A 140,556-nucleotide genomic window follows, 5' to 3' on the forward strand; every position below is an offset into this window, starting at 1 on the left:
GAGAACACGTCATGAGCTTGAGAATGGGGATGGAGAGACTAGTTCTTACATTTGTTACAGGGCTGCTCGAGTTGGCGAGGTGAGCTATAGCTGAGGCGATGGCAGTGCAGAGGACAAGATGGGATAGTCCAGGTAACTGTGGGCAACAGAATCAACGGGACTTGCTGGTCACCTGGGTGTACAAATCAAGGAAAAGGAGGAATCAAGAATGACTAATATTTTTTAGCTTAAATCACTGGTAGATTTCTAATATAGGGGAGACTGTGCTTAAAAGGGACAATTATAGGTTAGGAAACAAGCTTAACTGTTTTACCAAAGAAACCCCAAAATATAGTGGCTTATATATATTTGATTATAGGATTTATGGGGCTCCCTGGGTGGCTCAGCGGTTAGGCGTCTGCCTTTGGCTCAGGGTGTGACCCTGGGGTCCCAGGATCAAGACCTGCATGGGGGTCCCTGCATGGAGCCTGCTTCACCCTCTGCCTGGGTCTCGGCCTCTCTCTTTGGGTCTCTCATGAATAAATAAATACAATCTTAAAGATTATATGATTTTATTTATTTATTCATGAGAGACCCAGATAGAGAGAGAGGTACAGGCACAGGCAGAGGGAGAAGCAGGCTCCGTGCAGGGAGCCCGACGCGGGACTCAATCCCGGGTCTCCAGGATCAGGCCCTGAGCCAAAGGCAGACGCCTAACTGCAGAGTCACCCAGGTGCCCCAAGTGGCTTATATTTTCTTTCACGGAACAAGCAAGAGGTGAGCAGTCCAAGTCTGGCAGGCAGTCCTGTCCTAACATCTGGCTTTGGTCTCTGGGTCCCAGGGAGCTGCTCCAGTTGTCAGAATTTTCAGCCAGTGAGAAGGAAAAAGAGAAAGTGGAGGGCAAGCAGTTCCCTTTATAAAGGATGTGACCTGGAAGTTGCTTCCATCAGCCAAGGATACAAGAGGGTCTGGGAACAGGTACTGAGGGGGTACTAGATTGGTTACAAGTTAGGAGAGAACGAGTAGCTGAAGAGAAGCAAGGAGGAGCGGAAAATCGCCAAATGTTGCGGAGAGGTTCAAAGCTAAATAGAGGTTTGAGAAGGGACGGTCAGGAACAACGTATGCCCAGATAGGAGTTATCCCACAGGAGAGAAGTCTCCTTACACCTGAGCCCTTTGTGTCTCCCTACTATTGTTCATTTTTAGGAACAAACAGCTGGGAGGACGAGACATGTTAAGCTGGAATGCTGATGCCTGCCCAGTTATGGATTCTCATGGAAGTCATTCAAAGGAATCAGCAAAAGAAGGTAATGGAAATGCATATGGACTTCATATTTATTCCTGAGTTTGTGACTTCAGTTGCAGAAGGCTGTTTAGTATTGTAGAAAAGTTTTCCTGGCTGCGTCCTGGATGAGATGGCATGGAGCAGGGATGCCAGTGGGGGCAGGAAGGGGTCTAGAAGGAGTAGGGACACGTGACCAGCTTCCTCCTTCTGCATCTGAGGCCTACGTGCCTCACATACAGGAGGTATTGGTACCGGAAGAGCATACGGTAAATGCCACAAACACTCACCAGCTAGGCTCTAAAACAACACTCCATCAGCTCATGATGACGGCCCTGTTATTTTGTGTTGGGGCATTTTTTTTAAGATTTTTTAAAAAAGATTTTATTTATTTATTCATGAGAGAGAGAGGCAGAGACACAGGCAGAGGGAGAAGCAGGCTCCATGCAGGGAGCCCGACGTAGGACTCGATCCCGGGACTCCAGGATCACGCCCTGGGCCAAAGTCAGGCACTGAACCGCTGAGCCACCCAGGGATCCCCAATGTGTTGGGGCATTTGGATATCACGACAGGTAGGCAGTTACGTGAGTCTCTCAAAGAATTCTTGGAAGGAGGCAAAGTTCCATTCAGATGAAAAAGACAACAAAAACACATCTTTACGAACAAAACGAAGTCACATTACTTTGTCACATCTCCTAAGATCACCCCGAGCTGTGTAACTCCAGCAGAAAGGGTGCAGGACTAGGAGAGTTGGGAGTCTTGTGAGCCTCTCCCAGCCACGTGAGCGAGCCTGGAACACCCTCCTGCCGACAGGAAGGGTCCTCACAGCCTGCGCTGGCCTCATGGCCTCGTGTGGGAATGTCTTTCCCTGTTTCAGACTCAACGTCGTCCTCCTTTGCTCTGTGTAAGCACGTGCATCATAGGACACGTGGCCAATCCCACTACTGTATCCGCCCACTGTGGGGAGGAGACAAGAGGGGTGTTTGCAGGTCAACTGCCCAGTGTCGCCTGCAGGGAGGACTGGCCGTGGAGGACTGGCATGCGCTGCGGTAGCTGACTCTGCTCTGCCTCTTCTCGGTGAATACAGCGTCATTCCACCCAGTGCTTGGCTGTGCTGTGGTTTCCTTGGTGGCTCTGACACCAAGACGCAGGGGGTAGAATTGTTAACATGTCTGCTTTGGGCAATAGGTAAAGCAGATGTCACTTGCCTGACAAAAGATCTTGTGGCTATGGCACTAGCCGCTGGGCTAATCTGTTTCTCGGTTTCCTACCTGGCAAGTATTGGTGTTCAGGGACTTCTCTTCAAGCTATAGCATTCTATTTCTGTGAGAATGAAAGAATATTATGCTCAAGGCTGGACATCAGTGAGGAGAACTTTTTATTTTTTTAAAGATTTTATTTATTTATTCATGAGAGACACAGAGAGAGGCAGACACAGGCAGAGGGAGAAGCGGGCTCCATGCAGGGAGCCCGACGTGGGACTCGATCCCGGGTCTCCAGGATCAGGCCCTGAGCCGAAGGTGGTGCTAAACCGCTGAGCTATCGGGGCTGTCCCAGTGAGGAGAACTTTTATAGATCCAGAAGCCAGAGGGAATGGTAACAGTATATGGTTCTCAAAATTTAGACATCGGAACCATTCACTGCAGAAAACAGATTTTACTTTAGATCCAGAGTTTCCCAACCTTGGCCAGATCATTGTTGTGGACAGCTGTCCTAGGATATTAAACCGCACCCTGGCCTCCCCTCACTAGATGGTAGAAGCATCTCGTTCTCAGCCGTGACAACCAAAAATGTTTCCAGTCACTGCTCACGGTCTCTTGAGCGGCCAAAGTGCCCTGGGTGAACCACTCTTCTAGATGTATTCCTCTAGCCAAGGTTAAGTAATCCACATATTCCTTATTCATCAGTACCTCCATTTTATAGGTAGGACAAAGACATTTCATGAAACATAAAATCCACTGTATGACGCATAACCTAGTCAAGGATCTGAAACAGAACTGATGTCTTAGCCATTTCCCATCTTTAATAATCAATAAACAGTATTGCTCTTAAGAGAACGTGAAGAAAATTATCCATATTAAAAGCACAGAAAATAAGCATCATTAACAAAAACCACTGAATGACTAGATTTTACTTCTCTCTAATCTCTTTGTATTCATTAGCTACTGCTCCAGAGTTAAAATAATTACTTTTTTTTTTTTTTTTAAGATTTTATTCGTTTATTTGAGAGGGAGAGAGTGAGTGAGTGAGAGAGAGAGCGTGCATACAAGCTGGGGGAAAGGCAGAGGGAGAAGCAGACTCCCTACTGAGCAGGGAGCCCGACATGAGGCTCGACCCCAGGACCCTGGGATCATGAGCTGAGCTGAAGGGAGATGCTTAACCGACAGAGTCACCCAGGCAACCCTAATTATGGCTTTTGTTAATGGCTTCTTGTTTCCCACTGGGTAAACCTAGTAACTAAGGCCATTTGGTAATAGCCAGAATTGTCTGTTAAATCATCAAGCTAGCAGAACAAGAAAATAATGACACTGTTGCCTGAAGGGTTGTCTCCGTCTACTCCTGTTGACCCTCATTAGACATGCTTCGACGAATTCCAGCACCACATCTAAGGAAGGCATGGATCCATCTCGTAAGCACATCACGGAAAGTGCGAATATACCGGACAATGGCAGTAGAACATCTTACTTAAACTGCTGATAATAAAACAACACAGAAGTAGGAACCCTTCTGCAACGTCCTCTCCTCATTCTGGGAACAAGATTGTTAATGCTTTATTGATACTGGATGTTACCAGAAGGTTTGAAGGGCGAAATAAGCAAAGAAGTGCTACAGTAGACTTGAAATGTGAAAGTCTGTACTGTAGCTTCCAGGCAGGTCCTTAGGTTCCAAGCAAGTCTGGTCACCCCTCAGTATTCGGTAGGACAGCTTCAAACAGGCAACTAAGCGAGTACAAATAAGGCGTACTCTACAAACGGCTCTTACTTATGATGTAGGTCTTAGGATAAATATGTTTATGCTTTGACTGGATAGTCACGTGGATATTAAACACATGGTGGCTGTATAACACTAGTCGGTGAAGCGTCTTGCTTTCCTTCATGATGTCTTCAATCTTTTTTCCAGAGGACATAACATTTTCTAAATATTCTGAATCTTCTGAGTATAATTCATCTCCTGAAATATAGTTATTTTGATTCCACACTGTTATTTTACAAGATATTCCAAAACGTTAGCCACATATACATTGGTACTTATTTATTTTCCTCTATGTCGTGTTTGGAGCTGAGATAGGCGTTAACTCTAATTTTATGAGCTTACCTAAATTTCTTTCTTGTGTTTTTAATACCTACTTGCCCCGCCTCCCCAGTCACCAGGCAAGAATTTTCTTTGGGCACATAAATATTTATGACTGGTATTTTTTCATCACAAACTATCCCTTCTAGACTAGCTCATGACTTGCTTTATCCTAGTCAGTATTAATACTGGCCGTGATATCAATGTATTTTTGTGTTTCTATGTGGGCTGTTCTAAGGATTTTAAGGTTAAATTACAGAAATTAACACTTACACGTCAAAACTGCTAAACCATCCCACTGTAGGATGAGGAACAAATATCATCGCTGTTCTGAGAACTGAGCCAAGTAGCTGGGAGACAGGTCACAAAGTTCTACTCTAAATTGCCATAAAACCCCTGCCTGGCACTTGCCCAACAATCGACCACCAACAAACTCCCTAATTCAAATAAACTGACAATTTCTCATAATTCAAATTCTTAATAGAGTGTACTCGAAAACAGATGTTCTCAACTTCATAGTTTGCTCTCACCATTCAAAAGTAAAAAGTAAAAAACAAAAAAACAAAAAAACAAAACTAAAATGTAAGAAAGTAAGATAATATATAAGAAAGAACTTTGTCAATGTCTAGGAAACATTTAAATGAACATATATGCACATGTATAAAGTGAGTTATTCAGAACTTCTGGTTATAATAAACACTATGGATATCTTATAGACTTTGACCTTACTTAATAAACTGCTGCATTGTGTAAAGCAGACGGTAATTTATGTCTGTGTTACGCAATACTTCCATACAGCCCCGTGCATTAAATATGACCACTAAATATGAGAAAGCACTGATGCTTCACTGACTTACCTGGTAAAAGCTGGACCATTGCATTAGCAGTTAAAAACGTGATTGGCATCCATTTTTCTATTCCTTCCGATGTACCGTCCAAACAAAATTTGTGCAAGTCAGAGAGAGAGGTAAAGTTAGCGAGTCTTCTTATTTCATAGAATTGTGGAGGTACCAGCCAAATTTCTTTTTTCATGAAACTCTCAGTTGCCTCTGATGGAGATGACCACTGTGAAAGATAAAGGTCAGGGCTTATTCCAAACGCAATCAAAGATTGGAAATCATTGGAGTGCTACCCAAATCGAACAAAGTTGTATAATTAATTCATTAATGTGCCTTGCTTGATTCCTCTGAGACAACATGAAAAGACTTGATAACAAACCTTCCCCCTCCTCAAGAGGTTTGTTAATGAAAAAGATCTGAAGTGAAAAATACACAGGATAGTACAGCAGACTAGATGCTACATATGAGAGAGAGAACCTGAAAATGTAGCAATAGAATCTATTCAAAATAAGGCACAGAGAGAAAAATATTTGAAGAAAAAGTGAAAAAGGTATCAGTGACATTATCAAGTGGTCCAATGTAAATGTGTAATTGGAATCCCAGGAAATAGAGGAAGGTGAAAAATATCTGAAGGAACAAATAAGACAAAAAAGAAAACCATGCACAATAGTGTTCAAATTGATGAACACCAATGATTAAGAGGAAATATTTAGAGGAGCCACACACACCAAAAAAAAGAAAAAAAAAAGAAAAAAAAAGAACCCTATATTGTGTACAGAGAAACAAATAGTTAAAAGCAGACTTCTCATTATAAATTACACCAATTAGAATATACCAAAGCAACATCTTTAAGTAGTGACTATCATTTTGCACCCGGCCAAAAATACTTAAAAAAAAAAAAAATGAAGGCAAAATATTTTTCAGATAAACACAATTTACAAGATTCACTATCAGAAGATCTGAAATGTGGGCAGCCCCGGTGGCTCAGCGGTTTAGCACTGCCTTCAGCCCAGGGCCTGATCCTGGAGACCTGGGATAGAGTCCTGCATCGGGCTCCCTGCAGGGAAGCCTGCTTCTCCCTCTGACTGTGTGTGTGTGTGTCTCTCTCTCTGGGTCTCTCATGAATAAATAAATAAAATCTTAAAAAAAAAATGCATGAAAGAAAACTTGACAGAACTAAAAGAGAAAAAGATATCTACAATTACTCATTAGAAATGTCCCTATTCCTGGGGCGCCTGGCTTGCTTGGCCAGTAGAGCTTGCAACTCTTGATCTCAGAGTTGTGAATACAAGCCCCATGTTGAGTGTAGAGGTTACTTAAAAAAAAGAAAATATCTGGGCAGTCCGGGTGACTCAGCAGTTTAGCACCGCCTTCGGCCCAGAACGTGATCTTGGAGACCTGGGTTCGAGTCCCACATCAGGCTCCCTGCATGGAGCCTGCCTCTCCTTCTCTCTCATGAATAAATAAATAAAAAATATAAAAAGACTTTTTTTCCAGCCTTCCTATCAGTGTCCGAAAGAACAAGGAAACCGTACGGAAGAACTGAAAGGCGCCACCAACGAATTTAACCAAATTGATGTTTTTGCAAGCACTGCACCCGGCACAGCATTATTCTTTTTTAGGTGCAAAGGGAACATTTACCACGACGGACTCCTACTTGTGGCCACAAAACAAATCTCAATACGTTTAGGGCCTCAATCACAGTAAAGTGCGTTGTCCTGGGGCATAACTAGACTGCGTGGGCATGACATGAGGCAACCACAGGCGAAGTGCTTAGGAAGGAGCCTGGCAGCTGAGCAGCTCCGTGCAGCTCCCCCCTGGGGGTGGGGGTGGGGAGCACAGGGCCTCCCGGTCTCCAGACCCGAAGCAGCTGGGGAAAGCAGGGAGCCCTCCAGCCAGGTGCTGGCTTGGCCTGCGGGGTTGGGGGCTGCATGGCTCGGCTGCCATGCCCACACTGCAGCTACACCCAGGGGGATTTGGTTGTTTTCAACCTCACAACTTGAGGATGCTGCAGAAAGCCTTATGCATTTGGTGGAAAGGTCACCTCTGGTTTCTGACCCGCCCCTCCACCCCCCCTCCCAGCTGGCTACTCACTACCTAAGGAGAGCTGCGCAGGAGCCGGGGGGCAAGCTCCCCATCGGGCGGGGGGTCAGCAAGGTGCACGCTGCCCCGGGACCCCTGCAGCTCAGATCAGGCGGGGGGTCAGCAAGGCGCACCCTGCCCCGGGACCCCTGCAGCTCAGGTCAGGCGTGGGGGGGCGGTCAGCAAGGCGCACCCTGCCCCGGGTCCCCTGCAGCTCAGGTCGGGCGGGAGGTCAGCAAGGTGCACGCTGCCCCGGGACCCCTGCAGCTCAGGTCAGGCGGGGGGTCAGCAAGGTGCACGCTGCCCCGGCCCCCTGCAGCTCAGATCAGGCGGGGGGTCAGCAAGGTGCACGCTGCCCCGGGCCCCCCGCTGCCCCCGGCCCCCCGCAGCTCAGATCAGGCGGGGGGGGTCAGCAAGGCGCACGCTGCCCCCGGCGCCCCGCCGCTCACTCCATCCCCGTGCACCGCGGCCCGGGCGCCCCACCTGGCAGCGCACCACCTCGCTCCCGTCCGGCCGCACCGGCGGCGGCTCGCTCAGGCAGCACATGAAGAAGGACGTGTCGAAGCGGCGGCCGCCGGCGCGCGAGAACGGCGTGAGCCAGCCGCCCCAGTCGTGCAGCGCCCAGATGTCGGGCGTGCAGTCGAGCTGCTCGCACAGGCTGAGGAAGAGGCGCGGGTCGCGGCGCACGCGCTCGCGCCAGGCGTCCAGCCCCGGGGGCGGCGGCAGGGCCCGGGCCGGCTCGGGCGCGGCGGGCGGGGCGCCGCGGGGCCGCAGCAGCAGCACGCCGGCCTCCTCGAACGCCTCGCGGACGGCGCACACGCGGGCGGCCACGTCATCGGGCAGCGCCGCGGGGGCCGCGTCGTCGGGCTGCGTCGCGGCCGCCCCGTCGGCGTCGGGCAGGCCCGGGAACGGGCGCGGCGGGGGGCGCGCGGGGCGCAGGCCGAAGCGCGGCGGGCCGTGGTGCGGCGCGAACAGGCGCAGCCAGTCGGCCGAGCGGTCGGCCGCGTCCTGCACGCCGCCCGGGAAGACGTACGCGCCGGGCAGGAAGCCCTGGGCCTGGCAGCGCTGCAGCAGCAGCAGGCGGAAGCCGCCGGCGGGCAGCGGGGGCAGCGGGGGCGCGGCGGGGCTCGGGCGCGTCCAGCCGGCCGCCAGCACCACCGTGGCCGCCCGCCGCCAGCCGCTGGCCCCGGGCCGCAGGGAGCCGCTCATGGCGGGCGGCGGGAGCTCGTGCGGGGCGCGCAGACCCAGGCTCGGGGCGTGGCGCGCGGGGGACCAAGGCCCCGGGGGAGGGGCGAAGCGGCGCCGCCCCGCGGGGCGTCGGTGGGGCCGGGCCCGGGACGCTGGGACCCGGGGCGGCCGCGCGCGGGGGGGGGCGGGGGGGGGGCGGGGCGTGACCTCGCGGTCCCGGGGGCGAGTCCGGCACGTGGGGAGCCCGCTTCTCCTCTGCCTGCGTCCCTGCCCCTCCCTGCAGGTCTCTCATGAATAAATAGTCTCTAAAAAAAGCGGGGGGCGGTGCAGCCCGGGTGGCTCAGGGGCTTAGCGCCGCCTGCAGCCCAGGGCCTGATCCTGGAGTCCCGGGATCGAGTCCCGCCTCGGGCTCCCTGCACGGAGCCTGCTTCTCCCTCTGCCTGGGTCTCTGCCTCTCTCTCTCTCTCTCTCTCAAAAATAAAATCTTTTTTTTTTTTAAAGTGCTTAGGGGTGTACGTGACCCGCGTGGTAGAAATGCAGTGCAGCTTTGCCACCAGGCCTGGTGACACCTACGCCACCAAACGACCAAGAACTAAGACTTAATCCCTTGGACGGCGGGTGAACACGGAAGTATGTTCTCCTTGGCAGAGAAGGTCCAAAGGGTAGGTCTCTAAGCTTTGCAGGCTCACCTGACCCCACCCCTGAGGACCCGATGGAGGAACCTCACCCAAATTAGGAGTTCCCCCACTGCTAGGCCTGCATGTGAAAGGTCCTTGGGTTCCTGCCCCTCGGGGTAATCCGTCTTGTGTTCTGGACACCTTTTATTGCCAGGGCACCTGGGACCACCTTAAGCATCTTAGATCATTTGATGATTTCCACCTTGATGGGAGATGTTAAACCCAGACCTAGGGATGGGAATTTTTCTCCGCTTCGCTGTCTTAGTGATTGGAATACACTCACGTCCCAGAGAAAGCCGGCTTGTCTTCTCTTTTACAACTCCTCAGTTGCCAGCAGCTCCTCCCACAAATGCTATTATGACATTTGTTGTGCTTTTGTTTTTTTTAATTTTTTTTTCAATTTTTATTTATTTATGATAGTCACAGAGAGAGAGAGAGAGAGAGAGAGAGAGAGAGAGAGGCAGAGACACAGGAGGAGGGAGAAGCAGGCTCCATGCACCGGGAGCCCGACGTGGGATTCGATCCCGGGTCTCCAGGATCACGCCCTGGGCCAAAGGCAGGCGCTAAACCGCTGCGCCACCCAGGGATCCCTTGTTGTGCTTTTGGATGAAATCTAGACTGTTGGTGGGCCTCACTGAAGAGCAATCCTTTTAATGTCTGTTATTTCCTGGGGGAGAATCCACAGGTGGCAGTGCCAGCTTTTTTTTTTTTTTTTTAGCATTGTTTTCTAAAGGTGCAAATCCCAGTATTAGCTGTATCCCAGAAACAAACAAAAACGGGGCCACATACTGAGAAAAGCGCACATATGGAGGCCAAGAGAGGGCGTATATCCAGTGAGAGGGTTTCCTGACTCTCATCTACCTTGAGCCTGCAGAATCCACGGGAACCCCTTTCTGAACTGCTTCCTAAATGCAGTTGGCTCTCTGCTCGGAGAACATCATTTCAGAATCTGTTGCAGAGTCTGGAGTGGCACCCTGGAGCATGTATTTTCACAGTCCCCGACTCCCCGGGTGATTCTGGTGCCGTGAGCCATGGGAAGCTGTGGAAGGTGGTGAAATGATTGAGTTCGTGTCCTTAAAGGTAACCCTAACAGCGGCACGGTGACTCGATTGGATGGCGCTGGACTGGAGACTCCCGGACTGTGCTAGGCAAGAACTGATGAAGGCCTAAACTAAGAGAGTGGCCATGGAGAGAGGATGAGGTGGGAGAAAGGAATGATTTACAGAGTATTTAGGAGGTAGACTTGATGTAATGTGGTAATTGGTTCAATACGCAGAGCAAGGGACAGGAAGGAGTTAAGTTCTAGCTTGGGAGATTCGGGTAATAGTTATGCAATCCTAGAAGTTGTAATAATAATGATATTAAGCATGGGCTGTGTGTGAGGCATTAGGAACTCTAAGTATTAGCTGTATAATCCTCATAAAGCCTTACAAGGTGGAAATAGTTACGCCCTTTTACAGAAGAGAAACTATTCAGGGAGGGGTTAAGTCTCTTAAAATGGGATACACTAGTCTCTTCACTGTAGAATGACACCATTGTTCTGTAGCTAAAAATGTCTATTTTGATATCAGCTAGTTTTCCCAAAGGCTGATCACCCCTGAGTGAGATGACCAGGTGCTAGAGCGTGTAGCAAACTTTGGTGGGGTCTTAACCAACACAGCACAATCTCGAGAGCCGCACACTGCCATGTCGGCCCTAGGGGGCTCTGTGGTGATGCAGTACCAGTTTATGTATGTATCTGCAGGGGACATTCTATGACCTCAGTTATCTGAACTGTAGCCAAGAGCAAGAACAGAAGCAAACAATAAACCCTGGAATAGCAGGAGGGATGCAAATATCACATTCAGATCTAATGTGCTCTGCTCAGAGGGAAAATTAATTTGCAGACATATTAATCTATTGCTCTTGACTAATTCCTCTGAAACCCGATGGCTTACAATGATGAACACTATCTCACAGTTTCTGTGGCTCCTGTGGTTCAGGAGAGCATCTTAGCCGGGTGGTTCTGACTCCGTGTCTCCCATGAGATTGTGATCAGCCTATCAGCCGGGCCTTGGCTGGGCCTGAAAGATCCGTTTTCACAACGGCCGACTCCTATGGCTGTTGGCTGGGGGCCTCAGTTCATCTCTACACTGGTGTCGCCATAGGGCATTTGAATGTCTTTGAGATTGGGCAGTTGACTTTCTCCAGAGAGAGTGGCCCAAGAAAGAGGGAGAGAGAAGCCATGATGCCTCTTAGGACTTAGCCTGAGAAGTCACCTGCCATTTCCACAGTATCCTATTTTTCCACTAGTCTTCTCTCTTCAACCTGGACGGTCACTACACTAAAACACCAGGACGTGGGGAATCATTGGGGGTCCTCTTGGAGGCTGTAGTCACAGCGGATTAAAAAAAAATGAAAAAAGGGGATCCCTGGGTGGCGCAGCGGTTTAGCGCCTGCCTTTGGCCCAGGGCGCGATCCTGGAGACCCGGGATCGAATCCCACATCGGGCTCCCGGTGCATGGAGCCTGCTTCTCCCCCTGCCTATGTCTCTGCCTCTCTCTCTATCTCTGTGTGACTATCGTAAATAAATAAAAATTAAAAAAATAAAATAAAATAAACAATTTTAAAAAAATGAAAAAAAAATGAAGCCCTCTAAGCATTAGAATAAAACAGGTAAAGTCCTCTATAATCTTTGACTCAAACTTTATAAGCAATAAGGGAAGAGACTGGTCAACCTGTCCATACTGCTGTTCTTTCCATACTTATAACTTTATCACAACAAAAACGGCATAAGAAAGTCTAAGATGTAATAAACTGGAAAAGTGATCTGCAATGACTGTCAGAAAGGGTTAAGCCTCCAGATGTATAGAAAAATGGGCAAGGAAAGAGTTTGGAGTGATTATTTCAGGTCACGGCTGATGTGTCTGTTTCCAGACGTGGACATAACTCTCGGTGTGCCCTGCCCAGCCCTGTCCTGCCAGGGCCATAGTGCCAGCTGCTCCAGCCAAACAGTAAGTGTGCGCAGTGCTCCCCTAGTAGCGCTAGCAGTTTCCATGTGCCACTTGGTCATGAGAGAGTGAGTCATTTTGCTTGACACAGTTGCTTACTTCATAGCTAAGGACAGTTGACTCTTCATTCTTATGTTCTACAGGTCCTGCACAGCTTTATTTACAATAGAAAAAGTCCTTGTTTGATTTATAAGAACATGCTAAACTTAAAAAAAAAAAAAACTTTCCAAACGTCTCCTACTCTTTATCTATAGCCCCAGGCAATCTTATTTTGTTGAGTTCAGCAAGGCCAAATTCCTTCCTGCTATCCATTATTTATCAGGTTTTTCAGTGAAAACGGAAAGAAAAGGAGAGAACGTGATCTATAGGGCTGGCCACAGAGAGAGAACTTGGGCGCCTTCAGCTTGGACACTGGCTGGTGGCAGGGAAGCTTGCCAAGCCTTCCCAGAAGCCGGGGAGTGTCACCCGGGGTTCAACAAAATCCACCTGCGATCGTCCAGTAAAATGCTGTGCACCACAAATCACCATGTAAAAATTATTTCTCCAGATGTTTTTTGAGAAGGAATTTTAAAAGATTGACAGCACTGTTTTCTCGAAAATGTATAGACTCCATTTATGGAACATTCTGGAAAAGGCAAAACTATAGGGAAATAAATGAGGTCAGTGGTTGGCAGATCCTGGGGTGGAAGGAAATCATTGACTAGGAAAGCATGTGGGGGGAGGGGGAGGGGGATGAAAATGTTGTCCTGCTTGTGGAGGTGGTTACAGGATTGCACACCTTTATCAGAACTCAACAGCACTCAGCTGAGAAGGACAAATGTTACTGTATTTAACTTATACCTCAATGCGTTCGACCTTAAATTGCATAGATTCCAACTTCCAGATAAGTTTGTACATGACCTTTATATTACATACCTTCCGTCATTTTGACTTGATCAATAATAACAGCAGTGGCAGCCAACATTTGTTGAGCCCTGTGCCCAGATAAAAATCTTATACTGATACCCTTAAGAAATCTTAATCTGATACCCTATTATTGCTCCCATTGCGAAGATAAGGACACTGAGGTCAGAGACATTGAAGAACTTCAGTGAGATGGGATCTGAACTCAGGTGTCTGCACCTTATTCCATAACCTCAAGGCTATCATGTCCTGATACTACATTTCAGAACTTCTGATTCTCTGGGGTAGGATTCCAAAAGTGTTTTTGCTTTGCTTTTAGGGGAGAAGGTTCTGAAATCATTTCTCATTACACTCTGAGACCCTGTTAATATTTATATTTTAATAACAATAATACTTTCTAGATGATAAAAGCATTCAAGATTTTATTGTAAAAACAATATAACATGAAATTATTGGGAAAAAAAACCCCACCATTTGTAATCCCACCACCTTCACAAGCATCTTCATTTCTGTATATATCCTTGTAGCTCTCCATATGCCTAACACATCCATACAGGCAGGGGACACTCAACTTCGCTTTCTGGCGACAGCATCTTAAAAAAAGACTTCAAAATCATCTTACCAATGGGAGCTGAGGTTTGGCTTTTTTACCTTTGTCATGTGAAAACACCCAGAATCCTCTGTGGAATGATATGAAAATAAGTAAATGAAAAGGAGCAATGTTTTTGTTTTTGTTTTTTGAGAAATCTGGCCTTTTCCCGGGGACACAGGGCTGCAGCATGTGGTCAGTTCCTGCTCCTCTGGTCAGGTCTTAAGAGCCAAAGAAATAGTATTTGAATATGACTTTGATCTGTGTTGGCCACAGCCAAAGATCGTTCATGTGGAGACCTACTGTTCTTCCTGTTTCCATCCTGCATTACAAGATGAGTATAATCATACTGTACAGAAGCACTTGGAGATTTAAAATCCCGGAGTATTTCTGAACATCTCTTTATGGAATGAAATCGGTGAAGGGTAACAATGTTGATCAGGACATTCACTCACCTCAGGTGGGAATAAAGATTAAGAATATATACGTATTTTTTTAAAAATCACAAGAGTTGATAGCTGAATCATTTGAGGGTGTCTTTTCCAACTAAGTTATAAATGTTGCACGTTACCTCTGATTTTTTAATTTAATAAAAAATTTCAGTTAATCACTCAAACCGTTGACATGAAGCCTTTAATTCCACCTTAGATCTGATGCCGGGTACAGAACCACCCACGCTGTGCTCCCGTTTCCTGATGTCAGGCAGCCAACAGAGTTCTGAGGGCACCAGGTTACTTACAGAATAGGACTAGGATTTTCCCAGCCTCTGTGGAGAAATGACAGTTTCACATCCGTAATTTAGGTGGCCACATTGCTGTTTCATCCACACTAGGCTTTCTCAGACTCAGACTTAACAGTCTGAATCAAAATTCCTAATCTAGTTTAAATACTATAAATAAGAAGCGTTTACACAGACTTGCTTTTAAGTCCATCCTCTAATTCCGATACGGACCCAAATCACAGTAAGCTCGGTTCATTCTGAGTTTTTAAGTTCCTACAGAATTTTACCAACAGAATAATTCTAGATAATAACCACCAAACTGTAACATTTCATTTCAGTACGTACCCAAACCAACAATAACAACCCCAACCCCCACCCCCACCCCCAAACAAATGGAATAACCCTTTCTGGTTTAACTGCATTCTGTGAAATGTTTTAAACTCTGGAAGGGACCTCTAAGTCAATTGGTCAGGGCTTCCCCTCGTGTCACCACCGAGGGAACCCAGGCACAGGAAGGTCAGTGACTTGTCTGAGGTACTTGGAGAGACAGGGAGAGCCTCTGCCCATCACAGCTGAGCTGGCCTCGAGGGCGAGGCACCCCCCAAAGGAAGACAGAGGCAAGTCCTATCTTTTTTATTTCTCAGGCTGACACACGGGGCTCACATTCAGGGGTTCACCCCCTTAACAAGCATTCATTACAGAAGGGAGGGCTACATCTGAAAAGCAACCCAGGAGCTAAAAATATATCAATGTGCAGGCTGAAAAGGAAAATGCAGCATCATCAGGATCCGCACCTAAGTAAACCCCAGACTACTTGTCATTTGACATCACACATCTCCTTAGGAGCTTACTGTAAACCTTAAGTAAATCTTACGGGTTATGTTCTAATTTTCCTTACCAAGAATCTTTCCCTTGCAGCATTTGAAAGCATACGTTCTTGGAGCACACATACAAAAATGAATTTACCAGGCATTTTTTTTCTCTCCTACGAACCAGTGTTTGTTAACTACTAGCAATAGTTCAACGTTTCCCTAAGTGCCTTGACATTCCAATTGCCTATCTTCTGAAAATCAAACAGTACTGTTTTCCCAAACGAGAAGTCAGAGATATTTTCTCTTTACAGTTATTTATCATAGCATTTAACCTTGGAAATAAAGATCTATCCTTTAACATACCTTTAACTTGGAAAACTAGATGGTTTTGTTTTTTGCCACAGACTCTAACATTGACCTCGTCGTATACATCCTATGCTAAACATTTTAAATCTTGTTCCTATACTTGTATCATGGTATATAAATCATACCAGATGTTTTTAGAAAATTAATGACTTTGATACCAAGCACCTAAATCAAATCGGGCTTCTATCAGAAAGCAATGTCTTGAATTATATACATAGAAATGAGAGCAGAGAGAGATAGTGACAGCGGCCTATTGCTCAAGGAGAAAGTGACTCTGCTTGCACCACATAGTGGGAGTTCTAGTAGGCAATGTTAGAACTCCAAATAATATCAAACGTTCTTAATGCTTAAACCTTTCAAACACAGAGTTGTTTAGGTTAACAGGTCTGCAGGATAAATACATTCATTGTAATTCAGCTTTTGTGCCTGAGTGTGAAACATTTTATTCTTAATTTCAGCGAGCAGAGGACTCTCAGAATTAGGTACACACCTGATTGCACATATAATTAAATACCCAAGGATCTGCGAAATGGGTGGAAAGGGTGATAATGACATTTGTCCCAATTGCTCTCTATGGATTATGCAACATCTGATGGATTTTTTTTTCTTCAGTAGGTTCTGCTGAACAATTTTTTTGTCGCCATCACGAACCAAAACAACTTGATAGGAACAGAAGAGTCACTGCATTAGAAACAAGAATAGGGATGCCTGGGTGGCTCAGCGGTTGAGCATCTGCCTTCGGCCCAGGGCATGACCCACACTGGGTTGTCTGCAGGCAGCCTGCTTTTCCCTCTCCCTATGTCTCTGTCCCTGTGTGTCTCTCAGGAATAAATAAATAAAATCTCTCTCTCTCTAAAAAAAAAGAAAAGAAAAGAAAAGAAACAGAAGAGTATATCTAGGGCATGGCATTTAAAGGATATTTTCCAACATTGGCTCACAAAGTGCCCAGCCTGCTTTAGTCTGGGAGAACCAAAACTTTGGGGAAAGTGACAGACATTCTGTATTGTGTCCAGGAGGGGGATGAGGGTATGAAGGGAGTTAGAAAAATTTTGTGTCGTCTGTGAAGTTACCCTGGGCCGGCAGGTGCAAAAAGAATTTGAAGTGGCCTCTATTCAGATGAGGCAGAAGGTGTTCCTTTTATTAGTTAAGTCATAAAACTGTTAATCGGCTTAAGACCTTGTGTTTTAAAACTATTATCTCTCTCTCTCTCTCTCTCTCTCTCTCACACACACACACACACACACACACATCCCATATTTCCACTATGAGGTACTGGAATCTTGTGCTGAGGCTGGAAGGGTGGCCCCCAGCACTGGGTGCCAAGGCTGCAGGACTGCTGCTATGTGTCCCTGCCCCTCGGTCCTCCAAGCTGCCCTTGTGAAACTGTCAATTCCCTCCTCCCGGTGGAGGAGTAAATATTTGACCACTTTCGGGGTAAAAATGGAAAAAAAAAATTCCTGGTTAGTTTTCAGCCAAGCCAAAGTCTCTGGGTTTGATTCCTAATTACCTTTTGAGAGTTAAATGCATGTGTTTTCTTAGCCTTATTTCCCCACCAACATTCTCTCTGCACCACAGGTGGCAGGTGGCGGCACTGCTCACGTAAATTCCAGCCTGGGACCCGGGGCTTTCTACCTTCTTTACTTACTGAGCAAAAGAAGCCTGTATGCACACCGTGGTTCTGGAAGATTATGCTACGGCCTCCTGCTTCCAAGACGGCCTATTTTAATAACAGATGCACATTTACTAACTTATGTAAGTAGAGACCACAATGTTTGACTCATTGGCATGTAGGACACCGTGGCCAAATGTCCTCTATAAAAAAAAACAGCTTTGATAGAACAGAATATGGTTATATGGGTTTTCTTTTGAAATGGTTACGGTTCTTAAAAAGTTGCTGAAATGCCAAGCGGAGGCTGCTGCTTCTAACCCAGTCTCAGGGATAATTGGCTCAAACGGCCTGTGAGGTTTACCCTCCCAGGGGTCAGTGTGAGGGTCAGGGAGCTGCCCAGCTTCCTCCAAAGCTAGCTCTCCTACTGGCTAGCAGGCAGATTCCAAGGGATAGAAAGGATTAAGGGCAAAGAGGATTCTGCAGCCCTCCCCCAAAGGAGGATCAAACAACTCTGGTCTAGTTCTGGAACAAAAATAAGCCCCCGCAAAGGAGAAAGTGCCTGTTTAAATAGCATATGTCCAGTCCCAGAGCTTGCGGCCCTCCAGGCTGACTGGAGAGAGCCCTTTCCAATAGGCAAGGGGGTGTAGTGGATCCAAGCCCTGGAGGCAGTTTTGAGGTGTGTTCTCTGGTTTCCTAAGTGCGGAGGGTCAGCACTTGAGGGGGGACTTGAGGGCCCCAAACCTCTTCTAGCTGTTTCTGTTAACTAACGGATACACTCTGCCAAGAAGCTCAGTGGTGCGCCTTAGAAAAAGCACTTTGCACCCACTTCTCTTTGCACACTCTCCTAGGCTTAGGCCCTAAGGGATTAAGGTAATAAAACCTGCTTACATCTTCTTAGTTTTTTCCCCCCAGGAAACAAACTCCCCACCCACGCAGAGCGAAACCCGCCCCCCACCCACTTCATTCCACCTCGGCCCCCCTTTCAAACGGGCCCACGCGAGTTTGGAGAGGGGGGGATCGCCCGTGGGGTGGAGACCACCCACCTCACACTCCCTAAACGCGCCCCTGGCAGCACACGTGGCAACCCATTAACTCGGAGAAATCTGGGGTCACTGTGGACGGTTTTCTATTAATAAGAGGATAAAGCCGCTGCATTGCAATAGCGGTAATGCCCCGGCGGCCCGCGCAAAATTAACTCCTCCCGGGCCAGCAAGAGGAACCCGTGTTCCGCCCGGGGCAGACGGGCGTGTGCTTGGACCCCGCAGGCGTGCCCGCACGTGCGCACACTCGGGGGTTGCGGCCCGGTCCCTTACACGCGCGCATCCCGCTCCCGTCCCGAGTCCAGGCGCGGCCGTCGATCCCGAGGGATGTCTCCGGGCAGGGCTCGTGCGTCCGTGTGTCCGTCAGCTCAGCTTGGCCACGCAGACGGCCAGGGCCACGGCCGCCAGCAGCACGGCGCTGAAGACGGCGGCGGCCAGGGCCTTGCTGGGGTCGCAGGGCCCCGAGCGCTCCTGCACCGACGCGGGGCCCGCGGAGGAGGCGGCGGACAGGAGCTCGGCGCCCGCCGTCTGCCGGGCCTGCACGGTCCAGCGGGGCACGTTGACCTTCATCTCCATGTCGTGGATCATGTCGCTCAGCTGGAGGACCTCCCGCTCCAGCTCGCGCAGGTCGTCCCCGTCCGCGTCCCCGTCGCCGTCCCCGTCGCGCTCCGCCAGGCGCCGCAGGCTGCGGGCCGAGCCCCCCGGGCCCCCCGGGCCCCCCGCCACGCCCGTGCGCACCAGCGGCCGCCGCGGCGCCTGCAGCGGGAAGGCCGAGCCCAGCGCCAGCGCGCGCCGCATGTCGGCCTCCAGCAGGTCCAGGCAGCCGGAGAAGGCCGCCCACAGGCGCTCGAGCTCGGCGCGCTCCTCGCCGCCCAGGCCCCGGTCGCGCAGCGGGGCGGTCAGCCGGGCGCGGGCGGCCGCCGCCAGCTCCTGCGCCTCGCGGCGCGTCCTCCGCAGCTCCCGCCGCAGCGCCCGCGAGTCCGCCGAGCCGCCGACGGTCAGCGCCAGCTGGTGGTGGCGCGCGGTCGTCCTGTTGAGCGCGTCCAGCAGCGCCTTGCACTCCTCCCGCGCCATGGCCGCGCGCTCCGCTCTCAGCGCCGCCGCCCGCCGCCCGCCCCGACGGCGGCCCGGGCAAGGCTCATGGCCCGGGGCTCCCGGACGCGGCCCTTAGCGGCCCCGCGGGCCCTCGCCCGTCCCGCCGGGCGTCTGCACCGCCCTCGCCGCCGAGGGCGCTCTCCGCGCAGCCCCGCCCGCCGTCCCCATCCTCCCCGGGCCGTCGCGGGGCTGGCCGGCAGCCTGAGCCGCCGCCGCGTCGGGGCTCCTAGGACCCGCCCACCCCCTCCCCTCCCCTCCCGTCCCCTCCCCTCCCCGTCCCCGTCCCCCACCCCGGCCCCCGGGGCGCCTCCACCCGCCCGTGCAGGGGGGGGCGGGGCCCCGCGCGGGGAGGTCACGTGCAGGCCCCCGTCTCCCCCCCTCTGCACCCCATCTCCGCTCCGGGGCACCAGCGCCCTGCAGCCCCAGCCCTCCGCTGCCGTACACAGGGGGAAACTGAGGCCCGGGCTCAAAAGAGGGGGAGGGCAGGCTCACGCGGCGTCCACGCAAGGACCCCAACTGCCAAGCCCCTGCCAGACGCGGGGCGCTGTGCCCCGCAGGACTGGGCGCCTCCGTCCCCCACAGCGGGCGGTAAAGGGCGACCGCGGCGCGGGCCGGGCCCGGGCTCCCCGTCGCGACCCAGCCCGCTTTCCAGGAACGCGGCGCGGACCCCGCCTCCAGGGTCACACCGGCTCTGCCCCGCCCCCTCCCGTCCCGGGCATGCGCAGTCCGCGGCTCCGGGCCCGCGCCGGCCCGAGTAGGAAGCGCCGTGCGCCGCCCGCGCCCCTCCCCGGCAGGGCGGGCTCCGCGATTGCTCGGCGCGCACGTCACTCAGGGCGAGGCCGGCCGCTCATTGGGCCTTCCGGGGGCGGCTCCGCCCAGCGGCGGAGTAAAGAGGTGGGCGGCGGAGCGGCCCGCGGTGCTGGGGCGGTGGGCGCCGAGGTCCGCGCGGGCCCGGGAGGCGTCGCCGCCGCCGCCGCGCAGAGCAGCAGGCGGTGGAGCTATGTAGCCTTCTAGTAAGTGTCGTCCCTCCCGTTGGGCCCGCGCCTGCCTCCCCGCGGGACGGTCGCCTCGGGGCCTAGAGGCCGGGCGGGGCCCCCGAGCGGGGGAGGGGCTGTCTGCGCCCCGAGGGGGGCGGCTGCCCCGGGCACCCCCAGCCCGCCCCGCCCCGCCCGCGCTCCGTCTGCTGCCGGGTGGGGGCGGCTGACCCCCCGCGAGCAGCGCGGGCCCCGGGCGCGGCGTCCTGGGAGCCCGGCTGGGGGGGTGGGGGGTCCGCAGCCCGGGCCCCGCGGCTCCCCGGGGTGGTGGAGGCGCAGCGCGGGGAGGGAATCCCTGCCTGTCAGCCTCCGGAGGGGCCCTGCTCTAGGTCGGGCTGGGTAAAAATTACTCCGGGAAAACTTAAAGCAGCGGAGATGTTCCGGGCCCTGCGTGTGTTCAGCGCTTTCCGTCGAGCATGGACCCCCCCCTCCCCCCGCCCCGCCCCGGGCGCGGGAGCCAGGCGGGGCCCCTGGAGACGCTGGGGACTTGGGCGCCGACCCGGGAGCAAATGATGCGCCTTCAGCGGGGATTTAGGACACGCGGGGAAGGAGGGGCTGGGGAGACTGGGGGGACTGCTGGTTTGCCGCTAGCTGGGGTTCTCCCAAGTTTACGGGTTTCATGGAGGAGAGGCCCCTATTTTGGGTAGCTCACCCTCCCACCACCAGCCCCAGAGAAGAGCAGGGGGCCCAGTGGGGTACTAGCGTTTTGAGTCCGCCTTCCCCAGCATGGTGTTGGGGTGGACCAGAAGACCCAGACCCCACCGGGCCCCAGGGCTCCCCCCCCCACCCCCCGCCACCCCTCACTCAGAGCTCTTGTCCTTTAATCTATAGATTTGGGGCCAGGGCTTGGACACTCCAGGCCTGGGCCATGCTCCACTGTGGAGGGGCTTATGGGGGCCTTGGCAGGGGAAGAGCAGTTTTCAAGACGAAATGGATAGAAGGAGGGAGAACCCATACTTTGGGGAGGTTTAGGGGACAGCAGAGGGAGATGAGGCTGCAGAGATGGGTGGAAGGCCAGAAGGAGAGGCCCTTAATGGCAGGAAGAGAAATTGAGAGTTCGTGTAGCAGGGAGTGAAGGGAAAGTCCTGGAAGAATATAGTAGCCCACCCCCCACTCCCCACCCCGTCCTTTAGTCCACGGAGGATGTGTCCCCAAGACCCCCAGGGGATGTTGGAAACCTTGGATAGTACCAAACCCTGCAGTCCATTTTTCCCCTGTATCTACATAGCTATAAGTTTGATATATAAAATACGCATTGTAAGCGATTAACAAAAGTAACAAAGTAGAACAATTGTTAACAATATGCTGTGATAAAAGTTATGTCAAGGTGGTGTCTCTCTCTCTCTCTCTCAGAATATCTTAATTGTACTGGGCTCACCCATCTTGTGATGCTGTGAGATGGTAAAATGCCTCCGTAATGAGATGAAGTGAAAAGACCGATACAGGTATTGTGATGTAGTGTTAGCTACTATTGACTTTCTGACGATATGTCGGGACGAGGGTCAGTCTGTTTCCAGACCCCGGTTGACCACAGGGACCTGAAACTGGAAAGCAAATCTGAGGCTCAAGGGGGACTGCTGCCCTATAGTAGACCTCAGTGTTGGAAAGATCACTTTGTCGTCTTTTACGTGGACCGTGAAAGGGAGAGGCAGAGGCCTCTGAAGGAGAAGTGCAGGATGGGAGCAGGGACAGATATTTCTGACGAGCCTCAGTGGCGGGAAAGCAGTTGGGGCTCTGAAGCTGAGTAGATCCCTCGAGTGAGTTCTGCACGCCTGGGCTTGCCACCAGGAATCATGCTGCCCGGCAGCATCACTGGGAGAGCAAGCGGTCCGGTCTGCCTAGGGCCTGGGGTCAAGGTCTTGATTGTGTCTCCTTGTGGCTCTTGGGACGATTGTTGCCCTCATGAGGACAAGTACTGGGTCTTTGTTACTCACACATCTGTGCACTGTTAGTGTTTCTGTGGGGCTCTCCCTTTGTTTATGAATTGCCAGGGTTCTCGGTGTCCAGCAACTTGATCCTCTCCTAGAGGAGCAGAGGAATGTGACCCTGTGATGATAGATACCGGACCTAGAAAGGATTCAGACCCAAAACCAGCCCCTCCACGTGCGAGAGACACTGAGAAGTGGCCTTTGGAGCTCCTGCCCTTCTGGTCGAGATTCTGGCAAGAAAGTGGGTGCTGGTGGCACTGCCTGCAACTCCAGGAGCAGGGTGATGAGTGGCATCCTCGGGTTGTTGGGTTCCTCCACACCCTCCTGCTCCCTTAGTGGTCACGCCCCTCTACCAGCTCTGGGGCCTTCTTTCCCTGCACTACTCACCACATTCCAGCTGTCACTGTGTTTAGCCAGTTCTGCGTGTATTGTTTGCTTCTGGTTTTTTGCAAGCGCCTGCGTGGCTGCCTGGGGCCAGCGTCTCACCCTCCCCTGGATGAGGATATCCAGGTTCTGTGAGAGATGACCCCTCCCTGGGAGCTTGAGCTTCCTCTAATACCCCACTATCATTTTGCTCAAGTGGACAAACAGTTACAGCATGCCCACAGTGAGCCAGGGGGCCAGGCACAGACTGGATGCTTTGAAGAGCTTTGAGAAAAATATGGCTAGGATCCCTAGATGATACAGTCCAGGACATAAGGGACTGTAATATCATACTGTACGTCACCCAGTTGTTTCCCGTTGCTGTTAAACATAGATGAATTAGAAAGTTTTCCCTTTTTGCCTTTTCCGTCTGCATCACAAATTAAACTAGTTGGAGACTATTGCTCATCATTTGAAAAATAGGCCTGGTCTGGGTCTTTGGTGAGGTCCCTGATCAAAGGATGGGAGCAGCTATAGCGGTGAGATTTTAGCTGGGAGTTTATCTCTGGGAGGCAAGGCACAGACTTTGCTGTGTTGGATTCTGCTGAGCCAGGCTGCCACGGTCACCAGACGGTCCCTGACCACCCAGCCTCATCTGGGCTGGTGGGACGGTTGTAGACCACAAAACCACAAGTGTACACACCACCTCTTGAAATGTCCGGTACTAGTTTGGGACCTTGCCTGGCTCTCCTGTTCATGAGTAAGCTCAGATAACTCACGTTCAGCGGTATTTGGTATCTTCTGGCTAACTTCAATGGATTTGCTGTAAATCATCCTATCAATTTGAGCTTAGGCAGGGGTGGAATTTTTTTTTTTTTCAAAAAGGAGTTTTATAAGAGGATTTGCTCATCTTTCCAGTTTTATAAGGAAGGGTCAGTTTACTCTGCATGTTATTTTCTTTTCTTTTTTTTTTTTTTTAAAGAGATTATTTATTTACTTATTCATGAGAGAGACAGAGAGAGAGAGGCAGAGACACAGGCAGAGGGAGAAGTAGGCTCCATGCAGGGAGCCCGACCTGGGACTCAATCCTGGGACTCCAAGATCACGCCCTGGGCCAGAGGCAGGCGCTAAACCGCTGAGCCACCCAGGGATCCCTGCATGTTATTTTCAAATATAAAATGAGGACACCTGGGTAGCCCAGTTGGTTAAGCGTCTGCCTTTTGGCTCAGGCCAGGATCACAGGGTCCTGGGATCCAGTCCCACATTGGGCTCCCTCTCCCGCTACACAGACACACACACACACACACTCTGTCTCTCTCTCTGAGAAATAAAATCTTTAAAAAATATATAAAACTAATTCTTGCAACTAGATTTGTGAAGACGTTAACCTATTTTAAGCATTTACCCCCTATATAAGAATTCCATTCTGGCATTAAGCACCAGATTGTATTAGATTAGCATATGTTTTAAAACACTGCGACCAAAAGGTTGAGAATAGTATTGGACAGAGCTCCTAGAAACCCTTCCCCCCCACCCCGGATGGAGGGTTCAGTCATCGGCAACCAGGAGGAATGATGTCCAGGAGAAAACAGATGACTTGGGACTGAAACACAGCAAGCTCTGTCCCACTCACAGCAGTGCTTGCTCCCAGTCTTGCGTGTTTCATGCTCTTGAACTGAATGCTTTGATGTGGCATTTAGGGGCCTCCCCTTGCCTTACTGTCCCTCTCTGACCAGCACTGACTGGACTCATCTAGTCAAAAAAATTTACTCTTGGGTTTTCTGTGCCCACAGGAACCTGTTCCTGCTTCTTGAACCTTTGCCTTGCTCTGGTCCCTGCCAGGGATGCCTCCCCGCCCTCCCCTGCTGCTCCCTTCTCTGTCCGGTCCTTACCTGTCCCAGCACTGCTCTGGGTTTGTTTTACTCTGCTGATGCACATTCCTTGCCTCCCAGCTAGGTTGCTACCTCCTGCATCCGAGCCCACCCTTGCCACCTCTGTCTCGGGTGCAGAGATGTGGGAGCTCCGCTGGCATCTCGTCTGAGGAGCAGAAGGAGCATCGCTTCCCAGCTTCATTCCGACCGCGTGGCATCCTGCCTCTCATGCGGTTTCTGTCCAAGGTGTCTTTACTTTTGCACGCTGTTCTGTAGAACCAGTTGTGTCAGAAATCAGGGAGAATTTTGTTTTCTTATGACTGTGTCCCAACAAAATCGCATTATCGAGTTGTTCTGGTAGGGACTTCTAGAAGGATTATTTGGGCTCCAGGAATAATTGAATTCAACAAGACAAATACCTGAATTGTTACAGAGCTGTCTCTGGGGTCCAGGAAGGGATTATATGTAGCCTTTTTCATGCTAGACTCTTCCCCTAAGAGGATTTGCAGGGAGCTCAAGGGCCTCCTTCAGGCAGTCCCCAGAGGGCCTGCAGCAGAGACAGTTCTGGCTGGACCAGACCGAGGGAATTCAATGTACGGCCCATGTGACTGTCTGTCATGGTGACTTTTCCTTTGGGGGAAATGAAGTGTGGGATCTGTACATCTGTGGCTCGTGAAATAACCCTTAGTCCAGGCATGTTTGTTTTACACGATGGGTGTCGTGGTTAAAGGGGTGGCTGTTAGAATAAATTCTGACATCTGTGTGACTTCAAGTTGGCCAAGTGAGCCTCAGTTTCTTCATCTGCAGCATATGGGGCTAATGATACCAATAGTGAGCATTAGTTATATAGTTGGTTGCCTATAGTTATCACAAACATTAAAGTGAGATGAGGATGAATAGAAGTGATCACAGTCCCTGAATCAAAGATACTCTCAAACAGTGGCTGTTTTTATCATCGGCCATTAACAGAAAGAATTCATAATGTGCTTATGTGTGTTGTCCTGGCATCTTCCCAAGAAGGCATTTTGGAATGTTGTTACATAGCAAGGAAGTAATTCAGTTTTTCATTCATATTTCATTTAGGTCATAACAATGATAAATTTACTTGATGCCCTTTAAGAGTTGCTAATTTTCTCTTTTTAAAATGTTTATTATTTATTTACTTATTTTAGAGGAAGAGAGAGGGCAAGCATGGGGGGAATGAGTGGGGCAGAGGGAGAAAGAAACTCAGGTAGCTTCCTGAGTGCAGAGCCTGATTGATGCAGGGCTTGATCTCACGACCCTGAGATCTCGACCCTCAAATTGCAACCTGAGCCAAAACCCAGAGGCGATGCTCAATGGACTGTGCCATAGAGGAGCCCCAACTAATTTTCTCTTTTTTAAAGAAGAGGTCTCTGGCTCAAACTCAGAATATTTCACAGTCAGGAGTATCTAGCACATTTTTAAATAATGTTCATTGTTTTTGTAACTTTTTTAAAAGACTATTTTTATTTGAGAGAGAGCGCACGTGCATGAGTGGGGTAAGGAGCAGAGGGAGAGAGAAGCAGACTCCCTGCTGAGCAGGGAGTCCAACACGGGGCGCATTCCTAGGACGCGGGGATCATGATCTGAGCAGAAGGCAGATGCTTAACTGATGGGGCTACCCAGGTGCCCTGTCTTTGTAAATTTTTTTTTAAAGATTTATTTATTTATTCATTCATTCATTCATTTATTCATTCATTCATGAATGATAGATATATAGAGAGAAAGAGAGAGGCACAGGAGGAGGGAGAAGCAGGCTCCATGCCGGGAGCCCAATGCGGGACTTGATCCTGGGACTCCAGGACCATGCCCTGGGCCTAAGGCAGGTGCCAAACTGCTTCAAGTTGGCCAAGGAATCCCCCTGTCTTTGTAATTTTTAAGATTATCTTTTTTTTATAGGGGTATACTGTTTTTATTTCTAAACAATGGTGGCATTAAAATTTTTTTCATTATTAATTTGTTTTAGAGAGAGAGAGAGAGCACACACAAGTGGGGAGAGAGGGAGAATTCCAAGCAGATTCTGTGCTGAGCCCAACATGGGGCTTGATCTCACAACCCCGAGATCAGGACCTGAGTGGAAATCAAGAGTCAGATGCTCAACCACCTGAGCCACCCAGGCACCCTGGAGCATAGTGTTTGTATATTTCAAGTTGTAACAAGTGTTCTTTTTAAAATAAATTTTAAAAGAGAGTACGTGTTTATTTTTTTATTTTATTTTATTTTTAAAGATTTTATTTATTTACTCATAGAGACAGAGAGAGAGAGGCAGAGACACAGGCAGAGGGAGAAGCAGGCCCCATGCAGAGAGCCTGACATGGGACTCCATCCAGGGTCTCCAGGATCACGCCCTGGGCTGCAGGCGGTGCCAAACCACTGTGCCACCAGGGCTACCCTGAGAGTACGTGTTTAAAGGAATATGTCAAACACTAACAGTGGAGCCTTTATATACAATTATGCAGATTATTCATTTGCATAGGTGCCCTGCCCGGGAGAGTGAGATGTTGGCAGTACAACGTCTCACTGATGTTGGGGCTGATAAGTGGACTGTGAGCTACTTACCAAGCCATGTGCCCTGGCATAGGACTCTTGTACCCACTGGGAAGATGGGGTGCCTTTTTCTGTTTCTCACAAAGATACCCATGTAGGCCAGCAATAAGTGGTGGGACGTTGGTATGCTGTATGGCAAAAACACTGGAAGCAGCATGTAAATGGGAACAAAAAGACTTATCTGTAAAACAGATAAGCATGTAAAACAAAAAGACTTATCTGTTTGTACTTTTATTGCACCACTTGAGATGGAGGCTCATATTCTTTTTCTATGCCCATTTTTCATATTCCTCCCTGGTAGCTCAGTGAAATTAAAATTATGTATAGTAAATGGAGCAGACCAGGGGCAATGGAAGCCCCATTCACAATAGGAGAAAAATCTGTACAGAATATACAAATACTGTTTAATAAAAGTTGTGCATTATCTATGATCTTTATGGAGAAAATTTAATTGGAAGACATAGAAGAATACATACATGGAAAGACATACCATGTCCATGGATGATGAGATTCATTATTATAAAAATATTGACTCTCCAGTCCGTAAACTTAGTGCGTTTCTAATAAAAAATCCCAACAGAATTTTTCATGGTCAGTTTTTGATGAGCTGGTTATAATTTATGTGGTATTGCAAAAATTAGGACTAAGTAGACAATTTTTGAGAACAAGGGGGAGGCCTTTCTTTATGAGATATCAAGGCTTACTATGAAGCTGCAGTCATGTAAACTAATGTGGTCTAGCCCAGCTGTGTTCAATTTAATATCCACCAGCCATATGTGACTTTTAAGCACTTGAATGTGGTTAGTATTAATTGAAAGGTTAATGTAAAGTACATGCCACATTTTGAAGATATATTTTTTAAAGATTTTATTTATTCATTAGAGACCCAGAGACATAGGTAGAGGGAGAAGCAGGCTCTGCGCAGGGATTTGATGGCGGGACTCGACCCAGGACCTGGGATCATGCCCTGAGCCAAAGGCAGATGCTCAACCACTGAGCCACCCAGGTGTCCTCAAATTTTGAAGACTTGGTAGACCAAAAAAGAATGTAAAATGTGTCATTAATAACTTTAAAATATTTATCATGTGTTAAAAATATGGTATTTTGGATATATTAGGATAAATTTATTATTAAAATCAATTTCACCTGTTTCGTTTCTCATGTGGCTACTAGAAAATTTTAAATTACATATTTGATTATGCATAGCATATATGGATTACATTTCTCATATATCTGTTGGATGGCCCTGGTCTAGACTATTGAGATAGAGCAGAGCTCAAAAACAGGCCAAACATATGTGGGAACTTGGAGTATAGCAAAAGGTAGCATTAGTGGCCAGTGTGAAAGGGATAGACTACTCAAAAAATGATAATGCGACAATTGGCTAATGCTGTGGACTAAATGTTCGTGCCCCCTGCCTGTTCATATGTTGAAGTCCTAATCCTTTTTTTTTCTTTTTTTTTATTCATTTATGATAGTCACAGAGAGAGAGAGAGAGAGGGGCAGAGACATAGGCAGAGGGAGAAGCAGGCTCCATGCACCGGGAGCCCGACGTGGGATTCGATCCCGGGTCTCCAGGATCGCGCCCTGGGCCAAAGGCAGGCACCAAACCACTGCGCCACCCAGGGATCCTGAAGTCCTAATCCTTAATGTGATAGTATTTGGGGGTGGCGGGTTGGGATCCAATTGGGATTAGATTAAGTCATGCGAGTGGGGCCCTCAAGATGGAATTAATGCCCTTATAAAAAGAGGAAAAGACAGGAGAACTCTGCCCCGTGAGGACACAGTGAGGCAGTGGCAGGCTACAGTCTAGGCACTGGGCCCTCGTCAAGAACCAGATCTGCGAGCACCTTGATTTTGGGCTTCCAGCCTCCAGAACTATGAGAAATACACGTAAGCCACTGAGTCTGTGGTATTTTGTGATAGTAGCCCAAACAGCCCATCGTAGCTTTACCATATGGGAAAAAAATTAACTTAAGATGCCTAATTTATTGATGTATGTATATGTAAAGATATATGTATGTATAAACAAAGATATATTGAAGAGCTAAAAGTGAAAAATCTTAAGATTCTTAGGAATTATAGGGACTATATTTATGGTCTTGGAGTTGATGTGGTTTCAGTAGTCTTTGCTGCATAATAAACCAACCCAAAACTTAGTGACCTAGATGGTCACAACTTATTATTTCCTACTATTCATGGGCTGGCCGAGTCGTTCTCTACCTGGTCTCACTTGGACTCACTCACGTGGCTGCATTCAGCTGGCAGGCAGGCTCTGCTCACTGGGCCTCTCTTCCTCCCATGGTCCTTCATCCCACGGGCTTCATCATAGCATGGTGATCTCAGGGTGCCAAGAAGAATGGTTGTGGAATCTGTAGCCTCTTGGAGCTGACCCAGAAATGCCAGAACATCAATTCTGTCTGTTGGTTGGTTACAGCAAGCACAGGGCTGCCTCAGAATCAAGGAAATGGACTCCATCTTCTGAAAGGGGGAATGGTGAAGTCACTTTTCAGAAAGGTACACCAGATGATAGGATTTTCCTAAGATCCGAAAAGCACTGACCATGAAGGCGAGGGCTAACAAGGTCAGCTATATTAAAAATCAAACACTTCTATTTCTGAAACACCTATTTGAAAAAATGAAGAGACAAGTCATGGATTGGGAGACGATATTTGCAACACCTTTTAGTCTCCAGATACATGAAGAACTATAAATCATCAGAGAAAGGCCAACAACCCACTTGAAAAATGGGCAAAAGACGTGATAAAGTAATTTATACAGAACAAGGAAATGTTCGGTTTCTTTAGATAAATGAGAGATTAAAACAGCAAAATACTGTTTTATCCTTACAGACTGGCAGAAATGAGATAATAGGAGGAAACTAAGAAGCGTTGGCTAGTGCGTGGTGTGAGGAAGGGGTGTCCTCATGTTCTTTCCATGGAGGTAGAAAGCAGCCCAGTGTTGTCAGTCTCCGGTGGTGGTGGAGGTGGATGCACCCTGCAGGGCCTTTCCTGGGGACGTTCCTAGATAATGTGCTCGGGGTGTGTACATAAGGGTGTAAGCGAGCTCATGCCAGTATTGTGGATGATACTGAAAACGTGGAAGCAATGTAAATATAGGCTATCAGGTAACAAACTGTCGTGTTCACTTAAAAGAATGCCATACAGCAGACATCAGTGAATGAACAAGGGCTGTAGGAATCAGCATGGCTAGAATTTGAGAACACATTGATGGGAAAAGGTATGTCCCAGGACACTGGTAGTGTGAAACCATTTATGTAAAATTTGAAGCTCCTACGACAGTATTTTATATTACTTACGAATACACGTGTATTAAAGCAATAGAAACGTGAGCAAGAAGGATACACAAGCTCAGGATAGTGGTTGGCTCTGAAAGGGAAGGACAGAATGAAATCAGAGAGGGGCATGGGGGGGTTCCAGTCTATTCTTTTTTTAAATTTTTTTTTATTTTAGAGAGAGTGTGAGCAGGGAAGGAGCAAAGGGAGAGGGAGACAATCTCCAGCAGACTCTGCACTTGAGCACAGAGCCCGATGCAGGGCTGGATCCCAGGACCCCCGAGATCATGATGACCTGAGCTGAAACCAAGAGCTGGACGCTTAACCGACTAATCCACCCAAGCAACCCTCCAACTCTATTCTGATGTACCTTATTTCTTAAAAGAAAATCTGAAGCAAATATGGCAAAGTATTAAGATTGGGTAGTTCTGAGTGGCAGATTTCATTATTCCTCTGTATTTCTCTATGTGCTTAAAATATTTTATTAAAAATCTATGCATGTCTTTAAAATATAATCCTGGTCACATAGGATGTTCTAAAAATAGCTATTTTTACTCTTTGCTATGATTTGGAGTTTGACAAGGTTTTTTTTTTTAAGATTGTATTTATTTGAGAGAAAGCAAGATGGGGGAGAGAGAGAGTACAAGCACGCATGAGTGGCGGGGAGGATGAGAGGGAGAGAGAAGCAGGCTCCCTGCTGAGCAGGGAGCCCCATGTGGGCTCAATCCCAGGACCCTGGGATCATGACCTGAGCCAAAGGCAGATGCTCAACCATTGAGGCACCCAGGCATCCCCACCCTGGTGTCCCTTAAGGTTTTCTGAACATAATTTCTGCAATTAACCAATAGAAAGGTCATCTTGGATTTGGGGGTTGTCTGATATTTCTTACAGGCTAGAATAATACGTGTCAGAGACGCTTTTTAGAAATCGCTGGATCAGGACTTTTTGTGTGTTACATAAATCTGAAAGTGTTCATTTACTGCTCTTTCTCCCCTTGTCCCAGGAGACTCTCTCTGCCCCATCTGAAGTCCATATGGCTCTGTATGATGAAGATCTCCTGAAAAATCCTTTCTATCTGGCTCTTCAAAAGTGGCGTCCTGACTTATGCAACAAGGTGGCCCAGATCCATGGCATCGTAAGTGCATCGATCCTGAGGGTGGACCGGCTCCGTTAGGTGCGGACAGAGCAGTGTTGATAAGGCCAGAAATACGGTAGACTTTGCCTACGTTTAGAGGGAGTCAGTTACAGACCAGCTGAGTATAACGAGCCCCAGACCGTGGTCTGTGCTAGAATGAGCAGAGACGGACCGCCACGAGCTGCCTCCTCCACGAAGCCTCCTGGCCCTGCACCAGCCTCGAGTGTAGTCCTTTCTCTGTTGACACTGATCTCACGGTGTTCATCTGTTTCTCTTTCCACGTTGACCGTGAGGGCTTGTGTGGGGGGCACAGAAAGCCGATTTCCCTCAGGGCATCATGGGCCCTTCTCTGTGACGTGTGTGCTCACTCACATGGAATAAGGGAACATGCCACACACTCGTATGTTGCCTTGAAGGGCATTTCCTAAAGGGGAAGAACCAGTGGAATAATGGAGGCACCCAGGTTGCAGGACGAGGGAGGCACATGAGAGAAACGACAGTGGGGCATCTGCTGCCTGCAGGGGGGCAGGCCCTCCTGGCCCTCCCCTCCAGGTGTGCCTCCTTTTATGTGTTGTCCTCATGCCATGCTCCTGCGGTTGTGGCCGAGGGTTTGGCCTAGAGAAGCCAGCGTAGCTTGCTTCACTTTGGGGTGCGCGCTGCCTTGTCGGGCACTGGCGCTGACGTTCACTTTACCCCCTCTGTCCCGCTGCCACCACAAGTCTGCTTCCCCAAGTTCCTTCCAGTTTTTCGGATTGGTTTTGTGATTCGCATGTTTTTCCCAGAATTACTTTACTTTGGTTTTTAGAAGTCATAAAGGTCATTGTGTGTGTGTGTGTCTCCATGTGTACACATATATACGTATATACGTGTGTATGTATATATACATAAGATAGAGAATAGAGCTGTTTCCAAGAAGAAAATAAAAATCGTATAAAGTTCACAGAGACATTATCATCTGTTCATTTCCTAGGAGTTATTAAATGCTACCCTGCTGGGCAGGGTCCCACATTTGCTGCTGAGGGTTCAGCCCAAAACGGGAAGAAACGTCACCATCTTTTTTACCTTTATAGAGCTTTGGATTCTATTGAGAGAAATGGTCATGCTCTGGGCAAATACGTACTAATTAACGGTTTTGGGACATGTCGCAGAGAAATAGCACATCACACAAAGCAATCATGGTAACTGACCGAATTTGGGAACTATTTCCTCCCTTTGTTCTATAATATTTTTTAAAATGCTGTCTGGGCAAGAGCAAGCTATGTGTAACTTTCTCTTGCTCTTTAAGAATCCCACCCTGTGGCGCCCCGTGGCTCAGTCAGTTAAGCCTCCAACTCTTGATTTTCAGGTCAGGTCATGATCTCAGGGTCGTGAGATCGAGCCCCGCTTCAGGCTCCGCACTGGGCACGGAGCCTGGGAAAGATTCTCTCCCCCCTCCCCACTCCCACCCCTACCCCCTTGGCTCATTCTCTCTCTCTCTCCCCAAAACAAAAAGAAGGCCACGCTGTGAATGCTCTGTGAGACCTGTCCGTCTTGCTCACCGCTATGTTGCCCGCACTTAGCACGGTTCCTCTTACGAGGTGGATGTTTTCCCAGCTGCAAATAGTGGAATCCCACTCAGGCTTACTTTAGCAAAAAAGGAAATGTGGTGTAAGAACTTTGGTGTCTTGGTCACCTTCCTTTTGGAAGCTGTCATCGGAGTTCCCGGTAGTGTCCTAGGTCCTCCTGAGATCTGCAGGGTCCATGAGGAGCTGCCCGGAGCCCACGCTTGGCAACACTGACTTTGTGGCCATCAGTAGATGGGAGAATCAGTGAGGCCGACTTCCCCGCATGAGTCCCAGGGGGAAGGAGCTAGCTGCTGCTGCCCGGCCCAGTCAGGTATTGATGGCTGGCTCCTGGCCCTCCTGGCTGTAGGATGGGCGCTCCGGTTCATCCTGGTCTAGTCCACAGTAGTGCTCCATCCACGTCTGTTGGGGGACTGAGAAAGAACATGCGAGCCACCTCTGGAAGAGTGCTCATCAGCTGTTTCTGCCACTACCAAGGGATCGCTGTCACCTCAGCAGGTGGATGCTGAATTTCTTTCCTTGGGGCCTGGCCATCAGGCCAAGTTTGGTGCCCTTGAATCAGCCATGGGGATCAGAGTCATTCATTGGGCCCTAAGACCCTGTGAAATCATCACTTTTACACGTGTGTGTCTCTCCCCTCCAGGGTTAACTGCCCCTCACACCTCTCCCTGAAGCCCTGCTCACTGGCCCCCTCATCCTCATGTGACAGAGGTGCAGCTCGACTGCTCCCTCCGCCTGCCCCATCCCCCCCTGAGTGTGACTTCCTTCCAAATCCTCCCTTTGATTGGGATGCCTCTGCATCCGGCCAGCACCTCCTGCAGTCACCTGCTCTCTAACTGGATAGGGAAAGCTCCTTCTCCCCCGTGTTCCCCAGATTCTCACCACAGAGGCCTGCGACACCCCCACACTGCTACTAATAGTTACTCCTGTTCTCTTTAATTAGCATCCAGCTAATTACACACTGTGGTATCTTGAGAGTGGGCTGGGCAGGCCTGCTGCCTCTCTGGGGCTCTTATCCATGAGGTGTCAGGAGAACGTCCTCCAGGATTCCCAGGTGGATTGAGGAGGGGTCCATTTGCCTAAAGGAGAAACAAAAATTACAAAAGGGAGATTAAATTTGTTCCTCCCTTATTGTGACCTTTTTTTTTCCTTTAAGATTTATTCATTTTATTAGGGCAAGAGAGAGCTGAGTATGGTGGTAGGGGGGTGCAGAGAGGGAGAGAGAGAAGCTCAAGCATACTCCTCGCTGAGGATGGAGCCCAACATAGGGCTCGATCCCACAACCCTGAGATCATGACCTGAGCCAAAACCAAGAGTCGGACACTCAACTGCACCATCCAGATGCTCCTATTGTGATGTTATAATTATGGGGTATGTAGGCTTTTGAGGGCTAGCCTGGGAACCTGTCGGCATGTCTTCCAAGTTCCAAAGAACTGACTTTCAAGTAAAATACCTAGACAGGCCAGCCAAGGACACTGAGGTTCATAGTCTAGTTCTTAGGATTCATTTAGCACAGATCTAGCCAACAAACATTCATTGAGCACCATGACGTACCTACCGGGCACCGTGCTGGGTTTCCAGGATTGCATAGGTGAGCAGGGAACACAGCAGGGCTTTGGGGAATTCCAGAAGCTGGCTGTCGGTAGCTCAGAAGAATGAGTGTCGGGACAGAAGTCGCCCTAACGCTGCCTGGGGAGGAGTCAGGGGGGACCCTAGAGTAGTGTCACTAATGCTGATTCTTGCTTTTATCCTACTATGATTTCTTTAATTGCTATTACTTAAAAATTCTTTATGAAAGGGCTAGAATAGGGGCACCTGAGTGGCTCAGTGTTTGAGCGTCTGCCTTTGGCTCAGGTTGTGATCCCGGGGTCCTGGATCGAGTCCCACATCAGGCTCCTTGCAGACAGCCTGCTTCTCTCTCTGCCTGTGTCTCTGCCTGTCTCTCTGTCTCTCATGAATAAATAAATAAAATCTTTAAAAAAAAATAAAGGGCTAGAATAAAAAGTTTTGTTAAGCTTAAGAATAAGCAGGTCCCTGACTTATGGTCAACTCGGAGACTCTGAACTCGGTGTTGTCCACGTAGGCTGTGACGTCCGTGGCATCTGAAGTCTGAAGCTCCATCTTAGGAGAGCCCTGAAGGCACTTGGACTTGACCCCGCCTCCCGTGGGCAGCTTCCCAGCTGCTGCACGTCCCCAGCCCCCAGCGGCTGGCCTCCTCACCCTCCCTCCCAGCCCGAGAGCCCAGCTGCCGGCTTCTGCCTGCAACAAAACGCTCCGGGCGGCATTGTCTGCCTGAAAACTAGGGGGTCCCTGATACTGGAGGACCCCTGTTCACTCAGCAAACATTGATGGGGCACCTACCGTATGTCGAATGCTGAGGCTGGTAATGGGGACACATGCAGCAGGAGCCAGTTGTGCTTTATTTAAGTTAGGGAGGCAGGCAAGGCATACATCAACAGGTAAATAGAGTTTAATCGGTTTCCTGGGATGAGGTTCTCCGAAGTGCCTCAGCAGTTCTTGGTCTCACACGGGACTGTGTGACTCCATCCATAGAGCATGCGTGGGCCTCCCTGAGTTTGGGCGTTAAACACCCCCCGGGGGACGCCTGGGTGGCTCAGCGGTTGAGCGTCTGTCTTGGGCTCAGGGTGTGACCCCGGGGTCCTGGGATCAAGTCCTGCATCGGGCTCCTTGCATGGAGCCTGCTTCTCCCTCTGCCTGTGTCTCTGCCTCTGTCTGTGTGTCGCTCATGAATAAATAAATAAAGTATTTTAAAAATAAATACCTCCCAGGTGTGGGTCATGGGCATTCCCTTACCCATGCCCAGACCTCAGGTCCCCGGGCTCTTCTTTCTGTGCTCCCGGAGGCCATGAGGTTTTTCCTCAATTCAGGCTAATGCCTGACGGCCCACCTTTTCTTTCTTTCTTTTATCTTTATTTTTTCCCTTTTTTTCATCAAGTTTCACTTTTATTAAAATTTGAAATTATTTTTAAACAATTTTTAAAAAATTAATCTCTTTGCCCAACATGGGGCTCAGACCACACCCTGAGATCGAGTTACGTGCTCTAGTGACTGAGCTTAATTTCAAACATACGATAAAAGTAAGAAGAATAGTATAATGAGTCCCATGCTCCTGTCACCCAGCTTCAGCCGTGGTCAGTTCAGTGGCCCTGTCACATGTCATTTCTGCCCGCCTCTTGCTCTCCACCCTTGGCCACTGGATTATCTTCTTTTTTTTATTTTAAAGATTTATTTTTATTTATTTATGATAGACATAAGAGAGAGAGAGAGGCAGAGACACAGGCAGAGGGAGAAGCAGGCTCCATGCAGGGAGCCCGACGTGGGACTCGATCCCAGGACTCCAGGATCATGCCCTGGGCTGAAGGCAGGCGCTAAACCGCTGAGCCACCCAGGGATCCCCGGTCACTGGATTATCTTGAAGCAAATCCCAGAAAATTATGTCAGGTGGTCCTGCGGCTTCATCTGTAGGTGTTTAGGAATGTGGCTTTAGATGGCAGGGCCTCTTCAAAAACGTAACCGCAACGCCCGTTATCACAGTGATTCTTCAGTATTGCCAACTCCCCTGTCCCCGTTCACATTTCCCATGTGGTCTCGTAATTGCCTGTCTCACAGTGGGTTGGTTGGGATCAGGACCCAGGGGAGAGCCACAGGTCACGCTGGGATCGATGAGGGAGTCTGTCCTTCCTCCTCACTGTGGGGCACAGAGGGGTGCAGAGGGGCACAGAGGCGTGCGTACCCCGTGTGTAAGGCAGGCTCAGTGTTGACGTCCGTGTGGCCTGGTGAAACCGTCTCCCCTGTCTTCTCCCCGCTTTTCCATTTCCTCTTCCCCTTTCCTCGTTTTCTCCCTTTGTGCCTTTGCAGTTCATCCATCCGGGCGGGTCATCCCAGAGAGCTTCCCGCATCCTGGCCCCCGGCGGAGGTCCCCTGTTCACGGCCTAGTAAATCCAGATGTTGATCCGAGTCTGTCTCAGTTGTTTGAGGAGAGGCCAGACCACTTGGTCCACGGGGCGGCCTCCTTCCCTCCACAAGTGCCTCCTGCTGTGAGAGGAGAGGCTGAGCTGCTCCTTCTCCCCGGCCCGAGGAGGCCCTGGGTGACAGTGGCTCTCCGGGCTGTGGGGTCTCGCGGGGTCTCTGCGGAGGGGACTCCAGCGGGCTCTGGGCTGAGGCCAGGACAGGGGTCAGGAAGTCTGCAGGAGTGTGAGTCAGGGCTGCACCCGCCACTCACCTGCTGCATGACCCTGGACAGGTTCCTTAGCTTCCTTGAGCCTCAGTTTCCTTGTCTGTACGATGTTGGTAGCCTGGAAGCCGTTTGCTTGGGGGATGGGGGTGAGGAGATGGGGCTCTGAGGGACGGCGCCACCTGGGCCCTCTTCCTTCTGAGTACACTTGAGTCCAAGAGGGTCCCCCAGCCGCCGCGCACAGAGACCACAGTTGACCTCTCAGGTGGGGCCTGCCCCAAAGAGAGTCTGGCACCCCGGCCTACCTTGGTAGCGGCCGCAGTCTGCCAGAGGAAGCCACGTTTCTGTGGTTCATATTACCAACTATGATCACAACTAGGATTAAAAAAAAAGTAGGGCAGCCCTGGTGGCACAGCGGTTTAGCGCCACCTGCAGCCCAGGGCGTGATCCTGGAGACCCGGGATGGAGTCCCATGTCAGGCTCCCTACATGGAACCTGCTTCTCCCTCTGCCTGTGTCTCTGCCTCTCTCTCTCTCTCTCTCTCTCTCCCTCTGTGTCTCTATGAATAAATAAAATCTTAAAAATAAATAAATAATTAATTGATTAAAAAAAAGAAGAGAAAAGGGATCCCTGGGTGGCGCAGCGGTTTGGCGCCTGCCTTTGGCCCAGGGCGTGATCCTGGAGACCCGGGATCGAATCCCACATCAGGCTCGCGGTGCATGGAGCCTGCTTCTCCCTCTGCCTGTGTCTCTGCCTCTCTCTCTCTCTCTCTCTCTGTGACTATCATAAATAAATAAAAATTAAAAAAAAAATTAAAAAAAAAAAAGGAAGAGAAAAAAGAGTGTCTTCAAGGTGCAGCGTTTCCCATTCCAGCAATGGGACTGCGTGTGGCTTTTCAGTTTCACCTTTCTCTTCTTTCCAAACTACCCTGTCTCCCTTGGGAGTCGTCCCCAGACCTGTTGAGAACAGAGTGGGGCACCTGGCGTTGGCTGGAGTGGGGGGACCCAGCGGGTGTGGGAACCAGCCTGGGGGCTGCGGCCGCCCGTCTGTCACCGCCCCCCCCCCCCCCCGCGTCACGTGGTCCTGCCCTCCAGGAGGTGAAGCTGCGGGTGGCCCATCCTGTAGCCCTCCCCCCCGCCTGTGTTTTCCAGGTCCTGGTGCCTTGCAAAGGAAGCTTGTCGAGCAGTGTTCAGTCCACTTGTCAGTTTGAATCTTATATTTTGATACCCGTGGAAGAACACTTTCAGACCTTGAATGGAAAGGTATGCATTCGGTCGTGGGCCAGCCAGGGTCCCTAACTAGGCCTCTGTCCTGGAGGAGGGGGGAAGGGGGGTGGGGAAGGCACAGGGCCGCTCTCCCTCCCGGTGGCTCTGGAACACCTCCTGAACCCAGTCCTTCAGTGACCAGTTTTACGTCTGTTCTCCCAAAAGCTCACCAGTTTCTTGGCCACAAATTGGACGGGGCATCAGTTTAAATTTTTTAGAAAACAGGGTTTTGAAGTCCTGTCGAACCTTCAGAAAGCCTCGGTAAAGTGCGAAGGACTCTCCTCTGCTCTTCCCCCACGGTGGTCAGGGTTAGCATCCTGGCCACATTTGCTTGGTCATCCGTCTCTCTCCCCCGCACCCCCACGCGCTACCTGGCGCTGCCTTTTCCGAGCCTTCTTCAGGAAAAGAGTGGATTGCAGACACCACATCCCTTTATTCAAAAATGTGTGTTTCCTGCGTGACCACAGCAGGGCGACCACACTCAGGAAAGGCTCCATGAATAGGATGCTGCTCAACGTACTGTCCTCAGATGAATTGTGCTATATACAGATTATATACCCTTTCACAGAATTTGATTTTTTTTTTCTTTTTCGATCCGGGATTGGGCAAGGCATTCAGTTGTTGGTCTTTTTAGTTTCCTTCGATTTGGCATGGTCCTGGGGCTGTCTTTGTGTTTCGGGACTTGGGCGGCTTGTTTTGCTTTGTGGCCTCTTCCTCAGCATGGGGTTCTCAGAGCTTGAGAGGGTGTTTTATCTTTCTCCGGGTGCTCAGCAGCAGGAGATGCAGGAAGGCAGTCTCTCTCATCCTCGCTGTGACCTTTGGGGTCCGCATTTTCTTACATAGTGGAGATGGATGGATTGGGGGGGGCTGGTCCTCAGTGGGGTTGGAGTGGGCCCAGGTGCCCGGTGTTGGCCCTTCAGCTCATGGGCCCCTTGGCAGGAGCAGAGACAGGACGCAGGGTGACTGATGTGCCAGCTTGGGTTGGGGCCCCGCCCCACACTGGTACTGTTGGCTTGCTCTCTTCGGGAAGAGGACTGAGGAGTCCAGCTTATCGTGTGGCCTGTCTGCCCGGGCACCGGGCCGGGGCCGGAATGCTGAATGTGGCTGGGACAGCAGCCTGTCACCCCGGCCCCTTGCAGTCCCGGGACATCCCAGGACAGCCTTCTTCCTTCCTCCTTTCCCGGAGGGTACAGGCTTTCTTCTGCCCTGAGGACCAGCTTAATGCTTCTCTGTCACAGTATTGAGAAAGCATCAGCCGCGGCTACAGGGCAAACAGAGAGGAAAAAAAATTTTTAGTATCAAAAAGCAAACTGGAAGAGTGTTCATGCTCCCTGCCTCCCAAACCCCCACTGGAGCGAAGGCGGGCAGGTGGGAAAAGGCGGCCAGGCCGAGCGGGGGATCAACAGTCACCCCCTGGCCACTGGTGCAGTGACGGCTCTCTTGTTCCAGGATGTCTTTATACAGGGAAACAGGATTAAATTAGGAGCTGGTTTCGCCTGTCTTCTCTCAGTGCCCATTCTCTTTGAAGAAACTTTCTACAATGAAAAAGAAGAAAGTTTCAGCATACTGTGTATAGCCCATCCTTTGGAAAAGAGAGAGAGTTCAGGTATTCTGGGAGAGAACTCCTTTCTCCTGATTTGGAGAATTGTGTGTGTCGACCTTTGCTCCTGACATGGTTGCTATAAATGTCCCATAAAATATTCAAGAGCCCTCTAGAAGCCTACGTAAGTAATGTTACAGTACTTCCCCCAGTACTGAACCAAAAAGTCATCTTGAGCAAAGACAGTGTGGCTGGGGGCTGCTGTGTACGGTTGCACAGGTTGGACATTACACAATTCCAGGAGGCAGCATTGATGTAGACCCGTGTGAATGTTGCCCCCTGGAGTTGTGCAGAGGGGTAGCCCTGGTTTTGGTACTGGGCCTCAGCTTTAGGGCTAGCTCTTACACTATTATTGCCCACCCAGCCCCAGTGCCTCTTTGAGAGCTCATTATTTTTAATAAGCAATAATTCTTCAGCTGTTCCAGGAAGTTGAGATGGCAGTGTGCTAAATGTACTCTGAGGCCTTTATTGCCAGGAACCAGTGCTTCTTCAGCAGAGCCTCATGGGTCATGCCCATGGTCTCAAATTGTTTTGTCCAAGGAAAAGGCTTCCAGGGGGCTGGGCTCTCTGGACTTCGAGCTGTCCTGTAACTAGGCTGCTCTTGGGCCGTATCTTGAAATAATTCCTGTCCTCTCCTGGAAGATGGGGCTCCAGACCCTGGCGGGGGGTGGGGGAGCAGGGCAACGGATGTGGAACTTCCCCCACTAGGAAACTGTGACGGCTTCAGCCAGCCTGACCCTCCGTCTCTTTTTCAGAAGAGCCTTCAACATCTTCCGATCCCTTTTCCCTGAAAACCATCGAAGACGTGAGAGAGTTTTTGGGAAGACACGCGGAGAGATTTGACAGGAGCATTGCCTCTTTCCAGCGAACCTTCAGGGAATGTGAAAGAAAGAGCCTCCGTCAGCACATAGTCAGTAGCTGCGTCTTGTTGTGCCAGGCGTGCCCTGTCTCAGGCCAATTCAAGAACAATCCAGAACTTCCACTGTTGGAAGTTTTGTTTAAATGTTTCTCTCTAACTATAAAAGTAGTGTAAGCCCCTGGAGAAACTTGAGCAGTGATTATTGTTACCATCTTAGTGTTAACCCCAAGGCAAATTTTTTCTCTTAACCCTTCATGCATTTACACTTAAAAAAATTACATAATTTGAGAAGCCTGTATTAGGACTTAAAGTTGTCACCCAGCAAACATTATCTAGTGAAATGTTCTCACTGCGGGACGTGTCACGCGTTCTGGGCTTTGTGTTGTGGCCTCGGATTACGGGAGTGACCTGCTTCTCCGCTCTGTCGTTGCGCAGGACTCGGTGAATGCTCTCTACACCAAATGCCTCCAGCAGCTTCTGAGGGACTCTCACCTGGTAAGCAGTAGGACTCTCAAAGGAGAGGACTGCAGTTTGCCCACATGCCAGTGCCAGCTCCTTAACGGTACCTTCTTGTCCTCCAGAAAATGCTTGCCAAGCAGGAGGCCCAGATGAATCTGCTGAAGCAGGCCGTGGAGGTAAGAGGGCAGGGCAGTGAGGGGAGAGAAGGCAGCGGTGCCGGGGCGGTGGGAGGAACCTCTCCCTGTCACCTCTGTGCACCTGGAACGGGGGATCTGTTCGTTGATTCCACAGATGTATGTCCAGCATGATATTTATGATCTGATCTTTAAGTACGTGGGGACCATGGAGGCGAGCGAGGTAGGTCCTAAATCACCATCAGCCTCGTTGGGAGCCTCATTCTAAGCTTTTCGAGAAACCTGAAGCTCTGTTAACATGTGTCGCTAGGATGCTGCCTTTAACAAAATCACAAGAAGCCTTCAAGATCTTCAGCAGAAAGACATTGGTGTGAAACCCGAGTGCAGGTAAGATTTGTGCTGCAGCGGCTTGGCGTCCTCAGAGGCTGGGGCTGCTCCTTCTGGAAACAGGGCTCTCAGCGGCAGGGACTGCACACAGACTTAGTTCATACTGAAGACCGGTGTGGTGACTTGTGACCAGAGACCAAGGACTGAGGTTGGCAGACGACTGTTCTGTGGCTGTCACCCTCCTGCACCTGCTGCCAGCATGTCAGCTGGGTGGGAGCTCCAGGGGAGGGGTCTTGCATAGCTGGTCCCTCGACAGGCACGCCGCTTGCTCGTCCAAGTGGGTCCTGCATGCAGACATCACTCCTCACCTGGAGTGATGGAGGCCTCCCGGAGAGGGACCTGCTTTTTTTTTTTTAATATATATTTTTTAAATTTATTTATTCATGAGAGAGAGAGAGAGAGAGAGGCAGAGGGAGAAGCAGGGTCCATGCAGGGAGCCCAATGCGGGACTCAATCTCAGGACTCCAGGACCACGCCCTGGGCCGAAGGCAGGCACTAAACCACTGAGCCACCCAGGGATCCCCCAGGGACCTGCTTTTGAATTAATTTATGTTTCTTTAGGCTCTAAAAATGTCTTAAGTGTTTATGTTTAAACTATTAATGCCTCTGAGCTCTCTTACTCGGGGGCTAAGGATTTTTTTCCCCCTAATTTTTTGGTGCAGCTGCAATACCATTTTGCATCATAAATGGAACATTCAAAGGGGTTGAGTTTTGCCATTGATTTGGTTCAGGTTGCTTCTTGAGTTTTTTTTAGGGAGGTGGAGAGTGGGAGAAGCAGGCTCCCTGCTGAGCAAGGAGCCCCATGCAGGCTCAGTCCCAGAACTCTGGGATCATGACCTGAGCCAAAGGCAGATGCCTAACTGACTGAGCCACCCGGGTGCCCCTGCTTTTGAGTTTCTATTTTTGTTTCTTACAGTTTGTCGTAAGGAGTGTTAATCTGCGGTATGCTATTAGATCAGGGGAGGAGGGACCTCACGCTGTGTGGTCTTAAGTTGTCACTTTCCAAATTATTTTACAGCTTCAACATACCTCGTGCAAAGAGAGAGCTGGCTCAGCTGAACAAATGCACCTCACCACAGCAGAAGTTGATTTGTTTGCGAAAGGTGGTGCAGCTCATCACACAGTCCCCCAGCCAGAGAGGTTTGTGCTCAGGGAAGGGCCCCAATGGTGGCGTAGACGCCTACGTCTGGATGCAAAAGTCTGTTAAGGAGCAGTTTGTGTTAAAGGATCACACAGATGGGGTGATGTGCCGCAGAGCATCCCAGCTTGAACGCCCCGGAGTCGGCTCTGATGCGTGGGTGCCTAGTAATAGCAGTGAGGGGGTAGGCCAGGCACCGTAAGGGTAAGAGAACAGTGGCCTCAGAAGTGAGCCGGGCTTCCCTTACCTGCATGGGCACCACACGGCCGATCTATAAACCCAAACCCAGGCGGCATAGGTTCTTTGAGAACCTGACTTTTCAGTAGCTTCAGGTTCACACGGTGACACTGTCCGCTCAGGTCTGAACTTGCCAAGATACAACAGTGTGTGTGATTGACTTTAAAGCTCCCGGTGTGTGTTCTGTTGAAGCTGTCATGCTGCCAGGGTGTGGGCGGGTGGCCCCATCAGGACATTCACTGCCATTTGTTTAGCCCAGCGCCAAGTTGCCCACAGCTTCCGCAGCCGTGTTCCAGGCTGAAGATGGTTGGTTGATAAAATTCTTTTGGCTAAAATTATAAAAACCTTTAATCTTAAAAAATGATGCAAGCTGGTGATGGTACATGCGGGTTCCACTGGTCGTTAGACCCTTCTTCCTAATCTTGTGTGTGTTTAAAACTTTCCATTGTAAGAAGTAAAGCAAAATAAGCTAAGAAAAAAGTCAAGGGGAGTCAGACCTGTGTGCGCAGATAGGGGGTGATCGTCACAGTGCGTTAAGTGAAACGAGAGGGAGTGTATATGTACACCTCTAGCGGCATTCCAGGAAAAGGGGGTGGCTACGTATCCATGTGCCCGGTGGTGAGTTCCTGGACTTCTCTGGAAGGTTAGGTGGGAAGTAACAGCAGTAGCCCCTGGGGGACGGTTGGACAGCGGGGATGGGAGAGAAGTCCCGGTTTGTTCCTTTGTGCTATTTGAATTATTAGACATGTGAATAGATCCCTTAAAATATCAAGGTGAAAAAAATGAGAACGAGCTAGATGTGAGCATCAGATTCTTGCAGTGTATAAAACGGAAATGATCTCAGGAGGAAGGAGGCTTTTCGCGGTGACTCTGGCACACCTTTGCCTCGTGTCCACCATTACTGCCTTGAACGGTCCTGGAAGGTGGCGAGGGGTAGTCCGCTTGGGATTTCCTTCTCTTGCGCATGTTTTGAGAATGGTAGGCATTCGTTTTCCCCACAAATGTTCAGGATACTGTAAAGGAAGTTGTGCAGGGGAACTCCTCCCGGATGCGTCGTCTTACTGGATTGTGGTTGGATGGTGGTGGGGAGCTGATACACCTGTTGGTCTCACGATGACTTGGAACATGTGTTTCCCCCCCTACAGTTAACTTGGAGACCATGTGTGCTGATGATCTGCTGTCGGTCCTGTTGTATTTGCTTGTGAAAACAGATATCCCTAATTGGTAATATTTTCTGTTAAAATACTTTTTCAAACTGGCAGCATTGTACCGGGGTGGTTTCAGTATAACTCCAGGAAATCGAGTGCCCCTTAGGAGTTCATTGTGGTGTCGGCTGTGCCTTCGTCCTGCAGAGGATGGCGGTCATTCCATCTACAGATGGGGAAACTGAGGCCCAGAGAGCTTATGTCTCTTGTTCTGGAACATGCAGCTAGTCAGTGACTGAGCGGGAAGCTGACTCCAGTTCTGTTTGACTCCAAAGCCCATCCTCTCCTGACAGGAACCTCTGGTTCACTTTACAATAATCAGCTTTTTAAAAACTAGTATGCTCCAGGAGAGGACCCGGTAGTTTTACTTACTTTCCTAATTGCACATGCTCTAGAGGTTAAGGGGGTAGCAGTCACAGCTCCCTGGAGCTAAGCAGCGCCTGTCACTCACGCCAGTGGTGCTGTTTCTGGAGAAGTGTTGTTAATTGGCTACACAACAGTGAAACTTTTTTCTTCCTTTTGTTAGGATGGCAAATTTGAGTTATATCAAGAACTTCAGATTTAGCAGCTCAGCAAAAGATGAATTGGGATATTGTCTGACCTCGATTGAGGCTGCGATTGAATATATTCGGCAAGGAAGCCTCTCCGTGAAGCCACCCGTAAGATCCCTCCTGCCCTGGCCTTTCTTTGTGGGCGTCAGGGCATGTTTGGTAGAGTTCTGAGGTTGGTGGGAGGGGAGAGGGTCTTTTTTTTTTTTTTAAGATTTTATTTATTTATTTTGAGAGAGAATGAGCACGAGTGGGGCAGGGGGTGGGTGGTCATGGACAGAGGGAGACGGAGAGGGAGAGGCAGGCTCCCTGCTGAGTGGAGAGCCCGATGCTGGACTTGATTCCAGGACTCTGGGATCATGACCTGAGCTGAAGGCAGATGCTTAACCAACTGAGCCACTCGGGTGCCCCAGGGGAGGGGGATTCTTAGATGGTCTCCCAGGAACGGGGCCTCTGGCCTCTGCCACCTAAGGGCTGGGCGGCTTCGCAGACACCCAGCAGACTGAAACGCTGAGCACCCAGTTGGTTGTGAAAGTTGGCAGGACATGACCGGGAGTCGCACACTTAAAATCCTGCTTCTTTAGTCCTCGCCATTCTCAAAAGCACACAGGCAGAAGGGGCGAGCTAGAAACCCTCAGCGTGGATGTCTAGGCAAGAGATGAGATCATTAATATGTGCAGTTTTGGGACTCACTGGCCTTATTGCGATTTTCTTGGCGAGCTCTGCTGAGGGGAGGTGATTGTATTCTATGTGAAGCTGAGAATCTTAAACCAAGACTGCATGGCTGGCCGATTTCACCAGGTGGCAAAATGTGACAGTACGCACAGAAATCACAAAGCTGAGATTAATAAGATGAAGAGATTACTGTATTAACAAGCCTGAGGATTGAACATTCACTTGATCTTAATTTTCTGCTGATGTTAGAATCTCCGAAAGTAACGATAAGTTAAAGTATCTGGAAAAAACCACAGGCCAGGGATCCCTGGGTGGCGCAGCGGTTTAGCGCCTGCCTTTGGCCCAGGGCGCGATCCTGGAGACCCGGGATCGAGTCCCACGTTGGGCTCCCGGTGCATGGAGCCTGCTTCTCCCTCTGCCTGTGTTTCTGCCTCTCTCTCTCTCTCTCTCTCTCTCTCTCACTGTGTGCCTATCATAAATAAATAAAATTAAAAACAAAACAAAACAAAACAAAACCACAGGCCTGTCCAGACAGGTGCGCTTGGGTGAAAGCAGTTCCCCTGAATTCAGTCATGGTGACAGTGTTATGTGCTTTCCCGTCTTTTTCCCACCTGGGTCTACGTCACATAATTTAAATTATGTTGTATATAGCGTTTTATATTATTTTCCCCCAAAAGAATAGGGGGTTGGTTTTTTTCTTCTTCTGATTGGGAGACTAGCGTTTGCAATATACTTTTGACCCTTGAACAACATGGGGGCTGACCCTGCACGTCGTTGAAAATCTGCATGTAACTTGTGACTCCCCCAAAACTTAACTACTAGGAGCCTCCTGGTGACCAGAAGCCTTACTGATAATATTAACAGTTGATTAGCACCTATTTCGTAGGTTATATGTATCATATACCGTATTCTTACAATAAAGTCAGCTGGAGAAAAAACATCATTAAGAAAATCAGAAGAGAACACATGTTTAGACACGTTTGTACTGTGTCTGTCGCCGTGTAAGTGGACCCGTGCAGGTCACACCTGTGTCATTCAAGGGCCAGCTGCCTCCTGTTACGGTGAAGACAGCAGATACCTCTCACGAACTCACTAGCTGGGGATGACTTGTTAAGTGTCTTGGTAGGTCTTTTTTCTGTGCCTATACAAGTGTTTTTTTTTTTTTTTAATAAAGAAGTTTTATTTATTTTAGAGAGACAAGAGAGTGTGCGTGCATGAACGGGGGCAGGAGCAGAGGGAGAGGGAGAGGGAAAGAATCTCAAGCAGACCCCATGCTGAGCACGGAGCCTGATGCCGGGCTGGACTCTGGGCTTGATCCCATGACCCTAAGATCATGACCTGAGCCAAAACCAAGAGTTGGGTGCCCCACCCACTGAGCCACCCAGGCACCACTGTACAATTGTGTGTGTGTGTGTGTTTTTTAAAAGATTGTACTCATTTGTTCATGAGAGAGAGGCAGAGACACAGGCAGAGGGAGAAGCAGACTCCCCTGCAGGGAGCCCAATGTGGGACTCGATCCTGGGACCCCAGGATCATGCCCTGGGCTGAAGGCAGACGCTCAACTGCTGAGGTTGCCCCTACAATTGTATTTTTTTAAAATTTGAGATTATGCTCCTCTTGTTGGCATGTAGGCTGATGGTCAGAATCGCCTGATGCCTCCTGATGGGGCTGGGGGTGTCCCTTGTCACCTGGAGGGAGGCTCTTCAGCCTCCTTGCTGCCCCAATAACCTCACAGTGGCCACCCCACTTGCTTACTTACTGTGGCATGTGGGCAGGAAGGCCAACATCTGAAGCCTTTGACTGGAGTGTGAGGAAGTGGCTGACCACACGGCACCAGTCGGCTTCCCACACCCACCTGGACTTCAGACGACATCCCAAGAGGGGTTGGGGGAGTTGTTTTGTTTTTTTTCTTTTTGACTTATTTATTTCTAAAGATTTTATTTTTTTAAGATTTATTTATTTATGAATGAGAGACAGAGAGAGAGAGGCAGAGACACAGGCAGGGGGAGAAGCAGGCTCCATGCAGGGAGCCTGACGTGGGACTCGATCCCGGGTCTCCAGGATCACACCCTGGGCAGAAGGCGGTGCTAAACTGCTGAGCCACCAGGGCTGCCCTAAAGATTTTTATTTGTTTGTTTGTTTGTTTATGACACACAGAGAGAGAGAGGGGGGCAGAGACACAGGCAGAGGGAGAAGCAGGCTCCATGCAGGGAGCCTGACGTGGGTCTCGATCTCGGGACCCCAGGATCATGCCCTGGGCCAAAGGCAGGCACTAAACCGCTGAGCCATCCAGGGATCCCCAAGATTTTATTTTTAAGTAACCTCTACACCCACTGTGGGGCTTGAACTCACAGCCCGAGATCAGGAGTCACGTGCTCCACCCACGGAGCAGCCGGGTGGCCCCTGCGTGTGCTGGCTTGAGCCCGGCCTTTGGTTGTAGTGTGCACAGCCCGTGGGCAGGGTGGGGACCCAGCCCCGTGCACCCTTCGTGTCTGAGCTGTCTGCCCCTGGCCTTGGTCCTGCCTTCTGGATGCGGGTGGTGGGTCCCGGCAGATGTTGGGAGGAGCTGTGCCTCCTCCCTCCAGCTGGCCGTGCAGCCCGCCCCTGGGTCTCGAGTGGGTCAGGCCTGACGGAACAGGTGTGGCGGCCTCCTTGTCTTTTGTGATTCCAGCACTGAGATGCCACCTTGGCACTGCATCAGCCTTAGCTGCCGACTGGCTTCTGTCAGCGCAGTTGTGTCTAGGACTGTGAGGCCACTGCTATGTGTCGGTGCCCTTTCCTGGGGAAGGAGCTCAAATGTGTATCTGCATGGCAGGTGAGGTTTCTGGAAAGTGTTAGGACTAAATATTAGTAAGTCAAATTTTGTTTTCCTGTTGCCTCTTTATATACTGTGATAGAGTTTCACAGAAATTTCCCCCCACGAAATAATTGTACCTAAGGTGACCGTATATATGTTCTTTAAGCATAAAGACTTAAAAGTCTCATAAATAAGGGCCCTTGGATAGCTCAGTGGTTTAGCACCTGCCTTCAGCTCAGGGCATGATCCTGGGGTCCCAGGATCAAGTCCCGCGTCGGGCTTCCTGCAGGGAGCCTGCTTCTCCCTCTGCCTGGGTCTCTGCCTCTTTCTGTGTGTCTCTCATGAATAAATAAATAAAATCTTAAAAAAGAAAGTCTCGTAGGTAAAGACCAGCTTTTTGAAAATGAGCATTTTTGGGATGACTCTAGTTTAACCTTTGTTGACCAAAAACCGGGAGAATCCTGAAAGAATTGGTCGCTTCTCTGTTCCAGCTTTGCAGGCTTCTGGTCTTTGTCACTTTACTGGGTTTCTAATAAACCCCCAAATGGATCCGAGCTGGTATGCTGTCTCTTGTGGTAGGTCGCTTCTCCTTGAGGATTCAGGCCCCGAGGATCTGCCTCTCGTCATCGCTGCCCTTCGTCTAGTTACCCGGAGTGGAGGAAGGGACCCCCAATTTACTGAGCAACGACGTCTTTGATGTTTCTCTGACCCTCAGCTGCTTGGCTAGAAATCACTGAATAGAACAAGTTGTTAGAGCTTTCCGTAGCACGTGGCAGCTGGGAGCAAAGCAGCTCTCATGCTAGGGGGTTGGCGCGGGTCCGTGAGCCTAACCCTCTGAGGGCAGCTGTGGGGGCCTGAGAGAGGACCCCAGGAACGGGCCATCCCCTCGGTGCCACCGGGCTCTGAGGCAGAGCCTGAAGGCCCGTAGACAGCCTCATCCCGTACTGTTGTCAGGGCTTGGTGGGTTCTGGCAGCAGCTGGCTGGGGGAGATGCTTCACATCCCACCGAGACTTTCTTGAGGACGTTAATTTGTCCTTGGTCAAGCTGCAGGTGCTCCAGTGAGCACCAAAACGTCTCCCTAGGCAATATTTCATAAAGGAAGGATGTGGTTTTATATTTTTGTATCTAAGTAGACGTTACCTGTGATGCAAAGACCTCAATCTATTATTTGAGGTGGACCCCGGCGTATTGTAGGATTTGGGAACAGTGGCCATGCTCGTCTGCTATTTTGGTAGATATGTTCAGAAAGCAAGACTCCTCTCTCCTGCTGGTTGACACTGGGAAATCTAGAACCACCTGTTGGATGGTTTTCCTCTCTGTGCCCAGAGAAAGTGGCAGGGCACCGGGCTGTGCGGGCGTTAGGACAGCGGCTTGAGGCCAGGAGGCGGCCAGGGCAAAATCCAGGCTTCCCTCCGGAGGAGGGTGGTGCGTACGTGCTACATTCCACACGTGTGTGCACATAGGCGTGTGCCTGCACACCCCCGGGCCCCAGGCCCCCTGGCAGCCACCACTGCCCTTCTCCCAGCCTGATGAGGATCTGGTCTCCGGCTCCGGGAGGGAGGCGCCGCCGATCCCGTTCTGTGCACAAGAAGCGAGGCCTGGTCCCGGGTTCCCCACCGAAGGATCTGCTCTAACATCTTGCGCCACGTTGATGAAACAGGTGATTGGGTGTTTCCTGCAGGAGTCGGAGGGGTTTGGTGACAGACTGTTCCTGAAGCAGAGAATGAGCTTACTGTCTCAGATGACTTCAACTCCCATTGATTGTCTGTTTAAGGTAAGACACCAGGAAGTCCTTGGGGGCGCAGGTCGGCGGGGGGGGGGGGGGTGGGGGGGGGTCACCCAGCCTTCCGCATCTCCGGAGTCTCTACTGAATCCGTCAGGGCAGTCTGCTCGGTTAAACACTGACGAAGTTCATTTCGTGCTCACAGCGGGTGGTAGGGATGCTGCGCGTCGATGCTGCCCCTCCCCCCCGGGTGTGCCTCCCGTAGCAGGGGGTTCATGGAGCACCCAGGGAGCCTCCCAGGGGCAGTGTGCTCCCAGGACATCTCACTGCCCGAGGGGAGCAGATCCAGGAATCACGGGGGTGAGCCCGGCACTGCAGCTTGTTCGCTGACGGATCTCTTGCTAAGGCAGCCATTCCCTTTCCCTGCAAACCAGGGCTCTGTTCGGGTGCAGGGAGCAGGAGCGAGGTGTGGTCCAGGGAGGAGTGTGCATCCCACTGGGTTCAGGAGGCACGGTCCTCCCCCACCTCTGTGTTGAGAATATCGTCACGCTGTTGTTTTAAGCTACGGAAGGTCTATAACATTTCCAAAAATAAGGACAGTACAGATGCACCCCCGGGGCCATCTGCGTGGCCATCTCCGTCCGAGTCCGTCTCCACTCCCACCCACTTTCCCCGTCCGCCCAGACTATTTTGAAACACATCCCAGAGAGCAAGTCATGTCATCCATCCGTACATAGATACGGGTTTCTGTAAGGACACTCCAGAAGCTCACGCCATAAGAAGAGAGAGATTCCTTAACGTTGTTAGTATTTTTTATGTCACTTTATAGCACATCGCGTCAGGTAACCAGAAAGAAGTGGAAAGACTCCTGAGCCAAGATGACCAGGATAAAGATGCCGTCCAAAGGATGTGTCACCCTCTGTGCTTCTGTGACGACTGTGAGAAACTTGTCTCTGGGTAAGAGCGTCCCCGTGCAGACTCCGTGTGCCGGGAGGCGGGTGGTGCGGGCCTGGGCAGAGCTTCTCCCCTCGTTTGTTGTGAGATTTTTTTTTTTTTGAAGATTTTATTTATTTACTCATGAGAGACACAGAGAAGCAGAGACACAGGCAGAGGGAGAAGCAGGCTCCATGCAGGGAGCCCCCCACGTGGGACTCGATCGCCCTGGGCCGAAGGTGGCACTAAACTGCTGAGCCACCCAGGGGTCCCCGCATTGTGCGATTTTGCATACCGACCTTACCCTCGCCGCACTTAGTGGCACGCCGCTGGGCTGGATGCCAGAGTAGGCGGCTACAGGGCCTGCCATCCCCAGAAAGTAGATTTTAGGGGGAGGAATGTCAGCCTCTCCCAGTAACCTTTGGGGTTTCCTAACCCTTGTTGGCTGTTTCCCTGGGTATCGAAGCCTAGAGGGGTGGGTGGGGGAGGGATGTCACATGCAGGAGACCCTGCAGGGGCTGGGTGATCTCTGGACCCGCCATCTGTCTGCTAGCCCCAGGACTCTGGCATGTGCGGCCTGGCAGGGAGAGGCTTATCCTTGCCATTCCTAGGGTGTGTTTCTGGGGGCGGGGGGGTTGGGTTCCATATCTTCTATTTCTCCTCTTTTTTTTAAGAAAGCAAGAAAGCGCAGTAAGGGCAGGGAGGGGCAGAGGGAGAATCTGAAGCAGGCTCCATGCCCAGCGCTGAGCCCTACACAGGGCTCGATCTCATGACCTGAGCCAAAATCCAGAGTCGGGCGCCCAACCATCTGAACACCCAGGCACCCCTCTTCTCCCTCTTTTAGGAGGCTGAACGATCCCTCCATTGTCACTCCATTTTCCAGAGATGACAGGGGTCACACACCGCTCCATGTGGCCGCCCTCTGTGGTATGTGGGCTTGGGGTGCCCTGTGGTTGGGCTCCTGACGGGGGGCCCAGCAGAGGCCTGACTGACCGGGGGCGGCGGAGTCGGGGCAGAAGGGCCGTGTCATGGGCCACCCCCAGGGGCTTTGCTGTTCCCATCAGTGAACTGGTGAACCATGGAGTCTTCCGTGGACACCTAAGACTCTTGCGCTGCCTTCTGTGGCTGAGAGCGGGACCAGAGCCGAGCCCCCTCCGGGCCGCCCAGAGTGGCCTCTGTACCTCTCAGGCAGAAAAACCCCTCCGGGCATGCGTCCTGCCAGGGCAATAAGGGCAAAATGACAGGCCGTGCTGAGTAGGGCTTGGGGAGCCCCTGTGCTTCCTGCTGTGTGGTGAGCCCCTCTGTTCCGCAGGGCAGGCATCCCTCATTGACTTCCTGGTTTCCAGAGGCGCGGGGGTAAATGCCACGGACTACCACGGGTCGGCCCCCCTTCACCTCGCCTGCCAGAAGGGCTATCAGAGCGTCACGGTGAGCCCGGCTCCGCTGCAGCCTCGCGCGGGGTGGGGGGGTGCGTGTCTGAGCCCCTGGCACCTTCCGTGGGCCCCCTGGACCCAGACCACTCACTGGCACTTCGGGGATGGAGGGTGGGGCTGCAGGCCTCCTTCTGCAATCTGGGGGGTTTCTGGGGGAAGGAGGAGAGTGAGGATGGGATTGTAAGGGGAGCGCAGGTGCGTAGGGTTGCAGGGAGGATGCACGAGCTCCTCCTGCTGATCCCTCCCCTGTGCCCTCCCACTGTGAGTCCTCCCCCCAGCTATACTCTGAGCCCTCCCCCTGTGCCCTCCCCCCAAACCCTCCCCTTGTGCCCTCCCCACCAAACCCTCCCCCTGTGCCCTCCCCCCCGTGCCCGCCCCCAGCCATCCCCCCAGACCTCCCCACAAGCCCTTCCCCCAGCTATCCTCTATACCCTACCCCCGCACCCTCCCCTAGCCATCCCCCGAGCCCTCCCCCCAAGCCCTCCCCCTGTGCCCTCCCCACTGAACCCTCCCCCCAAGCCCTCCTCAGCCCTCCCCCCAAGCCCTCCTCTCCTCCTGCACCCTCCTCCCCTGAGCCCTCCCCCGCGCCCTCCCCCTGCACCATCACCCCAGCCCTCCCCCGAGCCATCCTCCCTATGCCCTCCCCCACACCCTCCCCCCTGCGCCCTCCCCCTGCACCATCCCCCCCAGCCATCCTCCCTGTGCCCTTTTGAGCCCTCCACCCTGGAGCCCTCCCCGCTGAGCCCTCTTCTGCGCTCTCCCCCTGTGCCCTCCCCCTGCACCCTCCCCGGGGGTGCACATCTGCTCACCTGTCCCCTCCTCACCACAGCTGCTGCTGCTGCACTACAAAGCCAGCCCCGAGGTGCAAGACAACAACGGCAACACACCTCTCCACCTGGCCTGCGCCTACGGGCACGAAGATGTAAGTGGTGCTTCCCATCCCCATCCCCGTCCCTGTGCCCATTCCCAGGGTGCCTCATCTTCCCATTTCTCAGTCGTGGAGACACAGGCCTTTCTGATTGGCCTCCCGGCGTGCTTTCTTTTCATGGTGACTGGAACATTTGGTGTGTCATTTCTTTTTAATTAAAAAAACCTTAAATTTATTGTAGATGCTCTCCTGAAATAACAGATACCTAAACTTCGATTGCCCGTTAGCATATCCTGAAATTAAAGTTATTTTCATTCATCCCTGCCGCCATCTGGTTCTTACCTTTGTTCATACTCAGTTTTTAGATTTTACATTTTTGTAGTAACAGCGACAATTGTACCGTTTCCATTTCTGCCCCACGTTGAACTGCGTGTCTGTGTTACTTTGTCGTAAGCGCTCTCTCTGCATCTTCCCTGTGTGATTGATGTGGAAAGATGAGATCGTACCCTACCCACCTTTTTATTTTTTAAGCAGAATACTTATTTTGAAACAATTGTAGGTTCATCTGCAGTTGTAAGGATTAACAGAAGGAGACCCCTTGTACCCTTTACTCCGTTTTCCCCACTGATACCTTCTTATAAATGTGTGGCATATTATTGCTCTACTCATCTTCCTGCAACTTACCTTCTTAACACCACATCCTGGAAACCCTGGAGGCCAGGGAGTGTAGCCCCCGCCCGTACTGTAGTCACCACACAGTGATCTGTTGTGTGTTGTGTCCCTAAGACCACCCCTTGGCTCAGCGCTTTGCTGGGACGACCGATAGGACTCAGCGTATGGTCACCCAGCTATGACCGATTGTAGCCGAAGGACACAAAGCACAGACACCAAGTTGAGGAAAGGTGCACGGATGGAGTCTGGAGGAAACCAGGTGCGAGCTTCAAAGCGTCCCCTCCCCAGGGAGCGTACGTCCTTAGTTCATCCAGCAGGGAGTTGTGACAACAGATCCGGAGGCTTGTCCACCAGGAGAGCTCCGGAGGGACTCAGGGCCCAAGATGTTTGTGGGAAGCTGGTCACCTAAATACCCTGTGCCTGGCACATACCCAAATTCCAGAGTCCTAGAAGGAAAGCAGGTGTTCCGCAGAAACCACATTGTCCCACAATTGATTGATCGATGGATTTAATGTTGAACCATTCTTGAAATTTAAATTCAATCATTAGTTTCAGATGAAGAGGTCGGTGGTTCCTCAGTTGCACGTAACACCCAGGGCTCATTACACCACGTGGCTCCCTAACGCTCATCACCCAGTTAGCCCCCCACCCCTCCCCTCCAGCGACCCTCCGTTTGTTCCCTAGAGTTAAGAGTCTTATGGTTTGTCTCCCTTTCTGATTTCGTCTTGTTTTACTTTTTCCTCTTCCCCTGTGCTCCTCTGTTTTGTCTCTTAAATTCCGCATGTGAGTGAGATCACATGGTAATTGTCCTTCTCTGATTGACTTGTTTCACTTAGCATAACACCCTCCAGTTCCATCCACATTGTTGCAAATGGCAAGATTTCATTTTTTTTTGATGGCTGAGTAATACTCCATGGTATATTTATACCACATCTTCGTTATCCCTTCACCTGCCGATGGACATCTGGGCTCTTTGCACAGTTTGGCTGTTGTGGACGTGACTGCTGTGAACACTGGGGTGCAGGTGCCCCTTCGGATCTCTGTAGTTGTCTCTTTGGGGCAGATACCTAGTACTGCAATTCCTGGGTTGTAGGGTGGCTCTGGTTTCAACTTGGTGAGGAGCCTCCATACTGTTTTCCCGTGTGGCTGCGCCAGCGTGCATACCCACCAGCAGTGTAAGATTTAGACACCGTGTCCTCAAGTCCGAGCTCCTGAGGAACATTTCAAGTCGGGGGCCAAGCTTGCAGTGGGCCTTTCAGGGGACAATGGTTTCCCGCCTGCTGCGGCCACCCCATTCTGCATGCGGGTGCGTCCCAGTTTGTTCAGCCTTTTCTTACTCACTGGCAGTTGGGTTCTTTCAAAAAAGTGATGTGTCCTGCTGAGGTGACCTTGAGGTCTCTCTCTTCCTGCACGTTTGCTTGGTGACTGGACCATGGATGGAAGCAGGGCGTGGACTGCGGCTGTGGGGGTCCACAGACATTGTGCAAGGCCTGGCGTGTGACTTAATGGTGGTATTCCCCATTTTCTTTGCAGTGTGTGAAGGCTCTGGTCTACTATGACGTGCAGTTGTGCAGACTGGATATCGGTAACGAGAAAGGAGACACCCCACTGCACATAGCTGCACGGTGGGGCTACCAAGGCATCATAGAGACGTTACTGCAAAACGGAGCGTCCACCGAGATCCAGAACAGGCTGAAAGAAACACCCCTCAACTGTGCACTAAACTCAAAGGTAGCTTTTTTCATCTCGGAGCATCAATTTGATTCAAAAAAAAAAAAAAATGTCCAGAGATGAGGTCTTGGCCGTGCAAACTGCATTAGTGCCTCAGGACCGAACTTGGCCTGCACCCTCTCTGCTGCGTTTGGGACCTGCTTGTTAATGGATTTTACTTATTTATATGATTTCCAACTTTACTGGCAGTTGTTCTCAGTCATGTTCAAAGAGCTGCTCGCAGCAGAGTTTTCCCCGGCCTCCGAGTGCTGCGGGATTGTGAGCAGACGGATTGTGAGCAGAGGGTGACAGGACAGCGGCTGTGGCTGAGAGATGCAGGGACACGGCGTGGGCCGTGGAGGCAGCAGGTGTCTGAGCTCTGCCTTCCTGTTTCTTCCTCCTCGGCTCCTAAACGCCTTATCCAATCCTCTCCTGGCCGGTTCTGAGCATCACTGGGTTCAGTTTCTTCACAGATGACCTGTGAACGAACCAGTCCTTTCCCGTTGGTAGTTCTGGGAAACGCTCGGAGTCTGGCAGCGTGCGGTGAAGGAGCTCAGCCGTGGGCGGGTGGGGAGCGACGGGGCGCTTCGGTGGCCGCCTCGCCGCGGGTCGCCAGGCCTTTCCCTTGGCACAGGCTCTGCTTTCCGCCTCGTGACGTTTGACCGGCTGCTTTCACAGCTTCCGTCTCTCCCACGGGGTTCTTTCAGGGCGTTCGTAGGAGAACAGTTCCTACGAACGTGAGAACATCACCTTCTAGGAGAACAGTTTTTGCTTTTTAACCACTTTATTGAGGTACGGTTGACACACAAAAAGCTGAACTTGTTTAACGTGTACAACTCAGGCTGGAGAGGCAAGTAGACACGTGTGAGACCGGCCCCGTCACCCACGCCACGGACGCGCCCCTCACCTCCCCAGGTCTCCTCCCGCCCTCTTTCTGTGTCCCGAGTGCGGTTGTAGGCCGTGTGTCTCATGAGAACACGACCTGAGATCTGCAGCAGCAGGTTCCGGAGGGTTAAGTCCCTGCTGCTCACCCCAGGGAGGGTGACCCTGGGGGAGCCCCGCCTGGTGGGAACGTGGTTTCTCAGCCTCTCCAAGGGCGCGGTGGGGCTGTGTGACCTCCTGAGGAGAGGGGCAGCAGCCGGGCGTGGGGGACGCTACTTGGGTAACTTCCCTCGTTAGGGATCTCTCACGCCCCCTTCTTGTCCCAGATTCTGTCAATAATGGAAGCCCATCACCTGCCCTTGGAAAGGAGGCGGAAGTCTTCAGAGGTGAGTGGGCAGGGCTGGCCTCGGGGGTCCTCTCTGAGACCGGGCCTGCTCTCTGGCCCTCACGAGGCCCTTCCCTGTCGGGCCCCCGGCCACAGGTCCCCGTGCAGCCCCCTCAGCGCCCCGCGGATTCCATCAGCCAGGCCTCCTCCACCTCCAGCTTCTCCTCCGTGTTGGCGAGCTCCAGGCAGGAGGAGCCCAAGAAGGACTACAGAGAGGTGAGGCGCCCAGGTGGGAGGGCGCTGCGGCCCGGAGGGGACCCCGCCAGTACTTGTCACCCTGCTGCCTGCGTGGTCGGCTCCTGGAGCAGCTCTTGACTTTGGGGATACTGGGTGTGCGTGTGAGGGAGTGGCGGAGGGAGAGAGGACGGCGTCTTCCAGGACAAGTCTAAGTAAGGTCACCCGTAGGCCCACAGATTTAAGATCATATATAAACTACAGTATCTTCCCGCACGTCCTGCCCCGTAAGCATCCCCGTCCACCTGACGGGTCATTCCTGATTTCGTACCGACACGTCGTATCCTGTAACGTGATTTGCAGCCTGTTAGGGTTTTTTCCCTCCATTTAACTCATCTGAGAGCTTGTCCAGCGTCAGCGCACAGAGCAGACCCTCCCACGGACGTGCCACGACTCCTCTGTGTGCTTCCCTGTGGGCGGGGAGTATCCGCGGAGGCCAGTGACCTGCTCTGGGAGGGCCCCATAAGCTTAGCCTGATGCAAAAGCACAGCAAAGTAAGCCGAGAGACACGTTCCAAAGTCTGGGAGAGCCCTGGCGTCGTTCCTGGCAGGAATGTGCCCCGTGGTGCGCCCTCCGCTGTGGGATGACGGGGGCTGAGCATGTGGTTCCACAGGGCGGCTGGCCCCTAGCAGGCACTTGTACTTTGTTCGCAGTGGCCAGGTCACCAGCTGCTGGTTTCATGGACCTCGGGTGGTACCGGGTTCGGTGCACGCTAGGGCTCTCCTGGACGGCCTCCACGGCCTGGCCGGGCGATCCCAGGGGTGGCTGGAGAGACGCCGAGGGGAGCTTCTGGGTGGTCGGATGCTGTTATTTCTATTATTGCTCTATTATTGAAGTCGTTTCTTAACGTTCTCTTTCCTTTAAGGTAGAAAAACTTTTAAGAGCGGTTGCTGACGGGGATCTAGAAATGGTGAGTTTTTGGAAGCGCGTCTAAAAACGCTTCCTCTTGGTTGAAAAGAGCTGAGCCTGTGTTTCTTGTCTCCAGCTCAGTCAGGAGCTGTGTTCTGTTCACCTCGCGCGGGAGGGCGGCATGTAGCGACTACGTGGCAGTCACGTAGGGGCAGGCGGACATAAACAGCTACGCAGGGAGCCTTTCCCACGTTCCTGTCCAGGAGGGGGTGTGGTGTTGGCCAGCCCTGCCGAGTGCGGGCCACAGAGTGTGCGCTCAGCCCAGGTGCTGGCTGCGAGCACGATGCACAGGCAGGGCCAGTGGGGAGGAGGGTGGCGGGCTGGGATGGGGGCCGGGGTCGGGGTCAGGGGTGGCCACTGGCTGTGAGCACGATGCACAAGCAGTGCCAGAGGGGAGGAGGGTGGTGGGCTGGGGTTGGGGTCGGGGCCGGGATTGGGGTCAGGGTCGGGGTAGGGATCGGGGGTGGCCACTGGCTGCGAGCGTGATGCACAGGCAGGCCTGGTGTGGAGGAGGGTGATGGGTTGGGGTTGGGGTCAGGGGTGGCCACTGGCTGTGAGCGTGATGCACAGGCAGGGCTGGTGGGGAGGAGGGTGGCGGGTTGGGCTTGGAGCCGGGGTCAGGGCCGGGGTTGGGGTCAGGGTCGGGGTCGGGACCGGGGTCGGGGTCAGGGTCGGGGGTGGCCACTGGCTGTGAGCGCGATGCGCAGGCAGGGCTGGTGGGGAGGAGGGTGATGGGTTGGGGTCGGGGTCAGGGGTGGCCACTGGCTGTGAGCGTGATGCACAGGCAGGGCTGGTGGGGAGGAGGGTGGCGGGTTGGGGTTGGAGTCAGGGTCAGGGCCGGGGTTGGGGTCGGGGTCGGGGTTGGGACCGGGGTCGGGGTCAGGGTCGGGGGTGGCCACTGGCTGTGAGCGCGATGCGCAGGCAGGGCTGGTGGGGAGGAGGGTGGTGGGCCGGGGTTGGGGTCAGGGTCAGGGGTGGTCACTGGCTGTGAGCACGATGCACAGGCAGGGCTGGAGGGGAGGAAGGTGGTGGGTCGGGGTTGGGGTCAGGGCTGGGGTTGGGGTTGGGGTCAGGGTGGGGGTGGCCGCTGGCTGCGAGCATGATGCACAGGCAGGGCCGGTGGAGAGGAGGGTGGCAGGCTGGGGCTAGGGTCGGGGGGCTGGGGTCGGGGCTGGGGCCGGGGGTGGCCAGAGTCCAAAGGCGCTGGTGTGGCCCGGTGGACGTTGCTGTGGTGTCTGGGCAGGAGGCCGAAGTCTGAGGCTTGGGACTCCGAGGAGTCACGGTCGGGGGTCCTGACGAGGTGGCTGCTCTGGGTTGGCGAGGGGAGGTGACAGTCCCAGCCCCCGCTGCAGGTGACAGGGATGATCCGAGGAGGCCACTGGAGAGTGGAGACGGCCTTTGTGGATTCCCTGGGCCGCTGCCCCCGCCTGCCCTCGGCTTCCTGAAAGGCTCTCGCTCCGTCTCCAGCCTGGGAGGAGGAGGAAATTGGGTGCCTGTGGGGCGAGGGGCTCGCAGTCAGTCCTCTGACGAGAGCTTGGCAGTGCCCTGTGGTTCAGGGATGCCTGTTCCTGATGGTCCAGCATGAGGGGGTGCGTAGAAGTTACTGGGGTCCTTGTACAACCAGCTCGGGGCGCTCACGATCTGACCGTGGTCACTGACGTGCCAGCTTTTATCCAGAGGCCACGGTCAGGGCAGCGGCTGACGCATGGTCCCTCCGGGGGTGGGACGTGGGGTCCGCATCTGTACCTGTCCTCTCATGAGACTGGCCCTCGGGGACCCTGGCGGCCTTTGGGGGCAGCAGAGTGCGAATTCTTCAGGCCCTGACGTCAGAACGAGCACGCAGAGTGTGACGGGGCTGCTCCCTGAGTGCCGCTGGCTGAGCCACGGTGGGGCCTGTGCGGGGCAGGGACTGGGACTGTCCCCGTGTCCTGACACACCCGCTCCTCTTCCTTCTGTGCCTGGGTGAGGGCTGAGGCAGCGGCAGACTGCCCAGCGCCCCGGGGTCACCACCCAAACCGATCCCCGCCCCGGGCACCTGCCCCTCTGCTCCCCTCAGTTCTTGGTCCCCGGCCCTGTCCGTTCCAGCCTGAGGGGTGTCTGCTGTCAGGGTGCGGAAGGGACCTGGAGGAGAGGGGGTCGGGGCGACGGGGGCTCCATGGAAGCCCTGCCCCTCCCTGCACGCACACGCTGGCCGTCTCCGTGCTCTCCAGCAGGCCTGGAAACGTGTTAATACTGTTTCCCATGGTCAAATTTGATGTCCCAGAGACTAGTTTTCACTGGAACATACATGGGACCTTTTGGCAGTCCCCTGTCCCTCCCGGGTGGCGTCGACTAATCCCCCGTCCCTCCCGGGTGGCGTCGAATAGTCCCCCGTCCCTCCTGGGTGGCATCAGGCACTCCCTCGTGCTCTCCTGGGTGGCGTCGAACAGTCCCCCGTCCCTCCCGGGTGGCATCAGGCACTCCCTCGTGCTCTCCTGGGTGGCGTCGAACAGTCCCCCGTCCCTCCCGGGTGGCATCAGGCAGCCTGCAGGGCGGTTCTGGCACCACTGCCCGGTCGTGTGGCCGCAGCCACCTTGTTGAGCCCCCGAGCACGGCCTTGCCCGGGCTGTTGAAGGTGTGCAGCCAGGTGATACGGCCAAGGTGGCCGCTGCTTGCCCCAGGACGAGGGTGAGCACAGCACCGCTCTGAAGAACGGAGTGTCCAGCCCAGGCTCTAGAAGGGTCGCTGAGGTCTGTGCGTCACCCGGAGGAGGGCTGAGCGGGGGTCGGGAAGCCAGGTCCTGGCCTGGGAGCAGGTGCGTGTGGGGCACCTGCTGCAGCTCGTACAGGATGAAGGAGTTTTATGTTCCCCTTTCTCCTTCCTGCGTGACCCCAGGTGCGTTACCTTTTGGAGTGGACCGAGGAGGACCTGGATGAATTGGAGGACGCCGCCGCTGTGGGTGATGTCGACTTCTGTCACCCCCTGTGCCAGTGTCCGAGATGCGCTCCGGCTCAGAAGGTTTGGTCGGCTCCTGTCGGCGCGGCCAGGGGCGGGGCGGGAGGCAGAGGGCTCTCCCCCCAGGAAGGCCGCCTGCTTCTCAGCCAGCGCGTTACTGAGCGGCTGCCTGTTGCTGTCCCCCCGAGAGGAGGGGACGGGGAGTTGTTCAGCTCAGGAGAGAAGCTGGGACTAGAGCGGCTCTGGGTGCCACCCGCACCCGTGCTCCATCTGCGTTGCAGCCGCTCCCTGGGCCCGTGGGTCACAGGCGAGCGTTTGTGCCTGAGGGTGTTTGTCCACACGCCTGCCAGGCCTCTGCGGAAGCTGCTGCGGGATCCACTGGCCACTGTCTTTGCTCACGTTGCTACGCCTTCTGCGGGGGGACCCTCCCCCCAAACGCAGAGAGTCCCACTCCCTCTACTCAGGCTACCCCGGTGGTAAGGGGTCGTCAGGCCACAGGACGGTATCCCAGTCGGGATACTGACACAGAAACAATCCATACGTCTTATCCACATTTCTTTGGTTTTCCTTGTGCCCACATGTGTCTGCACAGGTGCTTACTTTTATCACAGGCATAGCTTGGTGCACCCACCGCTGCGCTGGAGGTACCGACCAGCTCCCTCACCACGGCAAGAACCACTCGTGCTGCCCTTCCCCCATGCACCTGTCTCCCTGCCACCCCCCAACCTGCGTTGGTTCTTCTTCTTTTTTTTTTTTTAATAAATTTATCACCCAGTGCTCATCCCGTCAAGTGCCCCCCTCAGTGCCCGTCACCCAGTCACCCCCACCCCCCACCCTCCTCCCCTTCCACCACCCCTAGTTCGTTTCCCAGAGTTAGGAGTCTTCATGTTCTGTCTCCCTTTCTGATATTTCCCACACATTTCTTCTCCTTTCCCTTCTATTCCCTTTCACTATTATTTATATTCTCAAATGAATGAGAACATATAATGTTTGTCCTTCTCTGATTGACTTATTTCACTCAGCATAATACCCTCCAGTTCCATCCACGTCGAAGCAAATGGTGGGTATTTGTCATTTCTAATGGCTGAGGAATATTACATTGTATACATAGACCACAGCTTCTTTATCCATTCATCTTTCGATGGACACGGAGGCTCCTTCCACAGTTTGGCTATTGTGGACATTGCTGCTATAAACATCGGGGTGCAGGTGTCCCGGCATTTCATTGCATCTGTATCTTTGGGGTAAATCCCCAACAGTGCAATTGCTGGGTCATAGGGCAGGTCTATTTTTAACCCTTTGAGGAACCTCCACACAGTTTTCCAGAGTGGCTGCACCAGGTCACATTCCCACCAACAGTGTAAGAGGGTTCCCTTTTCTCCACATCCTCTCCAACATTTGTGGTTTTCTGCCTTGTGAATTTTCCCCATTCTCACTGGGGTGAGGTGGTATCTCTTTGTGGTTTTGATTTGTATTTCCCTGACGGCAAGTGATATGGAGCATTTTCTCATGTGCGTGTTGGCCATGTCTATGTCTTCCTCTGTGAGATTTCTATTCATGTCTTTTGCCCATTTCATGATTGGATTCTTCGTTTCTTTGGTGTTGAGTTTAATAAATTCTTCATAGATCTTGGAAACTAGCCCTTTATCTGATACGTCACTTGCAGATATTTTCTCCCATTCTGTAGGTTGTCTTTTACCTAGATAACCGTCAAATCACCTTGCATTGGTTCTTGTGCGAGCTGTGAGATTAGGTTGGGGTTCATTTTGTTTGCCAGTGGATGTCTCCCTATTGCACACCACCTGTTGAAAGGACCATCCTTCCTGCATTGTTTTGCTCTTCCTATTCATTTGCTAGTGTATGGTGTGGGTCCCCCTCCAGGTTCTGCCTCTGTCCCACACACGGATCTATGTGTCTGTCCTTCCACCAGTCCCACACTGTCTTGATTACTGTAGCTATATGAAGCCTTTGGATGGGGCAGAGTGATTCTTCCTAACTTGCTCTTCTTTGCCAGAATTTTAGTTATTTTACGGCCTGTGCCTTTCCTTGTACATTTTTTAAAAGACAGATTGATTGATTGATTCATTCATTCATTCATGAGAGACACAGAGGCAGAGACACAGGCAGAGGGAGAAGCAGGCTCCCTGCAGGGAGCCCGACACGGGACTCGATCCCAGGACTCCAGGATCATACCCTGAGCTGAAGGCAGACGCTCAACTGCTGAGCCACACAGGCGTCTCTCCATATACATTTTAGAATAAGTTTGTTTATGTCTACCGAAAATCTTGTTAAGATTTCGGTCAGAATTGCATTAAAATCATAGATCAAACTGGGGGAGAAGTGACATCTTTACTGAGTCGAGCCTTCATGAACATGGTATATCTCTCAAATATTTAGTCTGTCTTTTAATGTCTTCGTCATTTTGTGATTTTTAGCATACAGATCCTGTCCATGTTTTCATAAGTGTATACTTATTTCATTTTCTTTCGAGAAATAGTAGATGGCAGCGTGCAGTGTAGTATGCCCTTGTGTGCTAACTACTCGATGTGTGTGTCCCACACTGAGAAAATTAATTTGTCTGCAAAACAGGTATAGTGGTGTCATCATTCATTTTACAAGATAATATACTGCCTTATCGTGACAAGCTTCACTGTGGGTTATTCTAACCCAGTAATGTTGAAGTGAGTAAAACGTTCATTCACATGCAGCTTTTCAGCTCACTCCAGGGTCATGTGTACACTGGGGATGTGCAGCTTTTGTTCTGTCCTCATGCTGCAGGGTGGGCTCAGCCCAAAGAATGGTTTTTCCTACGCAGACTGCTATGTAGGGATTAGAAAGGCAGGTGATGTTTCAAAGGATACGATGTGAAGTGATCGGACTTGGGGCCCCAGCAGTGACTGTTGTTTGGCCAGAGGCAGTTAGTGTGTCTGTCACTGTTCTCATCATTGTCCTCGGCTTTTCCCCCGCCTCATGGTTCACTCATTGTAACAAGAAACTGGATTACATGTTAAAATAACTGCTGGATTTATTGGATACAATCTTAGTTCTCTGCTTTTTTATTTTTTTTTTAAAGATTTTATCTATTTATCCGTGAGAGACACAGAGAGAGAGGCAGAGACCCAGGCAGAGGGAGAAGCAGGCTCCATGCAGGGAGCCCTATGTGGGACGATCCCAGGACTACAGGATCACACCCTGGGCCAAAGGCAGGCGCTAAACCACTGAGCCACCCAGGCTGCCCTCTCTGCTTTTTTTTAAAACCTCTTTTTCTGGTTTTGAAATTTCTCAAAAAGACATAAAAAAAACATTTATGTGGAAATTGCTTCACATCTGTGATTTAGCTAACCACCCCCTGGCCTCACCTTCTTCTAGCTCACTGGTGTGTTTAGAGTGTTTATTTTGTTTTGTTTTTAAAGAATTTATTTATTCACAAGAGAGACCAAGAGAAAGAGACACACAGAGAGAGACAGAGAGGCAGATGCAGAGAGAGAGGCAGACTCCCTGCTGAGGGACTTGATCCCAGGATCCTGGGATCATACCCTAAGCCAAAGGCAGACGCTTAACTGAGCCACCCAGGCACCTCTAGGGTGTTTGTTTTAAAAACCCTTGTTGAGGGACGCCTAGGGGCTCAGTGGTTGAGCATCTGCCTTCGGCTCAGGTCATGACCCGGGGTTCTGGGATCAAGTCCTGCATCGGGCTCCCCGCATGGAGCCTGCTTCTCCCTCTGCCTGTGTCTCTGCCTCTCTCTCTCTCTCTCTCATTAATAAATCAATAAAATATTTGAAACAAACCCTTACGTAGAATTTGCACCCAGTAAAGTGTACCCGTGTGCAGTGTACAATGTGATGAGTTTCTGCAGATGTGTAAAGCCATGAAGCCGTCACCACAGCCCCGATCCAGAACACTCCATCACTTCTGAGGGTTTTCTTGGGCTGCTTTGAAGTTTTGCTCCCCTCGTCCCTCCCCGTCCCAGGCAACCCCTGGTCTGCTCTCTGTCATTGCAGACTTGCTGACATCTTCCAGAACTTCATGTGAATGGAAACTAGACAGTACATACTCTTTTGAGTCTGGCTTCCTTCCCTCGGCAGAACGTTTTGAGATCCACGCCGGGTCGCCTGCCCTTCCTTCTTATTGCTGTCTTTTGTTCAATACACTATAATTTATCTAATAACCTGTTGATGAACATTTCAGTACTTTCCTGTTTGGGGTTTTGTGAAGAAAGCTAGTGTGAGCATTTGTAAACACATTTTTATATAAATGTATGTTTACTTGGGTAAATACCTCGGGGCGTAATTAAGTGCTGGATTGTGCAGTAAGTGTGTGTGTCACTTGATAAGAAGCTTCCAGTTTTCCAGGGTGATTTTCCATTTTCCATTCCTGCCACCAGTGTGAGAGTTCTAGTTGCTTCACATCCTTGTGACTGTTCAACGTTAGCCATTCCTATCCGTGTGCAGTTTCATTGCATTTCTTTTCTCCCTACTTCTTCATCTCTTTGTTCTTTATTTTGTGGGGTACGATTTACAAGCAGCAAAATTCACCCTTTTAATTAGCATGTTTTTTTCGCCAAGAGAACCTTTTTAATCATCAGAAAGTGAGCTGGATAACCAAAGTTTTCATCCCTGGCCAGGACACCGACATAGTAATTTTATTATCGAAATGTGGGATTCAGTATCACGATTTAATGTTTGTTTTCACTTGTATGGCTAATAAATGTTTCGTTTGTCCTTTTAATTGCTGATTGTTCTTCTGTTGGCATGACTGATTTTAAAACCATTGTGAATCCACAGACTATCTCCCCAATATAAACATGTATCTTTCTTCTTTCCAAATCTTTTGCCTTCTTTTACAAATTCATATCGTCTAATTGAGTTATAAGAATCTCTTGTTGTTATTAAATTCTGGTTGGTACATGCCACACACTCTCTCCCACTCTGTGACTTGCCTTTTCATTTTCTTGATTGTGTCTTTCAAAGAATAACCATATAAAATTTGCATTAAGTCTAGTTTATCAAACTGTTCCTTTATGGCTTTTGCTTTTCTGTGTCTCATCTAAGAAATCTTTACTTATCACAGCATTGCCAAGATTTTCTTGTGTACTCACTCCAAGAACTTTATAGCTGCAGCTGTCAACGTTTAGGTCTGTGATGAATTTTTAATTGTTGTGTGCGGTGAGCTAAGGGTTGATGTGCAGTTTTTCCATATGTGGATATCTTGTTGTTCGGACACCATTTGTTGAGCAGACTTTCTGTTTCCCATTGAATTGCTTTGGCATAAAGAGGGCATCATTCCAGGGGGCTTGCTCTTGGAGGTGCACGTAATCTTTGGTATACCTTACCTTTCTCGAGATGTAGGAATTCACCTGTGGGCAACCCGATTCTGGGTCCCACCGTGACCCTAAATTTTGCACAGGGGCTGCAGGGGACAGATGGCTTTAATTCCTTCAGCCCAGTGTCTTAAATACTAATGACATTTCTGTCTCCATCTTCTGCATTTGCTAGAAGCTGGCAAAGATTCCTGCCAGCGGGCTTGGTGTAAATGTGACCAACCAGGACGGCACCTCCCCGCTGCATGTTGCTGCCCTGCACGGTCGGGCGGACCTCATCCCCCTCCTGTTGAAACACGGTGCCAATGCCGGTGCCAGAAACGTAAACCAAGCTGTCCCGCTCCACCTGGCCTGCCAGAAGGGCCACTTTCAGGTATGGGTTCTGTCTCCTGGGCAGAGGGCTTTGGGTTAGAACTATGCTTGGTGGGAATGCTGCAGAGGCGGAGGGGGTGTTGGCCCAGAGGACAGACACATTTCCTTCCTCCCGGCACTGAGATTCTGTGCTGCACATGGCAGAACTGCTCCATACCGGCACACAGACCTCTGGAGCTTCTGGGGGTGGGCCTTCCCCCTCCCTTCCCCGCCCCCCACCTCACGGCCATTCACTTCTCGGTGGCACAGAGGCCATCATTCTGTTTCTGACCCCAGCAGGAGCTGTCTCTGGTGCTTGGGTGTTGGTCATCGAGGGCTCTACCTACAGCCTTGCACCTTTCATCCCAAGCCCTTGGCCTTTGTCCGACACTTTAGTACTTTATAGAGAATGGCCCTATGGAGGGGGTGCAAGAGAGAATTGTGAAGTGATAGAGTTTTTCAAAGTCCTAGATTTCTTTTTGAAAATTACCAACTTAAAAAATTTTTTCCCTCACTAGCTCTACCGTAAGCTTTTAAAAGACAAGAACCAGGGGTGCCTGGCTGGCTCAGTTGGTTAGATCATGTGACACTTATCTCAGGGTTGTGAGCTCAAGCCCCATGTTGGGTGTGGTGCTTCCTTAAAAAATAAAAGACAGGAACCAAATCAGGTCTTCCATCTCTCTTGTAACAGCTCGCATAGCACTTCAAACATCAGTTATCCCATCTGTAGAACTAGAGTAATAATTCCAGCCCTCCAGAGGGCAGGTCACATGATGACATGGACAAAAAAAATTGCACTAGCACGTTGCCTGGTGGAGGAGACCCTCACCAAATGTCCGTTGCGCCCCGCTTCACTTGGTCTGTGTTCTCCTGAGTCAGGCGTGTCTAAAGAGCCTCCCAAATAAACTTAGGGGAAAGTCGTAAGGATGTCAAGTTAAAGAATTTCTTCTATAACTTTAATTAAAGTTGAAAATTTGTCTTCTCTGGGCTAGGTGGTGAGGTGTCTATTGGATTCTAAAGCAAAACCCAATAAAAAGGATATAAGTGGAAACACACCCCTCATTTACGCCTGTTCCAACGGCTACCACGAAGTTGCAGCATTGCTGTTACAGGTAAGGGCCCCCCAGCCCTGGAGCCGCTGATACTCGTCAGTAGTGGGGTCCTCATTGTTTTCTGGCATTCCTTTTGTTTTTGTTTTTGCTTTTGTTTTGAGAGAGAGAGGGAGCAGCATGTGCTAGCCGGGGGTGGGGAGGAAGGAACAGAGGGAGAAGGACACAGAGAATCTAGAGCAGGCTGCATGCCCGGCACAGAGCCTGACACGGGGCTCGATCTCACCTCCCTGAGATCATGATCTGAGCCAAAATCAAGAGTTGGACGCTTAACCGACTGAGCCACCCAGGCGCCCCTCTGGCATTCCTTTTGATTACACGGTTTCTCCTTCTAGCACGGGGCCTCCATCAACGTCTGTAACAATAAGGGTAACACAGCGCTGCACGAGGCGGTGATAGAAAAGCACGTCTTCGTGGTGGAGCTGCTTCTGCTTCATGGGGCATCAGTTCAGGTGGTGAACAAGCGGCAGTGCACCGCCATCGATTGTGCTGAACAGGTGAGTGGGCGCTTCAGGGATTCCCTGTGGTTAAACCACATCCGATGAGGCCGTGGCCGACCTTCAAATTGCTGCGCTTGGAGTCTGTCAGTGTGGCTAAATATCAGTCCTTGGTCCCTGGGTCAGAGGTGGCCTGCCCGGGGAGCCAGGAGCCAGTCTTTCAGGGCTCGCCTTTGAAGGGGTGCACAGAGGTGCCCCCCGCCCCCAGTAACTGCAGGTGCGGGTGCCCTGGTTGGCCCAGGGACGAGCCATCAGGTGCTCACGGGGAAGCAGCAAGCTGAGGCCGTGTTCTGGGCTCACCCTCCCTGCACTGGGCACCTGGGGTCTTAGCACAATGGAGAAATTTGGTTGGTTGGTGGTTCTAAGACTCCCTGAGTTATTCTCCGTGTAAGGGGATTGGATGACCAGTTCCCCCCTCCTTCCAGCGCTGTGGGTGTTTGCACAGAGAACTGGTGAGGAGAAGCTTCCTCTCCTGGGAGAAGCGAGCTGTCTCCTGTCCCCATTTTCACATTGAGTGTTTTCATTTTCGACTCTGGATACACAGCTAGTAGGCCGTTAAAGGACACTGGTGTCATGAAAAAGTCCCCATAAACCCAACGTACTCATAGGCTCATCACATTATTTTTCAGTGACATTTTTTTTTAAAGATTTTATTTATTTACTCAGAGACACAGAGAGAGGCAGAAACATAGGCAGAGGGAGAAGCAGAGTCCAAGCAGGGAGCCCGATGTGGGACTCGATCCTGGGACTCGATCCCGGGACTCCAGGATCACGCCCTGAGCCAAATTCTGTGACATTTCTTCACAGAATTGAAATATTTTAAACCTTCCCTGAGCAACTTTCTCAACTGACGATAAAGATGAGTGTTTTTTATTGAGTACTTACTATGTGCTGGGCCGTCGGTGACCTCATGGTAACTGCGATAAGAGATCCCGTTATCCCGGGCCCCCGGGGCAGGGCTGCTCCTCCCCTCGAGGCCCTGTGGCTGCAGCTTCGTCTGCCTTTCTGCCCAGCGGCACCAAGACTGACAGGTCAAAACCAGGCAATAACCTGCTAAGAGTGAAAAATATTACTGTTAACCTTCTCCCTTTCAAATTGTAGAACTCAAAAATAATGGAATTACTTCAAGTGGTACCGAGCTGTGTGGCGTCCGTGGACGACGTGGGCCAAACAGACCGCAAGGAGTACGTGACGGTTAAGATCAGGAAAAAATGTAAGAAGTTACATTCTGATTCTCAGTGTGGGCTTATTGGGAAATTTGTGAGCCTTGATTGAATTGTGAACGTAGAATGTCATTATACTCATGACTCGGGGCAGGAGACGGGCACCGAAGAGCCGTCCGTTACTGCCTAGCTCAGCAGCTTGTTTTGCTCCTGGTTTTCTGGTTGCTGGGGGTCATGCCTCCCAAGGGAGCGAGGTGGCCACTCAGCCTCCCTGCCAACTGCAGAGGAGGAGCAGCCTCTGGGAGGTTCTGCATGCCGCATGGCCCAGATCCAGGCCTTTTTCTAAGCATCTCCTGGACATCTGGGGCGCAGCATTTCCCGCTAACTTTAAAGGTTTTTTATTCATTCATTCATTCATTTTTAAAATTTTATTTGCAGGTGTATAGAGATTATTGGTAATTAGAAGAGTAGTTGGCAGACATGGATAGGGCTGAAGTTTTTTGCTATAGTCTAGATAGGGCCCATGCTCTTTATTTTTTAAAGATTTCATTAATTATTCATGAGAGACACACAAAGAGAGGCAGAGACACAGGCAGAGGGAGAAGCAGGCTCCCGCGGGGAGCCCGATGCAGGACTCGATCTCGGGACTCCAAGATCACGTCCTGAGCCAAAGGCAGATGCTCAACCACTGAGTGGCCCAAGTGTTCCTGTTTTAAGATTTTTTTTTCTTTTGTAAGCAGTGGGTTTCAAACTCACAAGCCTGAGATCAAGAGTCACGTGCTGTACCACTGACCGAGCCAGCCAGGTGTCCCTCTACTCTATTTCTTTTTAATTGTTTTTTTAAAGATATTGTTTGTAGGGCAGCCTGGGTGGCTCAGCGGTTTAGCGCCACCTTCGGCCCAGGGCGTGATTCTGGAGACCCCTGCGTGGAGCCTGCTCCTCCTTCTGCCTGTGTCTCTGCCTCTCTCTCTCTCTGTCTCTCATGAATAAATACATAAAATCTTTAAAAAAAATTGTTTGTAGTGCAGTGATGTGAGTAAACCCACTTCTGTCTCTGGATAATCCTGAGGCTGTCTGACCACAGCTGCCTGTCGCTGGAGAATATCCGTGTGTATTAATAAGACGTGTCTTTCCTTTCCATGGGGCTTCACGTGGTAATAAATCGCTACTGATACGTTTCTTTAAGCAAACAGCAGTGCTTAATTTTCTAAATTTTGTTAAACTAAGAAAATTGGAAGGTTGCACCTATGCTATGACTTTAAACCAATTCTTAGACTACTTTGGAAGTTTTCAAAGGTTTGTCCTTTTCTGTCTACAGGGAACTCAAAAATGTATGACCTGCCAGATGAACCTTTTACCAGACAGTTTTACTTTGTCCCCTCAGGTGGTCAGTTTAAGTGAGTATAAAATTTGAGCTGGTTTCTGTGCTTTCGATCCTACTTTACTTACAACGCAGGCCCCGTCGGTGGGTTAAAGAAAAGTCTGCGGCCACCAAATGCTGCCACCTGGTGGCCAGCCGGGTGCTTCACACCACTATTTCAGACCCCGATTTTACTTTGTTTTGGGTTTCAGGGGAAGGACTTCAAGGGAGATTCTGGCAAGAGATAGAAGTGTCCCTAATTTTACTGAAGACTCTCTGCATGAGGTGAGTTGTTCAGCGCTGGCTCATCATCATATTTCTTAACGCCTGGCTTTTTCCAAAACAAATCCACGGCGCACTCATTTCTCATTTCATGCTTCCCTTCTTTGCGAGAGCTAACAATTAAGGTGAGTTCATTAGCGGGACAGCCAAGAGTACACACTCCCTTTATTGAGAACGTAGAGTGAAGGGGAAAACGGGAAATAAGGGCACGCGTGGAGAGAGGCAGCGGGGCACGGTGTGTGTACCTGGCGAAATAGCTCAGCTGCCGCTAGTGTGAGAATCATTGATGTCAGGAAGAAACCGAGTTCGTATGTAGATGGGCAGACACTTCTCCAGATGTGGCCTAGAGCTGCTCCTGTGGACAAGTCCGCGTGTGGCCGTCCTCCTACAGCACAGTTTACCCACTCGCTGATAAAGAGAAGCTTGCTTTACATTCTGTTGTACTATTAGGTGACTCTTCTCAGAAATGTGACTTTTCTTATTGCTCCTCGTGATATATGACGGTTGACGAGAAGCAGACTTCACAGCCTGTGTGGCATAGGCTCGCTGAAGCAGATATACCGAAGTCCGAAATCTTGTAGAGGACTAAAGCGATGTTTGTTAACACGACTAATTTCAATCTGCTTTGTGACCTTTCATGACTTTGCTAACAGATGTGTTGCTGCATGGGAAACCCGCAAACTTTGAAATCTGCTCGGGTTCCACTGAGTGCTTTTCTCTTGTGAGCTATGGGGACGTCAGGCAGGTTGCTTCCATTTGCCGATCCCGTGTCCTCAGCTGTAAACGGGGGCAGCGATTAGTGCACACTTGTTACGAGTCATAAAGACTAAATGTGCAGACAGGTGGTGTCTGACGCATGGCGTACGCACACGCCATACTGTCCCCCTGGGGATGTCACAGCTGAAAATTATGCCCAGAAGGTACCCAATGTGCCTGGGTACCCAGAAACACCCAAGAGCACTGTTCTTGCTTGTGTGGTTTCTTGTTTAAAGTGCAGTGCAAATGAACTGCTTGAATTGTACCGTTTCTTCAGCCAGGGAGGCAAACAGTCACAGGCAGACAGAGCAACCTGCCAGACCAGAGCAGATCTGAGACTGCTGACAGAGGAGGCGGCAATCGGCCCGAGAGGCCTGGACCGAAACAAAGCGTTCCTGCCAACAGGCGGATGCTGCGCAGACACACAGTCGAGGACCCAGTCGTATCCGTGAGCCCAGGCTCCGCCGGCAACCCAAGCACATCCCCAGAGGCCGATACCGCTTCCCAGTCTTAACGGTGATAGCAGTTGTTACATTGGCTGCCAAGAAGTGGGTCCTCGGCAAGGAGGGGCCCAGCGGGAACATGGCTGAGAACGAGAAAAGGGCTTTCTGTTGGATTTGCAAGAAGAGCAGAAAGTTCCTGAAAGTTTTTCTGCGGCCGAGGGAAAGAATGCAACCAAGAAAACGATCACCACGTCTTTCCTCTCCTAAGCTCACGCATTCCCTGGGAAAGGAACACACACCAGTTCCAGTGGGGTCCAGATCCCTGAGAGCAGGCGAACGTTTCTGCTGAAGCAGTAGGGTTCCCTGGCTACCGGGCGAGGTTTCGTCACCAGATTCTGACCTCCTCCTAACGAAAGGTGCTAACCTCCGTGATGTGGACAAGTGAGCAAACCACAGGCTGAAAGAATTCCTCCTTCTGGGATAAGCTGTGGGGAAGCAGTTGAGGTGCCATGGTTGTGGAGGCCGGGCCAAAGCGACACGGGGGAACGGACAAGAGGACCTGGGAAACGTTCCTTTGCAAAGCAGCACTTGAACCCAAAGATGCCTACATGCCATTGTGATGTTCATCTTAGTGAAAAGGACATTTATGACCTCTACTACGCTGTGTATGTGGGGAAAGTTGCGTGTGACTTTTCTTCCAACAGAGTAAGTACAGATATTTGATCACTGCACACATGCACCTGTATCAGTGTCTCTCGAGACATCCCCGTCCGTTAAAAACCTCCCTTAGACATCATTCCTGATGGATGGTTACTGAACTAGAGAGATTTGGCACATCTTTTCTTAGTCTTTTGATTCCGATTCAAAACTTGCAGCACAAACCAGGTCAGAGTTACTTTCAGTTAGAACTTATTGCCATTTATTCCTTTTTATAAATTTCTATAGATTATACTCTTATTTTTTTATGTTACTAATTGGTCTACAGCCGCAGATATGGGTTTGTCCTGAGTACCTACCTTTTCAAATAACTTTGTAATATGGAAATGGTTCTGTGCATGTTCTTGGAAATACTTGTGTATGTATAGAAGGGAGGGGCTGATTATTTTTCTACAAAGTAATTTATGATTTCTAATTTTCTAATGTGCCTTGGATATGTGCCAAATGATGGGAAAGAAACAGTAAACTTTATGATTCTTGAGCGTGTCATGGTGCACTTTTTTAATGTCTTGCTCTGGAGATTGGGGGGGGGGGGGCATTTCTCAGCCTGTCTGCTACAAACATGCGCTCTGCGTATGGAACGATCATGCCCCACTGGATGGATGTGTGTATTTCAGTTACTAGATGTCCCTTAAATATGTAAACTGCATCATTCAGAGCAGACCCTTATCCATTCCCCTGCTTAGGCCTGACAATCTAGTAGGTGCAATAGCAAAGGCTTTTAAATCAGAACAAAAATGAATGTAATACAGCTTTTTAGCTCAAACAGAAATAAGCACGGTTGCTTTGCAGACTCCTTTGTCCTGATTTATTTTTCTTCCTTTTCACCAGTTTTAAAACAAAACTGCCTGTGTTGGCCAGTTGTTGTGGTTCACGGTCACCCTAATTAGGAAACTGTATCCTGTGCAGTTTATCAACACAGCCAAGTTGCAAATACACACATTTGGTATCACCTGATTTTTTGGGGTGGTACAATATAATCTTGAAAACTTTTAGGTCTACTCCTAGTTGATTCTAACAATTGCCCCGATTGGTAAAATTGTCAAAGGAGGAAACAGGGTCAAGAGAAGTTAATGGGGCTGATGCTTGCACTGTCAGAGCTGTGGTTGAGGCCTGCTTGGCGGGGTCATCCAAATTGGCAGTTTCCAGGGTCTCCTGGAGACATAAATACCTTGAATGAGACAGTTTTAGGGGACAAACTGCTTCTTGAGCTACTCTGGTCATCGGAAGGGTGAGCCACCCGAAATGACCACCTCGATTTCTTTTAAAAACACATGTTTTTCTCCAATTGCTTTCCCACTTTAAACTTGACAACTCAAATTGGTAATGCCCAAATTTCTGTGTAAGTATGTTTTGAATTCAAAGTATTGTCAATCAGGAAGCTCAGAATAACCACTCCTCATTTCCGAGGCCGAAACATACTCCACCCCCCTTTTCCGCCTTCTAGAGCTTCTATCTTTCCATTCTCAAGTGTCTCTGGAGGACAGGACGGGTTTGACCATTTAAACACATTCATATAGGCATCTGCTGTCAGGACAGTGGTTATTCTGTAGGAAGAAGCATGTTAACACAACTTGCTGAGCCTCCCTCCAGGGTTTTTATGTAAATGAGACCAAAAGCAAAGTTCACTTGTAATTGGGATTCTTTAAAATCCCCGAGTGAAACTTACATTTGACTGATTTTGTCCCTTTTAAAAAAGTTTGACGTAACCATTCCACTCATTTGTTTATTCAGGAATGCTAGGTGCTCCCAACACTTGACTTTCTTCGTTGGCCACGGTTCCAATTTCAAGCCTCAATAAACTGTAACCTCTCAAATACACAGTTTAAACACAGATCAGCAGTACGTGAGCTAAAGCAGGTGGGGACTGTAAAGCACTTTTCCTGCTACTAATCCTGTTCACCTCTCAGAATGTTACGGACTTCCTCCTGGCCTGGAACCTCCAGGTTACACCAAAGAGCTCACCTGACAGATCAATTTACTGGCACAAGTTTTAAAACCTAGTGGGTGGAGAGCCCAACAGAAGAGATGACAGTTAAGTTACCTGCAGCTTTTATCTGTGAAGAACTCAGAATCTTTCTACCAAAATGTCTTAACTGCTCAACTGTCTCATCTGGACTTGACCACTAGAAGGCACTTCTCTTACACCCACATTTGTTACCGTTGAGGTATCACCACCAGTATCTCCCAGTTAGCCTGGTAACCTCCTACAACGCAAGCATCACTCTAGGTACACGGGCTGTCTGGGCCACGGGGGATACTTGTCACATCATTTGGTCTCAGTGCCTTTGAAAAGCAGATTATAAATGAAACCAAAACTAAGAATTTTCTTAGAATTAGGTTGAACGTAAGTACTACCTTCAGGAAGAAAAATCGTTTACCTGGTTTCAGAACCTAGGCCTTGGAAAGATGTTAAATATTAGAGTTGATTCCTCTCAATCCATGGGTTTTAACTACCACAATATTACTGGATGCTATTTTCTTCTTAAGTGAAGAGTAAGCCGCTTCAGTTTCTGCGAAGGCCATCTTCCTAAGGCTAAGGTCACACTTGCAAAGGACGAGGTTCACGCCGCCACACTTTTTAGAACTTGGTAGGAAAAGAAAAAATGCAGATCTTCTGTTCATTCAGCCATGATACACAAACAACTCTGCCCAAGAGTTATTTTATTTTGCATAACAAGTTTATTTTTTTTAAAAGGCATTTAGACAATAAACAAAGTAAACAATCAGATCTTCACTTCTACCCAGTATTATCTTAGAACTGTTCCATTAAGTTCCAGTCTCTAAACATCTTAAATTTCAATAATCGTCCTCTTCATCAGAGTCCATGACTTTTCTTCTGTTGAACTGGAGGAGGGAAATTAAGTGAATGTCATAACATGTTTAATAAGGCATAACTCAGGCTCTGAGAACAACAAGGTCTACCTACTACAGCAAGACACCAGGTCTTTAAAACAGCTTAATGTTTCAGGTCTATGGGGGGAGGGGGAACGACAGATCCCCTCGGCACTTTCTCCCCAAACTTTCACAAAATGGAAAGGTCTATGGGCTGAAACATGTTTTGATATAGTGCGTATTTAACACAACACTTAAAACAGCAATCTTTTTCTTTTGCCACGAGCATTTGGGGACACTTACTTTAACTGTGGTTTTCTTTTCTGTTTGTTGGCTTACTTTTTCAAGGATTTCTATTAAACCTTGTTCTGATACCTAGGATAACCAGAAAGAAAAACAGTACTAAGAGTTTATCTCAGGAGACAATGGTTTTAATCATTCTGGGATGTGGGGGAAGAGGTCAAGAGGGAAGGAAAGGCAAGATGGGAGGGTCTAACTAGCAGTTTGTTCCACAAGGATTTCGCTCTGCGAGGCTCACTTGAGGAAAGGTAAGTACCCATCGACATTAGCTTTCTCAGGAGAGTCCAAGGTTCCCGTCTTTTAAGAACACCTCCATCACCACCAGCGGACAACCACCTACACCAACTGCTGTTGAGGGTCAGGCACAGAGACCCGTAACAGAGGGTCTGCCCCGGAGAAGCGTAAGTGCAGGAGAAGTCACTCAGAAAAGATGAAGCAGTCGTCGTGTCTCCCGTGCATGCTCAGCGTTAAGGGGTTCAGGGCAGAATGACTCCCGCAGGCTGTGGAGGCAGCAGGTGCAGGTGGGGCTCATCTGGATCTTGAAGGAAGGCTCACCAGAAGACACGCATCACGGTGTCACAGCAGGGCACGTAATAACCAGAAATTTTAGCACCTCCTCATTTGCAAAACAAGCTTAACTTCCATCGTTGGCAGGACGTTAGTCGGTGTCACTGACAAACCTGCCTCCAGTGCAGAAGCAATTGGATGCTGACCCTAACGGTCCCTGGTTACACGCCCATCGCTCACAACACCAGGAAGGGAAGCAGCAGAGGGTTTTAGGAAAGGCAATCAGTTATCTTTTAGGATTTATGGCAGATACAACGATTCCCTCCTGTCTAAGTGCCTCACTGAAATAGTCACCAGGAATTTCTGTAACCAGAAAATGAAGCTGACCTTGTAAAGATGTTTGATAAAGTTAGGTAAGAGGTAGAACCGCCTCAAGGCAGGCCAGGCTTACCTTCCCACTGAGTTGTCCGTATCTTGCCATCTGTATGAGGTAATTCTCTACTGCTTTAGTTTTTTCAGGCTTTACAAGTGCTAAGTTACTTACTAAAAAGAGAAAGAAGGAGTCAAAACTAAATGCACTTACAGGACTTAAAACTATGCAGTGGCATTTCCAAAGCACTTCACAGACGCAGTGGGCGGATGGATGGTACTATTACCCCTCTTACAAAGGGGAAACTGAGGTTCAGCCGTGCCAGAGCCAAGATTAAACCTGGGTCCTCAGATTCTAAGCCAGATGCTCTTTAATTTTTTTTTTTTTAAACGACTGCCCTCTGGAACACAGCTTCTCTAATACCACACATACGGAATCGTGATCATCCACCTCATGATGCTTCTACACTGCGCTTCAGGCTACAATACAAAATTCCTAGTTCGTCCTGATTGGGCTTGTTTTACTACGTTCTCCTTCATTGGTTTGGTATTATGAAAAGTTATGAATGTACACTAAAACAGACAATAAACCCCAAGTCTCCATCCCCCACATCAACTGCCAGCAACATTTTGTGGCTGACTCGATTTAAGAGTTGTTTCCTGTAAATCTTACCTAATGTGCACTTGGAGATCATCTCCTTGGTAAGAGAGAACTGAGCTGGTATTGTTGATAATGATTTAAATATATTTCTTTAGATTTATAAACTTCACATTTCCTGCAGTATTATCTGCGTCGTGTTTTTAGGTTAAACAATATTTAATCCAGAATTAGCCATGATTTCATAGATCACTGCCTATTCAACGGACTCAAGTCAATGTTACAGAAACAACTTAAAGGAAACAAGATGCTTACAACGGGCCCGGGCCGACTGATCCAGGACTTGGGCTAAGATACTGTTCCTCATCTCTGCTTCCCTACAACAAAAACAGGTCAGCAAAATTAGAACTATGCTGTCAGCATTCCTACCGAACATACGAAAACAGAACTTCTCCCAATGTTTCCCGAGACGGAAGGAAGCCTGCCGTGTGCACGGACTGCGCAACAGCGGGCACTGTGCGGGTGGCACCACCATATTCAGCAAGAAGAGTCCACCTCTGCCCTCAAAAGCCAGCTTCATTTTATGTGGGTGGGTGTAGACTAGACCTACATTTTCACAGTTCAGGGGGGAGTTTTAGTTCAACCACCAACATTTATTCAGTACACAGTGTGTGAGAAGTCCGAGAAATTTGTAGTGAGATTCCAGGCAATTAAAGGACCAAAGGATTAATCTGTGTGGTACTTTTAGAGCTGAAGAAGCTGAGACCTAGGGAAGCTGTAACAGGGACACAGGTAATCACGGCCAAGCTAGAACCAGGCCCTATGTTTCTTTTCTTCTCAAGATTTATTTATTTGAGAGAGCCGATGACAACACGTGCCCAAGTGCGGTGAGGGGCAGAGGAAGAGAAGAGAATCTTCAGACTTGGTGAGCGCAGAGCCCAGCGTGGGACTTAATCTCACAACCCATGAGATCATGACCTGAGCCAAAATCAAAAGCTGGATGCTTAGCCAGCTGAGCCACTCAGGCTGAGCCCAAGGTTTCGGACTCTCGGTTCCACTTTTCGAGTGGGCAGAGAGTGAAATTATAACCCTGCAACTATCCTTGCATCTTTCTACCTATTCAAGCGGGAACTAGTTCAGATTCATAGGACAGTGGTTTTCAGACTTTTATTTAAGCAGCAAAAAAATTTTTCCCCCAAATTAAGTCCTTTAGGGAACTTAATACACAACACAGACAAAAGCAGATCCCCTGGCCGAATCAGAAGAGGAGCTGGGGCTGACTGTACCACCTAACCACCCCCTCCTGAAAAGGTCTAGGAACAGGGCTTACAGCCCATTTCCACAGGCCATTTCCTTATTGCTCCTGAGTACTTCAACCCTGGTACGAACAGCCGTTACTGTATTTTACTGATTCTAAGATGCCATCGGCTGTAAGATGCACCATAGTTTTAGGTACCTCTAAGAACAAAACAAAAATAAAAAACACCCCAGGTGAGTCTAGCAAGAGACCCTCACTCAAAGCTGGGGCATCAGAGTAACGTCCACAGTAAACAAAAAATATGCCAGCGGCTCAGAAAGGGGCAGCAAGGAAGGACGGAGGCGTCGGCCTCAGCCCTGAGTGGAAGAAAAAAGTTCCCCTTAAGAGTTTGAACTTCAAGCTTTAGTCTTACAGGTTTGCTGTCTTAATTTAGGCTGCTTGAGGGGAAGTGGAATCTCAGGCACAGAATTTAACTTTAAAAGGTCTCAGGTTAGAAATGTACCCAAGTGATGATGGCAGAAACAAAAATAAATCTTCTCTGGAAGAATCCAGGACAAGAGTGATGCACAGGAGACATATCCCAATCTGTGTTAAAATGCGAAAAATGTACACCTTAGAATCAATGAAATTCATGTAGTAGTTGCATTTTCTTAGCACCACCCTCCCACTAACAAGCCATGTAAGGATGGAACCTTCTTTGCCTTGCCCATTTCTGTAGATCCAGCACAGTGCTTGCCCCAGACCTAGTGCTCAATGAATATCTGCTGAACGGGGGGCGCCTCGGCGGCTCAGTGGCTGAGCATCCGCCTCTTGGTCCTGGCTCTCTGGTCCTGGTCTCCAGGTCATGGTTTCTTGAGCCCCGCCTTGGGCTCAGAGCCCAGAGGAGAATCTGCTCAGGCCTTCTCTCCCTCCCGCTGCCCCTCCCCTCACTCACATGTGCACTCAGCCTCTAAAATAAATAAATACATCTTTAAATATTATATATATATATATATATATATATATATAGTTGCTGAATGAATGAGTTAAATGGCAGCATGATGGAAAGAGGGGAACATGTGGTGGTGTTCCCTAAGTAAGTACAGAGTTTCACAGAGTTTAGGTTCTGTAAGATGAAAAAGTTCTAAAGATTTGTTAAATAATGAGAATATAAATAACAAACCTCACAGTTAAAAACTGTTATAAGGGCAGCCCAGGTGGCTCAGCGGTTTAGCGCCGCCTTCAGCCCAGGATGTGATCCTGGAGACCTGGGATCGAGTCCCGCTTTGGGTTCCCTGCATGGAGCCTGCTTCTCCCTCTGCCTGTGTCTCTGCCTCTCTATCTCACGAATAAATAAATAAAATATTTTTTTAAAATTGTTATAAAAAAAGGGGAAAAACTGTCATGAAAATTTTATGTGTTATTTTTAAAAATTACAATTAGAAGGAAGAAAAACCCCAGATAACTGGGTCTTCACGCAAAAAGTCTGCTATGCATGAGCTGCCCTGCCATGCGTCGGGAATAAAAGAGCGGTAAGAACAAGGTAACAGTGAATGCCTATAAAGCATAAATGTGAGGCACAGTGCCCTGTGCCCGTGTAATCCTCCCCGCGGCCCCGTGGGGCAGTCCTATTATCAGACTCATTTTAAGGTTAATCACAGTGCAGCAGAGAAGCAAACATCAATCAGCAATTGCAGTACAAGGTGAGTATGCGGAGTTCCTTCCATGCACGTTTCTTTAATTAACAAATCATGAAAACACCCTGATCATGGGGGGGGGGGGGGGACGACGGTAAAAAACCTCTACCCCAGAAAAACCTGCAAAACTCCTATGCCTATCAAAATAACTTAAAAAAAAAAAAGGGCAAACCACCCTTCAAAAAGTTCACAGCTGCAGCCCCTACCTGTGCTTTGCTTCCTGCTGGGCTGCATCACCAGGATCCTGGGGAGGGGGAGAGACACACATCTTTTAGTCGAGTGATCTCACTTAAAAGAAAAAAAAAAAAAACAACTAGGAACCACTTTCTTGTTTCTGACACTTTCTAGGCTCCCGCAGGGGCCGAGATCAAATTCTCAGGAGATCGTGAAAAGCTGGGCCTCCCCGCAATCCGCGGGAACGGCTTCGACTCACTACCGCGTCTCGGTAAGCGTCGGACCCCGCGATCTAGCGGCAGCCGGGCGGGGGGGGGCCCCCTGTGCTGCGGAGCCGGGGTTCGCGGGGCCGCCGGGCCCGTCCTGCTGCAGCGCCCCGGCCGCGCCCCCGCCCCATCCCGTCCCGCCGCAGACACCCCCGGCGGCGGCCCCGCCCCTCGCCCCGCCCCCTCGCCAGCCCCGCTGCAGACCCCCGGCGGCCCCGCCCCCTCCCCGCGGAGGCCCCGCCCCTCCCCTCGCCAGCCCCGCCCCCTCTCCTCGCCCCGCCCCCCCGTCACCCGCCGCAGCGCTTCTCCCCCGGGAGGAGGCTCCTCCCCGCACCCTCCGCTCCGTCAGCGAGGATGCTCCCCGGCCCCCGCCGCGCCCCGCTCGCGCCCGGCCAGGGCCCCCGAAGCCCGCAGACGGCCCGGGTGGAAGGCAGTCGGCGCCGGGAGGCCGAGAGCCAGGGCGGCCCGGGGAGGCCGCACGCGGTCGGCCCGGCCGCCCCAACGCCCCCGCGCCCGGAGGGCCCGAGCTCCACCCCGGGCGGCGGCGGCGGCGGCGGCGGCGGCGGCGGGCGCGCTCACCCCGTGCTTCGCCTGCAGCTCCGCCAGCCTCTGCTTCCTCAGCGCCTCCAGCTCCTCCTCCGCCATGGCGCGGCCGTCCGGGGCGAGCAGCCGCCACCTCGCTCCGCGGGCCCCGCAGCCTCGGCGCGCGCACGGCCGGCCCACTGCGCAGGCGCCCGCCGCGCCCAGGCAGCACCAATCGAGCCCCGAGCCGCGCGCGCCGCCGCCAGGGCGCCGGGAGAGGCCCGAGGGCGCGATCGCAGGCGGGGCGGGGCGGGGCGGGGCTCCCGGGGCGGGGCTCCCGGGGCGGGGCTGCTCGAGCGCCACCTGCTTCCCCGCGCGCCCCCGGGCCTGCTGCTCTCGCCCCGCGGGACGACGGTCGGCTGCAAACGGGTCCCGTCGCAGGTGTAGCCGTAGGTGCAGGCTGCGGGGGGCGCTGTGTGCTCGCTCGCGTTACCTCCGCCTGCCCTGGAGGCCGCGGGAGCTCGGGGACCTCAGCTGGACGCTCCGGACGGCTCGGGGCGTCGGGGAGATGGGGGTGGGGAGACCGCGGCCGCCCGCGCCGGGCCCCGGGAGCCACCGGGAAGCGGACGGACGCCGACCCCCTCCCCCACCCGCGGCATCCCCGGGGCTCGTGCGGGGCCGGAGGCTGTGTAGTTCCAGACAGCGCCCCCGGCCCCGCGGACCCCGCGGACCCCGCGGAACCCCCGCCCCACCGACCCCGATCCCCGCGGACGCCCCCTCCCTACGGACCCCGATACCCAGGGACGCCCCCGTCCTACAGACCCCAATACCCGCGGACGCCCCCGTCCTACAGACCCCAATACCCACGGACGCCCCCGCCCCACGGACCCCGGTCCCCACGGTCCTCCCCGCCCTACGGACCCGGATCCCCAGGGAGGCCCCGCGCCCTGCCCCAGCTCACACCCACAGCAGCCACACAGCCCCCCACCCCCGCCGCTCTCCGCCCCACGGTCACTCGGGCCGTCGGAGGACCTCGCAGGAGCAGCTGCGCCCCGCGGGTGGGGGCACAGTGTGCGGAGGGGGCCGCTGTGCAAGGCTCGGCCTCTAACCCCCTGACTCCTGCAGGTTATCCACCTGCTGTTTTGTTTTTCTCTTGAGGCAAAATATAAAACTTAGCATTTTAACCATTTTTAAGCGTGTGGTTCAGTGAACAGTGTCCTGCAGCCAGTCTCTAGGACTCTGTTCATCCCCCAAACTGCAACTATACCCGTTCAATGCAACGAGTCCTCAGTTTCTACCTCTTAGGATTTTGACTACTTTATCTAAGTGGAGTCCTGCATTATTTAGGTCCTTTGCTTTCCGTTAGAAATTGCTTCTTAGGGCTGAAAAAGCAAATGCCATTGCCACTTTTTGTTCATGCAAACTAAATGGACGGTTGGGGTTTTTCCACTTTTGGCCGTTGTGGCTACTGCTGCGGTGAACATCATTAGCCCGGAAGAATCTCAGTTCTTGCTCAGAGAGAACCCGCGTCTTTCGAATGAGACTGTTGGTTAGAGATGTTGAATTTACACGCGAATGAAGGCCTTTTCTCTAAGATGTAAACAGGCAAGAGTTAAGGGGGGAGAGGGCACCCGGCTGGCCCCGCCGGTGGAGCGACCCTCTGAGGTCCAGCCCCAGGTTGGGTGTAGAGATTAAAGATCTTTAGAGGCACCTGGGTGGCACAGTGGCTTCCGCCAGGGACTCTTGGTTTTGGCTCAGGTGGTGATCTTGGAGTCTGGGACTCTGTCTCCCTGCCCCTCCCCACTGTGCCCACCCACGGGCACTCTCTCTCTCTGTCTCCCCAAAGTAAATAAATCTTTAAAATAAAAATCTTAAAAGAATTAAGGGAGGGGGGAGATTATAAAATCTTATAAAAGATTATAAAAATGCGAGTCTGGAGTTTTGAGGGTGTCACGGTGGAGACCCCTTGTAGGCCATCTGGGAGATGGGGGGGTGTAAAGGCTCCCGTGATTCCGCTGGCTCCCCGGGCTCAGAGGACACAGCCCCAGCTGGGCCCGCGTGGCACCCACCCGTGAGGAAGTGAGCGGACCGGAATCAGCAGACAGGCATTCGCACCTTCCTTAAATCTAAAATGCATTCCCAATGGAGCAGATATTTAAAGTTTAAAAAAAAAAAAAAAAAAAAGAACCACAGAACTCCCGTGATCACTCCTTCCTGGAGTTCTGTGACTTTTGTGGGGAGATGAGAGGACTCTCCATCTGAGTGGGACCCCTCTTGGAATTATATCACTGCGACAGCTTTTCATTTTTCTCTGGGGTCATCAGCTCGTTCAGGTTTTCTGTTTCTTCTCAAGATAATTTCTGGAGAACCATTCTTTCAGCATGCTCGGGGTGTCACATTTTAAAAATGTATAGCTATCACATCTGGTTCTGTCTATTTTTAGGAATTGTTGATTCATTTATTTGCATTATTATTTTTCCTAATTATGCTTTCTCGCCATTTTTATATTTTGCTGTTGTTCTCCGAAGAACTCAGTTCATCAGTATTCTTTTATAATTGATTACATTCTATTTTTATCTTTATGTCTTTTTTTTTTTTTTTAAAGATTTAATTTCCTTGAGTGAGAGCGCAAGCACAAGCCGGGATGGGGGTGGGTGCAGAGGGAGAGGAAGAAGCAGCCTCCCCGCTGAGCAGGGAGCCTGATGCCAGGGCTCTATCGTCGGACCCCGGACACATAACCTGAGCCAAAGGCAGATGCCTAACTGACTGAGCCACCCAGATGCCCCTATTTTTATATTTATTTCTACCTCTTTTTAATATTTTCATTGTTATTTCCTCTCAGGTTCCTTCAGGTGCTCTATTTATTTTTGTCCTTTTAAAATAATGAGTACATTGAAGGAATGAATTTGTCGGTAAAGTTTTGGTGTTTTCACCCACATACGGCGTTTTTAGTGTTCTCATTTTTTTTTCTTTCTCGATGCCCTGAACCATTTTTCTGTTGTTTTGATTTAATAATAGTTTCTTTAAACCTTGATCAAATAATACATTTATATCATTTTTTTTAAGTCAGTGGTATATAAGGAGAGGCAGCTATTTCTGGTCCACTCCTACACAACCCAGTCTCAGATCCTCAAAGGTAAGCGCTTTGGCCTCTAGCGTGGCTCCCGAGGTGTACTTTCTAGTAGTACGTTCATTTATTTTTTTAATAACTGTTTACTGAGTGCCTGCTTCCTGTGTGCCACGCCCCTGCTCCAAGCACCAGTATGCACAGAGAAGAATAGGGACGGGCAAGCGTCACCAGCCCTCCTTACAAAGTCCTGGGCAGGGGTACAGAAGAAATATGTAAATAAATAAAAGACACCACACATTGGATGATAATTGAAATGTTTTGGAGAAAACCTAAAGCAGGTAAGTGGGACTAGGGAATGGTGTGTCAAGGAAGGCTTCACTGAGAGGGGGACTTTTTTTCTTTAAAGATTTTATTTATTAGGGGCGCCTGGGTGGCTCAGTGGTTGGACATCTGCCTTCAGCTCAGGACGTGATCCCATGGTCCCGGGATCAAGTCCCGCATCAGGCTCCCTGCATGGAGCCTGCTTCTTCCTCTGCCTGTGTCTCTGCCTCTCTCTCTCTCCGTGTGTGTGTGTCTCTCATGAATAAATAAATAAATAAAATAGTTTTAAAAATAAAGATTTTATTTATTGAGAGAGCACGTGCACATGCAAGTGGTGGCAGCGGAGGAGAGAGAGAGTCTCAAGCAGATTCCATAGGGCTCGAACTCATGACCCTGAGGTCAGGACCCTGGGATCAGGATCTGAGCCGGAAGCAAGGGACAGATGCTTGACTGAGCCACACAGGCGCCCTGAGATGGTGACTTTTGAGTAGAGACCTAAAGGAGGAGAGAGAACCATGAAGCTATAGGGAAGCGTATTCCAGGCAGAGGGAACTAGAAGGCAAGGGCCCCGAAACAGGAGCATGCCGGACATGTGGAAGGAACGACAAGAGAGCCATTGAGGCTGTGCAAACAGCGGGGAGAAGGCAAAGGCAGGATCAGGACGTGAGTTAAAAGGTTCCCCCCGCCCCCGAGGGGCGTCTGGGTGGCTCAGTGGGCTAAGCATCAGCCTTCGGCTCAGGTCATGATCCCAGCCGGGGTCCTGGGATCGAGCCCCGTGTCAGGCTCCCTGCTCAGTGAGGAGTCTGCTTCTCCCTCTCCCTCTGCTGCTCCCCCTACTTGTGCTCTCTCTCTAACTCTCTCTCTCTCTGTCTCTCAAATAATAAAATCTTTTTTTTTTTAAGATTTATTTATTCATGAGAGACACACAGGGAGAGGCAGAGACACAGGCAGAGGGAGAAGCAGGCTCCATGCAGGGAGCCTGATGAAGGACTCGATCCCAGGACCCGGGGACCACACCCTGAGCCAAAGGCAGATGCTCAACCACTGAGCCCCCCAGGCGTCCCATCACATAATAAAATCTTTTTTAAAAGGCCATCTATTTAAATAACCTACCTATGTTATTATTTCTTAATTTATATAGTTCAGGCATTTTCAAATGATCTCATCCCGTGGTAGATATGGATTTAACACATTTCCAGAACCCCTGTGTTCCTTCCCTCTTAGTTTCTTTGTACACATATTACTAGTTTTAGTTCTAAAGTTGGTAATTGTTGTATCCTTAAGCAATATACTTACACTTTCTATTTCTTATTCCATCAAGGACAGATGGTGTCTCTTCACTCTCAGCTTGAAAAATGAAGATATTAACATCTCTACCCTCCTGTAAGCTCACATCTTTTTTTGTACATTCTCAGCTTCTATTATCTGTACTTGCATTTCTACATCTTATTGATATTCTGATCTGCAGTCGTGGCGAAGTCTTTTTGTTTTGTCTACAGGTTGATTCTAAAAGTTAAAAATAGCTTTTCCAGTTCTTTTGCTCTTTTTAAAATATTGTGGTAAAAGATACATAGCATAAAAGTTACCAGATTGACCATTTTTAAATGTATAATTCAGTGGCCTTAAGTACTCTCACACTGCTGTTAACCTTAACAATAAAAGCATTAGTTATCTTACCGGCACAAATGGCTTTATTTGGGGGGGCGCCTGGGTGGCTTAGTGGTTGAGAGTGTGCCTTTGGGTCAGCGTGTGATCCCAGGGTCCTGGAATCGAGTCCCACATCGGACTCCCCACAGAGAGCCTGCTTCTCCCACTGCCTATGTCTCTGCCTCTCTCTGTGTCTCTCATGAATAAACAAAGAATTAAAACCTTTTTAAAAATGAGTTTATTTGGGAATAACAGAGAATCTCAATTTGGGACAAACAAGCTCTGGCAAAACCATTGGCAAGTCCAACAAAGGAGAGGGATCTTATTTTACGGAGAAGAAGGAGGCAGTTGGGAGGGGTTGTTTTGAACAAAAGCCCATTTGGAGAAAAACGTGAGTCCAGGGTGATGGTGGTTTCTCATTGGCTGAGTTGCAGGGGGTTGATTTCTTATAGGAGATGCAGTGGACATCTTTTTGTGATGGGGCCTGTGATTGGTAATTCTTTCTTGTTGAGGATTCTTCTGTTGGGGTCCATAACGGACAATTCTTCCTATAATTGATGTTGAATGTAAGGCTCCTCATTGTAACCACCCCTTCCAGCCCCCCTGCTCCTCTTTTTTTTTTTTTTTTTAAGATTTTATTTATCTATTCATGAGAAAGAGAGAGAGAGAGAGGCAGAGACACAGGCAGAGGGAGAAGCAGGCTCCATGCGGGGAGCCCGATGCGGGACTCGATCCTGGGACCCCAGGATAGGCCCTGGGCTGAGGGCAGGCGCTAAACCACTGAGCCACCCAGGCTGCTCCATTTTAGAGACCTTTCCCGTTATTGATTTTCACACCACCATCTCCAAAAGGTTTTCATCTCTTGACTGAAACTCTATACCCATTAAACACTAACTCTGCACTCCCTGCCCTCCCAGCCCCTGACAACCACCGTCCTACGATCTGTCTCTAGGCACTTGATTACTCCAGACACCTCAACAATAGTTGTCCTTTTGTGACTGTCTTATTTCACTTAGCGTGATGTCCTCAAGGCTCTTCCATGTTGAAGCCCGTGTCAGAATTTCCAGCCCTTTTTAAGGCAGAATCATATTCCATTCTGCATATATATCACATTTTAGTTGTCTGTTCCTTTGTCAGTGGACACTTGTACTCTTTCCACCTTTTGGCTGTTGTGATTAATGCTGCTGATAGGAAATACAAATATCTGTTCGTCCCTGCTTTCACGTCTCCTGGGTATATATGCAGAAAAGGAATTGCTGGAGCATATGGTGATTTTATGTTTAGTTTTCTCTGGGAATTGCTGTATAGTTTTCCACAGTGGCTGTGCTATTTTACATCCCCACCAGCAATGCACAAGCATTCCAATTTCTCCACATTCTTACCAACACTTATTATCTTTTATTTTTGAATAATAGCCATCCCACTGGACATGAAGTTGTATCTCGTCATTGTTTTTTTTATTTTATTTATTTATTTTTGACAGAGAGAGAGAGAGTACAAGCAGGGGGAGGGGCAGGGAGCCCGATGTGGGACTTGATTCCAGGACCCTGGGATCATGACCTGAGCAGAAGGCAGACACTCAACCAACTGAGCCACTCAGATGCCCTCATCGTGGTTTTGATATGCATTTAAAGTAGTGATGTTGGGATCCCTGGGTGGCTCAACGGTTTAGCCCCTGCCTTCGGCCCAGGGTGCGATCCTGGAGACCCAGGATCAGTCCCACATCAGGTTTCCTGCAGGGAGCCTGCTTCTCCCTCTGCCTGGGTCTCTGCCTCTCTGTGTGTGTGTGTGTGTGTGTCTCTCTCGTGAATAAATAAATAAGATCTTAAAAAAAAATAAAGTGATGTTGAGCATCTTTTCACATGCTTATTGGCCATTTGTATATCTTTAGAAATGCTTATTTAAGTCTTTTGTCCATTTTATGCTGGGTTGTTTCTTCTGTTATTGAATTGTAGAGGTTCTTTTTTTAAGATTTATTTATTTATTTGAAAGAGAGAGAGTGAGAGAATGAGAGAGAGAGAGAGAGAGAGAGTGAGCTGGAGCAGGGGGAGGAGCAGGAGGAGAGGGAGAGAATCCTCAAGCAGACTTTGTGCTGAGTGTGGGGCCCAATGCAGGGCTCCATCCTAGGACCCTGAGATCATGACCTGAGCTGAAATCAAAAGTCAGATACTTAACCAACTGAGTCACCCATGTGCCCCAAGTTATAGAAGTTCTTTTTTTTTTTTTTAAGATTTTTATTTATTTATTCATGAGAGGCTCAGAGAAAAGAGGCAGAGACACAGGCAGAGGAAGAAGCAGGCTCCATGCAGGAAGCCCAATGCAGGACTCGATCCCAGGACCTCAGGATCACACCCTGAGCCCAAGGCAGGTGCTCAACCGCTGAGCCACCCAGGTGCCCCAAAACTGATTTTTGTGTTGATTTTGTATCCTGCAACTTTGCTGAATTTATTAATTCTGCCAGTGTTTTTTTTTTAAATGGAAACTTTAGGTTTTTCTACATATAAGATTATGCTGTTTGTGAACAGAGATCATTTTACGTCTTCCTTTCAAATTTGGATGCTTTTTTAATTTCTTTTTTCTTTCCCCATGGCTGTGGCTAGGACTTCCAGTACTATGTGAAACAGATAGAATAGAAGCAAGCTCTTGTTTTGTTCCTGATCATAGAGGAATAGCTTCACCAAAAACTGTGGGTTTTTCATATATGGCCTTCATTATGTGGAGGTAGTTTTCTTCTCTTCCTAGTTTTTTGAATGTTTTTTTTAATCATGAAAGGATGTTGAATTTTGTCAAATGCTTTTTATACATCAATTGAGCTAATGATGTGGATTTTTACCCCCTTCATTCTGTTGTCATAGTATATTGCTTTGATTTTCATATACTGAAACATCCTTGTATTCCAGGAATAAATCACACCTGATTATAATGTAGAATCCTTTTAATATGGTCTTGAATTCTGTTTGATAGTATTTTGTTGGTGATTTTTTGCTTCAGTATTTGTATAGGATATTTGTAGGGTTTTTTTTTTTTTTAAGATTTTATTTATTTATTCATGAGAGACACCGAAAGAGAGGCAAGGACATAGGCAGAGGGAGAAGCAGACCCCTCGCGGGGAGCCTGATGCAGAACTTGATCCCAGGACCCCGGGGTCACACCCTGAGCCAAAGGCAGATGCTCAACCACTGAGCCACCCAGGGGCCCTGATATTTGTAGTTTTCTGGTTTTTTGTTTTTTTGTTTTGTTTTGTTTTGTTTTTGCTTGTAGTGTCTTTATCTGGCTTTTTCAAGGTAATGTTGGCCTCATAGAATGAGTTAGGAAGTGCTCCCTCCTCTTCTGTGTTTTTGGATGAGTCTGAGAAGCCTTTGTTTTAATTCTTCTTTAAGTGTTTGTCAAAATCCACTGTGTGATCCTGGACTTTTCTTTGTTGAGAAGTTTTTGATTACTGATTCACTCTCCCTACTAGTTATTGGTCTATTCAGATTTTCTCTTTTTTCATGATTCAGTCTTTGGTAGATTGTGTATTTCTAGGAATTTGAACATTTCATGTAGATCATTCAATTTGTTGGTGTACAGATGTTACTTTTTATTTCCCTAAAATCAGCTGTAATGTCTCCTTTTCCATTTCTGACTTTAGTTCTTTGAGTCTTCTTCTTTTTTAGTTAGTCTAGCTAAAGGTCTTTAAATTTTGATTTTTTTTTTCAAAGAGCGCACCATTGGTTTTGTTGATCTTCTCTATTATTTTCCTCAGCTCTATTTTACTTATATTTGCTATAATCTTTATTATCTCCTTCCTTTGCTAGCTTTTGGGATTAGTTTGTTCTTTCCTAGTTCATTAAGGTGTTGAGTTGATTTGAGATGTTTCTTATTTTAAATGTGTTTATGGCTATAGATCACTATCTTTTTTTTAATTTTTTTTTATAGAACACTATCTTAAGACTGCTTTTGTTATATCCCATAAGTTTTGATATGATGTCTTTTCATTTTTATTTGTCTGAAGATATTTTCTAACTTCCTTTGTGATTTATTCTTTGCCCTATTGGTTACTAAAGAGTATGTTGTTTAACTTCCACATATTTGTGGACTTTTCAGTTATCCCTCTGCTATTGATTCCTAGTTTCATTCCATTGTGATCAGAAAAGATATTTTTACGATTTCAGTCTTTAAAATGTATTAAGACTTGTTTTGTGGCCTAACTTATGGTCTATCCTGAGAATGTCCCTTGTGCACTTGAGAAGAATGTGTGCTGTGCTGTTGCTGGTAGAGCGCTCTGTATCTATCTGTTAGGCCCAACTGGTCTATAGTGTTCAGGTCCTCTGTCTTCTTATTCATCTTGTATCTGATTGTTACTTCCATTATTCAGAGTCGGATATTGAAGTCTTCTACTGTTCTTAGCTCTTTCTGTCAGTGTTTGCTTCAAATATCTAGGAGCTCCAATGTTTGACACATGTATTTTTATAATTGTTATTTCTTCTTGGTGAATTGACCCTTTTTTCATTGTCTTATGGTCTTCTTTGTCTCTTGTGACAGTTTTTGACTTCAAGTCTATTTGTCTGATAGCCACTCCTGCTCCCTTTGGGTTACTATTTCTATAGAATATATTTTTCTATCATTTCACTTTCAACCTACTTATGTCCTTAGATCTAATGTGAGTCTTTTAAAGACGCCTATAGGCGAATTCTGTTTATTTAGCACTTACTTTTGCATTTGTTATTTGTTTTATGTATGTCTTATAAATTTTGTTATTGCCTCCATGACTTTCTTTTGTGTTTCATTGAATTTTTTTTTTTGTAGTGACACATTTTGTTTCTCTCAGTAATGATTAAAATGTTGTTCAACACAGAGCCATGTAGTGTACCATGCTATTTCTTTTCCTGGTCAAATGTTTGCTTTTGCTGTAGTTTTTAATTGTGTCTATTTTTTTCTCTCTCTTTTTTTAAAGCTTTGCCTATTATTTTTCAAAGTATTTTTCACCAGCTTTATTGAAGTATAATTGATGTATAACACTATGTAAGTTTAAGGCTTACAACGTGATTTGCTACAGGTATATATTGTGAAATAATTACTACAATAAGATGTTAACACATCCCTTCACATAATTACGTGTGTGTGTGTCAAAAATATTTAAGATTTACTTTCTTAGCAACTTTCACATATATAACACAGCATTATTAACTGTTGTCACCATGTTGGACATTTGATCCCTAGAACTAAACTACTTTTTTGAAAAGATTTCCTCATTTATTTGACAGAGAGAGTACGGGGTTGGGGTAGAGGGAGAAGGAGAGAGAGTCTTAAGCAGATTCCTCGCTGAGCATGGAGCCTGATACAAGGCTTGATCTCCACAACCAGAAGATTACAATCTGAGCCAAAACCAAGAGTCAAAATCTTAACCAACTGTGCCGCCAAGGTGCCTCAGACCTTATTAATTTTATAACTGCAAGTTTGTACCCTTTGGCCACATCTTCCCATTTCCCTCACCCCTTGGCCCCTGGAAACTACCAGTCTACTCTGTTTCTATGAGTTTGGCTTTTTTAGATCCTATGTACAAGTGAAATCATGAAGTATTTGTCTTTTTTTAAATCTTATTTATTTCACTTAACATAATGTCCTTAAGTTTCATCCATATTGTTGCAAAAGGCAGGCTTTCCTTCTTTTTTATGGCTGAATAATATTCCTGTGTGTGGGGTGTATATCACATTTTCTTTATCAGTGGCTACTTGGATTGTTTCCATTTCTTAACTATCATGAATAATGCTGCAATGAACTTAGGGGTGTCCTTTGTTTTTCTTTATTAAAGCAAATTGAACATTTCTTTTCTAAACTCTCCATCCTATATTTTCATAGGCTCCGCCCTTATTATCAGAGACCTGTCTTATAAAGGCTTTCCTCCTCCTCCTTCAATCTGGACATGTTTTTCTCTAGGCCTGGTGTGTACCTGTCATTCTGGATTTCCCTTTGTTACTGTCTTGGGTTGTATCCTGTTTCTTGGATTCCTTGTCTTCTTTCCTGGTTCAACCCCTCATTTTTTGAAGCACATCCTCAAGTAATTCTTTATGAAAAAAAAGCATGGCAGGTAAATTCGTTGTGTTTTTATATGTCTGAATATTGAATTCAATCTTACATTTGACAGTTTGGCTGGTTATAGAAGTCTAGATAAAATAATTTTCCCTTCAAACTATTTTGAATTATTAAATAAAATTAAATTATTTGATATTTTCCTTTCTAGCTTTGTTATGTATTGGTAGTATTTTAAAAATTCCTTACTTTTCATTTTGAAAAATAGCAAATCTAAAAAATGGAATGACAGATACAAAGAACACTTATGTACCTGTCATATAGATTTACTAATCTATATGATTAAGACTTTGCCATATTTGCTTTATCTGTCTACACACATGTGATGTATGTGTGTGCGCGCATATACACAGATATACACACAGAGTTTTCCTGCAACATTTGAAAGTACTTTGTAGATATTACATCACTTCACTCCTATGTGTATATATATATATATCCTAAAAGCAAAGACATCTCATACATAACTAGAATACGATTATTACACTCAGTAAGTAAATATAGATAAAATATCATCTACTTGATATATACTGAGCAGGGAGCCCGATGTGGGGCTTGATCCCAGGACCTCAGGATCACAACCTGCAGAAGACAGACACTTAACTGATTGAGCCACTCAGGTGTCCCTCAGCATTATCTTTTTATTTTACAAGAGCCTTTTCTTGTTCTCTGAACCATTTACATAACGTCTTGTTCTTGATTTTGAATAAAATAATATTGAATATAGTTATGATAATAACTAGAAAAATATATTTATTTTATCTGTTTATTGAATTAGTTCTCTTTCCTTTTTTTTTTTTTCTTTTAGTGGAACTTTTTTAATGACGACCCTTACCAAACTAATACACATCTGTCTCCTTTTCTGTCTTTTCCTTCTTCCTTCTCCCTTCTTTCTCTTCTTTCTTCTTTGAACTTTTCTTTCCCTTTTTTTTCTGGAGCTACTAAAATTCTTCATGGAGGAACTCTCTGATGTTTCATTTGTGGAGCTGATGTTCTGTGGCCCTGCATTCTCAACAAGAGGAAGGGAGAGGACTGGACTATTTAAGGCAGTATTTCAAGCAACCCCCTTGTTTTTGACCTAGTCTTTTGCATCCTCTGTCCTGTGCTCTGGGATTTTGTAGGAAAGATCAGCAATCTCCTCTGTGGTGTGTCATCTGTTATCCCTTCTCTATCAGCTTGACAGAGTCGCAGAAACTTTTTAAAGCTCTCTTCCCCAGATGGACAACTTTCTGTTCTCTTTGTCATTACACATGTGTTCCCAATTTAGTTCCTTACTATTGTTTGTGTAGGGTCTCAGGAGGGAGAGGAGAAGAACCGAGTATTCAATCCATCATTTTGAAAATAAGACCCGTTTTCTGGTCTCCAACTTGCAGTTCTGATGCCCTTGGCTGAGAAGTCACTTGGGAGGTCCACGGCAGTTAGGATGGACTGGCCATGCTGTAGTAACAAAAATCTCAAAATCTGAATGGCTTAAAACAACAAAAGTTTATTTCCTGCTCATTCCGCCTTTTCACTGAGGTTGGCTAGGGGCTCTGCTTCGTGTCTCCCCACTCTGAGACCCAGGCTACTGGGGCAACTGCTATCTTGGTGATACCAGCTGCCATGGCAGAGACAACCTGGTGAACTGCTCACTGTCCCCTTCAGTATCCACCCAAAATGATGCCGTCATTTCTCTCCATGTTTCACTGACCAAAGCAAATCAGTAGACTGTGCCTGACATCAAAGGGGGCAAAGTGCAGTCCTGCTCTGTGTCTGGAAAGTGGAATACTGGAAATATTTGTTGAAAAATACTGTGGCCCACCAGAAGATTGTAACATTTCAAGGGGTTGAATTCTTGTAACTATTGTTTGTTTGTTTTTTGATGGCATTGGATTCAGAGAATGCAGGCTTGTTTAAAATCCTAAGATATTATTCATGATTAATTTTGACGAGTGTTTTATGGGATTGGAAAATAATTATTCTTTATTGGTTATAGACAACTTTCATACAAAACAAGAAGCTTTTTATATCTTCTATATACCTGTTGATTTTTTAGAGATCTACCAAAGACTAAAGAAGTATTGAAAGTTCTTACCATTGTATTGTGTTTCTATAGGTTTCTCCTTGTTTTTATAATAGTTTTATATTCTTACTTACCTTGTAGATATACCTAGTAGATATACATTTTCTATTTTGTTTAAATAACCTTCTTTGTCCCAGTTAATGGAACTTTTAAATTCCTCTTCCATTGACCATGCATCTTCCCTACTCTCTTAGGATCTCCAACTGCTTCTTAATTATTTTTCTGGATTGTGCACTAGCTAATTTCCAGAGCAGTGGGTGAACTATTCAAACCCCTACTTAGACCAACCTGCTTATTTGAACATATTAAAGATTTTATTTATTTTAGAGAGAGAAAAAGTGAAAGAGAGCAACTATGAGTGGGTGCAGCAGTAGAGGAAGAGGGACAAGCAGACTCTGTGCTGAGCACAGAGCCCAACGAGGAGCTCAGTCATGACCCAGAGATTGTGACTTGAGCCAAAATCAGGAGTGGAACACTTAACTGACAGAGCTCCCCAGGTGCCCCTGAACATGTTAGGGAAAAAATAATTCTGATACTTGTTAAAATGGTAAGAAGGATTATGGCAAATTCAGGCTCAACCCTTACTACAAAAAAAGACTAGTGGGGATTTATGGCCAAGGAGCAGTGTGAGGAGGTCAGTGGATGGACAATTATTAAGAGGAGAGATGTTGAGGGTAGGGGATTTTTACTAGACTGGCCCAATGAGATTCTTGCTAAAGGCAGGGCCAGAGTTCAGACAGCAAGGGTGGGAGATGAGAAACTTGGTAAGTTATCTGGGTAGGTGATGATTTAGGAGGATTCTTTGCCAAGGCTGGGCTGGACAGGCCAAAGACAGGATGGGAGCCAAGGTCAAGACCTAGTCAAAAAGAGGGCTCTGAGGAGCCTGATTAACATGTGGTCAGGGAAGGAGTCTCTCTGTTAAACACTTCATGGCAGCCTTTCTCACCTACTCCAGAACTTTGCTTCTACAATTATCACCCTTTCTCCTGCACATGGTTTTTCTCTCTACTAGATCATTTCCATCAGCTCAGAGACATTCTACATATCTTCCTTTAAAAACACGAAACAGGGGCAGTCTGGGTGACTCAGCAGTTTAGCGTACCTTCAGCCCAGGGCCTGATCCTGGAGACTCGGGGTCGAGTCCCACGTCGGGCTCCCTGCATGGAGCCTGTTTCTCCCTCTGCCTGTGTCTCTGCCTCTCTCTCTCTCTCCCCATGTCTCTCCTGAATAAATAAATAAAATCTTAAAAAAAGATAAAAACACGAAACAAAAAACCTATCCTTACCTTAATCCAGATAACAAAAATCAACTCAAAGTGTATCTAAGACCCAAACGTAAGAGCTAAAACTATATAGAACTTTTAGAAGAAAATTTAGGGGAAAAGTTCCAAGATAGTGGATTTGACAGTGACTTCTTAGATATGACACCAAAAGCACAGCCAACAAAAGTAAAAATGAGTAAGAAAAGGGTTATGGTATAGGCAGGGAAAGAAAGGGGCCCTTGACTAGGCTCTGAAAGAGTGAACAACCCTCAGACCACCTGACCCCAGATGTTAGGGGGTATTTTTCTTTGGTGGCTACAGTGTTATCACAGAAAATGTCAAAACCTCAAACAATCAAATCGTTGTGTTATCAAGAGTCCTTGCTCAAACCAAGATAGCACAAGAATCTCAAGGCCACAAGCTTCCCAGTCAGTTCTCAATAAAAGACTGCCACTAAAAGCCCTCAGTAAATAAATAAATAAATAAATAAATAAATAAATAAATAAATAAAATAAAAGCCCTCAGTGGCGACCCATTCGGGACCCCTGTTGCTCTAGAGAGCTTTTCCTTTCCTTTCTGTTCTCACGTTCACTTGATAAACATTCACTTCACTTCACCCTTTTGTATCCGCAGGATTCATTCTTTGATTCTGTGAGACAAGGACCCTGCAATCCTGTAACAAAAATGATACACTGGACTTCACCAAAATTAAAATCTGTGCATCAAAGGACACTGTCAGCAGAATGAGGACAATCTACAAAATGGGAGAAAATGTTTGCTAATTATGCATCAGATAAGGGGTTGATATCTAGACTTTATGAAGAACTGTAACTCAACAGCAAAGAACCCAGTTCCAAAATGGGCTCGAGGAGACATTTCCACAAAGACCTACTGATGGCCAAAAAACACATGAAAAGATGCTCAATATCACTAACCATTAGGGAAATACAAAACTGCAATAAGACACCATCTCTCATTGGGATGGCTACAATTAAAAAACAAACAGAAGAGAGCGAGTGTTGGTGAGATTGTGGAAAAATTGGAAACCTTGTGCACTGTTGGTTGGGAACATAAACTGATGCCGCTGCTATGGAAAGTAGTATGGTGGTTCCTCAAAAAGTTAAGCATAGAATTACCATGTGAACCAGCAGGGCACTTCTATGTATATGCCCCAAAGAATTTTAATTCAGGTTCTCAAAAAGATATTTGTGTACCCATGTTCATGGAACATTATTCATAATAGTTAAAAGATGGAAGCAATGCAAGGGTCCATTGACGAATGAATGGGTGAACAGAATGTGGTATGTATATACAATGGGAATATATTTCGCCGTAAAAGGAAGGGAGCTCTGACACATGCTACAATATGGATGAACCTTGAAGACATTATGCTCAGTGAAATAAGTCAGTGACAAAAAGATAACTACAGTATGATTTCACTTACAAAAGACACTTAGATGTTTTGGACTGAATTGTGTCCCCCTTAAACTCCTGTGTTGAAGTGTAGCCCCCAGTGTGACCACATGTGGAGATAGGTTCTTTACAGAGAAAGTCAAGGTTAAATGAGGTCCTATTGGTGGGGTCCTGATCCAGTATGACTCGCGTCCTTACAAGAATGAGAGACACCAGGGATGCATGCATGCAGAGGAAAGACCCTATAAGGATATAGCGAAAAGGCAGTCACCCTCAAGCCAAGAGAGAGACCTCAGGAGAGACCGGCGCTGCCAACACCTGGATCGTGGATTCGTAGCCTTCAGAACAATGAGAGGATACGTTTCTATTGGTTAAGCCCCCCTGCCTGGAGTAATTTGTTATCGCAGCCTTAGCAGACTGATACACTAGAGTAGTCGAATTTATAGAGACCGAAAGTAGATTGGTGGTTTTCAGGGGTGAGGGGAGAAGGGCACGGGAGCTTTCAGTGGGCATAAAGTCTAAGTTTTGCAAGATGAGAAGAATTCTGGAGATGGATTGCACAACAGTGTAAATGTACTTTACATCATAGAATTGTACATTTAAAGATGGTTAAGATGGTAAATTTTATGTATATGGTACCATAATGAAAACAAAACACCTCCCTTGATGCTGCAAATCCCTCCCACCGTGGTGCGGTTCTTCTGCTCCGCTTTAGAGCAAAACTCCCGGAGAGAGAGAGTCGTTTATATTTGCTGTCTCTACTTCTTCATGTCTCATGTTTTTCTTAAACCCATTCCAATCAGGATTTTCTGAAATTGCTATGTTCTGAGTCACTGCCACAATTCCAGCCCATTGGCATTTTTTTTTGGCGGGTGGGGATCCCTTGCTCTTCAAAATACCTGTCCCCTTGTCTTCCTGGTTTTCCTCTTGCTTCTGCCTCATTGGATCTAGTTGGCTCCTCCTCCTGACTCTGTGAGGTACCCCAGGGCTCTGCCCCAGGCTTTGTATGCTCACCCCCTGCCAGCTACACTGGTGAGTCTCAAATCCCATCTCTAGCCCCACCTTCCTTTGGAACTTCATGCTGGGACATCCACCTGCCCACTCAGCTTTGTCATGAGGATGTCCAACAAACAGGCATCCAAAGTCAACATGGGCAAAGCAAATCCTTGACTTCTTCAGACTCTACTGCCTCCGTTGTTGGCTCTCTCAGTAAATGGCACCACCTTGCAACCAGGTAAAAAAAAAAAAAACAAAAAGGCACCCCCATAATTGCACAGCAAAGATTTTAGAGTCACCTTGACTCTTCTCTTCCTGTCTCACCCACATCCAACTCACTTGAATATCCTGTGTTCTCTGCTTTAAAAAAAATCTCTCCAGGATCTGACCCCACCTACCTCCTGCACCATGTGCCGTGGCCAAGCCACCTTCTTCTCTCATCTGGATGACTGTGGCCACTTCCTTGCTAAATGAATAAATGCTCCAAGTGTCAAGGTTAATGGTACAAAATACGAATGTACACTCCTGGGGACACCATCGGAAATACAGTTGAACCTTTATTCTATGCAGATTGCGGGTGAGAACAGGTGGTCATATATCAGCGTACTTACCCCAGAGAACAGCAAGTATCCCCGATCCCCCGCCACCCGGCACCTAATTAAACCCAGTAAAATAATGGGAGTCTGTGAACACGCATGGCATCTCTATTGACTAATTGAAAGGAAATTAGCGCGGCCCTTAGAATTTGAAGAGGGGGGATCCCTGGGTGGCTCAGCGGTTTAGTGCCTGCTTTTGGCCCAGGGCGTGATCCTGGAGTCCTGGGATCGAGTCCCGCCTGCTTCCTTCTCCCTCCTCCTGTGTCTCTGCCTCTCTCTTTCTCTATCATTAAAAAAAAAAAAAAAAAAAAAAAAAAAAAAAAAAGAACTTGAAGAGGGAAATCAGAGAATCTGAGACGCCGACCATGCAGATGACCAAACCATCAGAGACAGAGTTGTTCTGCTCAGGATGGTTGATGGCTGTCAGGGGAGCAGGTGTGGCCCCCGTTTGGAAGACTACCACGTGGGACCCCCTCCCTGCGCCTCATCCACTTCCCCACCCCAGTCTGTCTCCGGGCCTTGGGGTTTATGGTCTGTCACTTACCCCTTGGTGACAGAAACAGCTGGCGTTTAAGCATATATTTTTTTGTTTAGCCGAAACGGACACATCAGAGTTGCAGCTGCGGCGTTCAAGTGTTTCCGCTCCCCTGGGGCCCCTGGCTGGCGACTCCTGATCCCGGGGTCCTAAGTCAGAGCCCCGCGTTGTTGGGTGGACAGATGACTTGAAATAAATTAGTTAAAAAAATAAAACTTTTCTGCTCTGGGTAGGGGCCTGGGAGTGGGGGTGGCCGGGTGCACGGGCGGGTCCCCGACGTGGGGAAGGGGACAAGCCTTCTGGATGGTGCAGTGTCCTCGGTGCAGAGGACCCAGCTGCCCCCGAACAACGCAGAGCCCAGAAGAGGGGCAGCCAGAAGGGCAGAGAGGAGCCACCGCGGGCGGGCAGCTTTCGGGACCACGTCACCACTCCTGGGACATGTGTCCCTCGGGACACAGGTGGCGCGGCCAGCACCGCTCACGGCTCCACGGGGTCTTGCTGTTGCGTCCAGGTCTCGGAAGCCGCCTGATGGGCCCAGGGCCCAGGGAGGCAGGGGCGACGGGCCAGGCTGCGGTCGCCGTCCTCCCGCTGCTGGGAGCCCCGGTGCCCGAGCCGGCGGCAGAGGGAGCCCGCGCTCCACGCAAGGGGACCGCGCTCTCCTCCGGAGCAGAAAATGCAATAATTGTTGTTTTCTGCCGCGCAGTATGTCCTTACAGATGACGCTTTAATCTCCCTCGTACATCTCCGGGGCTGTAAATTCATGCTCCATTATGGCACCATATGCCCGGATCCGCTCGGAGGGAGCCGGGCTCGGGCTGCAGAGCCGGCCAGGCCTCCTGGGGGGGGCACGCTGCTCCCCCCACATTTCAGGGCTGTGTCTCCAGAAGTTCTTTTCCAGCAGTTTACCGGCCTCGATCTCAAACAGTGGAGGCGACGTGTGGCGGGCAGGTGACCACCGCACTTACTGACAATCACAGGCTGCCAGAGGCAGAAGGAGAGGTTGGCCCATTAAAAAAAAAAAAAAAAATCCGAAGGCACGAAACACAACGGAGTGGGGTTTCGTCTGATTGCCTCGCAGCTGCCGATGCGCCTTCTCATCTGTTCCTAAGTAATAGATATTGATGCTTCTTTGCTCAGCGCAGGCCTATTTTGCATACAATCGCATGCGGTACACGGAATGGCATTTTTTCAAGCCCCCTTTGGGCCCTGAAAGCTAAGCTTGATGTCAGATGCCAGGGTCTGGGGCGATTGCTGCAGCCAAGCCGTGCGCACGTGCTCCCCACGCGGTGCTCCCCCTCCCTGGGAGGAGGAAAACGCTGGCCTTTTTCTGAAACACTCAGATGGCCCCGTCATCTCCTTCCCAGATCAACTGACCGGATTCTGAAACGGGTCCTAGGAGGGAAAACCCACAGAGGGGCTGTCCTCATGGCAGGTGGGAATGGGGGCCAACAGGAAACATCTAGAAAAGAGTTTGTCATCTAGAGCCGGCTGCGGAGCCCTTCACTTCAGAAGCATCTCCCCTCAAGCCTTCGTGGCCACTGGCTGGGATGGCAGTTCCTTCTCTGGAGGTGACCTCTGGGGTGGAGGGCAGGGCCTTGGCCGCGTCTCCATCTAGAACTCCCTCCGCAGCTGGAAAGCTAACAGGCAGGACCAATCTAAGACCCCCACCCCCCCGGGACCCCCAGGGCTTTCTCTTTGGGAGCCCCACTCTATAAAACATCACAAATATAGAAATGCACTGGAAGATGCCACCACAAGATGGTAACGTATGAGTGAATAGTGACAATACATGGGTGTGGAAACTAGCTGACGTCTTACGTCTCATTAGATGTGTTAATCTTGACTTTGCATTCTCTTCTCTATGGCTCTGCCCCAATACGTTATTTCCTCCCAGGCTGTGTGACCTCCCTTCGGTCTTTGGAGAGCTCTGGGATCTGGGCCTTGCTTCTTGGGGTTTGAGTACAGATGGTTGGAGCCCACGATGGAGTTTGGACCTACTCCTCACCTGTCTGATCCAAAGAGAACCAACCTTGAAGGAAATGAAGAAGAGATGGGATGAGCACTGGGTGTTATACTATATGTTGGAAAATTGAACTTAAATAAAAACAAATTAAAAAAAAAAGGAAATGAAGAAGACCCTTACCTGTCTTTTTTTTTTTTTTTTTTTTTTTTTACCTTTACCGGAAGGACTGTCCTCTGTCCATAAAAAATGTAGCAAGAAGGAGATTCCTTTTCTTTCTCTGTCAACATGCCCATTCATTCACTCCTTCAAGAAACATTTTATTGAAAAGCCACCAAGTGCTTGCTATAGTGCTGGGCGTTCTGGAAACAAAGGCAGATACAATGCAGTGCCTGCTGCAAGGAGCCCAGAGTCCCCCAGGCCCTCCATCCCAGGGCTGGCTGCGCTCACCTGGCCCCCAGGATCCCACCTTTGCCTCTAGGGCCTCCTCGGACACTCCTGGCTGTTGACTGGTTTGTGTCCTCCAAAAATTCATAGGCTGAAGTCCCAACTTCCAGGAGCTCAGAATGTGACTGTATTTGGAACTAGGGCCTTCAAAGAGATAATTAAGGTGAAATGGGGTCATTCCATGGACCCTAACCCAACATAAAAGGTGTCCTTGTAAGAAGAGATCAGGACACAGATACACACGGAGGAAATGCTGTGTGAGGACGGAGGGAGAGGATGGCCATCTACAAACCAAAGAGAGAGCAAACCAATCCCATGGACACCTTGATCTTAGACTTGGAGACTTCAGAACTGTGAGAAGCAAATTCCTGTTGTCGAAGCCACCCAGTCTATGGTGCTTTGTCCCCAGCTCCTCCCTCCAACAGGTAAGAGCTTCTGCTGCAGGGCAACCCCGTTGTGCCCTTACCCACAACTTCTCCAGCCTCCTTCCTTCTTAGTCTGCTTTGTCTGGGTGTAGACAGACACATTAGTGGTGTCTCGGGGTGGGGGGGAGGGGGTTGCAGGGGGTGGGGATAGGGTCGGGGCACCCTTTCCTCAACAGCAGCCGTGATAGTTCTCTCTAGGGCATCCTGTTTGTTACTCCTTGGGGCAGAGGGCTTCACTCCATTGCACCTAAGGCTCCAGGGAACTTTCTGTTCTTACTTTCCTTGTGCTCAGGTCGTCTAAAGCTCTCAGGCTTTCCCGCCCGTTGCTGCCTCTTGACACTCTAAGCGTCTCTTCAGCCCACCTGCTCTGCTCTGAGTGTTTTCTGCCGCTCACCAGCTCGGCTCCTGGCCCACAAGAGCTACTCCAAAAACCCAGCAGGCTGGAGGATGTGTGGACAAAGGCTCTTCAAACAAACAAACCAAAGAAACCCTGATTTGTCTCCTTTGGCACTTTTTACGGTGTAAACGCACCCATCCAGGCCAAGTTCAGGCTACCAATGTGAAGTCACTGCCCTGGAAGTTGAATTGGGAAGATGTCCACTAGCACACCTATAATTTTATTATATTCCCACCAAGATAAAAGAGTCGTAAGTAACATCCAGAGGAAATAACTCCATAAAACGTAGTAAAATAACCAGGGGGGACGTCCAGGCTAGTTCTTCCCTTTGCATCTTGACGCAGTTTATTTGATTGTACGCTCATGTAATTTGATTTTTTAAAAATATTTTATTTATTTATTCCTGAGAAACACAGAGAGAGAGACAGAGAGAGAGAGAGACAGAGAGAGAGGCAGAGACAGAAGCAGGCTCCATGCAGGGAGCCCGACGTGGGACTCGATCCCGGGTCTCCAGGATCACACCCTGGGCCAAAGGCAGCACTAAACTGCTGAGCCCCCCGGGCTGCCCTGTAATTTGATTTTTAACGATGTCTGTGTTTAACAACCAGCTCCCCAATTCCCCGAAAATCTAACAGTTGTGTCTTACAAGCCGGCAGAGGCTGGCTCCAGCCTACAGCTAGGGTAGCAGCCCCCTGGGGGGACTAGAACGGGGTGTGGATGCGGCAAGAGGGGCTGGCGTGGTGAGCCAGTGACCCCGGTCTGTAAGACTGTGGGCTGCGAATAAACACATGGACCATCTGGAAGCCTCCCGTGGGAATGAGTAAGCAGACAGTGCCAGGGCCATGAGACAGTTGCTGTTTCTAATAAGCCCTGTGGCCACAGCCTCGTTCCTAGATGGCCCCAAGCCCTGTCACCACGCCCCGGTGCCGTTCTCCCCGCGTGGCTCGGGGTGGACCCTCCAGATGCGCACCTCCGTCCAGGTACCCAGACGACAGCCTGGGCTTTCTCTGGGTCCTGAAGCCACTTTCCCGGCCCGGGGGACACACAGCATAATGCCCAGGACTGGTTCTGAACAACGAGGAGCAGCACATGCTCTTTCCCCGGGGGGCCCACCTGTCTCTTGCGTGATGCTGCGGCGCAGGGCAACCTGCGGGCTGGGTTGTCCCCCAGAAGCCCCCCCACATCTGTTTCCTCCTGGGGTCGGGCTGAAATGCTTCACCCAGGAGAAACCTATCCCTTATTTCTTTTTTTTAAAAAATTAATTTATTTATTCATGATAGAGAGAGAGAGAGAGAGAGGCAGAGACACAGGCAGAGGGAGAGGCAGGCTCCATGCAGGACGCGGGACTTGATCCCAGGACCCCGGGGTCACAACCTGGGCTGAAGGCAGACGCTCCACCGCTGAGCCACCCAGGGATCCCTATCCCTTATTTCTTACACAACAGTAGGTTTACTACGATCGGCTGTGGTTGTAAAATCACCGAATTCACAATTCTTTAAGATGCATTAAATCATCATTAATTAAACATGTGAAGACTCTCTTTGCCACAGGATCATTTCACAGGGAAAATCCAACAGCCAGCTTGCAATTAAAATATATCCGACAAAACAGCCCCGCCCAGTACGTACTGATAGCAATAAAGCCACAATTTCAAGACACACACTTCTTCTGCTGGGTCTGGAGGAGAAATAGGATGGAAACAACAGGCTGGGATTACCCACGTCAATTAAAGAAACACAAAGCGATAAATGCTCATCTTTCCAGGAAGGCGTCATAACCCCGTAGCCTGTACTCTATAAATGCCTGCTGATTGATTCACTGATTCTAAACATCAAGCCTCTCAGCTTGGGCTGCTGGAGACTAGACCCGGGGTAGGATTTTTTTTTTAAATATGTTTTTTTAATATTTTATTTATTTATTCATTCAGCAGAGACAGAGAGAGACAGAGAGAGAGAGACAGAGACACAGGCAGAGGGAGAAGCAGGCTCCATGCAGGGAGCCCGACGTGGGACCCGATCCTGGGTCTCCAGGATCACGCCCTTGGCCGAAGGCAGTCGCCGAACCGCTGAGCCATCCAGGGATCCCCAGGGGTAGGATTTTTAATTCACAAAGGAAGTAGGCAAAGCCATTTGTCTTCTTCCCCAACGAGCATTTATCTTGAGCTTGGGTGTACGATGTAGACCCTGGGTGTGCTCATGTGCATGTGTCTGTGACATACGGGTCACACACACACACACACACGTGCACGCAGAACAGAGGCTTACGGGCGGCCAAACAGGTGCACGAGACAAGGAAAGCTTCAGTGGGCTGCCTGGCTCTACACAAACACCCTGTGAGTGTCTCGCTTTGTGAAGACGGAGCGTCTGGATCTGTGCCCTTCTCCTGAGTTACCTTAATTTTCGGACTTGGCTCTCCTGTCTGTGCTCCGGGGTGACCTGGCTCACATTCCTTGTTCGCCCCCTGAAACCAAGGGCTGCTCTGCGGGGGGGATGCAGAAGCATGTAGATAAAAGAGGCTTTGGAAAGCACAAACACACATCTCCTTTAGCTGATAATTCCTGCAAAGGCCATTCATCTCAGGTATTATTATTATTTTTTGAGAGAAAGAGAGAGAGAGAGCGAGCGAGCACATGCGGGGAGGGAGGGCAGAGGGAGAGGGAGAGAGAATCTTAAGTAGGCTCCGCGCTCCCACACTGGGCTCCGTCCCACCCCCCTGAGCCCGTGACCTGAGCTGAAATCAAGAGTTTGACTTTTAACTGAACCATCCGGGCGCCTCTCAGTATTATTTTTAGTAGATGAATGAGTTCCCGGATATTTCCAGAGGTTGAGGAAAGGGTGCGCCGGCCTGGGACCGGGCCCCCCACGGAGTCCCAGCCAAGTATAGGCCTTGGAACCAGCAAGTGGTCAGAGGAGCAGTTTCAAAATTTGTTTTTTCTGAGCGTCAAAGAACAAACTGTGCAAAGCCCCCCAAGATGTTTTCTAGAGGATCAGCTACTGTGGAATTCGTTGAGATTCATTAGTTTACTAATTGCCCTCAATCTTATGTTGCTTTTTAAAAACTCCCCCAGATGTCCCCAAACGAGTTATTTATGATCCACCTTTTAATTGGTATAATAAGCCTCCAGGGACGCCTGGGTGGCTCAGTGGTTGAGCATCTGCCTTTGGCTCAGGTGGTGACCCCAGGGTCCCGGGATCGAGTCCCACGTCAGCCTCCCTGCATGGAGCCTGCTTCTCCCTCTGCCTGTGTCTCTGCCTCTCTTTGTGTCTCTCATGAATAAATAAAGAAAATCTTAAAAAAAAAACAAGCCTCCGAAGTTGTGTGGTTTGGAAATAGACACGAACTTGTTTCTGCTTTTACATATTTCATATTTTTTATTTAAAAAATCAAGGAATATCGGCCTGGAAGGGATCTACTTATCCATCATGCCCAGGTGCTCAAGAACCTGGCCTGACGCTGCAACGGTGACGCCTGGTGTGGGTTGCCTGCCTGCCCCGCTCTCCGGGGCCCAGAGGGAAGAGGCGGGTTGCAAGGCTGAAGGGGTTGGGGTGCGAGGGGTCACCGCCGTCTGTGCCACGGCCTGCCTCTGCCTGCAGGCCCCGTCTTGCCTTCCCTTCATACCTCCTACTTACTGAGGGCACAGAAGGAAGTGCTGGATGGGGGACAAAAGGTCTCAGATCCTTGGCTCTCCTGCTCTCTGACCACTGGACAGAAGAGCCCAGCGCACGCCAGGCCAGAGACCCCACTGGGGATCAGCATTTCCCTTAGTGGTAAAGACCCTTCCAGCAGCTGGAGGGCCGGCATTGGGCAAGGGCTGTGCCTGGCGGTTCCTTGGACTCTGCCCAGCATGTGTAGGCCTGTGGTCTAGGACCCTGGCGAGCCCTGGATGAGGGAAGGAGCCACGACTGTTGGCAGGTGTTGGAGGGTGTGGGGCCCCAGCTGAGGAGCTGGCACTGGGAGCAAGGGGACACCCCCAGCTTCGCACGGTGATGTAAAGTGCTGGTGTCCCTTACCTGGAAAACGTGCTCAGCTCTTGTCTTTACCAGCCATTTACGGGATTAAGTTTGCATCAGAGGCATCGGCAAAGTGGGGAGAAACCACGGTGGTTTTTACGCAGCCCCCAGCCATCTCCCGAGTCAGAAGAACACCGGCCCCGCTAGTTAACCAGGCCCCAAAACGCACCGGGGTTAATGCGAGCTCTCTGGATGGACCCCCACAATGTGAGTGGCGACGCTCCCTCCGCCCGCACCCACGGAGGCGGGGTCAGACGACTTCCCCAGCGACCCCTCCTCGCAGCGGGGACCCCAGCTCACCAAGCAGAGGGGCCAGGCTCTCTGCGGGCGCCGCCTGATTCTGTCCTGGATGCAGCATCCAGGGTTGTTTGCAGGAATGGGCAGGAGGGCGAGAGGCCTTCATGCACAGAATCACCCGACGGTCTCTCTTTAACGCAGGGGCTAACCTTCTGGCCAAACCCTTCTTTCTGGGTTGCCCTCGAGGTCAGGGCTCCCACCAGCCTTTCTCCTCCCCGGGCTTCTCCTGCTGTGGTGGGCAACAGAAGCTGGGCGGCAGAGTGGGGCCTGGGATGGCCCACTCAGGCCCCGGGGGCACCTCCCACAGCCCTGCCCCAAGCACAGGGGTCTGGCATCCTCTTATCGTTGAGGGGCCCCAAGCATATGGGGTGCGGGCTCCTCTATAAGGAGACCCAGGCAGGGAGGAAGCGGGAGGCCGGCAGTATTATTTGGCCACTTCATAGCTGCATAAACATACTTTTCAGAAGGAAAAAGAAAAGAAAAAGACAAAAGCATTTCCCCCCAGTAAATCCACAGTTTGGAGATAACAGGTTTCTCTCTAGAAATCACGTTAGCAGAAATGGAGTGATGGCATCCGTCCTGTAGGCCCTGTGTCCCAGCCCCCAGAGGGGTAAAGGCAGGGACAAGTTGAAGAGGGCCTCTCGGTTTCCTGGAAATCCAACTAAGTGTTTTCCGGGGAATAAGATCAATGGAGACAATGTGAAAATTCATAGACCTAAACATCACTAAAATGGGGCAGGGAGGCTACCAGAGGAGGCTGGAAGGGGGAGCCTTATCGCTTAACATCAATTGCAGGAAGACTTGTCAACTAGAGACCCCAAAGAAGAATCCTCAATGGGAAAGATGATCAATTATAGGCCCCATCAGGGAAAGACGTACTTTGCATCTCCTACAAGCAAAGGATTACCTGGCAACTCAGCCAATGAGAAACCGTCATCGCCTTGGCTGGACCCAGGCTTTTCTCCAACGATCGATCGATCGTTTGTTCAAAGCAACCACTCCCACCTTCCTCCTCCTTCCTTCTCCATAAACTAAGGTTCCTCCGCTCTGTGTGTTGGACTCGCCTATGGTTTAACCATAGCTTGTTTGTCCCGGACTGAAACTCTGTTATTCCTGAATAAACCCATATTTTGCGGGTAAAAGAACTGTTCTTCTTAGTTTTTATTTATTTTTTCCGACTATTTCGCTTTTAAGGTTAACGACTTGGTGGGTTGTGAGCTAAGAACTCTACCCCCAAACTCTGGGGGTTCACAGGGCCTAGGCCTGAGGCGGCCTTAAGTTCTCCTGGCCATAGGGGCTCTTCTGGGGCCAAGGAGGAAAGGTTCTGGACTGGGGAGGGCTGGACCTGCCACAGTCTTCTTGCTCCGAGGTGAAGCCAGGTGCCAGGAAGTGTCCAGAAAAGTTCTGGGATTTGCTGATTGGACGAACTTGGGTTATTGGCCAAAACAGCAGATGTTCACTATAATATATATGACTATATATATATACACATATATACACACATATATACATATATAATATATATATTCACTATAATTGCTTTATTTATGCTTAGTTGAAAACTCCATCATTTATAATAAAAACAAAGTTCCCATTTGTTTAGCTATTGATGTAAAACAGATCACCCCGAAATTTACGGCTTAAAATGTTGATGGTTTATTATGGCTTAGACTTTTTTTTAGGTTGGTTAGGCGGTACCTTTGCTGATTTCACCTGAGATCATCAGTGGGTTGTATTCAGCTGGGGAGCCAGGCATGCTGGGAGGTCGGCAGGTGTCAGGCATTCCTGCTGGCCACGTGGTTCTCCTCCAGTGGCCTCCTCCAGTGGCTTGGCTTCCTTAAGTGGCAGTGTTGAAGCTACATTCCAAGAGAGTAAATATTGAAACTGCTGTGCTCACGAGTCACACAACGTCCCTCCCCACATTGTTATCCCTAGTAAGTCAGAGGGTGGCCCAGGCTCAAGGCTGAGTAAACAGCTCTACCTCTTCATGGCTCCATAAAGGAAGGGGGTATACAATGCCGTGGCTTTGTTTTTAGTCCAGACAGCTATTTTTTCTAAGCATAGCCATGTTCCCAAATTTTAACATATATTGCTCTTCCCGTCGTCTATTTATACCTGGTGACTTTTGTTTATTTCCAGTTTGACCAGGAAATCAACTTTCAGTTTACAAGTTGGTTTAACCAATCATTTTGCTATTTTTTTTTCATAGTGGTAAGAGTGCGTACCCTGTTAATTTGGGAATTAATTTAGGGTTTGTTTGTTTGTTTGTTTTTTGTAGCTTAGTATATGATTTTGTAGAAATCATTTGTATAAAAAATGCACCATGGACATTTGAAAAGATTGTGACTTCTTGTTGCTGAAAAGAAGTGGAAATTGATAGATTTATCACTTTATATTTTTGAAAGATCCTATATACACTCTATCCTAGATCTACCTGTCTAGTGTAGCCTGGTGCTTTCCTACAGGAGGATGTGAGAGGCATTATGTTGAGTAGGTGAGGAGCTGAAATAAATCAAGAAATGGTTTTCATCCCAACCACAGTTGACCTGGGGTGGGGACGGAGGGAGAGCCCTGGAGTAGAGGGAAGCGCGTGTGTTTCAGACTGTCAACAATGATCACAACCAGTGCAACAGGAGGGCTTCTTTCCAAAGAACGTCATTAGCAGTACTGAAGACAATAGGATGCGCTTATTTGTTGGGGGATAGATCTGTATAATTGACTTGGGGAGACAGAGGTAACGTAGCAAAGCATAAGGGACAACAGAGGAAGTGGCAAAAAAGTTATGAAGCAGGAGAGTGACAGGTCAGACAGGTCAGACAAAGAGATCTGTGGGAAGGGAGTCAGAGGGGAGCCTCCAGCCTGGAGTGGGCTCTGAGCTTACAGAGCTGCCTTGAACCCTGAGCAAGGTTTCCTCTGGCTTGAGGCGGCTGGGGGAGTTGTGTCTTAGTTCTTCAAGCCCATTAGCAGTTAAGTCAGAGTCACTGCTAGGCTTCCTAGTGAACTAGAAGTTTCCCATTTTTTGGTGGAGCCATTTTGCTTTGAGTTTTTAGCGGTTGGTGATATGTCTTATGAGCTTTTTTCTTTCTTTCTTTCTTTTTTTTTTTTTTTTTTGCATATTTTTTTTATTGGAGTTCGATTTGCCAACTTGTAGTATAACACTCAGTGCTCATCCCGTCAAGTGCCCCCCTCAGTGCCCGTCACCCAGTCACCACCCGCCCCCCACCTCCCCTTCCACTACCCCTTGGGTTAGTTTCCCAGAGTTAGGAGTCTCTCATGTTTTGTCACCCTCTCTGATTTTTCCCACTCATTTTCTCTCCTGTTCCTATAATCCCTTTCACTATTTTTTTATAGAACAACAAAGCCTGATCTTGCATAAAGTTGTTGGGGGTGGCCAGAATTTAGTTTTCTCAGGAGAAGGACCCTATGGCTTGTCCTTGGGCCTGTGGAACCATGTGCTGATTCCTGTGGTGTCCTCAGACTCTTCAGGAGTGAAGAACTTTTTATTAAAACACTGGAGTGCTGCTCCACTCCAGTGGCAAACAGTAATTCATTGTTTTTGTCTTGTGAAAATATTTGCTAGTTGATGGTTCAGTTTGACCTGTTTACTTGCCAAAGAGATGCAAATCTTAGGTCACTTAAGAATTCAAGAACTAATTCCCTGTGGGATGTCTTTCTATGGTCAAGGTAATGACCAGTTCAATAAAAGGCCAAGCATAATCATGATGTGGAATAAAATGCATTATGCAGGGTGGTCCAAACCCTGAGAAGGTCTTGAACTACTGTGCACATCTTGATTGCTAATTGGAAAAAGGTGTTTCGGCCCAGAAACCACTGAAATATGTGAACCAAGAGTCATTGGTTATGGAAATTAAAATCAAAGGCGTCAAGCTTTGCATTTCTGATTACATATTTAAACCACACGATTACAGTGTCTAAAAATCAATTTTTACTATAGTCATAAGTAGTAATTAGACATAGACTTTTAAAATTCAAATCATATTTGTATTAGATGAAATTTCTCCACTTTTTTTACCCCCAAGCAGAAGAAGAATTGAATGGGAAACTACCGCCAGTGGCTGCTTATTTTACAGGTAGTCCTTAAAATAGTTCAGTTGCAACCCATTCATCTCGAGGGAGACGGACGCACTGGGGAAAAAGTGAACAAGTTGTCTCCCTTCAAATATTGTACCATTTATGCTCGTGGCTGTTGGTTTTTAGAGCTTTCGAAATCTTGTCAAGGATTTGATACCATAGAAAGAGGAAAAGAAAATGGGGGTGGGGTAGGGAAGAGAGCAAGAGGTAAAACAGCAAAGATCAGTTCCTCACCAGAGTGAGTAAGAAAGAAGGGCCTGGAAGCAATGAAAACCCCAGCACCCAGACTGTGGTCCCTAAATACCATTCCCTACCTAAAGGAAACAAGGCTGCTTGGAAAAAACTGGATTCCAGGTCTGGAGCAGAAAATGTACAAACAAAAGCTAGAACGTCTTGTTCCCAAATGCAAGGACATGCTCCCAGGTTGATGGGAACTTGGCGGGAAGGACAGAGGAACTAGCTTGGAGACATCCCCACCGGGCACATCTGGGACCATTTGAGCATAAAGAATGGGTTATAACACGTTGCATAATAATGTTGCTCCTCATGTCCCACCCCTATAAAAATGACAATAAATAAAAATATAGAAGAAATGGTTAAACTAGAAAATCACTTTTTTGCACCAAGTTTTGTTATAATTGATTCAGATGAAACTCCTTGGTGGATGCTAAACCACTGAGTGATAGGTTGTTGGAACAGGATAGTCAGATAGTCTCAAAGTATCACCTCAAAAGACTTACCAGTTAAAGGAAGAAAGAGGATCAAGACAATGGAGGAATCTGGCGGTTGTCACCATAAGAAATGGTGAGACTTCACCGATAATGGGACCAGCTGACACCATGGGTCTTCCAATGAAGGGCACAGCTTCATCTGTAAGTATCCTTGCCCATAATGTTTAACCTGAGTCTAGCCATAAGGAATCACCTGGAAAATCCACATTTAGAGATTTTGTATGCAACAAGAGGCTTGGATTCTTTAAAAAATAGTGTTTGCTGCCTGCCTGGCTCAGTCAGAAAAGCATGCAGTTCTTGATGTTGGGGTCATGAGTTCAAGCACCTTGTTGGGTGGAGAGATTACTTAAATAAATAAAGCTTAAAAAAAAAAGTCAGGAGACACCTGGATGGCTCAGCATGTGACTCTTTTTTTTTAGCATGTGACTCTTGATCTCAGCTCAGGTCTTGATCTCAAGACTGTGAGTTCAAGCCTTGCATTGGATTCCATGCTTGGCCTGGAACCTACTTAAAAATAAATAAAATAAATAAAATAAAACCACAACCAAACAAAACAAAAGTGTCAGTGTCAAGATGCAGGGAACCATTCTGGATTAAAGAGAGTGAAGAGATACAACAACTAAATGCACTGTGTGATCATTGACTGGATCTTGGATTAAAAAAAAAAAAGGTATAAAGGGCACAAGTAGGACAATCTGGGAAATTTAAACATGGCCTACTTGTTAGTTGATAAATAATAAGGTTAAATTTCTTAATTGTAATAGCTTGCCTTTTTGAGGGAATGTCTCTGTTCTTTAAGATTTTCAGACTGAACTAATCAGGAGTAAAGTGGTACGACGTCTGCAATTCATCTCGGATACATGAGCCTCCCCGAAACCGTGTGGGTGCTTGTGTGCACGTGTGTATAAATACGGGGAGAGTGATAAGCATTAACAAGTGAATCTAGGTTGAAGGATGTGAGGCTGTTCATCATACTATTATTCCGACTTTTCTGCAGATTTGAAGATGGTTAAAATGAAAGGTTGAGGGGGAAAAGCTGGTCAAATCAGGGTGACTCCATGTGAGACGAGTTTTTTAATTCATTCTTTAAAAAGAATGAATTTAGGTGCAGTTACATTTTTAAACTAATGTCAATATGATTGCAATTAATTCTTGTTTTTCTTAAGTCATACCTAATTGATTTTTAGGCAGGTTACATATTTGCATAGAAATATGTTCACCTGATTTACAAAAAGGTCTGCAGAGGAATTTCCTTCCATCCTGAGTCCCAACTGCTCTGTTTCTGCCTCAAATCCACCCCCCGCCGCCCTTAGTTTCTGATGTACCCTTTTGGAGGTCGTGTGTACATAAATATAAAATATATATTTTGCTTTTCTTCCTTTGCCGCACAAGACAGCTGCTCATTCTACATGTGGTTCTGCATCTGGCCCTTCGCTTAACAAGATCTTCAATATCTTTCCACAAAGAGCTTTGTCATCTGCATCTTGTACTAGAGCTGCCCAGTGTTCTACTGCGTGCACTTATTTAACTTCTCTAACCTTGAACGAACTTATTTAACCTTTGGCAGACTTTAGATCGCTCCTTAGCCTTTGCTGTTGCGAGCAGGACTACAGTGAACGCCCTTGAACGGGCACCTTCTCACACCATGTGCTGGTTTGAGTATCCGTAGGATGAAATAACCAAGTGGGATCGGTGAGTCGTCAAGGATCAAGGATATGCTTTTGTAATTTGGGGGCCTATTGCTCATGGAGACATAGCGCCCCTTCACGTCCATGTCCCTGCCAGGTGCAGAAACGTGCCTTCCCCAGAGCCCGGTCAACAGGTTGTGCTATGCCCCTATGGGGTGTCGCCAGTTGGATGGAGGAAAAATGTATCACGGGGAAATGTTCGTTTGCCTTTGCTGTAATGAGTGAGGTTGAGCATCGTGTCATATGTCGAAGAACCATCTGTAGTACCTTTTCTGTGAGCTGTTTGTTCACATCTTTTGCCTCTTTATTATCTGATTCAATTTTGTGGGAACAAGGAGTTTACTAGAGCAATTAGAGCTTACACAGATGTGGGAGGTTAAAGGCCCGGAACAGAGGTGTTGAAAGTCTGTACCGGTGACAGGAAGAAACACTGGGGCAGCTGGGGGATCAGAGCCTGTGGGAAGGTGCCCGGAGCTGGGTGTGTGAGAGAGGAGGGCCGAGAGGGCCGTGCAGGTGGGTCCTGCAGCCCAGCGCTCTGCAGCCGGCTGGGGCCACTCTTGGCTGATGGTGCCTGAATCAGCCAGTGTCTCACCAACAACACACCTTCCGAGAGTAATGGTGTCCGCTTCATTTCCATCCCTTCGAACGTCACACAGGTTCCTCTCTTGGCCAGTTTTAACCCAGGGCCGTGTAGGAGACTGGTTTCCCAGCCTTAGGCCAGAATGGTGGTGTCAGTGTTGAGAATACCCAGCATGCCCCACCCCTTTGTCATCTTGGCAGCCAAACCCTCTTCCTTTCCCTATACTCGGACTCAGAGAGGAGCAGAATCACACTTTGACCCAACAGGAGGCAACGATCCCTCATTTACGCATCTTTAGGTGATGTTCGTCCCTCTTGTGACTGGGTCACAACCCACCTTTGGCGCCCTGGGATACAGGGTTCTCTACTCTTGCAGTCCGTTCTAGCTGCGCCCATGGGCTACCACAGGTGGGGGTGCTTAAACAACACACATTCGTTCCCACAATCAAGGCAACGATCGATCGGATTCCTGCTGAGGACCCTCCTCCTGGTTTGCAGATGGCTGCCTTCATGCTGTGTCCTCAGGTGGTAGCAAGAAAGGGGCAGGAGAGCAGGAGGTGGAGGGAGGGGAAGAAGGGGAAGGGGAAGGGGGGCAGGGAGGAGGCCTGGAGAGCTTGGCGTCTCTTCTTACAAAATCCTGTTCTTGAGGCCTAACTACCTCCCAAGGCCCCAGCTCCGAATGCAGTCACGCAGGGGATGGAGTCTCAAGGTGGGAATGTTGGTGGGATCCCCTCTGGGAAGCTCGAGGGCTGCCTTTCTCTCAGGAGCCTACAGTTCATGGACAGTTCAGTCCAGAGGCGATTTACCCACCAGATGTCATTCTAACCATAGGCAACGTTGCCTAGTAGCGTAGTTCCGGGCCATCTTCTCAGGCCTCCCCAGTGAATCCATTACAACGAACCACCCCCAAACACAGCAGCTTAGAACAACAGTCTTTTATTTGTTCAGGATTCTGTGGATCAGCAATTTGGGCCGCCCTCATCCGGGTGGTTCTTCCGCAGGTCACCCAAGTGGCTGTACTTACCTGGTGTCCGACTGAGGCTGGATGCCTAAGATGACCTCACTTACGTAGCTGGTAGGTATTTATTACATTCTTACAGTTTTTCAATGAATTCTCTTGAATTTTCCAATTATATCATCTGCAGATTGTGATAGTATATATCTTCCTTTCTAACTTTTATACTTCGAGTTTCTTTTTTTAAGATTTTATTTATTAGGGCAGCCCTGGTGGCGCAGTGGTTTAGTGCCGCCTGAAGCCCGGGGTGTGATCCTGGAGACCCGGGATCGAGTCCCACGTCGGGCTCCCTGCATGGAGCCTGCTTCTCCCTCTGCCTGTGTCTCTGCCTCTCTCTCAATCTGTGTGTCTCTCATGAATAAATAGAATCTTAAAAAAAAAAAAAGATTTTATTTATTAGAGAGAGAGTGCACAAGGAGGGTGTGGGGTGGGAGGGAGAAGGAGAGGCAGATTCCCCGCTGAGCAGGGAGCCTGACTATAGGGTTCAGTCCAGGACCCCGAGATCATGACCTGAGCTGAAGGCAAATGCTTAACCCATTGAGCCACCAGGTGCCCCACTTTTAATTTCTTTTTTTTTTTTTTTAAGATTTTATTTATTTATTCATGAGAGACACAGAGAGAGGGAGAGAGGCAGAGACACAGGCAGAGGGAGAAGCAGGCTCCATGCAGAAAGCCCGATGTGGGACTCGATCCTGGGACTCCAGGATCACGCCCTGGGCCAAAGGCAGACGCTCAACCACTGAGCCACCCAGGGATCCCCCCCACTTTAAATTTCTATTAACTAATTGCATTGACTAGGACTGGCAAGACGATGTTATGGAATAGGGGTCATGGGGCATCCTTGGGTCCTTCGGAACTAGTGGGACTGCCCCTAGTGTATCCCCACTATGTTGATGCTAGCTTTTGGGTTGAGGTTTTGAAAAATCACATTGAGGGGCACGTGGCTGGCTCAATTGGTAGAAACTGTGACTCTTGATCTCGGGGTCATAAGTTCAAGCCCCAGTTGGGAGTGGAGATTAAAATTAAATAATTAAATTAAATTAAATTAAAATAAATAAATAAACTCCAAAAACAATCACATTGGATGTAAACGGGTATCTCTTTATTTCAGTGTCTTTAAGATTGGCATTCCTTGAATGTGTCTTTTAGCATTTATGAAACGATCATGATTTCTCCTTAGATTCAATGATAGGAAAACAAATCACATAATCAGAAATCTACTCCCAGAATTCAAATCAATTTCCCATTTGATACTGGCTATAGAGTTTCTTCCAGAGAGCTAAGTCCGGGATGTCCGGGATCAGGGTAATAAGAGAAGTAGATGAACTTGAGTGACATTTTGGAAATGGAAGCAATGATGGATGCAATGTGGCAATGTGGGATGTGAAGGATGAAGAGGAATTAAGGATGACTTCTGAGTTAGATCTTGAGAAATGGCTCTGAGGTCACCAATAATTCTTTTTTTTAAAGATTTAATTATTATATTGAGAGAGAAAGTATAAGCAGAAGTAGGGGCAGAGGGAGAGGGAGAGGAGAGGAGAGGAGAGAATCTCAAGTAGACTCTCCACTGAACCCCACACAGGGCTCGATGCCACAACCCTGAGATCATGACCTGAAATCAAGAGGGAGACACTCAACTGACCAAGCCACCCAGGCGCCCCCCCCAATAACTCCTGATGGCTAGATGCAGTGGGACCTTTCCCACCTTAGCTAACACCTGAGGTCTGTGACTCTACCGACCACTCTCTCCACTTCCTGTTCTGCGACCGTAGGGCCCCACCGTCACTGTTTCTTCCCAGTCTCTTGGTGGGCTCTTCGCCCCCTGCCTAGGATGCTGAGGCTAGAGCCCCCAGCCCGGCTCTGTTCTTAGCTGCCTTCTGTCCCTGCACAGTCTCCAGTAATCTCATCTCTGGCCAGGGGTCCCCCGTGATGTGCCACCTGTGATGCGGACGGCTCCCACACCTGTGTCTCTAGCCCTGTCTTGCTCCCCAGCTCCCAGCTGCAGACCCACATCCCCGTGGGACTCCTCGCTACATAGATCACCTAGATCGTCTGCAGGTGTCTCAAATCCTTCAAGCCTAAAACCACACTCCTTATCTGCTCTAATTCTTGCACCAATTCGGATGTGTTTTTGTCCACAGCATCGAGGAATTCTTGGACACCAACTGAGCATCCTAAAATTCAACTCCATTCCGACACTATTTGGACATGCATCAGACCCCACAGGTTAAGGGCTCGATCCCACAAGTCGGCCCCCTGCCCCCTTCAGATGCCAAGAGTTCGGGTTGTCACCTGTGCTTCTGACTGGCTGTGGATCGGAGGTCCCAAGACCCCCTCCTTGGGTGTGATTAGCTTGCTAGAGCGGCTCACAGAACGCAGAGAAGCATTTCACTTACTGGATTACCAGTGATTATAAAAGGATAGAATTCAGAAATAGCCAGATGGAGGAGATGCATAGGGCCAGGTACGGGGATGGGGTGTGGAGCTTCCCCACACCCCCTCCAGGTGCACCATTCTCCCCAGAGCTCCACTAGTGCACCAACCCAGAAGCTTCCTGAACCCCATCCTTTTAGGGTTTTAACGGAGGCTTCACTGCACAGGCAAGATTGATTAAATCATTGGCCATCGACTATAACACCCAGCCCCACGGCCTCCCCTCTTCAGAGGTCAGGGGGTGGGTCGGGAAGTTCCAACCCTCCAGTAGCAGGTTGGTTCCCTTGGCAACCAGCTTCCAGCCTTTGGCGCTTCCCCAAACCACCTCATTAGCATAACAAAAGACCATTTTTCTCTTCTCAGGAAATTCCAAGGGTTTTAGGAGCTCTGTGGCTGGAATGGGAAGAAGACCAAATATATATATATATATATATATTCCTCCTTACAAATCAGTGTCACATCTCCCTTCCTCTGAGCGCGATGGGGTCGGGGTCGGTGTATCACAGGTCTCTTTCCCTCCTTCCTTTTTCCTGATCAGGAACTGGGTCCTGAAAACTCCGACATCTCACGTCTGTTCCTTCCAGGCTCTTAGTCCCGGTCACCTGGGTTGGGACTGACACGACAATCTCCTAAATGCTCTCTCCACCCCCTTCCTGCGTTCCTAACCTCTCTGTTAGCCTCGGGTGTCTTTAAAAAAAATCTGTTGAGGAAGATTTTGTGTTCTAAGAGACTCAGAATGAATTTTTGCTGGAAGAACAATGAGAGAACAGAACGCTCTGTCCTCCTGGATCTTTATTCTGAGCAGGGAAGTGTGGGGAGCCCAGGTTCCTCAGCCCCGTGACTGGGACGTTGTAGAATTTCACATATTTTAAGAAGAATTTCCTCGGCCAAGTGCATCACAGATCACCTGCAGAACACTCGCCCGACGGGCATGGCCTCTGTGTCTCTGGGGTTGTGGGGAGGACGCCCTCCACCTGCTGAGGCCGACCTTGCAGCTCCACCAACTGCCATCCTAGTTCCTTCGCTTGACTTTCAAGGTTCACCTTTAGAAAAAAAATCTTTAAGATTTTATTTATTTATTGGAGAAAGAGGGAGAGAGAGCACCGAGGAGGGAGGAACAGAGGGAGGGGGAGAAGCAGCCTCCCCACTGAGCAGGGGGCCTCATGCCACAGGGCCTCAATCCCGGGACCCCGGGGTCGTGACCCGAGCCCAAGGCAGACACTCAACCGAATGAGCCACCCAGGCGCCCCTTAGAAATTTTTTATGAGAAAATGTGATCCTGAAATAGTTTTGACTAATCACAGATACGGAGAGCCAGTCTGTTGCTGCTGGCATTTTGAGCGACAGGGGGACAGGCAAGGTCCTGGAGGGCCTTGGGGGTGGGGCAGGGAGGGCGCGGGGCTGCCCACCCACAGGGCTGTGGGGTGGCCTGGCAGGTGTAGGAGGGCTGGGCAGGTGGCTGCGGGGTGAGGGTGCCGGAGGGACCCAGTTCAGAGGACCCAGCCTGGGCTTCAGGGTGGGCGCCCTGGGAGGGGAGGGAGCAGGGCCAGGGGAGCTGGGGAGGCCCAGGGAGGAGCGGGAGCCGAGCTGCCAGGAGGGGGGTGACCTCAGTTTATGGGAGTGTCTGAAGAGAAGGGGTGAGGGACAGCGGGTGAGGGACAGCGGGACATTTGATTTGTGCCATCAAATGTGGCAAAAGCAGCAAGATTCAAGAACAGCCCCTGGGCGGATCATTTAGTGGCAGTGGAATCATTCTAGGGGGAAAAGAAAAAGCAAAGGATGGGCAGCCGGGGGTGGGGGTGGGTGGGGTGGGTGGGGGTGGGGGGGCTCAGCGGTTTAACGCCACCTCGGCCCAGGGCATGATCCCCGGTCCTGGGATCGAGTTCCGCGTCGGGCTTCCCGCATGGAGCCTGCTTCTCCCTCTGTCTGTGTCTCTGCTTCTCTCTCTCTGTGTCTCTCATGAATAAATAAATAAAATCTTAAAAAAAGAAAAGGAAAAAAACAGCATATACTATATAACTATATATTGATAATATACGATACTATATTTATAGCATTATGTAATATATCCACATGTCACACTGTATATACACTATTATTATATAATATATACTTTATTTTTTTTCTAAGATTTTATTTGAGAGAAAGAGAGAGAGCATGCGTGGGGGGGGAGGGGGGAGGGAGAAACAGAGGGAAGCAGGCTCCCCGGTGAGCAGGGAGCCCGATGTGGGGCTCGATCCCAGGACTCCGGCGTCATGACCTGAGCCCAAGGCAGACGCTGAACCGCCGAGGCCCCTGGGCACCCCGAGGCTTTACTGCTTTAGAATGATTCAATGCATAATTTTTTCTTAAATTTCATAAATTTTTCTTTTCCTATTTCTGAAGTCCCAGAAAATCACTAAGGTTTGTGGAAGACCCCGTGGGCCAGGCGCCCACGGCCACATCGTTCTCTGCACCAGGGAGCCCCCAGTTCGGACACTGGACGCGGCGTCACCGGAGAACATTAGAGGCCCTAAGGGGCCAGGTTCGCATGGCTCTGTCCCAAGGGCACCAACACCTGAGCACAGGTGCCGCGGAACCTGGGGTGGCGGGGCCCCCACCGGCGGACGGGTGAGTGCCGGGGGCAGCGGGCGCCCGGTGACCCCAGCAGTCCCACGCGCCCGGGGCAGTGCAGCGGCGGCCCCCGAGGGACCCCACAGGCCCGAGGGTCCCCATACTGTCCCCGGACTGTGCTCCAGGTCCTGGGACAAAGGGCACATGGGACACTGAGATTTGGGAGGCTCTCAGGGCTGCGCGGGGGCTGGAATGCTACATCTCCCAGCACACCTGCCCCCCAGCACACCTGCCCCCCAGCACACCTGCCTCCCCAGCACACCTGCCTCTCCACAGTACACCTGCCTCCCCCCAGCACACCTTCCCCCAGCACACCTGCCCCCCAGCACACCTGCCTCCTCCAGCATACCTGCCTCCTCCAGCACACCTGCCTCTCCCAGCACACCTGCCCCCCAGCACACTTGCCCCCCCAGCACATCTGCCTCCCCCCAGCACACCTGCCTCTCCACAGTACACCTGCCTCCCCCCAGCACACCTTCCCCCAGCACACCTGCCCCCAGCACACCTGCCCCCCAGCACACCTGCCTCCCCCTGCATACCTGCCTCCTCCAGCACACCTGCCTCTCCCAGCACACCTGCCCCCCAGCACACTTGCCCCCCCAGCACACCTGCCTCCCCCCAGCACACCTGCCTCTCCACAGTACACCTGCCTCCCCCCAGCACACCTTCCCCCAGCACACCTGCCTCCCCAGCACACCTGCCCCCAGCACACCTGCCCCCCAGCACACCTGCCTTCCCCTGCACACCTGCCTCCTCCAGCACACCTGCCTCTCCCAGCACACCTGCCTCCCCCAGCACACATACCTCCATCAGCACACCTGCCTCCCCCCAGCACACCTGCCTCCCCAGCACACCTGCCTCCCTGCTCCTCCCCGGGAGCTGACCTGTAGCTTCCATTTGAGTCTAAGGGGTGCAGCTTTCTAACAGGGCGTCAATAAAACTTCAGGATCATTTAGTGCCTCGTTGAGTCTCTAAATTCAGCTGAAGCAGTTTATATGGAATCGGGCCATGTCTGCGATGCCTTTTTTTTTTTTTCCATTTATGTCTAAGAAGTCACACTCTTGACTTTTTCTTAATTCTTAAATTCCTTCGCTATGATTGCGGCCGCCTGGTGCATATGGATGACCTTGGGTAGTTTGCTGTGGCCACCGTGCAAGTCAACAAATAAATACAGTAGAAAAATAATACGGAAAATCCCAAAAGGCGAACCACGGGGGGTGAGAAATGAGTTTAAACAAAAACTCCAGAAATTCCTTTAAGGAAAATGCACTGAGACGAGCGCCAGTATATTTGGAATATTGATGCTCCTTCCTGCCAGAGAACCCTTGGCTTTTTGCTAGAAATGACGTCGGGTTTTATTATGGCTTTTGTTCCGCCGACCTCTTCTTTCACCTCTGGGAAGAAGTTACTGCTTTTCTTCAGTATCTGTGCTTTGGTTCCCAGCCTTCCTGGCAAACAGTTATTAAGTGCCTACTGTATGCACCGTTCCAGCTGACAGCCTGGTTCCTGCTCCAGTTCTTGCCGCCCCCCTTCATTCTTCTTCCCCTCCTCGCCCAGAGGGGCAACCTGGCTCTGCGGGGCAGGCCAGCCGCACAATAGGGCTGCACCCTGGGGGGTGTGGGGTCAGCAGGGGGGACTCGGGCTATTTCCGGAGCATCCTTGGAGCTTTGGTCTCTCTTTTCCACCCAAGAGCCAGGGTACTGCCAGTGAGGCCCACGCTTGAAATCTTCAGTTCAGAAATTTATGTTCAAATCCCTTAGAAGGGGAGAATCTGGCCCAGTTGGGGATTATCTTAAAACTGCGCATTATATTTTTATTATTTTTTTTGGCTTTTTTTTTGTATATTTTTTATTGGAGTTCGATTTGCCAACATATAGTATAACACCCAGTGCTCCATATTGTATTAAATATAGAATATTTTAATATATATCAAACATATAATAGATCATATATGTAACACATAATATACAATAATATAATAATATTATATATTCAATATTCTAATATGATAAAAAAAATCAAATTAAATATAGAATGGTGGCGCCTGGGTGGCTCAGTTGGTTAAGTGTCAGAGTCTTGATTTCGGCTCAGGTCGTGATCTCTGGGTGGAGAGATGGAGCCGTGCTTGGGGCTCCAGCTCAGCGGGGAGTCCGCTCCTCTCCCTCTCCCCCTCCCCCAGGGTGTGCTCTCTCTCTCAAATAAATAAATGAATCTTCAAAAAAAAAAAAAAATGTTAAGACGTCTCTGATGCTTAGCATACCCATCCCGATCCTGGGTCTGTCTCTAACGTGGAAAATCTGACACGGACACACGAGGGGACAAGGTGGCATGAGCCCACGTGTCAATAACTGTCAGCTTAGAGCCACTTTGGTCTCATCTGTGCCCTCTTCTCACTGGATGTTTGGGAGCAACCCCAGACATCATGCAATTTCATCTGTAGGTATTTCAGTATGTATTTCTAAAGAAGAAGGAAAAGGAAAGGAAAATTCAGAGCCGCTATGCCCTTAATTCCCTTATGCAGTTTCTTCAGATCGAACACCTAGTTAGCACATGTTCAGACGAGTCAAGGGCCTTTGTCGGTTCGTCTGTTGTCTGGGGTTCCAGATAAGGTCCACACGTGGGAGCTCACATTTGGGTACTTCCTTTTTTTTTTTTTTTTTAAGATTTTATTTATTTATTCATGAGAGATACACACATAGAGAGAGAGAGAGAGAGAGAGAGAGGCGGAGACACAGGTAGAGGGAGAAGCAGGCTCCATGCAAGGAGCCTGATGTGGGACTCGATCCCAGGACTCCAGGATTGCATCCTGGGCTGCAGGCCGTGCTAAACCGCTGAGCCACCCAGGCTGCCCACATTTGGCTACTTCCGATTTGCACAGTGCCCACCACTGGTTCCGAGTGTTTTTATGAGAATCCCATGTAATCCTTACTCCTGTGACTTTTGTGATGTTAGTGTCCACACGGCGGTACAGAGGAGGACACCGGGTGTGTAGCTGGTCCAGGCAGGATCCAAACCGCAGAAGCTGCGTGCTGAGCTTGGCAGCCTTGCCCTCAAGGCCACGGTTCCCGTGAGGACCCCTTACCTACAGCCCAGTTCTCGCAGGTTCCAGAAAGACCATTCCCTCCCCTGCTGTCTTCAGGCCCCGGCCCTGGGAGGGGGCGGAGAACGGGAACAGCTGGCTGGTGTTGCTGGTCCCCACGCTCACACCACCCCAGCTGCTCCTCATCACCCAGCCCCACCCCTCTAAAGAGTTCGTTAAACTGCTTGCCTTAGACCCCGGGAGCACCCAGCAGGGACCAAGTGGACGCCCTCACTCCTGGGAAGTGCCAGGGCTCCGAGGCAGCTTGCTTCTGGTAGGTTCTTCGCACCTCTTACTCAGAAACAGAGTGAAGACCTAAGAAGACAGTGGTTGAGGGGACGCCCAGGTGGCTCAGTAGTTGAGCATCTGCCTTCAGCTCAGGTCGTGACCCCAGGTCCTGGGGTCCAGCCCCACATCGGGCTCCCTGCTCAGTGGGGAGCCTGCTTCTCCCTCTCCCTCTGCCCCGCCCCCTGCTTGTGCTCTCTCTGTCAAAAAAATAAATCTTAAAAAAAAAAAAAGACAACAGTTGAGAAGCCATTGAAGATGAGGATGGAGAGAGTTTACGTTGGCGTATTTTAACTTAGTATTGAATATCCCCATATTAAAAAAAAACCCAAACTTGTTCTAATGTTGTGAGAATTATCACACTATCCATTTTGCTATTTTGTCTGTTAACCACTTCATGTCTGTGTGCTAAAACTGTTGATCCAAGCAACTTCTCTTTTTCAAAAGGGGCCATGTAACCTTAAGTTCCTGTTGTACCACTTTTGAAGTGTTTGGAAAACCAGTGGGGCTCTCGGTGGCACACCCCGGGGGTTGCCAGCTTCAGCCTCCCCATTGGGTTTTAATTGTCATCGCAGAGAAGAATGGTTCCTCTCCAGAGTTTAGACAGCTGGTCCGTGGTGAGGACATTGTCTCTGAAAGAGTTACCATGACAACCTCCCTCTTCAAGGTAAGCATTTGAGTTTTATCAAAACAAAGGACTTGGCTTTGTATGAAATCGGTCCCCATGGCAGTGCTCATCACCGGGTGCATGCTGTATCAGCCGCCTCCGCTCCTGGGGTATTTTTACCCCGAGATCTGGGGGCTTGGCTCATGACTGGGTGGCCGCCTCCTCGCATGTTGGACTCAGACCAGAGGCCTGGTCTCTTCCATGAAACAAACTCCGTCCTCCCTACCTAAAGCGAGCTCTCTGTTGGCTGGAGATGGCTCATCATGTAGTTGCCACTTCCTCTTGGAATGTGGGCTCTAAGATTTGGAAAGAGAATGTGATGCGCTGGAGCAGACACTTCTTCTTTGTCTCCCTCCAGCCTCCTTCCCTTCTCCCCCTTCTTCTCAGAAAAGTATTTCACTTCTTTTGGTGGACCGGGCCATTGGCTTACTCAGCAAATGTTCCCAGGACGGGTGGTTAGCCATTTGGGGAGAAGTCACTTCTCTGCTTTTGTGCTATTCACGAAACTCTGGATGGATTAAAAATCTAAACATAGGGGCACCTGGGTGGCTCAGTTGGTTAAGGGTCTGACTCTTGCTTTCAGCTCAGGTCATGATCAGAGTCGTGAGACTGATCTGCGAAACAGGCTCTGCACTCAGCGTGGAGTCTGCTTAAGGTTCTCTTCCTCTCTCTGCTACGCCATCCCCACCCCATATGTGCATGTGCGTGCGTGTGCGTACATACACACACTCTCTCTCTAAAAAAAAAAATAAATAAAAAATCTAAGTGTAAAAGAACTAAAGTATCCAAAAAGATATAGAAGCATGTTTTCATAATCTGAGAGATGGAAAGAAAAGAAATTTAGAAGCAATAGAAGAAAAGAGGGGGAGGCACCTGGGTGGCTCACTCAGTTGAGCATCTGGACTCTTGATTTCTGCTCAGCTCATGATCTCGGGGTCCCAGGATGGAGCCCCACGTCTGGCTCCCTGCTCAGCAGGGAATGTGTTTGTCTCTCTCCCTTTGCTCCTACCCCTGTTCTCTTTCTCTCTTTAATAAATAAATCTTAAAAAAAAAGGGGAATTCCAAATTTTAAAACTTATGTACACAACCATGTCATAACGTTAAACAAAAAATAACAAAATTGAAATCATACTTATGGTATCTGGCAAAGTGTTAATATCTATAGAGTGGGAAGGGCTTCTGAACATTAAGGCAAATAAAAGGTAAAAAGTACTCAATGTGAGTAAACTATCAAAACTACGACTGTCACCTCTTGGGTCAGCCTAAATGTAAGACTCTAGAGAATTTACAGTCCTTCAGGGATGGTAAATGTGGCAGTTGGTGTCCATTTAAAATGCCCATGACTGTCAACTCCCAAATTCCCTTTCTCTTTCTAATGATACAGGAATATTCTTACAGACTGAAGATGTGTGCGAGAATGTGTGAGTGTGGAAGCATGTGTGGGTGTGAGGCAGAGAGAGGAATGTGAATCTAACGTTGCTGGTAAATTTACTCAGTCTCTGTCCTTCACCAGGAGCAGGGACGTGGTCGGTCCCATTCACCCCTCTGTCACCATGGCAGGTGCTCAACTAGTCGAGTGAATGACTCTCAAGCAGATGCAATTTAAAAAACGAGGATTATGTTCTTAATCTGTCATGTGGATTTGGGTCAATGTATGAATGGTACAGAGGGTCTGAGTCATGATGTTGTTCGTGCCGCTCCCACAGATGTAGTAAATTCCCGAAGTTGCAATGCATAAAGCAAAAGTGGAAGAAACTCAAGGATAAATTATCATAAGGAGAATCAAAGTGAGGCCCTGGAACACCCCGTTCTCAATCTTTGAGATTGAGGTCGAATAGGAAAGACGGAAGAGTCAGAGCTTCGCAATAGGCGGACTTAGCCACAGAACTTTGCGCCCTGTGCACAATCAGATTCTTGCTCTGAGGCTCCCCAGTTCCGCACGGTGGGACCAGCGCAGGGCACATTTTCTCACAACCATGTAATAAAACTAGCAATCCATTGCTGAGAGATTCTTTTAAAAGTTCAGGGCCTGGAAGTTAAACAAATAAGGCTTCTGCCAAGGGTTAACCTCTGTCAACAGCCAGTTCTGGGCTCCTTAGAAGTTAAGAATGCGGAAAGCACGGAGCCCCCCAAACCCAGGAGACAGACAGCCAACACTCTGCTCAGAGTAACAGAAGTGTTTTCATTATTAGGCAAGAAAGGATGAAAATAAATGAACCAACCGTTCAATAAAAAGCTGGAAAAACAAGAAAAGAAAGCCAAGAAGAACACAAAGGGAATCACTGGGGACAAAATGCCAGGACACCAGAGTAGAGAAGAGAACTGGGGTAGAGTTTTCAGTCCAGGGAATGGTTCTCTGGGAAAGATAAAGAGGACTCGAATTTGGGCAGGGCCAAACAAGAAAAAGGAAGAGAAGACACCGGTGACTGGGGAAGGGGAGGATGAATGGCATGTCACCACAGTCTCTGTCCCTGTCCCCGTTCTGTCCACAGGCCGGGCTCGGGGGCGTCAGCAGGGAGAGAGAGCTCGGGGAGCCCCCGCTGCTCCCTGGGGAGCTCCACTCCTGTATTTCGTGATGCACCTGCAGAGACAGCCCCGTCTTTTCCTCCAGCCGAGGGGCAGAGGCTGGAGTGGAACTGGAGAGGCCACCGTCTCTCTCCTGCAGGTGGATTTAAGACTCTGGGACTCTGGTCAGCCTGTGCTCTTCCTGGGGACCAAGGACATGCAAACCCGAGAGCCGTGGATGGCCATTTTCTGTAAGGGCTTGGAGGGAGCCGTGCTGCCTCCAGGAGAATGCAGCAGGTGTGGGGACCATGGGGGAGACAGACAGACACGATTGTGGTCCAGAGCGACCCCAGACAGTGGCTGCTCCTGGAGGCGGAGCGGTTCCTCCCACCCTTGGGTTCTCCGATACCCATTTTCACCTTAGGTTAGGATGTAATTCACGAAAGATCAAATAACACAGCGACAATAAAAAGAACAGTGTCCAAGATTTTCTTGGACTCTTTAATTAATGTGGAGACCAGGAAGATGCTAAATGTAGTTCGAAGCGGATATGAAGAACCTGCTATTTTAGGCATTTTTCATCAAGGAATCGGGGTAGGATTGCTGGTTTAGACAGTTAGCTGGTTGGTTTCCTCCTGGGCCATAACCATACCACCTGGGATGATTTTTTTTTTTTCAGCACCGGTCAGTAATTATTTGCATATCTAACTGAGAAAAATCTCTAAGTTCACATCTGCTCATGCAGAGCCGTAAAATGCCCGGTCAAGTTTAAATAGAAAGGGAGTCAGAGGTGTCAGCGCCGCACCGCACCGCACCGCAAGAGCACCCAGCAAACCCCCTTCATCTCTTTCCAACCTTTGGGTAGCTTTTATGGTGCTTACAAATAGATCCCCCCTTTAATCTTATCTGAGAAGGGTTTTGCTGCTCAGAGCCTCCAGGTCTGGTGGGATAAAAGGGGACCCAGCAGCCAGGACAGCCAGGAACGCAGGATGTTGTGACCCAGGACCAGCCCCGGGCTGCCCTAGGAGCTCCGTAAGAGGGCATTCAGGTATCAGTGCTTTCTAGTCCATTATCAATTAACCAATGAAGCGATCAAGCAACTAGTGTATTTTAGAGTCGATGACAGCCGGGTGGGAAGTCCAGTTGACCCCTGAACGACACAGTGGTTGGGGGCTTGGACCCTCATGCAATTGAATATCCATGTATAACTAACTTGTGACTCCCCCAAAACATAGCTGCTAATCGCCTACTGTTGACGGGAAGCCTCAGCGATGACAAATAGTCAACACACACTGTGCATATGTGTTATGTACTGTATTCTGGCAATAGAGAAAACTGGAGAAAAGCAAATGTTACTAGGAAAATCATAAGGAAGAGAAAATACATTTACAGCACTGTATTTGTTGAAAAAAAGTCCGAGTACGAGCGGACCCACGCTGTTCAAATCCGCGTCATTCGTTGTTCGAGGGTGGTCAAGTGTGTACACGTGCGGAAGTGCTCTACGACCACTCTGCAAGACTTCATCAGTGTGAACAGACGCACTGAAATCAGTCCTGTATCTATCACCATGTTAGTTTGTCTTTATGATCATAGATGTCATTGTAACTTAGGGGGAGAATAGGGATAGTATGTGAACTAGTAGCGATAATTAGTAGGGGAAAAAATGAGAAAAAGGTGTGTTTGTGTTTTCAGAGATTTTTCTTGATAGTCACACCCAGTGTGGTGGTTTCTTTCTTTTTTTGTTTGTTTGTTTGTTTTTTTAGTGTGGTGGTTTCTTTTTTTTTTTTTTTTTTTTTTTAGTGTGGTGGTTTCTTAAAGCACACTCTCTCCCGGGACCCTGGGCATTTGGGGAACGATGTCAGTTATTTTTTTAAAAAAGATATTATTTATTTATTCACAAAAGACACAGGCAGAGGGAGAAGCAGGGTCCCTGCAGGGAGCCCAACGTGGGACTCGATTCCGGGTCTCCAGGATCACACCCCGGGCTGAAGGCACGCCAAACCCCTGGGCCACCGGGGCTGCCCCGATGTCAGTTATTAAGGCTGCATAACAAGCCCCAAACTCAAAGCTTCAAAACAGCGGTGACATATTCATTCTCATAGTTCCAGGGGTTGGCTGGCTTCAGCTGGGGGATCCTTCTGTTGGTCTCACCTGCGGGTTCTCACGTGACTGCAGTTCTCTGGCAGCTGGAGGGTCCCAGACAGCCTCCTCCGGCATCTGAGCCCTCGGTGTTGGCTGTCAGCTGGGTCCCAGGTCACTTGGGAGTCAGTGCAGTGTTGCTCACATGGCAGCAAGAGCATCCCAAGAGTCAGAAGAGGAAGCTTCCAGGCGTCTCCCCACCAAACCTCAGATGTACTGCATTCCATTAGCCAAATTTGCAAAGCCAGCCTACATCTCTGTGGGGAGAAAGTAGGCCCCACCTGTTGATGGGAGGAGCCACCAAGTCATATTGAAATCAGGCAAGCCCAATTCCCTGGGTGTGGGCGGGAGTGGGGGGGGTCGTGCTCCCCTGTCTCATCCACCGTAAAACCACAAGGCAGTTGCTGCTCATAAGGTTCAAAATGGAACAGGCATTAGGTGCTTATGCTACCTACTTAATCCCCATAGGGCCACACGTATGGGAGGATTTTAATAAACATTTACTGTACTGAACCAGATCGAGTGAATTTAGACCCAAAGTGAGTATTTCTTTTTGTTTTATAACCTTCAGGACCTTACCTTGCGCTGACTCAATGGACCACAAGCCCTGGAAAAGGTATTTAAAGGAGTGGGTAAAGCCCTTTTCAGAATTTTTCATTCTACTTAATTTTAACAAATAGTATATATCTCAGCTAATGAATATTTCAGTCTTTCACATATGAACCAAAAATGTAATTATGGATTTGATTTTCCCAACGTTTGCTGCCTGCAGTAGTCAGTGATCACAAATCGCATTAAATGAAAGGTGAACTCCATTATAGTATCTGCAAAATGGAGCTTAATAAGTTTTGTAATTATGGGGCAAATCTATGCAAATTGCAATTTTTATTAGGCAATTTTCCATCTTCATCTAGGCTCTAATAGTCTATTAGACTGGTGGCAGTTCAGTGCTTTTATTAAGGAAGTTCTTTAACTTCCCTTCTGTTTGGTTCCTTATAATGAAAAAATTGCATTTTGGGGTAAAATGGTCACAGGCTTGATTTACTTATCTTTTTCCATCTTATTATAAATAGGAAACTGAATTCTATGTTAATTATTTAGCTAAAACTCATAAGCCAATTTCTGTCCATCTTATATACAAAGAACTTAAGAGAATTTTATGCCCCCCCCCCAAAAAAAAATCCAACAATCAAGGTCTTTTCCATTTATTGTTCCATGTTGGGATGTTAGCCGAAAAAAAAGTTAATTTTAAAACCTTACCTAAAATCAGTCTTTCATCCTAAAAGAGTTGTTTCACCCATTTGATGGTTATGAAGCTATAAATCCTTTTATAAAGTGGGAATTCAAACTTGACACGTAAAATTAACCATCATGCTACCCATTTCTGTACTACTCTACGGTTGTGCTAGGGTTTTATGATACATCAGATCCAGTAATTCTATGTTTAGCAAATTATCAGCTTTTGCTGTCATGTTTGAACAAATTTTGTCATATGTTTAAAAAAATCATTGTCATATGTTTTTACATCGCGATTGGATAAGAAGCAAATGGCCCCGTGTCACTAAGTGTTAGGATAAAAACCTCGTGGAAGGTTTTTCCAGGTATTTCTATTTGCAGAACGGGAGATGCTGAGGAAGGACAGGGTTGCTCCGTGCTCAGTTCAAGATTTATAGGGTGAACCTGGACTAGAGGTTCATGGTTCAAATAAATAAACCAAGTAGGGTTTATTCCAGGTGTGCAAGGCTGGCTCAATGTTTGAATAGAGAGCGTGGCAGGCGGTGGGCATGGTGGGTCACCCTAGTGCAGAAGGGCCCCCCTGACAGGGCACAGGTGTGTGTGTACTCTGGGTTTAACTCGAAGGGGGTTTTATGCCGGGGCCTGTGTCTCCGTAGCACTTTAGGCCTCCGGCCTAACCATCTTGTTCAACGGACGACTTTGCAAGCTCCACATCTCCGCCTTGCAGAAGGTGCAAGCCACCTCCCCCTTGGTGGAGCGGGGGCTCCCGATGAAACGGTGATGCGGGATCCTTGGGATGGGTGAGCCAAGAGATTATTTTATGAGATAATAATAATAATAATAATAAGAAGAAATTATTATATTCTTATTATATTTCTTATTATTATATAAGAAATATTATTATAAATAAGAAATTATTATTATGATGATTATTAAATTCACCAGTATCTGTGTTGTTCCCTCTCACAAGCTACGAGCTTTTACTTCCTCCTTCATCTCCTGTCAAGGTCAGAGGGAACGTTCATTTGTTAATTGAGACTAAACTATGTATTAGTCTCTTTCTCCAGTAGTGTGTTCTCTAATTTTCAGGCGGGCTACAATCTCACCAGTGAATTCGACCAAACGTTTAAAAAGAGATAATACCAATTTTCAACAGTCTCTTCCAGAATCTAGAAGCAGTGGGGGAACACTTTGTAATTCGTTCCAGGAGGCCAGCGTTAACTTAATGTCAAAGCCACTTGAGACTTGACCACACAGGAAAACTATAGGCTAATATCTCTCATGCTTATAGATGCAGAAGCCCATAACAAAATATTGGCAGATCAAATTCAGTGATAAATTTCTGTTAAAAAATCATACACCACAACCAAGTGGGGTTTATTCCAGGTGTGCAAGGCTGGCTCAACGTTTGAAAGTCAGTCAATGTTATTTACCATATCGACAGTAAAGGGGGAAAAAATCATGCGATCAGATCCACTGGTGAAGAAAAAGCATTTGACAAAAATCTAACACCCATTCATGATCAAAATTCTCAGCAAACTAGGAATAGAGGGAGAACTTCCACGACTCGATGAAAGACACCTACAAAAGCACCTGCAGATAATATGACACCTGTGACGCTGGAGAGACCGGGAACAAGGCAAGACGCCTTGCTCATCGCTCCTCTTGAACAGCATATGGGAGGTCCTAGCTAGTGCAGTAAGACCAAACCCCCAAAAAACAAAACAAAACAGAAAAAAAAAAAACCCATATATATAGATTGGAAAGGAAGATATAGGATCATCTTTATTCACAGATGATATGATTGTCTATGTAGAAAATCCTACAGAATTTACACAAAAACAAAAAACGAAACAAAGCAACGTAGACTCACCATACGATCCGGCTCGTGCTCCTAGGTGTTTACCCAACTGACTTGAAACCGTATGTTCACACGCAGCCTTGCGTACTAATATTGGAGCAGTTGTGATCACGATCACCTAAATCTGGAAGCAAACCAAATGGAATACTTTCTTTAAAAAAATGTTTATTATTATTATTATTTTAATTTTTAAGGAGGCTCCCGGTGTGGGGCCCGAGGGCGGGCCTGGGACTCACCACCCCGAGATCAGGGCTGGAGCCGAGCTCACGAGTGGGGTCCCAAGGCCCGCGCCTGGAGCCACACCAACTGCGGCTGAGTCTCCAAGGCTCGTCCAACCCAGGAGCCGGTCCCTGAGGTGCAGGCGCTAGGGGCCCAGCTACCTGACGTTCTGGAAAAGCTGGAGCTGGACAACGGTGAGCAGATGGGTGGCTGCCAGGGGTTTGAGCGGGATGTGGGGAGGCGAAGCACAGGCGATCGTTTCGGGTGTCGCGGTACAGCGTGGGGCAGGGCGGTGGGAAGGGGAACACGCGACGCCCTGCGGGGACCAGAGCTGCCAGGTGGTGTCTGTGCCCCGGAACCGTGAGAAGCCCAGGCTTACGGCGTCCCGCTGCTCAGAGCGCCCTGCTCCCCTTGGTGGCCCCGGGACAGGGGGAGCGGCCTATGTGCCAGCTCCCACCTCCCTCTGTCTCCCCCTGTTTGGGTCACAGGCACTTCGGAGACAGGGGCCCTTCCGTGGCTCCTCTACGAGCCAACCTGTGCCCCTCTAGAGCAGGGTGATGCTGGTCGCCCATAAGAAGTCCCCCGACTGGGGGTCCGGGGGGATCACGGTTGGGCGTCTGCCTTGGGTCATAGTCCTGGGGTCCCGGGATCGAGTCCCACATGGGGCTCCTGGCGTGGAGCCTGCTTCTCCCTCTGCCCGGGTCTCTGCCTCTCTCTGTGTGTGTCTCATGAATAAATAAAATAAAATAAAATAAAATAAAATAAAATAAAATAAAATAAAATAAAAAAGAAGTCCAACTAGTCGGAGAGCATTGGACTGGGAGAAAGCCCAAGTCGGGCGTGTGGAGAGGCCATGCAGAGAGAGGGGACCCCCAGCCCCCCGCTATTGCAGGCGTCCTGGCCCACGACCTCGGCCTCCTGCCTGCAGCTGGAGGCCCCACGACCACGCAGCTGAGCTCCGTGGGCCCCAGACGGGATTGCGTGACCCTGGGGTGTTCTTCGCAGTCAAGCCTGGGGCGACTGGCCCTGTGCCGGGGACTCCCGCCCCCCCAGAGGTGCTCTGCGCCCCCCAGGAGAGAAATGCCTGAAGGAGCAGAGGCCGGTCAGTCGGGGGATCTGCGGGCAGCGTCCCAGGCCAAGGCCGTCCCTGCACTGTCCCCGCTCTGGCCGCGCCCACTGTCCCCGAAGGAGCGGCAGCTGGGTCATTGTCCGCGGCCACCTCCCTTCCTTAGCGAAGGAGGAAGACGGTGCTCAGGTTCAAAGGATAAAAATGGAGAAAGGAAAGGGCGCTCGGGGTGTCGGGCAAGACGTCCTGCTGTTCCCAGGCGGCTGCAGAGAGAGCCACCTGCTGGGGACCAGGGAGGGGCCGGCCCTGGGCTGAGACACGACAGGGTTGGAGAAACAATTAGAGGGGGGCGCCCGGGAGGCTCCCCAGTTGAGCATCTTCCTTCGGCCCAGGGCGTGACCCCGGGTCCCGGGATCGAGACCCGCATGGGGTTCCCCGCGGGGAGCCTGCTTCTCCCTCTGCCTGTGTCTCAGTCTCTCTCTGTGTGTCTCATGAATAAATAAATACAATCTGAAAAAAAGAAACAATTGGATAAAACTTCCCCAAACCCTCAAAGAAATCGAACGAGGCACAGGTGCCCCTGAAGTGCACCTGAGTTCAACCAAGGGGGGGGGGAGTGTAAGAGCATCACACGCAGCAAGAGGAAGAAAGTGGAGTCTGGAGGATGAGGAGGGGGGTCCTGCACCCGCAACCCCCTGAGAGGCACATCACAGTCAAATGCGTGAGGGGGCCACGGAGACATGGGCCAAACCTTTGGGAGCGAGGGGCTCGGGTGGGGGAAGCAGGTGGGCCCAGGGGGCTGATTTGATGACGCGACATGCTGTGGGGTCCCCTGAACAGAACCGGACAGATGTCACCAGGCTGAACTTCCAGGCGGAGGGGAAGGGGGAGGTCTTGTCCACTATGAGGATTCTCTTGGTGTCGTTAGACATGTCGGGGTGAAGCCCTCGGGCCCGTACACACTCTGCTGGCAGCGGGCAGCAAGAGGTCAAGCTCAGGAGGGGACAGTCAGGTTGGCTTCAGCCTCTCCTCCAAGGTGCCAGGGCGGCGGGGGGAAGCCTCGAGCTCGGAACCCACAAGGGCTTCTTGACTTGATGGAATACGTATTAGGAGAAGAATCAAAATGAAGAACTCATGAATATGAGGGACGGAGCTTGGAGTCAGTCTCGGATAGAAATAGCCAAAATTATTAGGTTAAAACGACTGGCAGCCGTGGCCATAAACCAGCATCTACTTATTAAAATGTTATTATTTTTACATTATGCAGCTTATTCAAGAAATCGAAGGGACCACAAAATTCCCAGCTGGTGCCAGCAGAAGTAATGGAAGGGGAGAGAATGGGAAAGAATCTTGGCTCCTTCACTTTTTCTATAAGGGGAATGTCTTCGTCTGTCAGGCTGCTGTAGCAAAGTACCACAGACGGGCAAGTTTATAAACAACAGACACTTTTTTTTTTTTTTTGGTCACAGTTCTGCAGCCTGGAAATGTGAGGTGAGGGAGCCAGCATGGTTGGGTGAAGGCTGTCTTCTCCCTGTCTCCCCACATGGTGGAAAGGGCTGGGGAGCTCTCCAGGGGTCTTTTTGAAAAGAATCCTAATCCTGGGGCACCTGAGTGGCTCAGGGCATGATCCCGGGGTCCCGGAATCGAGTCCCACATTGGGCTCCCTGCAGGGAGCCTCCTTCTCCCTCTGCCTGGGCCTCTGCCTCCCTCTCTGTGTCTCTCATGAATCAATAAATGAAATATTTTTTTTTTAATAAATGAAATCTTAAAAAAAAATAAAGAACCCTAATCCTACTCATCAGGGCTCCACCCTCCTGACCTAATCACCTCTGCAAAGTTCTCATCCATTAATACAGTGACATTTGGGGGCCAGGATTGCAACAGGTGAATCTGGGAAGATACGCACAGGAAATCAAGAGGTGATAAGCTGAAAATTATGCTTTGACTTTTTCATACCAAGTCCTCATTTTAGATGATCACAAACTTTAAGAGATCCCATCCATGTGGGCATAAATAATATAACAAAACCACTCCTCTGTCTTCATGTGCATTTCTGCACTTGGCCTGATGGGTTCTGAGAGGGGTCTGTTGCGCCCCTGCTGCTTGCTCCTCCCTGTCTCCTGTGCCGGCACACAGCCCAGTGCCACGTTACTTGGTGCATGGTGGTTCCCTTCACTGTGGACTAAATAACCTTTATTATTATAACATGATCCTCTGAATCACTGAATGCTTTTTGACTATAAATTATATATGTGATGATCGCTTTTGCCACACTCATGCTTTTTTCGTTTGCACTGGCCCTGTATATTTTTATGAACCCTTTTGTTTTCAGCTCTGTGATGCTCTTTTGTTTCGAGGGTACATAGAGCTGGATGTAGTTGTTAGACCCAGTTTTGGATCTGTTTCACCCGCTAGACTGTCTTATTCCATTTTCATTTACCATAAGGATCAGCAAGACCAGATGGACAAATGACGTAGAGCAGAAAGTTCTGAACCAATGAGTGGGTTGACTTTTCTCATCTGAAAATGGGATTTGTAACAGTGACTTTGTCATTGGGTTGTAGTGATGATCAAATCAATCAATACGTATATAGGTCGTGCTTAGAGGCAGACAAGTGATGCCATGTGAATGGCAATGCGGCAAATGCAACGGAGAAGGGGAAATGGAGCTAGTGCCCGAGTGCCCTCTGTTTGTCCCCAGCTGGAGGGTTGTGGTTTGTCCGTGACTGTTTTATCTTTATATACAGGGAGCAATGCAGTAACTCTGGAGGTCAGAGAGCCTGGTGTATGTTTAGTTCCTAATTCCCTGGATGGAGAGACAGTGCCTCCTTGGACCCCTTTGAGAAATTCCCATGTGTCGGGAATTCCAGTGCATCAGTTCTGGACTTGAAGCCTGATGATGCCATGATTGGATGGAGCTTTTGGATTCTTCCCGTTGGGGGCAGTCGTGAAGGTATATATTGCTTGTTGGCTCCTGGTGGTGGCTGGATGGGGCCATGTGACTCTTCTGGCCAAGGAGTTGTGAGCAGAAGAAACATGTGGTGCTTCCAGGCCAGAGCCTGGGTCATGACTGGTGCAAGACCCCCCCCCCCCCCAAAGCCATCTCTCCTTCAGCCAAAGCAACCAGGCACATCCATACAGGGTCCGTTCCATCGGCTGGTTTGGGGGGAGGACAGCATGATGGAAAGCCCTGGTCGCCTGCTGGATGTGTAGCAAGTATGGGAACTAACCATTCGTTGCTTTCAGTCCTTGAGATTGTAGGGTTGTTTGTTCCTGCAGCAGAGTCAACCCTATCCTGCAGACATAGAAATCGTGAAGGGAACATTTCCCTTGTATAAAACTACTTTGCTCTCCCTTTCCCTATTCTGGGGCCAAAACCGTTGCGGGAGTGGAATCGGCACGGTGCTGAACCCACCGTGGTACCAGCTGGTGGTCTACGATGGATTGGTGGACTCCATGTTATTTATGCTAGAGATTTGCTTCCATTGGACCTGCAAGGGCTCCGCTCAGCTGTTGTTCGAACACACAGTGGAATGGATGGCTTTGTGGTGACAGGAATCTAAAACGTTGGTAAGTTAGAGGCGCTTCATTTCAAAGCCATTTGGACCACTCCCATTCAGGTCTCAGAGCGGAGCGTACAAGACGAGGCAGGGAATGGGGGGATGCAGCCGTGGTGAGTTTGAAATGCTGCTGGCATCACCCGAGGGGACCCCAGGCATCTCAGTATTCTCTGCATGGGGAGTGTCGAAGGGGGCAGGTGCTTTCAGCACGTCAGTGTCCAGCGATGGGCTCTCTTACAGACTAGAGAAGGAGCCGAGGACAGTCATGGTGTAGTCACCTGTTGGGTGTAGAGCAGGCCAAGTTCAAAGTCATCAATTTTCATCATGAGTCCCCTTAGTCGCTCTACAAAACGTTTCTTAGCCTGCTGTGGGCCACCTTCCCAAAGTCTTCATGCTGTGAATTGATGCTCCTATCTCATGTTTTTTTTTTTTTTTTTTCATGTTGGTTTTTAATAAAGACTCTGCTCCTCAGAGCAGTGAAAGGTGGGAGAAGCCAGAGGGGCGGCAGTGATCAGATTCACATCGAGAAACGCCTCCGCGGTGTGGACAGGAGCTGCTGGAGGACTCTGGAGGACAGGGGGTGGCAGCTTGCATCACTAGGTTGTGGCCAAGAGGGAGAGGTGGACAGACACCGGAGATGCAGAGGAAGGAGGGGTATGGATGCGTCGGATCCTGGGAACGAGGAGAGTCATGAGGTTTCTGGCTCAACCCACGGCGGGGGGCGGGCGGGAAGGAGGTGCCATTCGCGGGGCCGGATGTGGTGGGTTGCAGGCAACCTGTGAATGTGACCTACTTTTGTCTTCGCGGGTGCAATTAAGTTGGGATTTTGAGATGAGGTCCTCCTGGATTTTTCCAAGCCCTTCTAGGAGAAAGGCAGAGGGTGTAAGGAGAAGCACGGAAAGCCGCGTGACCATGGAAGGTATGCAGCGACGAGCCAAGGACACCTGGAGTCAGGTGCAGCGGGAAGAGGATGGTGCCCCAGATCTAGCCTGCGGAGGGGGGTGTGATGTCAGACTTCTGCTCTCTGGAGCTGTGAGGGAATAAGCCACGTTCGTGGCCATTTGTGAGTCTCTGCCTCTCTCTGTCTCTCATGAATAAATAAATAAAATCTTAAAAAAAAATAAAGGGATGAGTAGTAGAAACACACCTGCACAGGAGCTAGCGGAGGGGGGGCCAGGGGAGCAAGGAGAACCAGGGCAGCATCGTCTCACAACATCGGGGAACAGGATATTTCTGGAAGGATGGAGGGGTACCAGTGTTTCAAGTGAGGAGAACACGAGGATTAAACGTGTCCACTAGAGCTCAGGAAGTCATTGGTGACACGAGCAAAAGCTCGGCTCGTCAAGTCATCCCGCCATCTCCAAGTGGAGTGGAAGTGACAACAGGAGGGAGGACCTTTGGACCATTACGTAAAGGAGTGAGCTAGGAATGTGTTGGAGACAGGGGATACGTGAGGGTTTAGATTGGTTTGTGTTTTTTAAAGAAGGATCAAATGGGAACCAAACCACAGGTGGAAGAAGGGCAGCCCTGGCTGCAGAGGACAGAGGTGGTGGGTGCAGGTGAGTGAACAGAAGAGGATGTTCTTGGGTCGCGGCTTCTGTTTTCTGAGATTGGACGTGGAGTGGAGGAGGCAGCCTCTAGGACGGTCCCCTGTGACCCCATGGACCCCAACGGCTTGGCTGAAACCTGATGTGATCTTGAGCCAGGGGCATCCAGCTAATCCAGGTCTGGATTCCTTGAATAGAAGCTATGAGATGATGCTTTTTATGCGTTAGCCACGGAGTTTGGGGGTAATTTGTTACACAGCGAGAGATAACTAATACATAGTTTTATTTCCTGAGAGTGTAGGATGGGGAGGAGGATTGAAGTTTGGGGGCACCTGGGGGACTCAGCGGTTGAGCATCTGTCTTTTGCTCAGGGCGTGACCCCAGGGTCCTGGGATCGAGTCCCGCATCCGGCTCCCTGCATGGAGCCTTCTTCTCCCTCTGCCTGTGTCTCTGCCTCTCTCTGTGACTCTCATGAATAAATAAAATCTTTTTTTTTTTTTTTTAAAGGGGAGATTTTGAGAGGCACCTGGCTGGCTCAGTTAGTAGAGCTGGTGACTCTTGATCTCAGGGTTGTGGGTTTGAGCCCCACGTTGGGGGTCGAGTTCACTTTATATTTTTAAAAGAGAGGGGACATTTGAAATGGTCATGGTGCAAAGCAAGACAGAGTAACACAATAGGATTTCTGGGCTATAACGAGAGCCCATCTGAGCTTAGCAACCATGGCTTTAGGGTAGAACCAGCTTGCCGTATGTCAGCTATAATGTTTTTTTTTTTAACTTTTTTCGAATGGAAACTTTTCTCATGGTTTGGTGAGTCACAGGACATATGCCCCGCCCGCCCCCCCCCCCCATCCTTCCATGGCATCTTCAGGGATGTTTATTCATCCAGCATGTTTGCTGAGGACCTGTTAGGTGCCAGGCTCTTTTTATTTGTTAACAAGTTTTATTGAGTGTCTAACTGGTGCCAGGCATTCCAGACACCATTCCAGCGTGGGGCATGGAAAATAGGTAAGTCAGCGACATGGTCATGCGTACCAAAAATAAAAGCAAAGGATGGGGCACCTGGGTGTCAGCGGTTGAGCATCTGCCTTCAGCTCAGGGCGTGATCCCGGGGTCCTGGGATCGAGTCCCGCATTGGGGTCCCTGCAGGGAGCTTGCTTCTCCCTCTGCCTGTGTCTCTGCCTCTCCGTGTTTCTCATGAATAAATACGTAAAATCTTAAAAAGAAGAAAAGGTTAACAAGGGAACGGAGTGAAGGGGTGCTCCCGTGTATGGGGGGGCCAGTGCAGCCTACAGTGGGACAAGTGGAGGAAGCCCGTAGAACAGCGAACAGGCTAAAGTCCTTGCCCTGCTGCAACTTACCTTCTGGAGGAGGAAGCAGAAAATGGAGCAAGAAAATGGACTTGCAGGTGTTGACCCATGGCAGGAGGCTGCCGTAGGGTGAGTGGCGCAGGCCTCTCTGGGAAGGCAGGGCCGGGGCAGCGTTGAGTGCAAGGAGGGAGGGGGGTCAGGCAGGTGAGGGCGAAGAGAATCACAGGTTGAGGGCCTGGCTCGTGGAAATGCTCTCGGATGGGACCGTGCTTGGAACATTCCAGAAGTGGCCGGTGCTCTGCAAAGTCAGATTTGCTTTGTGCTAATGGCACAAAGTGCTTCGAAGTGGTCACGGGGGCAGGTGAGGGAGCGGGGTTGGGTGGGGGGTGTCTTTTAGCAGATGGCTCGGCCACATCGGGGACAAACATTGTATAGCACGGCGTAAAAAGAATAATCACACAAGCCAAACTCCCTTTTAAAGAAGTGTCAAAATTGCGTTAATAACAGCAATAAATATTT

At 49.4% G+C, this 140,556-nt stretch overlaps 4 protein-coding genes and 1 long non-coding RNA gene across 14 annotated transcripts; 2 read left to right on the forward strand and 3 right to left on the reverse strand.

The window, feature by feature from the left end:
• Positions 1-3,258: 3,258 nt before the first annotated feature.
• NUDT19 (nudix hydrolase 19) lies at positions 3,259-8,696 on the reverse strand. Its single transcript, XM_025425235.3, has 3 exons — positions 7,956-8,696; positions 5,409-5,616; positions 3,259-4,431 (listed from the first exon to the last, which is right to left on the reverse strand). The coding sequence occupies exons 1-3, from the start codon at positions 8,679-8,681 to the stop codon at positions 4,226-4,228; spliced, it is 1,140 nt and encodes a 379-aa protein (XP_025281020.1). The 5' UTR covers positions 8,682-8,696; the 3' UTR covers positions 3,259-4,225.
• A 4,939-nt stretch (positions 8,697-13,635) lies between these two features.
• LOC112645586 (regulator of G protein signaling 9 binding protein) lies at positions 13,636-19,669 on the reverse strand. The gene has a single exon (XM_025425236.3). The coding sequence runs from the start codon at positions 19,439-19,441 to the stop codon at positions 18,731-18,733; it is 711 nt and encodes a 236-aa protein (XP_025281021.1). The 5' UTR covers positions 19,442-19,669; the 3' UTR covers positions 13,636-18,730.
• Positions 19,670-20,327: 658 nt separating this feature from the next.
• ANKRD27 (ankyrin repeat domain 27) lies at positions 20,328-73,878 on the forward strand. Of its 9 annotated transcripts, none has more exons than XM_025425241.3 (32): positions 20,330-20,475; positions 21,850-21,941; positions 22,488-22,704; positions 24,740-24,904; positions 31,525-31,656; positions 38,565-38,675; positions 40,128-40,284; positions 41,034-41,188; positions 41,573-41,632; positions 41,719-41,772; positions 41,888-41,953; positions 42,041-42,117; positions 43,136-43,257; positions 44,638-44,716; positions 45,224-45,356; positions 50,400-50,492; positions 51,271-51,398; positions 52,219-52,301; positions 52,687-52,802; positions 53,637-53,729; positions 55,881-56,078; positions 57,266-57,325; positions 57,421-57,540; positions 58,424-58,468; positions 61,342-61,464; positions 66,897-67,094; positions 68,065-68,184; positions 68,517-68,678; positions 69,780-69,891; positions 71,160-71,238; positions 71,414-71,486; positions 72,517-73,878. In XM_025425241.3, exons 4-32 carry the CDS (start codon positions 24,887-24,889, stop codon positions 72,751-72,753), a joined length of 3,204 nt encoding a protein of 1,067 aa, XP_025281026.1. In that variant the 5' UTR covers positions 20,330-20,475; positions 21,850-21,941; positions 22,488-22,704; positions 24,740-24,886; the 3' UTR covers positions 72,754-73,878. The 9 variants fall into 9 exon arrangements, with proteins under 9 accessions (XP_025281032.1, XP_025281026.1, XP_025281022.1 ...); XM_025425237.3 differs by having other exon boundaries at positions 24,744-24,904; XM_035712120.2 differs by having other exon boundaries at positions 24,744-24,904; positions 41,037-41,188.
• Positions 73,879-76,058: 2,180 nt separating this feature from the next.
• On the reverse strand, positions 76,059-82,123 carry PDCD5 (programmed cell death 5). Of its 2 annotated transcripts, XM_025425248.3 has the most exons (6): positions 81,962-82,120; positions 81,149-81,186; positions 78,324-78,385; positions 77,493-77,584; positions 76,538-76,609; positions 76,059-76,246 (listed from the first exon to the last, which is right to left on the reverse strand). In XM_025425248.3, exons 1-6 carry the CDS (start codon positions 82,025-82,027, stop codon positions 76,199-76,201), a joined length of 378 nt encoding a protein of 125 aa, XP_025281033.1. In that variant the 5' UTR covers positions 82,028-82,120; the 3' UTR covers positions 76,059-76,198. The 2 variants fall into 2 exon arrangements, with proteins under 2 accessions (XP_025281033.1, XP_025281034.1); XM_025425249.3 differs by lacking the exons at positions 76,059-76,246; positions 76,538-76,609 and adding an exon at positions 76,644-77,404 and having other exon boundaries at positions 81,962-82,123.
• A 637-nt stretch (positions 82,124-82,760) lies between these two features.
• On the forward strand, positions 82,761-99,670 carry LOC112645592 (uncharacterized). The gene is made up of 2 exons (XR_003127138.3): positions 82,761-86,678; positions 96,971-99,670. It is a non-coding gene; the product is annotated as an uncharacterized LOC112645592 (long non-coding RNA).
• Positions 99,671-140,556: the final 40,886 nt, after the last annotated feature.

The sequence above is a fragment of the Canis lupus genome, chromosome 1 (genome assembly GCF_003254725.2).
Source record: "Canis lupus dingo isolate Sandy chromosome 1, ASM325472v2, whole genome shotgun sequence".
In the NCBI taxonomy this organism is placed as follows: domain Eukaryota; kingdom Metazoa; phylum Chordata; class Mammalia; order Carnivora; family Canidae; genus Canis; species Canis lupus.

Bases quoted from the DNA above. Each gene is read 5' to 3' on its own strand.
- LOC112645586 (XM_025425236.3), bottom strand. From the start codon at position 19,441: ATGGCGCGGGAGGAGTGCAAGGCGCTGCTGGACGCGCTCAACAGGACG.
- PDCD5 (XM_025425248.3), bottom strand. From the start codon at position 82,027: ATGGCGGAGGAGGAGCTGGAGGCGCTGAGGAAGCAGAGGCTGGCGGAG. The intron at 81,187-81,961 runs GTGAGCGCGCCC...CCCCCTCCCCAG, and splicing joins AGCTGCAGGCGAAGCACGGG to GATCCTGGTGATGCAGCCCA. The intron at 76,247-76,537 runs GTAAGTGTCCCC...TCCCTCCTCCAG, and splicing joins AAAAGAAAACCACAGTTAAA to TTCAACAGAAGAAAAGTCAT.
- ANKRD27 (XM_025425237.3), top strand. From the start codon at position 22,548: ATGATAGATACCGGACCTAGAAAGGATTCAGACCCAAAACCAGCCCCT. The intron at 38,676-40,127 runs GTATGCATTCGG...CTCTTGTTCCAG, and splicing joins TTCAGACCTTGAATGGAAAG to GATGTCTTTATACAGGGAAA. The intron at 56,079-57,265 runs GTAGCTTTTTTC...TTCTTGTCCCAG, and splicing joins ACTGTGCACTAAACTCAAAG to ATTCTGTCAATAATGGAAGC.
- NUDT19 (XM_025425235.3), bottom strand. From the start codon at position 8,681: ATGAGCGGCTCCCTGCGGCCCGGGGCCAGCGGCTGGCGGCGGGCGGCC. The intron at 5,617-7,955 runs GTGGGGCGCCCG...TATCTTTCACAG, and splicing joins GCGAGGTGGTGCGCTGCCAG to TGGTCATCTCCATCAGAGGC. The intron at 4,432-5,408 runs GTAAGTCAGTGA...ACTATATTTCAG, and splicing joins AATGGTCCAGCTTTTACCAG to GAGATGAATTATACTCAGAA.